The 121,896-nt window shown below is 38.1% G+C and overlaps 8 protein-coding genes across 9 annotated transcripts in view; 6 read left to right on the top strand and 2 right to left on the bottom strand.

Moving 5' to 3' along the window:
* Positions 1-2,958: 2,958 nt before the first annotated feature.
* Positions 2,959-13,504, bottom strand: tes (testis derived transcript (3 LIM domains)). The gene is made up of 7 exons (XM_057330242.1): positions 13,363-13,504; positions 11,655-11,740; positions 9,876-10,563; positions 8,938-9,360; positions 6,749-6,964; positions 5,317-5,475; positions 2,959-4,299 (listed from the first exon to the last, which is right to left on the bottom strand). Exons 1-7 carry the CDS (start codon positions 13,387-13,389, stop codon positions 4,105-4,107), a joined length of 1,794 nt encoding a protein of 597 aa, XP_057186225.1. The 5' UTR covers positions 13,390-13,504; the 3' UTR covers positions 2,959-4,104.
* Positions 13,505-15,408: 1,904 nt separating this feature from the next.
* Positions 15,409-19,349, top strand: LOC130552127 (carboxypeptidase A1-like). Its single transcript, XM_057330243.1, has 11 exons — positions 15,409-15,516; positions 16,006-16,087; positions 16,206-16,340; positions 16,424-16,516; positions 16,689-16,790; positions 17,191-17,289; positions 17,416-17,526; positions 17,658-17,748; positions 17,836-18,035; positions 18,111-18,195; positions 18,281-19,349. Exons 1-11 carry the CDS (start codon positions 15,452-15,454, stop codon positions 18,466-18,468), a joined length of 1,251 nt encoding a protein of 416 aa, XP_057186226.1. The 5' UTR covers positions 15,409-15,451; the 3' UTR covers positions 18,469-19,349.
* Positions 19,350-20,282: 933 nt separating this feature from the next.
* On the top strand, positions 20,283-22,980 carry LOC130551941 (carboxypeptidase A1-like). Its single transcript, XM_057329985.1, has 11 exons — positions 20,283-20,347; positions 20,709-20,790; positions 20,907-21,041; positions 21,240-21,332; positions 21,489-21,590; positions 21,702-21,800; positions 21,914-22,024; positions 22,136-22,226; positions 22,314-22,513; positions 22,607-22,691; positions 22,793-22,980. The coding sequence occupies exons 1-11, from the start codon at positions 20,283-20,285 to the stop codon at positions 22,978-22,980; spliced, it is 1,251 nt and encodes a 416-aa protein (XP_057185968.1).
* Positions 22,981-24,704: 1,724 nt separating this feature from the next.
* On the top strand, positions 24,705-28,283 carry LOC130551944 (carboxypeptidase A1-like). Its single transcript, XM_057329988.1, has 11 exons — positions 24,705-24,769; positions 24,867-24,948; positions 25,050-25,184; positions 25,459-25,557; positions 25,693-25,794; positions 25,967-26,065; positions 26,624-26,734; positions 26,860-26,950; positions 27,629-27,828; positions 27,918-28,002; positions 28,096-28,283. Exons 1-11 carry the CDS (start codon positions 24,705-24,707, stop codon positions 28,281-28,283), a joined length of 1,257 nt encoding a protein of 418 aa, XP_057185971.1.
* A 963-nt stretch (positions 28,284-29,246) lies between these two features.
* On the bottom strand, positions 29,247-35,356 carry cep41 (centrosomal protein 41). Its single transcript, XM_057330001.1, has 11 exons — positions 35,230-35,356; positions 34,719-34,782; positions 34,571-34,618; positions 33,769-33,830; positions 32,906-32,972; positions 32,654-32,801; positions 32,162-32,331; positions 32,007-32,074; positions 31,735-31,849; positions 31,423-31,638; positions 29,247-31,245 (listed from the first exon to the last, which is right to left on the bottom strand). The coding sequence occupies exons 1-11, from the start codon at positions 35,260-35,262 to the stop codon at positions 31,115-31,117; spliced, it is 1,122 nt and encodes a 373-aa protein (XP_057185984.1). The 5' UTR covers positions 35,263-35,356; the 3' UTR covers positions 29,247-31,114.
* A 132-nt stretch (positions 35,357-35,488) lies between these two features.
* Positions 35,489-65,953, top strand: poc1b (POC1 centriolar protein B). Its single transcript, XM_057330000.1, has 12 exons — positions 35,489-36,014; positions 36,506-36,590; positions 36,663-36,834; positions 36,913-37,092; positions 37,212-37,319; positions 37,859-37,974; positions 38,115-38,248; positions 38,398-38,466; positions 38,537-38,689; positions 38,804-38,881; positions 64,801-65,031; positions 65,332-65,953. Exons 1-12 carry the CDS (start codon positions 36,000-36,002, stop codon positions 65,473-65,475), a joined length of 1,485 nt encoding a protein of 494 aa, XP_057185983.1. The 5' UTR covers positions 35,489-35,999; the 3' UTR covers positions 65,476-65,953.
* Positions 65,954-82,037: 16,084 nt separating this feature from the next.
* Positions 82,038-85,852, top strand: dusp6 (dual specificity phosphatase 6). The gene is made up of 3 exons (XM_057330343.1): positions 82,038-82,931; positions 83,039-83,476; positions 84,233-85,852. Exons 1-3 carry the CDS (start codon positions 82,532-82,534, stop codon positions 84,544-84,546), a joined length of 1,152 nt encoding a protein of 383 aa, XP_057186326.1. The 5' UTR covers positions 82,038-82,531; the 3' UTR covers positions 84,547-85,852.
* A 31,050-nt stretch (positions 85,853-116,902) lies between these two features.
* si:dkey-106n21.1 (solute carrier family 23 member 2) overlaps positions 116,903-121,896 on the top strand; it is a 20,798-nt gene continuing 15,804 nt past the window's right edge. For both annotated transcript variants that reach the window (XR_008962658.1, XM_057329894.1), the window contains exons 1-2: positions 116,903-117,230; positions 121,743-121,896. The exon at positions 121,743-121,896 is cut by the window's right edge and continues 2 nt beyond it. Coding sequence is in view for 1 of the 2 variants with exons in the window: in XM_057329894.1 (XP_057185877.1) it covers positions 117,156-117,230; positions 121,743-121,896 (229 nt within the window). In the remaining variant the exon portion in view is untranslated. The remainder of the gene's footprint in view (positions 117,231-121,742) is intronic.

Raw genomic sequence — 121,896 nt, 5'->3', positions numbered from 1 at the left:
TTCTAGTGTAAGAATTAAACAATGGAGTATCTATTTGAATAGGCTCATTTAGACTTTTGTGGTACAGTATGGAGTTATATAAAGCAGTTCGGAGAGTTTACAAAAAGATTAACTTCTCATCATCAAATTACTGTGCATTTACAGGGTGTTTGCCTGCTTGTGCATTTTTCCAGGGTAAAGAATGGGAAATGGGACAGTGCACAAAGGCAGGAAGCTGAGGCAGTGGCTGGGCTATGCAAACTGTGTAGAGACCGAGGCAGGAGAGCCCACGGCTAATGACAGGACCTGTGAAATCTGTTAAACTATCTCTCCGTTGAACAAATATCAAGTTTAACAGTGTAACAATGCAAAGCATACTACAGTAAAGCTTTGTTCTTTATATTCTGTGCATTCTGGATGTGAACAGTATGAAGTAACATATACAGTATTTTTGGACTGTAATGGTCAAACAGGGATAAACATGTCAAAACATCAAACATGGAAAGTCAATTTGAAAACAACTTTGTATGGATGTATGACATCAGTTACAGAGAAGGATGCAGGTGCAGTTTATCACATAGACACACATGTTTGACAACCAGAAAGTATACAGAAAGTAGAGAAAAGGTATTTTTTCTTTTCGTTTAAAACACATTGTATATGGACCTGTTACTTGCTGTTTTGCAAGTTGGGTTAACCACAAAATCAACATTCTTACATGCATATTCCAACAACTGATGTTAAAAGTGGACCAAAATCCCAATGCATCTTCCAAATTCCAAAATATAACAAAGTAATCACATTTTTATCCATTGTGCTTAAAAAAACGTTGTTTTCTTACCCAAAATAAACACTCAACATGACCATAGAAAAATGCTTTTTGGCAACTTCAATGCAATAATGAATCGCATTCGAATGTCCGGCTCATCTTAATGGTCTTTGTGGAATCTGGATAACACATGCCTGCTGCTATCTTTCCACGGCTGGGTGGGGCTTCTCCACAGTGCTAGCCTAGACTGACAGAACAAAAAGATATACGCAAACATATAAAGGAATATAAAAGGTAAGGACTTCTAACAATGACCTAATAAACCATAAGTGGGTGTGGAGGGCTCAGTTTAATATCAGACTTGCCACACAAAGAAAAAGGCAGGATAGGAGGAATGGAGGAGATAGACAACAGCACAAAAGACTGCCAAAAGAATATGAAGCTGAACGGAGATATGATTTAAAGTGCATTGAGTTGTGCCAAGGATTTTCTTTATATGTCTGCCCAAGGTTGGTATGAGCATGCCCGAAAAAAATGGCCCTTCGTGGCATCTTTATGAGCTTGTGTCTCTGCTACTGTTACGTGTCAGACTCTCTCTCTTCTCTCATTTTACGAGGAATGTTGTTGAGGAACCTTATCAGTCAATGAGACACCTGACATTTATCTTGCATTTTGACAGCGCACCACCTCTCTGCCTCCCCACGTTTTCCTACAGTGCAAAAAGTCCATTTCAACTTGATCCCTGTGGTGTCAGGTTAATTCAAACTAAATAAATCTATTTTGGCAGAAAGAAAAACATATAAGAAAAACCATAAGATTATTTGAAAAAATACTTTTTAAAGAAATGAATGGCCTGTAGATATTCACATTTTTTACATATACCTGAAGCATCTAGGCAGATTCTGCACTGTTGTGTCATTCCTAATAAACACGATGAAAAAACTGATGAAATACATTTCAAGTCACATACCAATACACCAAATAACATAAAATATGCAAATAGGCCTATATGCTACCGTGTATACTATAGAGTATCTGCATATAGAGTGTGATCGAGCGCCCCCTGCAGGATCACACCAGTAAGTATCTGAAACTAATCGACACAGAGGAAGCAGGTGTTCACATTAACTGCAAACAGAACACACATTTCTATTTTAGTGTCCACAGCTCCATCAACAAAACACAGGCTGTGAATCACCTAGGTAAATATTCATGAAAATGTGAAAGTCACTTTAGGAAATATAGTCATAGGCAAAGCCTGAGCATGTGCTGTATGTTACTTCATCCAGTCGGGTTATAAAGTGCTTTTCAATTTGTACAATAGCATGTGTTATTGACAAACTGATTGGACATGTTTGGTTAGGAACACTATCTAGGAACATTTGCGCAGTAAACATGACCAGGATGAGGGGTCTCCACAGTTAAAAGAAACAGTACAGTTGACATCCATATTTCGAAATAACTGTTATTTCTCAAACCTCAGCAATAAATAAACTCAACAACTCTATGGGTCATTAATGTAATTCTAACATCGTGGCTGTCACATTTTGGGTGTAACCAGAACGATCATCCAGTGGTTTGGATCACCTCCCTGCCTGTTCTGACTCTTCTCGTGTGGGGTCTGCCATTCCTTAAGTAGCACAAACGTTTTACATCTGCGTTTCATCACCCCGGGGAGCAACTTATCAACAGATCATCTTCTGCACCATTAACGCTCGCGGGGAAGACAAGCGGTAGGCAGTCGGCATGTTTGTGCGCTCGCTCTGTTTGGAATAGAGAGGCCACAAAGCGCGTTCCTGCATGAGAGTGACATTGAAGGAAAGAATTCCCTCTTGGAAAACCCCACCCTCGCGTGGCATGAGGTGAATAGAGTAGAAGTTGCGGGACCTCCTCACGCTGCCGCGGAGTTACGGCGAGTGAGTGGAAATGACGCCACAGTCTTGAGTTTGCTAGCGTTGAGGACAATGGAGACTCAAAGAACCGGGTTTCCTTGAATTGTGCGGAGTTTCCACTGCTTGGTGAAAGACAACACGCTGAAGGCTCATTTTCCCCCAAAGTGCCGGACAGCATTGGAAATGTTAATGGTGTGAAACGGTCGAAATGTTAGCATTAGCGTAACACCTGTCCCTTGAGGCCCCCAACTTGAACGTCACAAGAATTATTTATATTTAGATACCAGATAGATAAAACGGGAAACACCACTTATATTACAAAGAATTTATTGAGTTAATTAGTGAAAGCTACGGGGAAAATAAAGTGCAATTTTATACGTTAAAACAGAACTGGGACGTTTTTTCAGTAACTTCAGCTTACTAAATGAATTACTAAATTCTTAAAGGCATAGTTAACCCAAATAAAATCCAATTCTGAAATCATTTATTCACCTTCATGTTATCCAGACCTTTCTGTGGATAACAAAACAAGAAATTATATGTTTAGGTGTCTCTCATCCTTACAATGGCAATGAATGGGGACTGGAACTTTTAAAGTCACCAGAGACGGAAGTTGCGATTGACTGGTTTTCCGTATCGTGACGTATATCCAAGTGAAACGGCTTCTGAAATTTGAAAAAAATACATGTAAGGGCGGGGCTTTATTTTGCCCTTCCCTTTGTGATTGGTTTGTTGTAAGTTGGGTCTGGAGGGGAGGGCTAAAAATGCCTGGCCATTGGACAGTCAATATAGTCCTACCCCTTTCTGTTGCTTACATCATGTGGTGAAGAGTTGTTGAGAAGAGGAGATTACTGTTTTTGATAAAAGATTACAAGTGCAAATTCATTTTGAAAAAATAATGCTGTGCACGGATAAATCATATATAATATTCACTGCAACTCTGTGTAAAACACTTAGAACTTTCCTGTTTGATTTCATGGGGACTTTAAGGTCTCTAAAAGGGTGTGAAGCATGAATAGTATTTCATATCTAGGTCATTTGATAGGTTTGGGCAACAAACTTATTAACTCAATAATCTGGTTCATATGCTGTCAGAAAAACAAAGCAAGATTCTTCTTTGCTTCTTTAGAGGAAGCTCCAGTCCCCATTCACTGTAATTGCACGGAAAGATCAACAAATAAAAAAAACATCTACATTCCAAATAACACAAGACAGACATATAAATGACATGAAGTTGAAAATGTCCATTTAGGTTGAACTGTTCCTTTAATGAAGACATTGGTATTTTATCTAAAAAAAGCTAATACTTGATTGGTTGGGTCATTGGTAGCTGCTCCACTGAATTATTGAAAGAACAGAAATGATGGTCATACAAATACATACATTTTTTTCAGTTATTGCATTATATACTGGTGTGTTACAGTAGCTTGTCTCATTTAGAGCTCTAGGCACTGTCGAGCTTTTTCATGAGGCCATGATCTTCTTCTTGCACTCCACGGAGCAAAGCAGCATGCCCTGCACAGCCATGAAGCGCTGGCCTATCAGGCACTTGGAACAACAGGAACATTGGAAGCACAGGGGCTCGGCGTGCCAGGTGTGCTCTCCGTACGACACGCGTTGAGCTTCAGGTTCAATCGGATTCTGACAGGCCGTACAACACTGTGAACGCAAAATAACAACGACGTTAATCTAGTTATCATGTACTAAATGTAATCCTTTGAAGTAACACTACCAATACCACAAATTGTATTTCTTTTTCAAAAGTGAATAAGAAACACGTCAGGAGAAGTGTTGACTTATGACAGTTTTTCTCTCATCAGTGTGTGTACAGCTGCCAACCAGTTGAATTGTGATTTAGCTTATGTCATGTCAGATTTCCTGACATATTATTGAAACATAAGCTTGTCCTGTTTTGGAGATTTCTTTGTTTTCTAATCCAAGCGGGAGTTAAAAACATTAACTAAACATTATTAAATTACAGTACTGTACATACAGCTTATCAGGTTAATACTCATTCAAACAGTTAGAAATATCACAAAAATAAGCCCATGTCAAACAGATGATTCATAAGAGCCATATCAGAGGACAGGCGGGCGCTGAGAGGGAAAGGGTGGAGTGATCGGTGGAGAAAGGTGGTGTCTGATATCATAGATCCATTAAGAGAGCATGCGGTCTCCCTTTCCTCTGATTATCATGTCACTGGCACTTCCTTAATACCCTTCACCTGCTGCTGAACCGACATGACTGCCAAACACATGCCGAGCCTGTTAGTTTTAATAGACGAGGCTTTGCAGGAATTTAACTTGTTTTAAGTGACGTAAATAGATAGTTATACAGTGTGAGAGTTTGTTAAACTAGCTGCTACATATTGTGATTGTTTGAAGTGGCTTTACAGCACTGGCGATGGTAAAACGGTAATTAATTGTATGCTCTTATTTGTACTCTGGTGCATAATAACTATAATGGTTTGGTTAGAATGATGGTTCCCAGATTGGGAAAAAACATAATTTTAGGTCACAACATTTACATCGGGACATATATATTGAATAATGTAACCCATCCCTAGTACTGACAGCATAATGCTAGCATGTATTAACGCCCACACGCATGTTCCTGACTTACTGACACGATCAGATGAGAGGGACAGAGAGACAGAGAGCACATTTTTCTCTTTACCACAGCATGATTCTTCATGTAGCAGGGTTTGCAGACAGGCTTCTCCTTCTCCATGACGTAGGTCTCTCCGGCCAACACACAGTCACAGTCAAAACAGCAGAAGTGCTTCAGGTGCCAGTTAAGACCCTCAGCCTGGGTGTATTCATTACTGAAGATGAGCTGCAAGACCACACATGCACCCAGACCAATTTAGATACAGTACGTGAATAGTTTGAATAAAGGCTATTTATGGATTATAATTCTTAAAGGGACAGTTCACCCAGAAATTAAAATTTTGTCACAATTTACTCCCCCTTTTGTCATTTAAAACCTTTATGACTTTCTTTCTTGTGCAGAACACAAAAGAAGATGTTTTGAAAAATGTTGGTACCCGAACAGCATCGGCACCCATTCACTTGCATTGCACCCATTCACTTCTATTGTATGGACACAAAACCAATGCAAGTTAATGGGTGCCGACGATGTTCGGTTACCAACATTCTTTAAATATCTTCTTTTGTGTTCTGCAGAAGAAAGAAAGTCATACAGGTTTGAAATGTCAAGACAGCGATTAAATGATGACAGAATTTTCATTTTTGCGTGAACTATCACTTTAACTGATGTATAAAAAATGATGTATAAAAATTATGCTTAATGATCCAAATAAATAAAAGCTAAAAAATGCCCCTGAAATGAAGAATTAAAAATGATTACAATATTGAGGAAGACAAACATTGTACAAGAATTATGAATGTTACCCGTAATATTGTAAATGATTAAACTACAAGATCCAAAACCTCTCACAGTTTACTATTAAACCATTACTGTTGATTGAAATCAAACAAAATATTGAGCTAAATATTATTTAAAAAACCGTACAATATTTTATTTACACTCTAAATTTATTTAACTATTTTATTTATTTTACACACATAAATGAAGAGATTGGTTCCAAAATTAGATAACTCTTGTTTTTTTTAAAAAGGTTTAAATTATGTTATCATGTTTTTATTGCGTTTTATTATGTTAGTTAGCTGTTTTTTTGTTATTATGGCTTAAATCAAAACAAACCAACTGCAGTTTGATTGATATTAATTGGAATGCACAATGAAAAAACCTGACTTTCAAATAAAACGACAACAAAACATATAACAAAATTGCAAACAAAATATAAAAAATAAAAATATAAAATAAAATCTAATTCAAAATATATAAAACTAACCCTCTCTCTCTCTTAAAAGGTATTGCACTGCCGTTGTGAAAACGTATCTAGGTATAAGCAATTATTGTATTATTGCCTCCTTATGACAAATCGCTTTACTGCATGCGGTCTCCCTTCCCGCTGATTATCATAAAACAAAATAACTTCAAAATATTAATAAAACTAAAAACAAAACTATAATTACTCTGGCTGACATAACACCTTTTCCTCTTAAGCCCCGCCCCATCTCACCTCATCACAACCTGCGCATCGTGGCTTCTCACTGTCTCCATAATGGCGGCCGCAGTACAGCTGGCCCTTCTTCCAAAAATAGATCATATCCACCAACAGCTCAGTGCAAGTACAGCAAACAAAGCACCCCGGGTGCCAGAGTTTATCGTAGCCCGCCCGCTCGGCGTACACAGCTGGCTCGCCCTTCTTCATGGGCTGCTGGCATCGGTGGCAAGACTGTGGGCAGAGATCCGGTGATGAGTTCAACTTGGCATGAACATCAATACAGATTGAAAGTGGAAAAACACTGCAGGGGCAGTTGGGTTTAAATGAGTGTTATGTACATGGGAGACTGTTTCGTTTAGCAATTCACTGCCCCAGGTGAGTACAACATCTTCATTCACCTAGAACTAAACATTTGACATTTACTCATCATAATGTCACGTGGGTTTAGAACGATACAAGGGTGTGCAAATAATGACATATTTGCCTTTATTTGGATTAACTAATTCTTTAAAACTAGGCAAAAACAACTGCTGGCTTTCATAGAAAAAATATTTCAGAGGTCAAACATAACCACGGGGGACTAAGAGTGCCAATTTATGAAGATCTCCTGTAGAAGAACATCATTTTCATTACATCTGCATGACTAAAAGCGGGCTTGGCAGAATCTGGCCTCCTCATGATAATAAAGTGAATGAGATAAGAAGTGGAGAAGGATACAGGACATCTCCCGCTGCGCACATGTGTTGGAAATGAATACTTCTGCACCACACATCAAAAATGAACTTTTTGTTAATGATGGAGACATTGAAACAGCTCTAAATGAGATTACTAGCAATTTGACATCTGTTAAATCCTATTGGTTGAACTGCCAACATGTGACCTGCTGCATGTTTTTTGCTGCTTTTACTGCTTTGAGAACATCTCTCATAGGGTTTAGCTTTTTTCTTCCTTAATTTTAATTTTGTTCATCGTTTTATTTTTCATTGACAGAACTATTTAACTTGTAATCATTTACATATAAAAAAACTAAAATGTTGTCAATTCTAAAAATACAATAATTATAATAATTGCATTAAGATGAAATAAAAACAATTTCAGTTTCATTTTTTAAATTTTGTTCACAATTGTGATGCTATTATATCAAGAACCCAGTGTCGACCTGAGTGTATCATTACACTCCCATTACACTTGTTTAGAGTTAAACAAAAAGTATAGAGTATAGATATATTTCTAGAGCATGTGCTGCTTTTAAACATTTTCCTGTGACATGTGGCGCGTTTTAATGTTTAGATGACAGCGAGGAGTGCGAGGTCCTCTTAAACAAAATTGCAGAACTTGTGTTCTAAAACATATTTAATGTATATAAAACATTTCTAGTGAGAACAATGATCAACGGTGCGCACTTTGATATTATTATGGACACTGCGCGATCCGGTGGTGGCGCGGTCCATTGGCCCTTATCTTCCACATGTCTCGTACCATCACGTGAATGGAAATATGCATACGTAAATTATATGCGATGACGATTACATAGTTAAACTAGGCGTTGTAAGCTCCATATGTGACCCTGGATCACAAAACCAGTCTTAAGTAGCACGGGAACATTTTTAGTAAAAGACAAAAATACATTGTGTGGGTCAAAATTATCGATTTTTCTTTTATGCCAAAAATCATTAGGATATTAAGTAAAGATCATGTTCCATGAAGATATTTTGTAAATTTCCTGCCTTAAATATATAAAAACTTTATTTTTGTGAGTGGATGGTCTGCCACAGTGCCCCTGATTAACAACTTCAAAGGCAATTTTCTCAATATTTTGATTCTTTTGCGCTCTCAGATTCCTGAGTTTTAAACGGTTGTATCTCAGCCAGATATTGCCCTATTCTAACAACTCATACATCAATAGAAATCTTATTTATTCAGCTTTCAGATTATGTAAAAATCTCAATTTCGAAAAAATGACCCATAAGACTGGTTTTGTTGTCCCATATCACATATATGGTTATATCGGGGAGGAGTTTGGGTGGAGATACACGTACGCAGTCTTCTCCTGACTGGGATTTATAAAGGGAATTATGCGCAGTTTCTGGCGCAAAATCTTCCTTTTTGTGCGTGCGCACAATTGAAGGGTGAAATCTACGCAAAGTTTTTTAAATGAGACCCCTGGTCTTTTTATGAATATTTCATTTGTGCCACACACTTACATAGTTACCAGAAGGTCCACTTGGTGAGGTCCCAGCAGCCCCTGGGGCGCCAACTCTTCCCATGGTAGCAATAGCATCACCTTTGTCTCCTGGTGCTAAATCAGCTCCTGGTCTTCCTGGTGTTCCAGCACCAGGCTTGGCTCCGACACCCAGACCTTGAGGTCCCTTATCACCATCCAGGCTTGCTTGTGTTCCTATCTCTTCTGGGAGGGTAATGTCGCCTATGCCAAGCGCTTCGTCCTTGTACTTGCGGACAAACTGCTGCATTTGCTTGACCTCGGCAGGCGAGAGTTCATGGCAGCGTTCGGGATCTTGGTCATGTTCTGGAAGCTGCTTGGCCATTTGCTTCTTACGGTAGTCTGCTCCTGCCGTACCAGCGATGGGCCGGCGTTCAGGAGGCAGAAGCTCCATGTAGCGGAGAGCCTGAGGAGAAAACAATATATATTTGTTTGAACTTTGAAGTCTTGTTTACATGCTAAAATCTCTTTAGGTGAATCTTGATAAGTGCAGTGGAGTGTTGCAGTTTGCTCAAATTTCTTTGAAACAGGCTTTCTTAAGAGTTTACCTAGTGTTATGTGGAACACTAAAGAAGATATTTTGAGAAATGTCTCAGTGGTTTTGTGTCCGTATTAAGAAAGTCAATGGGAGCCAATGTTTTATGATTACCAACATTCTTAAAAATATCTTCTTTGGTGTTCTGCAGAAGAAAGTAAGTCATTCAGCTTTTGAATAACCTATCCCTTTAAGTCATTGACTAACAGTTCAGTGAGAAGACTGCTTTCGGTTTTGGACACAGAAATAAAAAATCAAGTGGACAACACTGACCCCTAGTGGATGTGGATCCAAGTACAATAGCATAATTAATTCAAGAGTTTTGTTCATCATTTCAAATATTATGAATCATATATCCGCATCTTTTTTGAAACACGAAGACTCACCAAGCTTTGGTTGATTCCAGGTGGAGCCCATTCGTAGGTGATGGATTTGACCACATTAGTTTTGGCAGGCACTGGGGTGGGAGTTGCCACCCCAGCAGTGCCCGCACCAGGGAATTTAGAAGAAGAGACAACAGTATGACCTGTTCCAGGGGCTGAAGGGATGTGAGCTCCAGCCCCTGGGATAGCAGTAGGTCTTGCTCCTGGAGAAGCCGTATGCCCTGCTCCTGGGGCAGAAGGGAAGTGAGCTCCAGCACCCGGAGCAGTAGTATGTCCTGCTCCTGGGGCAGCCGTATGCCCTGCTTTTGGGGCAGAAGAAAAGTTGCCTCCAGCACCTGGAGCAGTAATATGCCCCGCTCCTGGACCAGAAGGAACGTGACCTCCAGCCCCTTGGGCCGCTGTGGCAGCAGCAGGTGGGGCATGTGCAGATTGACCGCTTGGGCCGTAGGTTTGGCTGGAGCCGGGGATAAACGTGCCCGCAGAGAAAGGTGTAGAGGAGCTGATGGTGGGCGACGGGATGCAGATGGTGACCTGGTTGCCCCTGTAGGACGGGATACCATCTCTCTTTAGCTTGGCTATGAGCCCTGTGTACTTTGTGTCCTCGAAAAGCTTCCCCACCTTCTTGTCTTCCTCACTCTCAAGCTGCACGTCGTGGTCCTCCAAGCCACACTTGCAGTTTCTGCAGATCTTTCTGTTAAGAGGTTCAAGTTCAAGAATTATGAGGAGGACCAAACAAATCAACAGACATCTGGGGAAAGGAAGGTTTGTAAACGTATTGCTAGTACATTAAAGGGCCAAGTGAGATTTACAGAGGAGCATATAATACCTCTGGGAAGAGCTGTCTGTATGAGTTATGACTGTTTTGTTTAGTTAGTAGTCTTATATCACTGGTTTGGACAGCTGTGAACACGTCAAGTTATGGCATGCACAGATATTCTGTTATTACACGGAACTGAGAAGCCTACGGTAGTTTGCAAAGGAACTGCGATTTCTAGAGTGACTGACTTGAAAGGTGTTCTTTTTATATTGCTTAAATTATTTATCTGGCTTGCTTATTCTTCCTCAACTCTTATTCAAAGGATATAGGGAGTTTGAAGACAATAGGAAATGCTAAGTAAAACTAAACCAACACTCCTTTCCTGTTAAAAAAAATGTTGTGCATTCCTCTAGAGACAGCGGTTTTGGATAAGAATAAAAGTTGTGGAGATAAAAAATGCCTTCTGCTAAATGTTACCATAAATCACAGCAGGCCTTAAATGTTTCAGCATGTCAGTTGCAAACAAAAAGGTCTGTGAATGGATTGATGCTGTGGCTTGAAATGCACAGAGCCATCTTTGTTGAAATTCACCATACCATTGAAAGGGTCTTTTTTTGAATGCCTTTTTCCTCACTTGTTACTTCCTGTCCATACTTCAAGACCATATCCATTAAAAACCAAACATATCTTCATACATACTGTATATTCAATAACCCAACACTTTAAATCAAAGAGAAAACATGAAACAATGAGAAACAGGAAGTGGGTGTGCCCGAGTCTGTCTGAGTCACTTCAGGCAAACACTGTTGGAAATAAAACAAAGATGAAGTCACTGGCTTTGCAAGCAATGACCCGAATCCATGTCTTTTCATACAGGAATTCCTGAAACCACATGAGGGCAGTTGGGGAAGATATGCAACACTACTCTAGCGATTGGGCCCTGGCACAAGCATCTTGGCACCTGTCTTGTTTGGTCAGGCCATATTTTTGGGTGATATTTTGTAAATAAGGAAGTCGAAACAAACCTCCAGAAGTGAAGATCAAAACCTTCACACTTGTCCTTGCATTTCAGACAGGGTGCACCCGCTCCAATCTCATGGCCCAGGGTTATCTGCCAACACGACACAAACAATTGAATAGTTTAGGCAGCATTTACATGATGTTATTTTATTAATGAGCCCTCTGACACAATGTGGACACACTTTAGATTGAGTTTCATCAGACGCACACGCCTGGTCTGGGTTAAAATATTAAAAAAATGTAATATGTAATTTATATTAATATTTGACTGTATATTACTTAAAATAAATCTTTGCGGAGGTCTCTCGGAAGTTACGTTTGGGCCACATAACGTTTGTTTATGACGGTGCCGCTGAAACCATCTATATTGAGTATATAATCAATTTAAAGGGAAGTCAAGAAGGTCTATTAAAACAATGATCTATTTGTGGTGTACCTGTAGTTCACCAGGGTTTGATTCCTAGACAACACACATACTTTTTAAATGTATACTTTCAATGCACTTCCAATAACAGTGTCTGCCAAATGCATAAAAATAAATCTATTTCAACACCCTGCCCTTTGCAGGAGATTCAATGTGCAATGTATATTTCAAGGCAGCCATTTCTAGCTAAATATTCTAATATTTACATTATAAACCTCACTGAAATCTCTGTTTCAGCAACTGTCGACAGTTAGCCCCCACAGCTGAAAGACAGCCTTATAAGGTCAAGTATTTATCAAGATGGAGAAAGCCTGGAGGATCTCTCCACATCATCTATTCATTTTTATGTCTGCACAAAAGCTAAATGTAAAGCGAATCGGTCGAGTTCTGGCAGACCACTGAACTTAAATGCGATAACAACCACTTTGGCCTTCTGGATTACAAACCTGGAGCTTATATTGATAACTACAATAACTGTTTCAGAGATTCTAAGGGTTTGGTTTATGCTCACGTAAACTGAGTGCGTGACTCAGTTCAAAACTTTTTAAAACATTCATAGGTAGAGATACATTTTGATGTCCTCACAGAGGTTTTAGTGTCATTTGACATAGGAAATTACTTTATTGATACTTTATTTTAACTGTGAAAATGTCATCATGACAGGCTTTTACGCACATTAACATTCATGAGAAAGAAGCTATTGTTTTAAATGTTGAGAAGTTAAAGGAAAAAACGCAGTAGGATTTTACAAGGAAGTTTATATCTATCTTGCAATTTGGTGAAAACCCACATCTCTCTTTGCTGCCCACGTATGTCACAGTATATTACAGCAATTTGCCACCAATAAACTTCACATTAACTGTGGTTGTGTTGCATTATGTGGACAAGATGCACTTGCTCTGCATTGAGGCGCATGGGTTTATAGCAATGACACGTGAATGGATCCTTAGAATATATCATAACAATAACATCCTGCTTGGTAGGTAAAAAATAAGTAACGTAAACATGCATATATCGAAAAAAGAAAAGCATTAAATCTTAAATTCTTCACTCAATTCGTTTTGTCTGCATTTCTCTCTCTTCCCTGTTTTACTTCCTTTAAATTACCCACTTCCCTTTTCTAAATAAATGCCACCAAGAATTTCAGTATTTTACACTGACAGTCGTAAAGCCGAATGTTTCGCCATGTAACTTATAACAATAGAAGTGGGTTTACCTTTAGGGCGTTGCCATTTTTTCTATAACTAACCTTTTGAACCGTGACCAGTCACCGGATATAACAAACGTACCTTTTTAATTTCTTTCTCGATCTCCATTATTCTTGAGCTTGTCGTGGATTTGCGTTGATCAAGAGTGATATTCCCACCGCCAACTTTCCCTGTCGGCTCACTTCTCTTGGACGGGACAGTTACCCACCCCTTTCCCTCTCGCTCAAATCTCACTCACGCCGCGTTACACTTCCGCTGTTTTTCAGATGCGTCGTTTCAACCAATGGGAGCAGAGTTCGATCTCTAGGTTACCAATCAGAGTAAAGAATGAGAACTTGTAAGTGTCCTAAAATGAACACTCACAACCCCAATGTGAAAACGTGTAAACTAATATAAAAAATCTAAAGATTGAAATTTGCATTTGTTGCAAAAAAGAAAAATATAGAATAGACAGAAATGTGAAAACTGGCATGGACAAAAGTGCATCAACAGATACAAATGTAAAGCACATATTTGAATTTTATTTTTTAATAATTTTATATACATATTATATAGCCTACATATACACATAGCCTATACTCTGGGGTTTGTTATGCAGTGCAGCTCTGTGGGGGGATGGGGGGTTGGGCATTTGAGGGGTGCATATGCAAAACTTATAAAATCTTATCAATTGACAAATTGTAAAATATAAGATATAAGTTCAGAGAGCAGTCTAGCCCATAGGGAAAAGCAACTTTTGTTAAAGATAATATTTGAAAGTTTTTAAATATGATTTTAACCATAGTTTAGGTCACAGTTTTGCACAGGATATCACTAAAGAAGACTTGAAGCTGCAGTGACAGATTTGATTGGTTGTAGATGCCCATATGCGGTTGCACTTCAAATCTAAATTTAGGACTAAGTGCAAATATGTGCTATTTGTTTGTATCTGTTGGTGTATTTTTGTGAATGCAACTTTAAATTCAGAACACAGATTTGAGATTATTGTCCACGAACGTTCAACTTCAGAAGTTTTCACACCTGGGCTGATGTACTGACATGTACTGCATGCACTAAAACAATGGCTACTTCTTATTATTACTAATCATTAGGGATAAATTATGTTTTTAATAAATTGACAGTTTATCAGGTTTTACCTGTTAGTCACAAATTACAGGAATGTTCATGACTTGATAACAGTGTGCTACCAAATTTCTTAGATTTAAACATAAAGCATAAATACTAATACATTCTGAAATTCAATTCTATTTTTCAAGAAATAAAAAATGCATTGAATAAACTATATTGAATTAATGAACTGAATTAATGTATTGGATTAAAACAATTAAGCCTAATTGTAATTGTTAAACATCTACAGTATATGAAAAATATAAAAATAAGAGGCCGTCCTGCATTTACAGGTCAGAAAACAACACAGCTCAAAGGCCTGTGTGCTATACTCATAAAGGAAGTTGTGGTTACTCAGTGATGGTTGTAAGTGTGGTAATGTGGAAGATTACTGACAGATGTTGCCCGGTTTCACAGACAAGGCTTAAACTAGTCACACTAAAATGAAAGTTTAAGCTGTCTTTACTGAAAATAACTTGCCCAAACATTTCTTAAAAAATATCATTGCCATTGTTTTGTCTCAAGATGCACACCAGTAATGTTTTTATCTAAGGCATTTCATTAAAAGCGACTTAAATATCCCAATTTAACTAAGGCATAGTCCTGGATTAAGCTAAATCTTGTCTTTGAAACCGGGAGTCCTGCTTCTCTCTAAATGTCTAAATAGTTTTTAATACTTTTTCTGATGTTGTGCAGAATTTCATGCTTCATTCATGTAGTTGATTCAATTTAAAAACGCGTGGAGCACACATTAGTGTAAGCACTTCCACTCAAATGCTACTAGAAAATGGAAATTAAAACTAAAAAATGGAAATTGATTTGCATCATCCATCTACCTGATTCTATCTGGTTCATTTTTAGATGCCAAGATGAATGTCACAAGTTCACTACACAGAATCATGACTTCAAATATAATTTCAGGAAGAATGTTCCTGTCAAGTGGCAACCTTGAATAAGGTTGTGGAATAAGATTGTCTTTGTCAGCATCACAACTACAAGGTCATAACCACCACGGCAGTATATAAGGGGTGGTTCACTGGAACATTGTACTCCACGCAGTAAGATGAAGAGACTGCTGATTCTAACTGCTCTTTTTGTAGCCGTCTTTGGCAAAGTGACTTTTGAGGGGTGAGTTGAAAAATCTTGTTTTGATAATTATAGTAACTAAAAGTTACTATAAATAAAAAAATATATAAAAACTGTCCGCAAAGGAATCCTTCACAAAATGGGAGAAAACCAACGTGACAATGATGCTATCTGCGGCTTATACATCCTCTCAAATTAAACTTAAAAATCATAATTATTTACTTACATTTTTGACATAAAAATAGTGAATTAGTGCAAATTCACATTTTTCATTATAGTATGGCATTTGGACTGTATGTGAAATACATAGTTTGTCTATGAATTTGCATTAATGGGTGACATGCTGTTTAAATGTGTCTTTATAAAAGAAGATAACTTGAAATTCAATCAATTTTGGGGGTGAAATATCTTCCCTTTATAAAAAAGTCAGTTGTTAAAACCGCAATGACGTCTAACATCATCACATTGAGTTGTGCTCATATAGCATTATTCAAGGCTGCATTATTAGAGATCATCTCGATGTCTTTGTAGACATCAGGTTCTTCGGATCACTGCAAAAGATGCAGCACACATCACTCTCCTGAAAGAGCTCTCTGCGCAGGAGGATCTTGGTGTAAGTCCAGAGATGATCGCTTCAGATCTGCTGAAATAAAGACAACATTACATAAAACTCCAAGTTCATTAGGTCAATAAACATATGCACTTCAGATGTTTTTGTTTCTTGAGTTTAGCTAGACTTTTGGATGGAGCCCGTTCGTGAGTCTCTTCCCGTTGATGTCCGTGTCCCATTCGACAGTCTCCAGGCTGTCAGGGCTTTCCTGGCATTCAATAACATCCAGTATCGTGTCATGATCGAGGATGTCCAGGTGGGACTAAAAAAGCTGAAAAGATAATCAGAATGTAACTTTAACGTTTTAACTTTTGTGACGTTTATGGTTTTCTTCTTAAGGATTTGCTGGATGAGGAGCGACATTCGATGTTAAAATATCGTGCTGTTAGTACTGATGACTTTATCTACAGCAACTACCATGACTTGAAATCTGTAAGTGGAGCATAACTTTAATTCAGATAATTGACTATTCAATATATGAATTACAATGATAGACACTGAAATTGGCTTGTCCATGAACTCGTATGTGTTTTTAATTCATTTCTGTGTTTCTTTCAAAAGAAAAGAACTTTGAATTATTTGTTTATCATTTCACTGGTTTCAGATTTACTCATTCATGGATATGCTAGTGGACGAAAACAAAGGTCTTGTTAGCAAAATTGTGATTGGTCGGAGCTATGAGGGCCGCCCTTTGAATGTCCTGAAGGTAGGTCACATTCCTTTTCCATTTCCATTTGGCCGATGCTTTTATCTGAAGTGATGAAGCTACACATTTTATCAGTGTGTGTGTAACCTTGTGGGCTATAACGCAATGCTCTAACCACTGAGCCACAGGAACACAATCCTATAGACCTATTACATTCACCGAATAAATGTTTGTTCACTTGCTTTGGTTTTTGCAATACTGACATAAATTAGTGACTCTTTGACATAACATTTATGTTGGGACAAAATGAATCACTTTTATTAAACAACTGAAAGTGATATAATTACTATTAATCCAAACCATCCCCATATTTATTTTAGGCATAATTCTAATTACATATTGTAAGATTATAGATTTAGGTGTATAATAAAATTATGAGTTGATGTTGTGTCTAACTCAGTTCAGCACTGGATCAGGTCGTCCTGGTATCTGGATCGACACTGGCATCCACGCCAGAGAGTGGGTCACACAGGCCAGTGGAATCTGGTTTGCCAAGAAGGTTAGTATATTTCATCTTCTGACATCAAATATAAATATTCAACATGATTTTTTGATGTAAATAAAATACATGGTTAGTATAATGGAATGTAAATATGTGAACACACATTTGCCTTTCATTGCATAGATAGTGAAGGATTACCGCAATGACCGCATCCTCAAAGCCATCCTTAAGAAGTATGACATCTTCTTGGAGATTGTCGTAAACCCTGATGGCTACCAGTTCACCCACACCACTGTGAGTTTTAGAATTAGAGCAGATACACATTAATTTCAATTAAACTATTTATTAAGAAAATGTGTCAGATTCATTCTCAAATTTCTGCTAGAAATCTTATATTGTGAAACACGCTTTTTTGTTTGGTTAAGAACCGCATGTGGCGTAAAACCAGAAAGCCAAACCCCGGCTCCAGCTGTGTTGGAGTTGACCCCAACAGGAACTGGGATGCTGGTTTTGGAGGTGAAGTGCTATAGATTCGCCGTGATGCTGTTGTTGTGATGTAAATGGTATGTAATACCTTCTTGTATTGCTCTGTTTCGTCTATAGGGCCTGGATCTAGTGACAATCCCTGTGAAGCGACCTACCGTGGACCCAGCCCTCATTCAGAGCCTGAGGTCAAAGCCATTGTGGACTTTGTCACAACTCATGGCAAAATCAAGGCTTTTGTGTCTATTCACAGCTTTTCCCAAATGCTTCTCTACCCATACGGATACACACATACTCCTGCCAAGGACCAGGCAGAACTGGTACGCATGAAAACACACTGTTCTAAATACACTGAATGAATTGGATTTGAAATAAAATCTGTATTGTCATTTCAGAATATGGTCGCCAGAAAGGCTACCACTAAACTCCAGTCTTTGTATAACACTCGCTACACTTACGGCAGCATCATTACCGTCATCTGTGAGTTTCATGGAATGGTCCTGTTTACAAACCTCTGGTCACTTTCATAATGTGGTCTGCATGGTAACAATCTCATTGCTTTTAGACCAAGCCAGTGGAGGTACTATTGATTGGACCTATAACCAGGGCATCAAGTACTCCTACACCTTTGAGCTGAGGGACACCGGTCGCTATGGTTTCATTCTGCCTGCCAATCAGATCATCCCCACTGCTCAGGAGACATGGCTCGCTCTAAAGGTTATTATGAAGCATACCAAGAATAATCCATATTAAATATACAACTATATGTTAATAGTGAATCAAAGTGGATAAATAAAAATGTACTTATCATATTTCCATGATTCCAGTCTTTGTTCCACATTTTAGTGTAGATTATTTTATGAATCCGTCAAAATGTAAGGCTGACCTTCAATAAGTTTTTGATGGATGTTAAAAGGGTGTTAAAATTATATCTGGCTGATCTGACCCGTGATGGACAGAATTTTTGTAAACTTGAGATGATCGTTTTTTTACTTTTATCTGTTTGTTTTCTTGTGCCGTTTTTTCTGCAAAGCTTGCTGTCCACACAAATATTCAAAACCGCAGCTTTTTCTATGTGGGAGTACCTGGTGTTGTGCCGAGAAATGCACCCCTGCCAGATTATTCTATTTCATTTTGATTTCAGTGGATCTTTTTAAAAGTGAAACAATCCCGGGTAGTGAATAAAAGAAAAAGCTCTAAAAAATATTTTGTAAAACAGTTTCGTATTTACAGTTAAATAGGATACAAGACGCTATTTTGTACATTTGATGTTGGGATAATTTTGATCAATTTTGCACATAAACTAATGAAGTCCATGGCAGCTCGGGTGTATGTTACCAAACAAGACATTTTATTTTTTTAGATTGTGAAATATCTGAATTTACATATTAGTTCAGAAGAGCAGGAAACAACTTCACTCAAAAACTCATAGACGTGTGTTGGACGTATAGAGGAAGCTGTGTTTACTCACTGTTGGTTGTAAAATGGGTGTGGTGATGTGGACCATTTCTAACAGACTTCATACGTTCCGCTTCTCTCCACTTTGCTGATGTGCCTTGCATTAAATGTGAAAGACAACATGTGAGCACTGTTATCTGCTTCCACTGAAGTACTGATGGTAATAAAAATAGAATTGCTATACAGTTTTGTCATGATGTGATATTTATCTGACCCTGTGTGTGTTTTATCACTTTATCTTTGGTAAGTTTTTGCTTGCGCAATCAATACGATGTAATTTCTTTTTTTGACTTTGCGCTGTTTTAGACAGTACACTACAAGGACACTACAAGAAAAGGTTCTTGAAAATGTCACTTTCATTGCTAAATTTAGTAACAGGGCAGACAAACAGCTGCATTATTCTCACCCATTACACTTACACTCAAGTTGCAATGTTATACAAATACAGCAGGCTTGTCTGTCCATATTTAGCCTCAACTAATAACTGCTCTTGATAGAATAAAGTACAATAGAGTATTTCCTCTCTGTTCCACAAAACTACACACACTAAACTGAAATGGTTTCAGAAATTGACAACCTGTTCACACTTGACCACACCTGTTGTACAATTATCTGTCTTCGTTTTTATAGGCTTGGATTAATGTTAATGGGAAATAATTTTCTACAGTTTTTTTTTTATTTTTCTTAGTCAACTTGTGTCATTGAGGACATTTTACAAAAATAATATGTTGGATTCCTAATTCATAATAACAATTTCCTCCCACCTATCCATCTCATCAAACACACATTTGAAATGATAAGGACTTATAAAACACAATAATTTCAATGGAATTATTAATTCACTCAACCAATAAAAAAGCAGTATATATTTAGCTCGGTTGCATAATCAGAAATTGACACTTATCAAAACAGAATTAAACGTTTTTGTGAATATTAAGCTGCAAAGCTGCACAAAATAGGCAAGCATGCTTTAACGTTAGTGTTGAATAAGATTGTGGGAAGCAAAGCAGCAGGTTTATATGTCTCTGTCAGCAACACAACTACAAGGTCGTAACCAGCATTGCTGTATATAAGGGTAGTTCATGTGAATGTTCTACTCTACGCGCAAGATGAAGGGGCTACTGGTTCTGACGGCTCTTTTTGTAGCTGTCTTTTGCAAAGAGACTTTTGAGGGGTGAGTTGAAAAATCTTGTTTTTAGAAATGTTGCAGTGCCAACTAAAACCAATGTTTCTTTGAATGAAAAATACTAATAATCAAATTAACAGGACACAATGGAGATTTATATTAGTCTCCATTGAGCCTGTTTGTTCATTGGCAAAAAAGTTTTATTATTTCTTTAAAATATGACTTTACATGAAAATAGTGAATTATGATCAAATATTTTTTATTAGTAGTATCAAGCATTTGGACTACATGTTAAGTATTCTTGTTTATGTAGCCTATTTGCTTAAATGGCTAACGTATGGTTTGAATAAAATAAAATCTATTAAATACTAAAGCCACATATGATGAGTTCATATCGATATCTTTGTAGACATCAGGTTCTTCGGATCACCGCACAAGATGCAGCACAGATCGCTCTCCTGAAAGAGCTCTCTGAACAACAACATCTTAGGGTACGTCATTGTAGAGATAAAAAAAAAAATCTGTTGGAACAAAAGCAACATTTCAACAAAACTATAGATGATCATGTTATAGGCCAATAGACAGATTTTTGATGTTTCCTCTTAAGATGGACTTTTGGATGGAGCCCATTCACGAGTCTCTTCCTGTTGATGTCCGTATCCCATTCGACAGTCTCCAGGCTGTCAGGGTTTTTCTGGCATTCAATAACATCCAGTATCGTGTCATGATCGAGGATGTCCAGGTGGGACTCTATTCTAAAATATTTGGAATATTACTGTAATGTTAACTCATGGAACTTTGGTTATTGTAGCTTTAATATAACCATTTTAGCAGATTGGTACAATAATCATGTCTATTTACGTTATATCACATTCGATACTTTTTAATGATCACTGCATGAATAATGATGAGTTTGATGATATTATTCGTGTTCCATAAGGATTTGCTGGAGGAGGAGCAACGTCAGATGTTAAAACATCGTGCTGTTAGCACTGATGACTTTATCTACAGTAACTACCATGACTTGAGCACTGTAAGTGGAGCACAAAACTCACTATTGAATTACATTGAAATGGCTTCTTCATGGCAATATTTGCCTGCCTATGAGGTGTTAATGTTTTAAGTTTGAATCATTTCTATGTGCATCTTTCATAAGAATGTGGCTTATTTATTGTTATGCTGGTTTCAGATTTACTTATTCATGAATATGCTCGTGGCAGAGAACAGCGGTCTGGTTAGACAAATTCAAATTGGTCAGAGCTACGAGGGTCGCCCTTTGAACGTCCTGAAGGTATTCAGTTAAGGCCTAATATTAACCATTACATCTGGCAAGATTTGGAGAATTGGAAGGTTGTATAAAATGATGCTGTCTGTATCTTAATCATTTATTTGTCTCACACAGTTCAGCACTGGAGCAAACCGTCCCGGCATCTGGATCGACACTGGCATCCACTCCAGAGAATGGGTCACACAGGCCAGTGGAATTTGGTTTGCCAAGAAGGTTAGTCTGTTTGTTCTTCTGACTGCAAATCCAACCTACATGACATGGTTTCAAAATACATTGTTAGTAAGGCATACTAATTTATACACACGTATTTCTGTTTTTTTGTGCAGATTGTGAATGACTACGGACGCGACTCCATCCTTACAGACATCCTTAACAAGTATGACATCTTCCTGGAGATTGTCACCAACCCTGATGGCTACCAGTTCACCCACAGCAGCGTGAGTGTTTAAAACAACAGCTTTTACTTGAATTATTGAAAATGTTGAAAATGATGTGTTAGAGACTGTGACTCCATTAAATTGTAAAACACACTTGTATCTTTGGTTAAGAACCGCATGTGGCGTAAAACCAGAAAGCCAAACCCCGGCTCCAGCTGTGTTGGAGTTGACCCCAACAGGAACTGGGATGCTGGTTTTGGAGGTGAAGTGCTATAGATTTGTTGTGATGCTGTTGTTATGATGTAAATGGTATGTAATACCTTCTTTTATTGCTCTGTTTCGTCTATAGGGGGTGGTTCTAGTAACAATCCCTGTACTGAGACCTACCGTGGACCCAGCCCTCATTCAGAGCCAGAGGTCAAAGCCATTGTGGACTTTGTGAAATCTCACGGCAACATCAAGGCTTTTGTGTCCATTCACAGCTATTCCCAAATGCTCCTATACCCATACGGATACAAGTCCACTCCTGCCAAAGACCAGGCAGAACTGGTGTGCATGTTAAAAACATACTGTTTTAAATACAGTACATGAAATGTATTGAATTTGATACGATTTAAAGTCAATTCTGTATTGTCACAACAGCATGAGCTAGCCAGAAAGGCCATCACTGAACTGCAGTCTTTGTATAACACTCGCTACACTTACGGCAGCATCATTACCACCATCTGTAAGTTCTCTTTTTACAAACCTCTGGATTATTAAATCTTTCCCAGCACTATGTTTAAGAACTTTGTCACGTTCATAATGCTAACAATCTGATTGCTTTAGACCAAGCCAGTGGAGGTACTATTGATTGGACCTACGACCAGGGCATCAAGTACTCCTACACCTTTGAGCTGAGAGACACCGGTCGCTATGGTTTCATTCTGCCTGCCAATCAGATCATCCCCACTGCTCAGGAGACATGGCTCGCTCTGATGGCCATTATGGAGCACACTAAGAATAATCCATATTAAACATACAGCAGAATTTCAGTTATGAGGCATGAAGGAGTGTGAATCGGAAACTGCAGAAATAACCCCAGACTGATAAACGTTGCATTAAAACAAATGAAACATTGTTTGTCACTCATTACAGGTTTGAAATATTTGCAGTAAACATGAATAATATTGCATTTACTGGATATATAACAAACTTGGTATTTTCATCATATACAATAAAGAAATATTATACCCAAAATTAAAATGTTGTCACTATTTACTTGTTTTTCTTTTGTGCAACGCAAAATAAATTTTGAAGCATGTATTGTCCAGAAACAATATCATAATTAAAAGACTTATACATATTACTTAAGAAACATTATGATAAATATTCCTTGAAGTAAACATCAGGTTCCAAAGCAATTGTACTGACAGGTACGCCCACCTTACTTGCGTATACATTTGGGCGGTCTTAGTCAAATCATACCATGAACTGACGTAGATTCGTGGGGGTGTGGTTACACGAGGCATTTCAGGCAGGTCTGGGTGAGCATTCGCTTTTAGATAGAATGCATCTTTTGTTCCGACACTTTAATTTTTGCAATTTTACGTGTCTAATACATGCATGGGCAACTTATAGCACACCAAAGACACAGAAAAACACGTGTTCGCGCAATATGACCCCTTTAATGTTCCACAGAAAAAGAGTCACACACAGGTGTTGAATGACACAAGGGAGAATTCTGTCATTGCTAAAAGTGATTGCTTGATGGATAAGGGAGTTAAAAATGAGCACAACAGCAAATTGACAGACGTGTGAGCATGAGCAGAGTCAAATGTGTAAAGTGAGCATGTGCTTAATGTGCAACAGATGGCTTACTGTTTGGCGTCAAATAGAAGGGTAAACAATAGTCACGAACAGTAAAATACAAGAAAGAAACATTTTCTAATATTATAAGTGGATATTGGGGGAAAATATACAACGTTTATGATACTGTCGCCTTGGAGTTAAAAGGTTCTATCTGCGTTCTGAGCAGTTTTGACATAAGCTTTATGTCAGCTATAAGTTTTAGCCTTCATTTTGACTTTGTAGATAAACCTTTTTGTTTTCAAGAAAACGTCGCAAACATAAAGAAAAACATTATAGCGGCAACAACATAAACAATTGTTAGTGGCCCAAACTTAACTTCCAGTAGACCTCCACAAAGAATCAATAGCTGTTGAGTAGTTTTAATTTAATTTAATACAATGAATATACAATAAAATATTTATATAACTGAAAATTAAAAAATAAATTGTTATATCATAACCAAACACAGACTGAAAGTTAACTTCAGGCCAGGCGCGTGCGTCCGATGAAACCGTCTATGTGAGACATTACTGAGACATAGCATCAAACGTCATATAACATTACAAACCTCAAAGCACTGTGAATATTGATAATGGGCTCAACTTTAGGCAAACTGTGAACAAGACAACTGATACAATTTCGTCATTTAATCATCAGGAAACCATGACGCAAAGAAATGAAATAAAGAATAAAACGAGTTTGCTTGTCAACATACTATGAGGTGCTATTTATATAACAGGCAAGAAAACAGATGCAGTGTTCTCATCAAACTCTACCTTTAGCATCGGCTGGTGTTGTATAAGGTTGTGAGAACCAAAGCAGCAGGTGTGTTTGCCCTTACTAGCTCGAGTCATAACCACAGTAGCAGTATATAAAGAGCTCTTACTCTATCTCCGGTCCACTTTTCAAGATGAAGGGGCTTTTGGTTCTTACTGCTCTTTTTGCGGCAGTGTTAGGCAAAACGACTTTCGAGGGGTAATGTTGTTGCAATGAATCAGACTACAATATCAGTAAAAAATATTTTATACAAAAAATAGGAAGAAATTTTTGATCAAAACTGATGTATTTGCAGAAATCAGGTTCTTCGGATCACCGCACAAGATGCAGCACAGATCACTCTCCTGAAAGAGCTCTCTGAACAGCAACATCTTGGGGTACGTCATTGTATCTCCATAAACCCTACTATTGCTATTTGTTAAAGTTATCCATCACGACAAACTTTTAAATAAAACTCTTACATTTTCATTTGGTCAAGCTGGACTTGTGGATGGAGCCCGTTCATGAGTCTCTGCCTGTGGATGTACGTGTTCCTTTCAACAGTCTCCAGGCTGTCAGAGCTTTCCTGGCATACAATCACATTCAGTATCGTGTCATGATTGAGGACGTCCAGGTAGAAATAACTAGACGTAAAAAATTACGAAATATGTGCACTACCAGTATTTTAGATGGAATCAAACTAACATATAAAATTCATTGAAACAATAGTATAAAATACATATACAGTTGTAGACAAAAGTGATGTCCGTGGGGGCATATTTGTACAATATTGGCTTTTAATTCCCCCTCATCTTAGATTTAACCAAAATATGATGTGCATTGTACAAAATGGTCAAAACACAATGACCAGTTGAACATTTTTAATGGGATTCATATTGTACCACCAGGATTTGCTGGATGAGGAACAACGTCATATGTTAAAATCTCATGTTGTTCTGAGAACTACAGATGACTTCGACTATGCGAACTACCATGAGCTGAGTACTGTAAGTGGAACACAGCTCATTGCTACAGCACTAGCATGTAGATTTATGAGTGTCTTACCTTGTCAGCGATACTTTTTTAAAATGAAGTAAATTGTAGTCACAATTAATATTTTGTCATGACCATTCTGATTTCAGATTAACTCATTCATGGATATGCTTGTGGCAGAAAACAACAATCTGGTTAGCAAAATCGTGATTGGTCAGAGCTATGAGGGCCGCCCCCTCAACATCCTGAAGGTAGGTAATGATCCTAAACAATACTTTGAAGATTTCTTAACATACTTTGACTTAGCAGGTATACTTGACAGATAAATGAAGAACTAAAAAATAGAGATGGATCTTTATGGAATCTCAATTTGCCGAAATAATTACATTTTTTATTCATAGCTCATATATTTCTCACATTTAGTTCAGCACTGGAGCAAACCATCCTGGTATCTGGATTGACACTGGCATCCACTCCAGAGAATGGATCACCCCCGCCAGTGGAATTTGGTTTGCCAAAAAAGTTAAATGAAATTCTTTTACATCAAATATTATTTACTTTGCATGCTTTAAAGGTGCTGTGTGTATAGTTTTTTGGAGGATCTATTGACTGAAATGCAATATAATACATAACTATGTCTTCAGAGGGATATAAAGACTTTACAAAATGAAGCAATTTTTATAACCTTAGAATGAACTATTTCTATTTACATACACCGCGGGTTCCCATACATGGAATTCACCATGTTGTTTCTAGCAGCAAAATACATTATCTACTTTGGCAAAGAAGCAAAAACGTGATGACATCTTATCTTAGTCCTCAGCCACCGTAGTGCTTCGAAAGGGAGGGGTGGAGTGAGCCATTGGTTGCAATTCATAACCTTACCACTAGATGCCGCTAAATTTCATACACTGGACTTTCAATGACTAAAACACATAGGCTATTTGTTGGTTAAAACAATTAGCAATTTATACTTCAAGACTTTATACCATAGTCCATTTGATGGTTCGTCTATTTGTTTTTCTGACAGCATAAACAACCTAGTACAACAGAATACACAGACCTATTTTTATTCCATAGATTGTGAACGACTACGGACGTGACTCCGTCCTTACAGACATCCTCAACAACTATGACATCTTCTTGGAAATCGTCACCAACCCCGATGGCTACCAGTACACCCACACCAGTGTGAGTTTAGTGAATGGCTGGAAAATTGCACATTCTAACCAATTTGACTACATGTAATGGCAATTCACCTCAACTGATCTCAGATTTGGTTTCAATTGTATAATTGGGTTGTTTGTTAGGTTAAGAACCGTATGTGGCGTAAAACTAGAAAGCCAAACCCTGGCTCCAGCTGTGTCGGAGTTGACCCCAACAGGAATTGGGACACTGGTTTTGGAGGTGAGGTGGTTAGCATAGTTTGGTTTGCTTTGTTATTGCACGTTAAAGATTGTAGTTTCACTTGGTTGATGGGTTTTTGAAATTGTACTAAAATGGTATATTTCACAGGCAAATCAAAATTTCCCTATGTTTTACTCACCCTCAAGGCATCCTGACTGAATATGACTTTCTTCTTGAAGAATAATTCAGTCGAAGTTATAATACCACGTATCATTTTACTTCCAAGCGGTAGAATGGGAGTGAATAGGCGTCGACTTTTTGAAGCTCCAAAAAGTGCATCCATCGATCAAAGAACTGCTCGACACGGATCTCAGGTCTTAACAAAGGTCTTCTGAAGCGAATCGATGCATTTAAGAGAAATATCCATATTGACAGAGCTATTAACATTGGTGTCTAGCTTCCGTTATCCCTCGGCTGCACGTGAACCTGAGGCTTGTTTTTCCGGCAAATGACGGTGACGAAAGCTCCCGCGTAGAGGAGGGAGCATCCTATTGGAACAAAACGATAAATGCCGCATTGGAAGTAAAATGATACGTGGTATTATAACTTTGACTGAATTATTCTTCAAGAAGAAAGTCATAATCAGTCAGGATGCCTTGAGGGTGAGTAAAACATAGGGAAATCTTGATTTGCCTTTGAAATATCCCTTTAAACCTTTGTTCTGTCATTCATCCTTAGGGCCGGGTGCAAGTGGCAATCCCTGTGATGAGACCTACCATGGACCCAGTCCTAACTCTGAACCTGAGGTCAAAGCCATTGTGGACTTTGTGAAATCTCACGGCAACCTGAAGACCTTTTTGTCCATTCACAGCTATTCCCAAATGCTCCTCTACCCATACGGATACAAGTCCACTCCTGCCAAAGACCAGGCAGAACTGGTATGCTTGCTAAAAACTAATTGTTTTAAATAAACTGAAAGTCTTGGATTTGATAACATTTTAAAGTCAATTCTGTATTGTCTCGACAGCATGAGCTTGCCAGAAAGGCTACCGCTGAACTGCAGTCTTTACATAACACTCGCTACACTTACGGCAGCATCATTACCACCATCTGTAAGTTCATCTTACATTGAACCTGCTTCCAAGCTTTAATGGAACTGATTTATTGTTGTTTTGGTGTCACTATTAAAATCTCTCTTTCATCAGATCAAGCTGATGGAGTCACCATTGACTGGACCTACGACCAGGGCATCAAGTACTCCTACACCTTTGAGCTGAGAGACACCGGTCGCTATGGTTTCATTCTGCCTGCAGATCAGATCATATCCACTGCTGAAGAGACCTGGCTTGCTCTGACGGTTATTATGGAGCACACCAAAAATAATCCATATTAAACATAAATTTCAGTGATGAATCAAAGCACATAAAAGAGTTAAAAATGAAATAACATAAAAAACAATGTGATCACTGATGTTTTACACTACACAATGTGTTTTGGGAAATAATCCTCATATCATATAAAAGTTTCAAACACAGTTAGAAATTATAAGGCTGACTTTACAAAAGGCCTTTAACATCCATCGTGAAAAATTAGGTAACCATTTTTTTTCTGGATTTACTATTTATAATTACATGTTTAAGTAAAATTATCTGTTTTATTCATTCTGTAAACTAGTGACAACATTTCTTCCAAATTCCAAATGAAATATAGTTTTTTATTTGCATTTATTCGCAGGAAATTGAAACGTACTCACTGGTCAAAATAACAAAAAAGATGTTTATATTCATGTTTGAACAACACGATACTATTGTTTTTACATGTATCAGTTAAAAAATGAATACAGTATATGATCAAATAAGCCTGATTTTTTTACACCTGTCACGTGTCTTTGCTGTCTTACACATTACTGTTGGGTGACTTTGTCATACCTGAGGTTGAAATTCAACTCACTTGACTAAAATTAACAGAATACATTCAGTAATCCGGAGTAAAGGCAAAACTACAGTGATCTCTTAATATTTTCCTCAGCTGTATAGACAGTTTCATCGGACGCACATGCCTGGCCCGAAGTTAACTTACTTTGGTTATATATAACAATTTATTTTATATTTAATTTGTATAAATAATAATTTATATTAATATTTTATTGTTTATTAATTGTATTAAATTAAATTAAAACTACTCATCAGTTATTGATTCCAATTGCTTAGGTCTACCAGAAGTTAAGTTTGTTTATGTGTTTGCTGCTAAAACGTTGATATTTGGTTAATGTCTGAGCATGAGCATGCTCATAATAACACAATGCAAAGGACAAGCTTAAGGTGCAACAGCAAACACAGATGGCTTAGTTGCAAAAATCTGATTTAATGAGGTCACAAGGTATTCAAAAAGCATTCTAAACATCATAGCACTGTAAACATGAATTGTGTGTTAAACTTTAGGCAAACTGTGGTAAAGACAATTGAATTTGCAATGTTATTTTATGTCCAGCAAACCACGATGCAAAGACCATAAATAATGAACAAATATGCTCCAATGTGCTATTTTTAGTAACAGGCATGGAAACATGCAAAGTTCTCATCCATTTAAGAAATATCTTGACGACACCATTTTGGATACCGGGTCCACAAAGTTTAAGAGGTTAAAAGGATATTTCACCCAAAATGAAAATTCTGTCATAATTTACTCACCTTCGAGTTGTTCCAAATCTGTTTAAATTTCTTTGTTCTGATGAACACAGAGAAAGATATTTGGATGAATGCTTATAACCAGACAGATTTAGCCCCCCATTGACTGCCATAGTAGGAAAAAATACTTAATCTTTTGGCAACTCGGCAAACACTGCTGGTCAGCGAGTTTTCTCAACTATTTAACGTTTATAACGTGCCAGTTTAAAATACAATTCAGGAAGTTATCAATTGGGTCTACAATATAAAATGAATCTTTATTCAGACGTATAATACAAAATAACCAGTAGGTAGTCATCATAGATTAAATTAAATTCTTCATTGGTCAATAAAACAAAGTCTGTAAAAGAACTAGGAAAACTGATTTCCGTCAGGAAATTTAGTCAGAACACATTCTGGCATCAGCTCCGGTAAAAACAAGTAGTTTCTTCTTTTAGCTTTTCAAAAGGCAAAGCAGAACATCATACACAGCAACATGTCTTAATCTCCACGAATACCAGCTATTACAAATATCACAGTTTAGTTGATTGTGAGCTGCACTTAGAGATACATCTCATTTAAAGGGAAAGTTCAACCAAAAATAAAAATTCTGTCATGAATTATTCCAAACCTGTATAATTTTTTTGTTCTATTGAACACAAAGAAAGATATTTAGAAGTTTGCAACGGAGATTTCTGGGACATCATTGAAATGGTTGTCAGAGGTGCCCCAGAACTGTTTGTTTTTTCCTAAATTCTTTAAAATATTTTCTTTTGTATTCAACAGAACAAAAAATTAATAAAACAATAAATCTTTCAACTGTGGTAGTCAATGGTGCCCCAGACATCTCAGTTGCTAACATTGTTCCAAATATCTTTCTTTGTGTTCATCAGAACAAAGACATTTATACAGGTTTGGAACAACTTGAGGGTAATTAATGACAGAATTTTTGGGTGAACCATCACTTTAATAAAAATGGGTTAAATCGTTCTCCAAAAATTCAAACTAAAAAGCACCAAACAAACAAAAGGGCTACTCTTTCCACCCGTGTTAAGGCATCAAAACATCACATCTAAAATCTAAAGCACTGCAGCATAGCGAAACCATCATGCTCAATGCAAACATACTAGCATAGCACATCATAAGCGAAGTAAGATGACCACCAATAAGAATAGTCCATCCACTAAAACATCATCCATGTATCATGACAGAAGAACACTATATATGCGTTAAAATAGTAAAGAGTCATAACCAAAACACCATTTACCATCATAATAGAAAAAAATATTCTTGATGGCACAAAACAGAAAAAACATTGACAGCAATAAATGACAAAAAGAAAAATAATCTGGATTCTGCAGTGCAAGGCTCAAGTGTGAAGAAAGCAAATAAAGAAAAAAGTGCCAGTGAGAATTCAATCATGTTGCATTAAATACCAGTAAAAACAAAGAGAGAGATTGTGGAGTGTTCATCACAATTGTGTACAAGAATTCTGTTAAAGTAAAACAAAGCTTTATTTGCATTAGACTCAAAATGATAGTTCCGAAGGTGACTTGGCTCATTTCCAAGGTCGACTACTCCGTGACCAAGCACTCTCTGACCCCGCTATGGACGAACCTTGTCGACTGCTCCGAACACTTGACGCTTTGGAGCGAGCGCTGTTAGTGGACATTCTGCTGCTGAGGCGACCTAAAATGAAACCACAAAATTTAAAGGGACAGTTCTCCCAAAATATTCCCGGTATGCCAGTTACATGGCTTACAAGTGCAGCTGTGTTTACAATTATACACTTGTCACCATCTACTGGTGAGTAGTGCATACTACATTGAATACAGACACTTTCAATCAATTTGAAACGTGACTCACTGCTTGGCCCACTAGGTATGAACACCTCTTCCAGGTGAAGCTCGATTCTGCTGAGGTCCTCGGAGGTGAACCGCCACTTTTTCTCTGCTGGTTGTGGCGTCTGCTGCGGCACCGATCGTTTGCGACCTCCAGGCCCGGACGGTGACAGCAGACAGGAGATAGGAATGGAGCCGGTTGTCATTCCTTCAGGGAACTTCTGAACAACCACCTTTAACCCTTGTTGAGAAGATGGAGAATCATTGGACATCAATCAATGTTTTTTCAACACACAACCATCCCAAATGCCCAGAAACAGCAGGAACAAAGCCTCACCCCCTGATAGCATGAAGAGGTTCTCGAAGCCTCTTTCGCACATGGTGGTGGCCGCTTGACTCGCTATTCTTTCATCCTCATCGTACACGATTATGATCTTTCCTGGCGAATTTTTCTACATGGTTAAGTGAAATATGAAATTTCTCCCAGCAAAATCGTTGAGCCAACGTTACAAAGTCTGTCACATTGACCTTTAGTGTATTATAAAACCAATAAATGATAAAAGATTGCAATTGAAAACATTACATCAGAGTTTGGCAACAAAAGGATACATATTCAAGTACTTCTTTTGTGTATGGGTTCATTGTCCTTGATAAAGTTGCAATGGGATAATTATATGCTGTGGGTAAAACAGACAAAATCACCTCGTACATATCTTGTATTCTTCAAACAAAACACTGTTTGTCCTTCCGTGTAAGCTTCCTACCACTGATAATATGGCACTGGTCATATTCGTCTCTGTCCCGCACATCCAGCAAAAGATACGGACAGTCGGGGTACGGGGACTCTGTGTTATTGGAAGTAGACACTGGAGATAATCGAGCGGTCTTCTGCACGATCTTGTCGAGATCCATTTCTCCCACGCCACTGATGACACTATAAATAAAGCCATAGATTTTGGGTTACACTGAACTAGGACAGTCAGGTGTGCTCACTGTTACAGGTGAGTGCAAGTTATATGTCATTGTTCTTCCCCCCACAAGGTCTCTGCGGACGGAGTCCGATTGCACCACTCTGCTCCCTACATTGAGCTATTCTCAATGGAGCTTGGGGCCATGAGAAAGCAGCCTGGCCAATGAGAGCTCTTGTGGATGTACAATAGAGGAAATGTTAGAAGAAGATGATCCGTTAGATGCATAGAATGATTTTCTGGTTTCGCTGGATGAATTAAAGAGATTTGACTCTTTAGTTGGACTACCTTTGAAGAGTAGATCTAGGAGAAAAACCAACATCGCCAGCTTCGTTGTTAGTAATCAGTGGGGGAAGAATCGTAGACTGGGGGGAGCCGTTTGTCTGCTCTGAGAGATGGTCGGATGCTGGTGACTCCGAAAAAATTGAAACATCATCTAAAAGACACATTAAAAAACAAAGATACCAGAATTGTTTCAACATGTACAATGTATGGGAAAGAGAAACAATAAAAGCAACATGAAGAGAAGTGTAGGTGTACCGTCTAATCTTGCTATTTCATCTTTTATGTTGTCATTTTGATCCGACACTGACGCAACTTGGATTACCTGAGGAGACAAAAAATGAAAATACAGTCAAAAGTTTTGGCACACATTGTAGATTATTAGTAGTCATAAATATGAAATAACATTTATTTTAACAAATATATATTTTATAATATGCACTTGTCAGCTGCTTTTTGTTCACAATCTGGTGCAACTCTAAAAATTTTGTTTGGTGAAGAAATGTGCATATACAGTATAGGCTCAATTGTTTGTTTGTCTACAAAACTTATTTTGCATTCAAGCATTTAAGCATGTACTTAAAGTGATAGTTCATCCAAAAATGAACATTCTGTCATCATTTGCTCACCATCATGTCATTTCATACCTGCATAAATTAATTTGTCCTGATGAACACAGGGAAAGATATTTGGAAGAATGTTAGCAATTTTCAATTCTGTGACATCATTGACTGCCATAGTAGTAAAAATTAAATGGTAGTCAAAGGTCCACCAGAACTGTTTGTGTTCCTAAATTCTTCAAAATATCTCACTTTGTGTTCAACAGAACAACAAAATATATTTTTTTTCCCTATATGGTAGTGGATGATGTCACAGAACTGAAAATTGCTAACATTCTTACAAATATCTTTCTTTGTGTTTAACAGAACAAAGAAATGTGTATAGGGTTGAAACAACCTGAGGGCGAGTAAATGATGACATCATTTTTGAGTGAACTATCCCTTTAAGGATAAAAGCGGTTTTTACTTGTAATTTATATTACAATACCATTTCCCAAGTCGAATAAAAATGTACAAATTGCAAAGTAAACACTCAATTCAATCACAATCATCTTCACTTACCAGCTGTGCAAAAGTAGGGACTTTCAACCTTTTAAAAAGCTCATCCTTCCTATATCTGTAGTCTGAAAAAATACATATCAATCAATTCAGATGAACTACACTTAAACTTCAAGAACGTTTAAAAAAAACATCAACTTTGGTGCATTTTAGAAGTCACTGTAAATCTCTCACCTGGATCCTGAACATCACCATTTCTCATTTCATCATCATTTAGACAGCCATCGCTAATACTCACTCCCAAAATATCAAACTCCATTCTGATTAAACCTATACTCACTTAAAACATGTGTTCAACAAGGCTATTTCTGTTACAGACTGAGGTAAACTCCCCTAACAACTATTTATATCATTGGCAAGAACTTCAAGTCCAGCCTCACTACTAAACCCAATGCAGGATGCCAAGTGACACGGCTAGAAGAGGTTAGGTATAACAGTACCACCACAGACGAGATTTACAGAGGAATTACTGTAATTACAGTACAATCACATCTTCTGCTCACGCACCCTAAAAAGAACAAGGAATTCTTATACCTGAGAAATCAGAAAGAACTTGTAACAAGACGACCAATGTGGACAAAGCCAACTTTCTCTCTTTATCAGAGGGAGTAAATATCAACAGGACAAGGAATCTTCTGTTCACAACAAATGTACTTAAAGACAAAACAGATCTTAGAGGTCTGAAAGTTTATATCCAAAAGCAACAGTGAAGTGAATAATTAAATGTGGTTTCACATTTGCACAGTGAATGTTTATGTATTAAATCTGTAAAGATGGATGTATTTTATTCTGCAGAAAGACTTACTTTTTCGTACCTCCTCCAGTCTCTCCATATATTTTGTCAGGCTGCAGCCTATGGCAAATAAACTGGGTTAATCTATACAAATTTTAACTAAATACAATGGCTTTATAAAATGCTAACTACAGTTTCTGATTTCACAAAACAGGGAAACCTGTATCAAGTCGTGTTTTCACATGTTGAAATTTTGGGTTTTGTGGAATCCTTTTCTTCAAGTACTGAAAAAACACGGACACAGAATGACGATTTGACAAGCAAAAGGTGGTGTAAATGAAAAGAAATGTTTAGTATTTTGTCAGTTTTTTTAACTGTTTTCGACTGCACCAAAAATGCATGATGTCTGTTAACGTCACTGCAAATACGAAACAGGCGATCATGTCCACCACTTTAATAAAACAAGCTATTATAACACCTATAGGTTGATATATACGATCTGTTAATAGATTATAGATGGTTGAAATGCATACAACATGACAGCATAATGATTAATCTTGTGTTGATGGTCAGACAGGTAACGTTAGGTGATGGCAACGGAGCAACGTCGCGGTGTCAGATTCCCTTTAAACCGCATCTCCCCGTTGACAAATATCCCTTGACCCACCTTATAATGTAAATGTAAACCACAACCTTAGACGTTACATGTTGCGAAAAATGAAAACACCAACCTCTGAATCGCCAATACCCCGCTTTAACGACATCTTTCAGCAGCACGGCGGCTAACGTTAGCTTCCAAAATCAAAACTCAAAGCGTCGCGTTCTTGAGTAACGCTTTCGCTGATTGGTCCGTTGATTTGTTTATCCAATCAACGACGCTGTTTTACCGACGTCAATGTTGCGTATTGGGATTTTACCGTTTGGGGTTGTTGCTAAGCAACGACTTCACGTCCAACGCTGGTTTAGCCCACCTGTTGCACCTTTGGAGTAAGAGAAGAAGCCGGTTAGGCCGCGTGTACTTGTTCGATGCTTCTGTAGCTCTAGTTTCTCATGTGGATCGTTTTCTTTTTAAACGAAACCTTTGCTTATAATATTTGACTAGGCTATAAACTATTCACTGTACAGACACTGTAATCTTTTCAAGACAAGGTTGCAATTTTAGATCTAATCCCAATCCGCCTTCCAATCAGGTTCCATTGAGTGAAATATCTTTTCATTTTAATTTGTGACTTGTTTATGTATCTAGATCAATTAACAGTCGTATTATTAATGCATTTGTTTATATATTTTGAATATACTGAATTTTTTAGTTTACTTTGTTTGCTCGATTGTAACGCTACTCTGTCTCGATGATTCCGGGTGTGATTGTTCAGGTCTAGATGAACCGCGGCTGGTTTGAGACATGGGAAGTGGCTCAACATGAAGGCGTTTCACTTGTTTACTTTTAACAGCGAGAACAAATAGTTTCAAATGCAAGATTTTTATGAGCTTTACCTAAATAATGGCTTCTGTAATGGTAAGTACACAGTGTAAAGATACTCAAGTGCACAAGTATTTTTTTTATGTTTTAGCTAGCTATGTTTCGTTAGATCTTTGTGATTGTGCTGTGAGAAAGTTGTGTCTTTAGATGTGTAACGTTAACGTTATGTAGGTTACACGTATTTATTAAGAAATAATAGAAACGTGTAAGTTACGTGTGATTTGCTTTCTAATTCGATTATGATGATGATGATTTAAATGTTTTCAATTAGCAATACGCTAACGTTACTTAAGCAAACGTTAATAAAAACGTTTTGTTTTTGGAGATGGTAACATAGTTATTAAATGTTAACTGTAAAGTACCTTATGTCCCATGTAAATATCACGGTAAGTGAATATGATTATTATCATTAACGTTACCGTTGTATCAGATAAAATTAATTGAAAATTTTCAAGTGTTAGTATTGATGCCCCAAAAAGAGTTTGTAAACTGGAACTTGTTATGCAATTTTCTGTCTTACCTTACAGGAGGATCCCACCCTTGAAAGAAATTTTAAAGGCCATAAAGATGTTGTGACCTGTGCTGACTTCAGTCCCAATAATAAACAGCTGGGTATGTCGCCTCTAATCCTCTCCTTTTCTTGGTCCAAGGACATCCCACCTTAACCACATATTTCTCTTGCAGCTACTGGGTCCTTTGACAAGAACGTAATGATCTGGAACCTCACACCTAAATCCAGAGCTTTCAGGTTTGTGGGGCACACAGACATTATTACAGGGGTTCATTTTTCTCCGGGAGGTTCTTTAGTGGCATCATCATCCAGAGATCAGACAGTTCGGCTGTGGACACCTGGCATGTGAGTAACAACCGATGTTTCTTTAGCTTCAAAGTCCAGTGTTTAAGGTATAATGTGTGTTATTTCTATGCTTTACAGAAAAGGAGAGTCAACTGTGTTGAAAGCTCACACGGCGAGCGTTCGAAGCGTTCATTTCTCCAACGATGGCCAAAGGCTGGTCACTGCCTCGGACGATAAGACTGTGAAAGTATGGGGTGTTGAAAGAAGGAAATTTCTCTATTCTCTCAACCGACACACAAACTGGGTGCGCTGTGCGAGGTAAAAGAATATGTGTATTATCTAGCTGCTCAAAGCAATTGTAAAAGCAGGGTGGTTTGCAAAATTTTGATATCAATAAGTGACATTTCTCTCACGGCCAATGTGTCCATCCCGGTCAGATTTTCACCAGATGGCCGTCTTATTGCATCCTGCGGTGATGACAGGACTGTTCGCCTTTGGGATACAGCTGCACGTCAATGTATCAACGTTTTCACAGATTATGGCGGGTGAGAATTAATGTAGCATCGTTGGTCCTTCTGCTTTAAACGGATAGTTCACCAGAAAATGAGAATTCTGTCATGAATTACTTAACCTCAAGTTGTTCCAAACCTGTAGAAATGTCTTTGTTCTGTTGAACCCAAAATAAGATATTTGGAAGAATGTTAGCAACTGAGATTTCTGGGGCACCATAGACTACCATTAAAATGATTGTCAAAAGTTTGTTTTCCTAAAATCTTCAAAATATTTCATTTTGTGTTCAGCAGAACAAAAAAATATACATTTTTTTCCCACTATGGTAGTCAATGGTGCCCCAGAAATCTTAGTTGCTTACATTCTTCCAAATATCTTAATTGTGTTCAACCAAACAAAGAACTTTATACAAGTTTGGAACAACTTGAAGGTGAGTAATTCATGACAGAATTTAAATTTTTGGGTGAACTATCCCTTTAAATGTTTACAAGTTTACTCCAAAATAAATTAAAACTTAGGGTCCTCTTCAAGTTTGCACTGTTGTCATTTATTTTTTGTAAAATCAAATTTTTAGGTCAGCAACTTTTGTGGATTTTAATGCCAGTGGCACCTGCATGGCATCATCAGACGCGGACAGCACATTAAAAATCTGGGATATCCGTACAAACAAGTTAATACAGCATTACAAAGGTAATGGAATCAAAACCAAGAGGGTTTTGTATCACAAACATTCATTTTTATTGAGTCACAATGACTTTTTAAGGGAAGTATTTCTGTTTTTTTATGTATAGTATAAACTCTTGCATTCACGTCTAACCTTTTTTTTGCAGTTCATAGTGCAGGCATCAACAATTTTTCCTTCCACCCATCGGGAAACTATCTGATCAGTGCTTCCAGTGACAGGACAGTAAAGATCTTGGACCTGTTGGAAGGAAGGCTCATCTATACTCTTCACGGCCACAAGGTGTCGCTTATGGAATTTATAACTTTTTTTGTAAAAAATCTGTACATAGCAGCTACATAAAAAAATAAGTATTCATGGGCTAAGCACATACACCTGTTGTTAATAGCCAGCCCTTAGTGTAAAAGCCTTACTTGCTTTTTTGCTTTCAGGGTCCAGTGTTGACTGTAGCATTTTCTCGAGAGGGAGATCACTTTGCTTCAGGAGGGGCTGACTCGCAGGTAATTGTGATGTTTTTCAATCTCATAACCATGAGGTTAACGTCACTCATGCACATTGTTTGGGTTTCAGGTCCTGATGTGGAAGACCAACTTTGATTCACTGAACTACAGAGATTTGTTAAGCAGGCACAGCAAACGGGTCACTCCAGATCCACCTCCACACCTGACGGACATCTTCCCTCGATCGTCACACCAACATCAGGCACAGAATGGCACAATAGAGGTCGGAGCAAGCAAATGCGTTGGCATTACAATGCCTCAAATTCTCATCAGAGATCAATACAGTATGATATAAATCCTCAAGATTGTGAGATGTAAACGCACTTTTTTTCCCCAGATTAATCCCATTGTTGCTGATACACAATCTGGTGACCCTCGGGTAGTTGAAGTGGGACGAGTTCTCTTCTCCACATTGGTAAGATATAATCTTTCAGTTTAAAATCTTTAAAGCCTAAAACTTCAGACTCCTTTTGTGAAGTGTTGTGGAAAACAAGCTAGGGAAGTGGCGTTCACATTTACAGTGATTATATTGCTTGAGGGCATCTGCTTTTTGTACTGTTGGTTGACTAGTAGTTGTTCACACATGGACATATAAATGTATTAAACAGATGATTTTGACTTGGCAGCAAGGATAATCAGTTGGTTCTTTGAAAGAACTAGTTTTCTGTTTGATGTCGCCTGAGGATTGAATCTTTCATCATAGTCAGGTTGGGCTTTGAGGGCGGGAAGTTTGTAGTGATAAAACAAAAGGTACAGTATGGAAAAAGTGTTTGCCTGCATTCAGGTGTTTCAGGTATTGGTTTGACTGCACCTAATGTGGGAGTTTTTAAAGTTACACCACAAGGGGGAAACACAGACCAGCTTATGTCCTTAGCAATTGTTCTCTGTCACACTTTGTTGCAGTATTTTCCTTAGATAGTCACAGCTTTATTTGATCACAAATTTTCTTTTAACAGAAATGGTTAAGGCTTGGTCTTTTCAACTTACTTCTATTCTTTTAAAAAATTGTTTGTTTTAATGTAGAGTGGGTTTTATTAAAATTTTGGGATGACATTAAATATCTGCAATATTTCTTCATTTAAACCTGAATGTAATCAACGTTTTAGGATTTCGAAAAAAATATTTTGAAAGACTTGCACTATTTATTATACATTTATAATGTAACTATTTATATATATTCATAAAGCACAATTTAGCAATTAACAAATTCTAAGAAAAAGATGGTTTTTTGCTTCTGTTGACGAATGATGCTCTTTAAAACATTCTCATTAAGTTATTAAGTTAATATTAAGCATATCATTATATCATCCTGATATCACCAATATCAGGTTTTCACAAAGGTGTGTCCCAGTTTGTATGCATGTTTTCATTACAGCAAAAGAGGAACACACCATATAATGAGAAATCATGAAATTTATGTAAAAGAAATTAAATTGGGCTTGCTAAATGAATATGCTTGTAACAGTTATTTTTATTATAAAAATGTAGAATCATATGGTCTAGGGCTGTGTATTGGCAAGTGCCTCCTGATACAATACATATCAGGATAGATTGGTCACGATACAATATATTGCCATGTATTTCGATACGATACACATTTGCGATATATTGCAATACTTTAAATAGAAAATGTAAAAAGTAGAGCTAGAAATACAACATGCTGTGCACCACCGGGGGTTTTCTGTAAGGATAAGTGTAAAAACATCCCTTACCTCTGCAGAGTGGCCATGATGTGCGATGCATGGACCTTTAGATCAGAGGTTTGGGTTCTCAAACTGTGGATTGCGCCCCTCAAGTGGGTAGCACAGGGGAATAAGGTGACTCACGCAAGTCACTTGGCTGTTGTGGTGCATTACAGTTAAAACACTGAACATGGGCAGTATAAAACCTCTGGTTCATCCGTGCTGTAAATGTGCTGGTGTCACATCCGTGAAAGCACAATAAATGTCATTGTTACTTTTCTTAATAAACTTTTTGTCTAATACACTGCAGTAGCCAAGTGACTTGTGTCATGACTTGCGAAGCCTACAAACAGCATTATTTTATATAACTCATGACTTATTTTGAAAACCAAAGCAACACACCCACACATCAGCTCTGAGAGCTCCAAGCGTTCTTATATTTTTCGCCATGCTCGCTTCCACTTCTTTTGGCCGTATGTATATGACATGATTTAAAAAAAAATTATCGATAGTAGAGGTATCACTATCGATACACTATCGGAAAAAAAATAATTGCGTGGTTACATGTATCGATATTTTTGCACAGCCCTAATATGGTCACAGATTTATGAATCCCACTGTTATAACAGTGAGGCAGACAATAAAAACAGCAGTTTTCTCTATCTACATGTTTTATAAATTCAGCATGACAGGATTGTCTGTGATAGCTTTGGCAGGCAACTCTCCAAGCTTTTCTTATTTACTGTGCCTCGCTGTGATCCGAATCACGGGAATGTCTTCTTGCTTCCGTGCAAACCGCTGCGCTTTCTCCTTCACAGGCAGGTTGAGGAAATGCTGCGAGACGGCACACAACAGACTGGGTGCCTCGCGTGTTTACAGGAAGTCTCTTTCTCTGGCTTCCTCTCTCTTTTCTCTTTGTACAACGGCTCGGGTTCTGGCTGTGTGGAACAGCCCGAGCGTGAATGCTAAAACACACCAGACACACGCACGTGCCTAAAACTGGGCTCAGATGTGACCTCACTTTACCACTGGAGCCATAGACTAATAATAGACTCTTCCACACTATGACTTTGCGTGAGATCTTTCTACTCGGCGTCCCTCTCTGTTAAATTTGTTCAGGTTGTTAGTGAAGCTAATTACCTTAGATACAGGAATAAAACATTTATATTTTTTCAAGGTTGGTTCAGTCAGATCTAGGATGCCCTCTTGGATTCGACCTGTCAGCGCACATTGACAGGGAAACCCTACGATATCAGTCTCTCAGGGCAGAATTTCCTCATTCTGCCTTGCGTGCGTGGGAGAGAGACAGGAGGAAGTAAAAGGCGGAGAGAAGTATGACCCGTGGCGCCTTTTTGTGTGATGCTTCCTGCCATCACGTCCTCCTGACTGACTCTCTTTGGATTCAGTTCAGCTCGTGTGTGCGTGTGTGTGTGCGTGTGTGCGTGTGTGTGTGTGTGTGTGCAGTGACAGTCTTCAATGGTTGGGACTCCTCAGCAGCTCTGTTGTTGTTGACTCTGGTGCATTAGATCTGAACGCTCCCATGCAATGGGGAACATGAGTAAAACTGGAGGCATCTGAATGTCATCAAAAGAACCACAGACCAGATAAACCAAAAGCACTCAACTCAGAAAACATTGCATCACTGAACTCAATTAAACATCAGTCTGTAACTTTTGCCTCTCTATCGCCATCTCTATAACGTAAAATTGTTGCTTCTTGGCATACTTCTTTGTAGAATGCTGTAACTATGTGTGTGTGCTTGTTTGAGGGTCTGTAAATGTATGCGCGATACCTGGTGTTATGTTGCTGAAGGTTGCTTGTAGTGGTGACAGACAGGAAGCAGCCAAAGAGCCTCTTCCTATGCGGTAAAGAGCAGGAGATTGGGTGGCCACGAGGTGTGGATACCAGCTTGAAGGCCTGCCAGCGGCTCCAGTGACAAGACTTGACATGACGGAAGTTAATCGCTAAAGATAGAATAGCCCAGAGGAAGGTTTGCTTTCCACTGGGAGAGCTTTGAGAAAGATAGCCTTACAGGGAGAGAGTGACTTGTCATGCTGAATGGATGAAAAGCAGATATCAACAGGAAGTAGATTCAGGCTGTGTTCTTTAAAGAACTTTAAAGGGATAGTTCACCTAGAAAAGATAATTCTTTCATCATTGACTCACTCTCATATCAGTCCAAACCTGTATGACTTTTTTTCCACCGAACACAAAAGTAGATATTTTGAAGAATGTTGGTAACCAAACAACATTGGACACCATTGAATTCCGTTGTGTGGACCCAAAATCACATTTCTCAAAATAGTTTTTGTGTTCCACCCAAGAAAGAGTCATGTACAGGTTTTGAGTGTCACGCGGTGGAATACATTGACAAAATTTTCATTTTGATGGTAAATTATCCCTTTAAGGGGTCTGCATTGTCTGCTGGCAACAACGGACTAGTGAAAGCCATACTAACAAAGGGATCGTTCACCCACAAATGAAAATTTTGTCTTCATTTACTCACCCTCAGATTGTTACAAACCTGTATAAATGTGTTTGTTCCGCTAAACACAAAAGCAGATATTTGGAAGAATGTCAGTTACCAAACAGATCTCGTCCCCCATTGACTCCAATAGAATTGATTTTCCCTACTATGGCAGTAAATGGGGGGTGAGATGAGTTTGGTTACTGACATTCTTCCAAATATCTTTCTCGGTCTTCATCAGAACAAAGAAATGTATACAGGTTTGTAAAAACCTGAGGGTGAATAAATGATGACAGAATTTTCATTTTTTGGTGAACTGTTCCTTTAAGGTTTATTTAGTATTGTTATAGTTTTTACTTTGTAAAATTTTGATGAAACCACCTACAATTATCATACGACAAGGTGCGAAGTGTTGAAAATATGTGTTATGGTTATGCAACCGTTATTCACAGCGATTGTGTTGTGTTATCGCGACCGTTCTTTTGTTATAACAGCGGGTGGAATCAGCATGATTCACACCATTTCTGCTATGTCCTAAAAGAACAAACTGAGACAGAAAGTGTAAAGTCTATGTGGCATCTTGTCCATCCCATAATCAGCTGGACCGTCCCATAGACCTCCGACAGGATCTGATGACGTCAGCACATCACCAAACTCCATGTCTCCACATCAGGTTACAATACGCCGGACAAACAGGCGCTTACAAATCAAACACGCAGGAACCAAGACGGGTTCATGACTTATTCAGAACAGGACACACCCAGAGCTCGGCACGCATGCCTTTATATTCAACCTCTAGATCAGAGCGTCTGAGTATATCTGCCATTGTGCGTCTTCCTTTCTCATTCCACCATTAAACACTCCGTTTTCTGACTGTCTCTCTTCGCCTTTTATCTCGCTTCCCGTTTGTCTGCATTTTATCTCCGTGGCTCCTCAGTCTTCCGACTTCCAGCGAAGGCTATTGACCCCTCTCCTAGAATAGAGCCGTTCCATCCGTTGAGTCACACTAGCACTTTAACTTAATGGCTGATCTCACTTCCTTCATTAAAGCAGATGGTTCCCAAACAGTCCAGACCTCATCTCAAGTACCTGTCAAAATAAAGCACCATCACGTTGAGGGTAGAGTTGAAAGAACCTTATCAGAATCTGGCTCAGGGTCTGTTTTTCTTTTCCAACCTGACATTTTCTCTTTATCTGTGAGTGTTCTCAAGGGTATACAATGGCTCGGAGTGGCATATCTTAAAATACGCTGACAGTTAGTTGACATTGATTCTAAAAATAGTGCGCCTGGAGTGTTTCAGGTAACAGGGACACCTCAAAGACAACCTTTTTCTCGTACTGTATTTACTGTGCTGTTTTTTAGTCAGCACTGTAGTTTTTGTTTTACATCGTATTGTTTTTCTGTGGCTTAATGGGTGGAGCAAAGTGCTGGCAACATTAGCATCATTGTTTTATTATCTGTGAATGAATGTTTACAGAAGGGATGCTTAAAAGAATAGTTCACCCAAAAACAAAAATTCTGTCACTGTTTTTTCACCCTCATGTCATTCAAAACTAATATATGACTTTTTCGTCTGTGGAGCACTTGAGAAGATATTTTAAGAAATGTGGCTTTGTGTCCGCACAATGGAAGTCAATGGAGCCGAAGTTGTTTGGTTACTAGCAAACAACTATCTTCTTTGTGTTCTACAGAAGAAAGTCTTTCAGACCATTTTTAGTGATGTTAAAAATATCCAGTTAATGGACGGCTATTATTCTATTCAACTTTGACATGCATCTCATCCTGTACCAGGTGTGCTACAGACATGAATAGAACATCAAATAATGTTTTGTTGAGAAGAGCCGTGTCACTAATTAAACACATTTTGTTTTTTTTACAATTCCGTTTAATGCCACTCAATACAAAAATGAAACGTTTGAGCTTTAAATGAGCTTTGCAGACGTGGAAAAGAATGCTATAACACATTTATTCTGTTGTTCGCCACAATTGACAAACCTATTTGATCCATTTGAATTCCTGTTGAGAGCAAAAGGGTTTGTTTGTTTGTGTGCATGTTTTTAACACCATAGTTATGACCTTTGCAGAATATCTGAAAAAACATGGCAATTAATAACACAGGGTCGGTTCTCCATGACCCGGCGCTTTCAAAGAGATGTGCCGCATGCATCGGTCGTGATTTATTTCTCTCGCTTTTGATGCTCCATTTTTCTGTCGCTTTCCTCTTCACCTGTGCGAGTTATTTTTATCGTAGTGCGAGCGGAGGGTGGAAGGGCCTCTGTGAACTGCGTAGGATGAGCTATCAAAACAGCTTTTTACTGACGGAAAAAACGAGCTCTTTTTAAAGCTCCAAAGCAACTTTGAACTAAACTAAATCAACCCACGCGTACTCTGAGAATTGGTTTTATCAACTATTTATTTTTGAAGAGGTACGTTTGAGTTGGGTTTTTTCGGAAAAATATAGTCTTAATAATGTAAACATGTTTATTGGCGCGAGAATTTAAAGAGAACAAAGTAATAAAACAAATGTACTTCCTCTGAAGCTAAAGCACATGAGGGTCATTGAGCTGAAATTCAATGCTGGTTAGGGTTAGAGGGTCAGTCGCATCCCCCCGGCCCACCTGTTAGGAAGTTATTCATTTCTGTTTCTACGCCAGCGCTCTCTATCTCCCATCTCACTCCAGTCTCCATGATAGTCACCACTTTTAAGATAATAATTTGCTCAAAAATCAGTTTTTCTCATCTTCTGGTGTTACAAAACCTGTATCACTTTCTTTTATGAAAATAAATGGTGACAGCTGTCAAGCAAGATGAGCTAATATTTCCCATTCGAGAGACTTGGACTGATTTTATGATGCTTTTTGTCTCTATCAAGCTTAGGAGCCTTTTTGGAGCTTTGGAGTTCACTTTCATTGTATGAAAGTAACCCGTGTAAACCACCAAACATCTCATTTTGTCTTCCACAAACAATAGTCATACTGGTAAAAAGCGACAGGAAGGTGTATAAAAATCCTTTTGGCTGTTAACTTCAAGATTAACCCATTCGTTTTTATTCCTTGCTCCTCAACCGTTTGTTTTTCCAAAGTCTCAAACTGTGGCCCTCCCACCATCACGCCACCACTTCGACCCCGTTTTCTTTTCTCTAACACAAACACCACAAGCACGCCGACAGCACCACTGTTGCCTGTTTGGCGTCAGCTGGCTTCAACAGCTCACAATGGAACGCACGGGGAATGTCCGTAACCCTTTGAACCTCCATTCCCCCACGTCCCACTCCGCACGTCCCCCTGACGTAGCCCCACCATCCACCTTCATCCGAGAGCCCGCGAGGGCTATCAGGCGCCTTTCTGCCGACCTGTCCGGGCTTTACGAGCTTAACCCTGCGCAAGTCGCCGCATTCTTCGTGGCCTGTGGGAAATGTTTTAGCATTACTCATCCTGTTCTCTCAAACCCACTCCCTTGAAGATGAAGGCAGGTCTTTGGGCTGAACTGAGAATGGGGGCTTTGACAGGAACTTTGAATGGAGGCAAGGCCCAGCTAAAGTGCACTTAACTGTAAAGCTCCACATTCCTCACAGGACCTCCTCGTGCGAACGAGAGCAGTCGACTGCGCCAACTGCGCCGTTCGCATCTATCTCCAACGCTCTGCAAATATGCAGTGTCAGGAGATTGAGGTCAACGCAGTTCTTATCTGAAAGTGCCTTAATGTCTGTGTACACATCACCTCTTAACCCCTTTAACGGCTTGAAATACATTATGCTGAAGTGTTTTTCCGTTTCCGTTTTAATGGAAGCAATAATTATTTAGAGACTTTATACAAAAGTGGCAGTTTTCATGTTGATTTAACTGTTTAACTGTTATGTCGTGGACCAGGATACACAAACTTTTAAAGATGACATTTTTGGGGGGGAAATTCGGGTCTTAAGTTGGGGTTAAATGGTAACATTCCTCTTGTCCGGCTAGGTCACAATTAGCGAAGAACTCATTGTCCTTTGCAGTTTCCCACAGCTACTTTGCAGTCGATTTGGTATTACCGAGTTCGAAAGCAGATTATGCGGCATTTGTGTAGCAATGGGGTTTAACTTCAATTAAATCCCACACAGTGATTCTCTTGTTGGGGGCCAATATTGTTTGGTTGTCAGTGTTCCTCAATATATCTTCTTTGAGAAAGTTACACTGCCCGTCCCACAAAAGTCACACACTTTTAGCTTTGATTACAGCACGCATTCGCAGTGGCATCGTTTCGATAAGCTTCTGCAATGTCACAACATATATTCTCGTCCAGAGTTGCATTCCTTTTTTGCTAAGATTTTTTGCTAAGAGTCGGACCGCTACGCAAAGTCTTCTCCAGCACATCTTAAAGATTCTCAACGGGGACTCTGTGGTGGCCAATCCATGTGTGAAAATCATGTCTCATGCTCCCACAACCACTCTTTCACAATTTGAGCCCGATGAATCTTGGCATTATCATCTTGGAATAGGCCCATGCCATTAGAAAAAATTAATTGATGGAATAACCTGGTTATTCGGTATATTCAGGTAGTCAGCTGACCTCATTCTTTGGGCACATGACGTTGCTTGAACCTAGATCTGACCAACTGCAGCAACCCCAGATCATAGCACATCCTAGGTGGTGACTTTTTTTTGGACGGGCAGTGTATATGGTCATTCCAAACTGACATAAAGATGAGTAAATGATGTAAGAATTTTCATTTTTAGGTGAACTGTAGGGCTGCAATGACGCGTCGACGTCGTCGATTACGTCGACTACTAAAATACGTCGTGATTACATTATGAGACTGAAAATAGAGTCGGATATTACTTGGAGGAAAAAAATACAGAGCATATATCAGGCTCTAGTATTTCATAAACACATTTTTAAATGTTTTTAAATTTACATTTACATTTAGTCATTTAGCAGACGCTTTTATCCAAAGCAACCTACAGACGAGGAAAACAATGGAAGCAATTGGAAGAACATAAGGACAACAAAAAGCTTAAGTGCAATAAAAGAAAACTGGTCTCATATAGCCTACCACAGTATACAGAGCTAAGTTTTTTTTTACCTTTAATACAGTACTTAAGTACTTAAAAAAATGTGTCTTTTTTACTTTTAAAATGAAAACTACTTAATTAAAAGACGATAGTGATTTTAATGTAAACACGGATTAAAATGTTAAAACAACAATATTTATTTATAAGATGTAGTGGAGTAAAAAAGTATGATATGCTTTATAATGTAAGAAAATACTAGAAATTATTGTTTATTTGCAAAGTTTGCCAAAGGATTAATAAAGTAATCCAAAAAATCTTTATTAGATTAATAAAAATAATAATCGTTAGATTAGTCGACTAATCGAAAAAATAATCGTTAGATTAGTTGACAATTAAAATAATCGTTAGTTGCAGCCCTAGTGAACTGTCCATTGAAGTGCAGTAAAATATACTACGTATACATTATTGTAAACACTTGTCTCTGGCATAATTAGAAAGACATTTCTCGAAAATACTTATAACATAACACTAATACTGTGTCGTACCAGCAGACCAAATGAAAATTATATATATTTTTTTATCTTTTATTGACATAATGATAGCTCTGTTATCACCAGGCAGGAGATTTATTGTCGGTGTTAGGCTTATTTCCATCAGGCCGGAAACTCGATCACTTAGCACAGAACTGAGAGAAACCTCCACAACCCGAGAAATGACCCTGAGTTTAGCAAACTCATGTCAACCTACACTGCACTGAGCTTTCCATATACATACTGATCACACTTTCATTTCCTCTATGTTTTTTTATGTAAGGAATAATTGACGACGGGCCGTTCAATTATCGAAAGTTAATGCACACCCCGAGGTGGTAATGCGGCCACGACGCAAAGTGGAGTGCATTAACTTTCGATAATTGAATGGACCGGAGTCAATTATTCCGCTTATACCACGGTCACAACACCACAAGACGTTGTTACGATGTTTTATCTCAAGACATTTGTATGGTATTTGTCCCGGAATGCACTTGCTGGTAGGACTAATTTCTTACGCATCTCATCTGAAGGCGTTGCTTGAGCTGCATATGCAGTTTTCCGAGAGCGAGAGGAAGACAGACAGTGCACGTGCACACGCGTTTGCTTCACTTGAGAATGAAAAGACAAGTATCTATATTTGATTTGTTTTCGTCGTATTTAACACCCCTGTCGTATAAGAAAAGTATTAAGAGAAAAAAGTGACACGGAGGTTTCTGCGCCAGCTGCGGTTCTCGCAGTGGCATAGAAAGCTTCCTGCTGTGTGTTTTAAGTCCCGTTTACCCATTCCACAGACGAATTTAACATGTTGTTTTTGTTAATTTTGTCCTTGTGTTTTAACTTTAACCCACTGATTGTGTCATGTAGTTTGCCGTTACCTTTGATATATGCTTTAGTTTTTAGTCGGAACAGTCCTGTACAGTGCTATCGCCATTGTTGTTCAAATGTTCATGCTGTCCATAAATATTAATAGTTATTTCTTCTCAGACAATGGAATTTGCCTGTCACTTTGTCTGTTGTTATATACGTATTCACTGGTGGACAGTAGGCTACATTTAAGTTAAACTTGGCGAAGTGATATGGAACTGTAATGCGGTCAGCAGACCTGGAACACCTTCATAGGTGTACATTTACCGAAAGTTAATGCATACCCATAGAACGTTTGTCAGCCAATCAGATTGAAGCATTCAACAGCCCCGTGGTATAATTCTTCTTAATGATTTGCTTGACTGTCGTTGTCTGTTCTTTGATTTGATTATTCATTTATTCAGGTAGCCTACAGCACAGAACAAACACACTGAACAGCTGCGGTGCAGCTGAGGAATACAGCCTGCCCTACATCAGAACAGAGAATTTTTCCAAAAGCTGAAAAATGCTGCCTTCATAGACAACATATGAATGTAGGAAGGAATCAAAGCATGTCCACATTCAGGTTAACCTCAGATGTGCATTCTTTTAAAGGCATGGATTTGTCCTTGGCAGCCTATAGTAGATATCCCACAATCCTGTGCATGTAGTTTGGCAATTGGTGGAAGGAATTGAAATGTAGTATATTTAACTATTACCTAAGAATGGATTTTTATCTACCCACTGGCTCATAACAAACTCTCTTGGGCAATGATATTCAGCAGATATTCAACTTCACGGCTCTCTGAAATCTCATTATGCTTTCTTCGTTGCCCATTGCTTGATCATATTTTTAGAAACCTACGCTGCTGCTGGGGGGGAAAATTGGTTACTTGCATCACCTCCGCTTCCCTCACATCCTCCATGAAGAATGCATTCATCTTGCACTCTCTGTCCTCTTTGCGCTTTTTACAGATTTCATGTGAGGGCAGTTAGTTAGGAAACACGGGTAACAAGCCAAGCGCTTCGCTGATGTTCTTGATTTTGCATGGATCAATCAGATTAGCCAGAATCAAATTACAGGATGCGCATCCCTGGAACTGACTGGGGCGGCAGGAATCATATGTTCTGTAATGTTCTCTGAGGATTTTGGAAAGCTGACACCACCCTTTTCAGATCTCAGTTTTAGGACCTGCCTATATTCCCTACAAACTGAATGACCACACTATGTTGCACCACCTTTTGGGGACAATGCAGGTGTTCGAGAGCATAGCCAAACCAATGCTAGGGTTAAGACAGGGTCATCACCCCAGGTTCTGACCCCAAGTAAGTGAAGTCGTTATGGAGGTTTGTCACTCGGTGGGGATCCTTGTTGAATCAGATACCACAGGAAGAACAGAATATCGCTTTGAATTTGAAATTGCTGTATTGTTGAGAGCACTTTGGGTCTGGTATTGTTCTTCTTTGTGCTCTGTATTGTGGGAGGTCATTGTCTTAAGTCCAAGATTAAAATAATAAAAGTTGTTTTATGCCCACTCTTTGTTGTATCCTGCCTCATTTTCTTGACTTAAATAGCCTTTGGTTTAGGTTGAACCACAGTAATAGGTCTCTCATTCTCTCATTTAGAAGATCATCTTGACATCAGCCCAACCCTCAAGAAAGTTAACGTCTCTTGATGTTTACTCACCAAAGTGCTTCTACATTTTTTCCAAAACATCTGCCTCTCCTACTGTATATAATCATTCCCATCCTTCCTCTTGACCCACATTGACTTGTCAATGGCAGGAATAGGTTCAGGTGTCGCATTCTGGACGTGCCTCACCGTTCTCGTCTGCCTAATGATGATGGCGGCCATGGGAAGCAGATCCCAATGTTAATTTGGCTCGTGATAAAATTGGCCACTAGTTTCACGCCTTTCAAGAAGCATGTGTGGATAAAACACAAGAGATGTCCAAAACTCTTTCGGTTTCACTGCTTCTGTATGTCTGGAGAAGAGTCCGCTGTCTATTTAGTCATGCTCAGGGAAAACCATACTGCAGTCTGAGCTAAAGTGTGATGTTTAACATTCTCAATGCTGATAGGATTTCATCCTGTTTTCAGACGGCACTGGTCATTTTTGGTATAAGTAATTAATTCTAAAAGAACTCAATATGTACAGGAAGTTACAAAATGGTTTCGATAGTTTTGTGTGTATATAAGAGTAGGGCTGTCAAACGATTAATTGCAACCAGAACAAAAGTTTGTGTTTACATAATATGTCTGTGTACTGTGCATATTAATTTTGTATTTACAAAAACATGCACAAACATGCATATATTTAAGAAAATATAAAAATTAATAAACATTTATATATAATTTAAATTACTGGAAATATGTATGTGTTTATTTATATTTACCAGTAATTTCAATTATATATAAATGTTTATTAATTTTTATATTTTCTTAAATATATGCATGTTTGTGCATGTTTTTGTAAATACAAAATTAATATGTTCTAGTTCTTTTGTAAATACAAAATTAATATGCATCTATATATATATATATATTTATTCTGGATGCAATTAATCACGATTAATCGTTTGACTGCCCTAGTAAGAAATTAAGTGATAGTTCACCCAAAAATAAAAATTCTGCCATCATTTACTCACCCTTTTGTCATTTCAAACCTGTATGACTTCCTTCCTTCCGCAGAACACAAAAGAAGATATTTTAAAAAATGTTGTCTGTACTCCATTCACTTACATTGGTTTTGTGTTAAAATCAATACAATAGAAGTGAATGGGGTCCAGTGCTGTTCGGTTACCAACTTTGTTCAAAATATCTTATTTTGTGTTCTGCGGAAGGAAGAAAGTCATAAAGGTTTGAAATGACAAGAGAGTGAGTAAATGATGACAGAATGTTCAATTTTGGGTGAACTATCACTTTAACAGGTTGATGTTTAAGGCTTCTGTAGTTCAATTGGTCGAACGCCTTACTAGAAGCGCAAAGGTTGTGGGTTCAATTCCCACGAAACGAACACTGATGAAAAATGTTACAGCCCAGACTCTTGTTTTTAATGTTCACATTGGCATTAGTCAACATAATCCGCTATGGTTCCTTTTAGTGTATTATGAATAAATTTCCTTGTTTATCTCGGCTTAATTTGAAACAGTAAACCATTTAACTACGAGATTAGCTTTTTATCTTTTAACATGACATTAACAGAGTGCACAGGCCTTTAGATTAAGCTTTATGTTTTCCTAGGAATCAAATCGTGGGAAATTACCAAGAAGGAGGCTAACACGGGCGTGATTTTCCTGTGTTGGCCTAATCGGCTTGCGCTGGAATGAAAAGGTTTTGCTGTCTGTTGATCTCGCCCATGCGGTGTGAGCAACACCTTGCATTAGCTTACAGTCAGACAGATAGGCTCTTTGTAAGCGGGAGCTTACTGTACAGCCAAGAGACACATGAGAGCTAGGGGCCGTCGCTTGATCCTCAAGTTGATTTAGTTCAAACTGAGAAGTGCAAGTCAGCCGGATGTCCATATTGAATATCCCAGATCGGAGGTCTCAATTCTCAATTTAGTAGATCGGAGGTCTCAAAACTCAATTTAGTAGTCGAAGTAATCGACGACGTCGACGCGTCATTGCAGCCCTACAGTTCACCTAAAAATGAAAATTCTTACATCATTCACTCATCTTTATGTCAGTTTGGAATGACCATATACACTGCCCGTCCAAAAAAAACTCGAATTACACTTACAAATTTCAGTTATATAAATGTATGTGTGTATATAACTTATTTATTTGTGTCTGAATGTGTGTACTGTATGTGTAATAAAATACATATATATATATATATACATACATACATTCAAGAACAAGTTAAAGGTCAAGCTAACACCAAAAGAGTGCTCATGTAGTCTTTCGTTTACCATCTGAATTGCAGATGTCATATCTATTTTGAGCAGCAGGAAGTTACTCGCACTAATCTGCTGCGTTTGGCATCAGATCCAATGAGAGGAAGCGCAGGGGAGCCTTGATATTCTGCTTTAAAGGCTTGACCTACGGATATGCCATGTTCAAGAGTCTGTGGCCTTTTCACACGCTGACACTATTCCGAGACTCCCCGCCGCTGATATCACATGCTCCTCAGTGCCATTTCTCAAGCACCGAAGCTCTGGAGAGATGCTGTGTGAAAAGAGAAGCTCTGTTCCAAAACCTGGCGTCATGTTTTGAACTTAGTATATGAAGTGACAGATTTGACAGATCGGATCGAGTTTGATAGCGGTAGTGCTAATGCAAGCTAATGGTGAATACTTTAAAGGGCTAGTTCTCCCAAAAATGAAATTTCTGTCATCGTTTGCTCACCCTCAAGTTGATTCAAAACTGTATAAATGTCTTTGTTGAACAGAAAATGGTGCATTTTAAAGAATGCGGGAAACTACACAGTTCTGGGGCACCATTGACAACCATAGTGGATTTTTTTTCCTAGTGCGGTAGTCATTTGTGCCCCAGACATTCTTCCAAATAGCTTTCTCTGTGTTTATCAGAACCAAGAAATGTATACAGGGTTGAAACAACTTGAGGATGAGTAAATGATGACAGAATTTTCATTTTTGGGTGAACTGTTCCTTTAATAACCTTAAAAATACATAGCACACACATATTGGGTAAAGTGATCTGGTTTTATGTATTCTAAGTTGTATTTATTAACAGTCACTATTGAAGAAAACAATGCATAATTTAATCTGCCAAGTCCATCAGTTTTGTTAAGGTAGGTGCAGTGCATTCTGGGTTTGGCATCCTGTAAGATATGTACAATGAAGTCTGCTATTTATTATCTAAAGAGACAGTAATTAAGATGCTCACTAGGTTTTGGAAAAGAACATCGTTCCTCGATGGCTGAAAAGAACAGGTTGAAACCGCACAGCGGTGTCACCGGCCCCTATAGCCTTTGGGTTGATTTGAAAGCATCGTGAAGGTTCTGTCTGTCTAGTTTAAGGAGTAATGGCAGAGTTGGGAGGCGGCATGCTGGGACTGAGACTCCCTGGCAGAGCTCAGTGAAGGGCAAAAGCTCAGCTGGACCCCACGCCTCCTGCTGCTGCGCCTGTCAGTCAAGCGGCTGAACTTTCGCTCTGCCTGTGCTTTTGGCTGTTGTGCTGCAGGTTTATATAGGGAATCGAGAGACAAACATACACAATTTTACAGTCAGAATGGATAATGACAGATACTCGTGTATGTGTACATCCGCATAAAGTCCAAAGATGTATTGAGCTAAATTGTGATGCACCTTTATTAACCACATGGTCCACATGATCGGTCACTACATAGTCGCCATTCCTGTGAAATCATGTAAAGCATATGCATGTATGTTTTCTCACAAAATAAAAACCCTTTTACACCTACGTTATTGCTGTCTGGTGCATTTTCAAGTTTTCAAATTCCAGCCAGTTCTACTCATTTGTTTTGTGTATTAAGCACTCTAATGCGGAAATGATTTACTTCCAAGCCAGCTGTGTGCGGAGAAGGGTAAAGATTGTAAAAATGTGCATAAATCCTTGAAAGCGGATTTAAAATAGGTTAATGATACGGAAAGACGCACAGCAGACTCTGGTGAGGCACACGGCCCGTCTGCCAGTATTAGACTCAGCGGGGAACAGAAAAACAAGCAGGTGAGAAAGGAATGGAAACGTTTAAAGTCCATCGCAATGAAGATCATGATAATGAACGGTTTGGTTCATATCTCAAGAGAATTTGCTCTGTGACTATTATTTAAAGTTGAAACATTTGTGGTGGATTTCAGATGAATGTTTTATTTGTGGCATGCTGTCAATTACTACAGGCAATAATTCACAAAGTTTACAACAAACTGTATAACTAATGGGCAGGGAAAGGATGACTCGGTTAGCCCAAAAATAAAACCTGTATATGACTCTTCCGTGAAACACAAAAGATATTTTGAGAACTTTCTCAGTGGTTTTATGTCCATACAAGGGAAGTCAATAGGGGCCAGTGTTGTTTGGTTTACAGCATTCATTACAAAATATCTTCTTTTAGTGTTCTGCATAAGAAACACATACAGGTTTGGAATGACATAAGGATTAGTAAATGATGAAAGAATTTTCATTTTTAGGTGAACTGTCCCTTTAAATTATGGTTTAAACATCCTTTAAGTCCATCCTTTAGAATCCTGTATCATATTCAGATCCACAATCAGATTTTCCTCAAAATCAGCCCAGAAAATGCTAAAAATACTACATTCATTTCCATTGTACAGTCTTCAGCAATTGCAGTCTGCTTCACAGAAAATCAGCTCTTGCGAAAAGAACATCTGACAGCAGCTTAGGTGTCATCGACTCCTCATTTCATCAGGCACTCGTGAACGTGAGTCGTGCCTCACTCATCTCAATGTTCTTGTGCAGTTAACATGTTTGGATCAATTCAGCGAAGTCCAGAGTCCGAGGGCTGTGGACCAGGTCATTTCAGACAATGTCCCACTCCTTCATTATGTTTCTTTGGCTCTATCTTAACCACAGCTGTGCACGGACGACGTTGAGCAAGAGAGTTGCAAATTAAAACCGAAGTGGTGAAAGAGAAAGAGGAAAAGAGAGAAGGAAGTGCTGATGGCCTTTTAGAATAAATGAAGGAGCATTGGTGATGGCTAGGGCTGAAATAGAGAGAATAAGGTGGATCCATTTTTTTGCAACTTCGAATGATGAGTGAATTAAAAATAACTACCAGTAATAAATATCACTTGATAACAATTATTTGAAACTGCATTTTGTACAATCCACAAGTTTTATAAAATTAAAATGAACTGACAATGAAATGAATTTTTTTAAATTAAATTAAATTAAAAAATAAAATTAACAAAAAACGTAATCAAATTCATTAAATTGCAAAAAAATCTCAAAAAATGTTTTGCTTTTATAACTTGTCCCTGCAACAATTTAATTTAACAATTTAAAGCAAATTTTGTCTGCTTTATTTGCATTTTAGTGATAAATAGGTCATTGCTGTTTAGTTGTCCCAGCTACATTTATTATAAATTTTATCCCACTTAGTTGAAAGGTGTAAAGTAATGTGCAAGACAATGGGCCCTATTTTCATGATCTAAGCGCATGGTTTAAAGCGCACGGCGCAGGTGCACTCAGGGCGTGTCCGAATCCACTTTTGCTAATTTAACGACGAGAAAACGGTCGGCGCGCATGGTCTAAACAGGTTTTTTAAACATAAAAAATATTGCGCCATTGACTTGAGACCAGGTTAGAGTCTATTTTCAGTTCCTCAAAATAGCAACGCGCCAACAATGCGCCTGAGCACGCCTATTTTTTAGACCAACACGCACAAATGAGCGCAAATGCATTTTGCTATTTAAACAACGCGGCACAGGATGGGAAAATGAGAACTGCATCGGGCGGAAACTAGCAAAAACACTGACGCGTTGTGCCAGGTGTACAATAGGACCCAATGACTTTTTAGTATACAATTGATGTCTTTGACCTAGGCTTGGACCAGGCTGTTATTCTTACATTTCATCATACAAATCATGTCGTCGTTCCTATAATGAAGTTACCAGCTGGTGATTTTATTTACTCGCCAAATTGAGTAAAACAATCATTTGGTTTATGGCAAATGTTAACTTTGAGGCCTCCTGGGAGTCTGCTGTTACAGCCAACTTAAATAAAACAATGTAATTACATGTACCAGTAGTCTGACAACAGCCATCGCATATCGTAGTTGTCCTTCCTAAACCTCGGATGTCCAAATTGGAAAACTCTGTACTTTTTAAATGATCAAACACTGTGTTGTCAATGTTAACGAGCACTTTTTAATACTTTGTATTGGTTAGATATGTGCAAAACCCAGCGACAAACATAAAGGGTTACTAATACTAATGATTTATGGCCAAAAATAAAAATCATAATGTGGAGATACGAGATTTCAGAAGGACAGCAGCGATATAGCCATGTAACTCTCTTTATTTCAACACGCTTTATTTACGTTTAACATTACTTTGCTACAACGGCATTGAATCACCCTCTGTTAGTACCACTTAAGATTTTGCAGCAGCATGCCACACGTGTACCATTTTCATGCACCGTTTTTCCACCACATGGTAGAACATAATGTTCCCGTTTAACCTTGTGCAGCGTTCTTTCTTCTCTCTCTATTTGTCCCACACATAAAAGAGTATTTGATTGTGAAGCAACAGAAAGGAGAGGATGTGGTCTCTCGCTCTCATGGTGTGAACAGTTTGTGGATGGGGGTTGGATTCAACACGTCTCAATGAGGTGTCAGCTGGCTGCGTGATATGCCTTACTGATAGCAAAGCTTTTACAGTCGGTGTGCTGTTGACCTTGGTGTTAATCATTGGCTGTGAGATCGGTAGGGTTGTGCATTAAAGCCAAGATAAGCATGATGCTTCAGCATGTGATGGACGGACAGTTTTTTTATTGCACTTCTGGATTTCCGGAGCTGTTGGACTTTGGTGCCTTTTTTCCTCACATTGCTTATGCAGCCAAGCGGATATGTGCTGTGGTTATCGGCATGTGTTTGCTTGTAACCTAGTTTTTTGTTAGTTTGGTTTGCAGTCTGGCTTCTGTTCTTTGGTACGTTGTGTGGAAGTGCTGGTGTGAAGTAGATCATATGAGGTCATTCACCTTTGCGAAGTTTAAACATTGCATAAAACATTTAGGTTTTTTGCAAGAATACACGTTAGGGCTTTTTATACCATTGATACATGAATTCATTTACACGAATTATTGACTTTATTGACCAACAAAAAAGCCTACATTTACTTGCATACATGTAAATTATTAATTAAGTGATTATGCATTCGCTTAATCGTGTAACCTTAATACATCTGTTTACCACTCAGCCACAGACAAAATGCTTTATACTGAATTGTAGAATCTCTCTAATCCCACTATAACTGTTTGTTTTCTCCATCCCTGCATGACCCCCACCCATGGCGCTCTTAGCCAACGGAAGGCAGTAATAATCAGTTACCCACGGGGAGGACTGTGACATTAGTTACTCAAAGACAGCCGAATTTAATTTCCTGCCCTCCATCCGCCACGTAATGCCATGTTAATGGTTTCCTGCTCTGAAACATTACGGCTGCCACGGCGAGCATCAATTTGTATCTGCTATGAGCAGTATAACCATGAGCCAACCTGAGCCAGCCAAGATTTTTCTGCCATGCATTATGAGTTTAGACTCTGGGCTAAAGCTACCTTTCCTCAATCTTCTCATTATAAATAATCTTCCCTTTTGTTTTATCTTTAAATGGAATAGTTGAAATAAATCCGATTTTAAAAGATTTTTGTGCATGTTGCCTATAGTTTACTTTTGTTTTGGCCAGAATTATTTTGGTAGTTTTATTGTTTCTCTAGAATATTTGTTTTTTTCTTGTGATAGATTGTTATGGCTGTCTCAGTCCGCTAATTCTAAAATCTGGATTCTATGCATACATTATGTACACTAGCATTCAAAGGTTTAGGGTCACTCATTCGTTGATATAGTCAATATAGTATACAGCTAAGATGTCGTCACGATTTCGCTACTTTGCCGAAGGAGATAAAGTATTTACGAAGCGCGGTCTGTAGAGCAGTTTGTCCGTTTAGGGCTACTGTAGAAACAACATGGTGAATTCCACGAGATGTAGATAGAAATAGCTCGTTCTAAGGTCATAAAAACATAACGCTTCATTATGTAAGGTCTTTATAAACCTCTGAAGACATAATTATGTACATTATATTGCATTTCTGTCAGTAGATCCTCCAAAAAATTACACACTGGACCTTTAAATACAATTTTAATTTTAGATTGAATCAATTTAGTATGTTAACACAATTTCAGTTTACCCTAAACTTTTTAATTGCAGTGTATGTACTGCATGTTTTGTGTATTTTAAAACTACAACAAATATGTGACCCTGTCTGTGAAATTCAAGCTACAGTCACATCTAAATTGTGTATTGCTGTAAATGATATTATAGAGAACTCAAATAATAATTTATAATATAATAAACACTGAAACATGATTTTATTGACATTACATTTTATTATTATTGTTAAATATGTGCAAAAAATACTGGATTCCTTAACATTGGTTAATATCAAGGTTTTATTTTTCACAGAACTTTCTTTACATTTGTAGAAAAGTTGTATGTAAAAACAGTAAATCACCAAAAAATGACTTGAAAATGGGGTTTTACAGGCAGGGTCACATATGAACAGTAAACAAAACAAATTACATAACACAAGGATATTGGTCATGGTGTGTCATACAGGGATGTTGTACAAATACAAGATGTGTTCTGACTTGTGACCTGCAATCATATCATTAGTATTTGAGTCATCAGTGTTCCCGAATTCATGTTCACGATATGCAAATTCGCAACAAAAGCATCAGATTTATTTCTGTAGCACGCTCCAGACCGGCCATGTGCCATGCTAACCTTGTTTTAGGGTCTATATTTTTGTCTCCTATATAAACAGTGGCATTTTACCTCAGGAGAGTGAACTGCTGATCCTGTTTTTATGTTCGAATTACAACAATAGCACATAATCGGCACCTTTAAGACTTAACCTTCAGTTTTCTCTCAGTGACTCATATTTGCCAGGTTTTAAAGGGCTAAATTTCCTCCTACACATCCTGAGATGTCACCACCACCACCACCACCTACAATCCAGCCTGTATGTTTAACCTTGCCGGCATTCCAGGCTACAGGGTGCAAACAATAACAAAAGACTCCACGTCCCAGACAAAATGTGCACGCGACGAACTTTGGTTGTTCTTGCACGGTTATTTAATGCTTTGTTTTTCCATCACGACTTTGCCGAGCATCGTGAGTCATAAGCTCTCGAATGAACGTGAATAGAGGAGTTTGTACGCACTAGAATGTGCTGGATGGGGAAATGATTGACATGATGGCTACAGTACCTTTTTCTTTTTCTCTTCTCTTAGAAACAAAACAACAAAATATATATGACCTTATGTTCCATTGTTTGTTAGTTTTTAAACCACTTTTGAGAATGTTGATAATGCCAGGCTTAGGTTAGTTGAAGTTCTTTGATGAACTGTCTAGGCTTGCTTTGGCTATAATGTTTTGGTTTTGGACTAGTATTGTTCCATTGTTTACACCCGGTTTAAAAATCTGTCTTGACAACAGAATTTTTGTCAAATTGTTATATCTTTTCAAAATAATGGACATAATAGTCTTTATACTAGAAATGAGTCAAGATAATGTGTAAAATGATCACGATTATTTTGCTCCAACTTTTAATCACGATTAATAATCACAATTATTCTATCGGTTAAACTTTTTCACTTTACAGCCAATTAATACGTTATAATCTGCCTCTGTTGAACTTTAGCGTAGCTGTACTTTATCTTTCATCTGTACATTTCACCTGTTATTAACACACAAAAAAGTAACGATTACGTTTAGTTAAAAATCTTAATCGCGATTAAAATGCGATTAATTGTGCAGCTCTAATGCTGTGTTCACACCACATTGCTCGCGTGAGTGAAGCGAAAAACATCATGCGTCCAGACCCGTCAAACAGTAGGTGTCAATGAGCTCTGTGAGCGAATTTCTCGCTCAAGTTGAATTTTTTCAACTTGCATGGAAGACGCGGTTGATGCGAGTTCATGGCAATCGCGCCGCCCGATTCGCGCCATTAGCATCGCCTGCTGTGACTTTGCATATATTCGCATATTTGGATTGACTTTACTCACGCAAATCACTTAATCCGCATTTGGTGTGAACCCAGCACAAGTCATACATATTTTGCCTTTGGGTGTGGTTTGAGTCAACTGTTTCAGATGCTTTGCATCATCCACCTGGGACAAATTTCAAGAAATGGTTGTTTGTACCACGATCTTTGCGATTTACAGGTTTAACCCAATTTTGGGCCATTACGAGCAACGTATGTGTACCCGCGTATGTGTGTTTGTGAACGCGCCTGATGACTCATCCAATATGTGGGATCTGAAATTGTGCCTCCGATAGGAATTGGGACAGAATGAAGCTTCACCAATATAAAGATCCCTTTTCTTCCTCACACAAGGGCATATGATCCCGTTCCAGCAGTTGAATTCTTTAAATGTAATAATATAAAGACTCCACTAATGATATTACTCTGGCCTGTTGTATTTTTAATCCATTCTCTTCATTCCAGATTGATGAAGTGTGGTTTGTCATTACAGACTGCTTTGCATAAGAGAGTTATATCATATCCTGTGGCCCTTGAATTTCAGTTTCAAGTCACCGGTTGCTATCAGACGTTCATCATGTTCTGCTTACAGCTCAGGGAGAGGATACCGACACTGGTCTGCGGGTTCATTGCTCTGTTTGGTTACGTGCTGTTCTTGATGAGGGCACGCACTTCAGCCTCAATTGAAATGTGACATAACTACTTAGTCACAGAGCTTGTTGCAAAAATGGTGCCGTTTCGCTGTGTCTCTGGAAACTGATATGTATCTAACCCGAAGCAAGCGTGTGGGCGAGCGTACCGCTACAGATGGGGTGGGAAAAAGGAAGCGTCTGCTTCCCCCGCCATAGCATGAGGGTGCCATCTCTGATATTCCAGCTTTGTGTTTATTTCTTTTCATCCTAAAAAAAGAACCAAGCGGCTGTGCTTTTGAAGACTAGGTTCAGGGTTTGTGCATACAAACATTCAGGGTTTGTACATTGTGTGTTACTCATTTAGGGACAAAGACCTGTTTTAAAGCCTGAGCACCAAAGGAGGAACCTCTTTGCACCTATCATCTTCTGTCTGAAGGTCATGGTGCCCCAGACAGCTGTGGGTCCTGGTCCCCTGACAGGATGTGGCCTACATTCAACGTGACAAGTGTTGGTTTCACTTTTCCACTGGGCCAGCCAGCAAGAGAGGGTCAACTACACCCGCGTCTTAAAAAAAGGGGCTCGCAAAAATAGCTGACATCGTAATGGCCGAAGTAGGACTTGGACCAATATAATCATGTTACATAGCAGTGTCATACCCAAACTGCGGTGGATTTGGTTTTTAGTTTTCCCCAAAATAAAAATTCTGTTGTCGTTTATTCACCCTTATGCCATTCAAAACTTGTATGTGAGTCTTGAAAGAAGATTTTTTTGAGAAATGTCCCAGTAGTTTTGTGTCCAATGGAAGTCGATGGGGTCCAATGTTGTTTGGTTATCAACATTCTTCAAAATATCTTCTTTTGTGTTCTGTAGAAGAAAGAAAGTCATGCAGATTTGGAATGACATGAGCATGAGTAAATGATGGATTTTATGATACATAAGTATATAAGTAAAAGTAAGTCAAATAGTAATCATGCTGTAAATAAACATTTTCTGGTCTCAAAAATAAGTCTCTATAGAGCTAATATGAATGAAAAGTAAGTGGGTTAAGCTGATCCTTCCTCCTAACGCAATATGATTCCCGTGAATAGTGCAGGATGTGTAGGACACGTGCATGCTAATATGAAACTTAATCCGTCCAGTGACCGAGGCCAGATACTTGCTTAAACCCCATTAGCCAGCCTTAAGTAGATACTTCACATACAGCCTCCGATCTTCAAAACACTTTTTAAGAAAAGCTAGATGGAGAAAGAGTCGAAAATTGACATAATTTAGCAAAGGATGAGGGTATGAGGAGGCTAGAAGGTCAAAAGAGTTAATGCCTTTGATTTCAATAAAGGCTTCCTTGTACTGGAAGGGCTCACTTTAATGGCATTACATGCAATCATGGTGTGGCACAGAAATATTTTCTTTCAACACGAGATTAGATCAGTCAGCGGTATGTTAGACGTGAGGGGGGTGTATATTTGGACTGCTGGGATGGATCATATGACTTTTTTTTAAATAAAAGCATAACCCTGCTGGGACTTTGTTTTCACCCCTGTACATGACTTTATTGGGACATTTCTTACAACCGCACTGGCATTGGTCTAATTTTAGCCTTCGTGAGGGTTAACAAGCAAATTAAAGGGTGTCTTCTCTTTCTCAATGAGTATGAGTGGACACGACTTGGGTCGCTCTGATCTTTTCAAGTATCCAATCATTATTCTCCATTCCCGGGTGTTCAATGAAGAACGGAGCGATATTTCAAAGGGTAGTAGGGCTTTTCTGTGTTGTCGAGGGAGCTCATAAATATTCCCAATGGCCCGGTGAAGTACCTGTTTAGCGGCCAGCCATCTTATTGACATAAATTATAGCCGAACAGCCACAAAGACCATCGGTTTGGCCTAGGAGCTGAATGAATACGTTCAAACTGTACTAATGGCCCACCTGTGCCCACTTCAGACTCGCTGAACTAAGTGCACACACTGTACACAACCATTGTTAATAAGGTGCAAAATGCTTTTTTCTCTCATTTGCCATTTGAAAACCAGCCAGGGAGAGACTTAAAACTTATTTTTCTTTTCACCTATTGTTTAGACTGTCTCTAAGGTAACGGAATGTGGTTGTAACTCTCTCAGACTTGGAAGCAACCCCGGTACCTTGTCGCCATGGAAACTGGTGAAGAGGTCAGTCATCCTTGGCTCGTGACACACAGAAACGGGCTTGTTTTTTGTCTTACCTAAGCTTGATGTCAATGAGTGAGATATACAGGGTCAAATTTGACCTTTCCCAAATTCTCCGGTTCTGTGTCACGGCCATTTCCCAACTTTTCAAATGTGGTCTGTCAAAAGCCCCCGTAGATGAACGTTTGATTGGCAGCCAAGCAAGCTCCCTAATCCTCAACTTTTCTGCCTGATTTCATATGGATTTCCTTCCTATGCTAAAGGAAGCATTAAAGAAAAAAGAGGGCAGAACAACATAAACGGAAGACGATACAAAGTTCAGAGCGTGCAGCATGAGCGAGTCTGAGCATGAAGCGTGTAAATGAGGCTAGCAGATGTTCCCCAGATGTTGTCAGTGGGTGCCGGAGGACCCCAGAATTGGCCCTTGCACACAGTGACAGCTTTGTTCACCTCCTCCCCTCATCTGCTCCCCTCCCTTCCTAGGCCACGATGCTGTCTCCCAGTCCTGAGCTTTGAAGTCTGGACACTGCACAGGAAGCGAGGGGCTGCAATCGATTTTCTTCCTGCATTAGGGCAGGAATGTATGACCCTTCCCTACTCTCTGTGTCTGTGGGTTGGAGCGGGTCAGGATTTTGGTTGTCTGTATGGTCGGGTCAGGGGCTCATAGATGGATTCTAGGCATCTATTGGTACAGATTTTGTTTTTAATAAACTTCAGGGTTTTATTAGAATCATTCTCATTAAGATATTGATAGGATGATTTTGCAAACAGTCAAAAAAATGTTTGGGTGCTTTATTGTACACTAAACTGAGTATAAATTTACAAAATGCTGCCATAATATTGAATTTATCTGTCCCGATATTTATTAAATTATTGATTGTCGGTTATCGGTTGTGTTCTGCAGAAAAGGTCACATTTTTATGTTTGCATGTACTGTCTCTAGAAAGAACACATAATCCATATCCACACTGCCATAATATTGAATTCACCTATCACGATATTTATTAAATAATTGATTATCGGTTGTGTTATCGCTTGTGTTCCGCCAAAAAAGGTCACATTTTTATGTTTGCATGTCCTGTCTCTACAAAGAACACAATCTATATCCAAACTAAACGGAGTATACATTTACCAAATGCTGCCATAATATTGAATTCACCTAGCCCGTTATTTATACAGTGATTGATTATCGTTGTGTTATCGATTATCGGTTGTGTTCCACAGAAATAAGTAAGTGTCTCTATAAAGAAACACATAATCCGTATGCATATTCTTTTGTACCCACTATCTTTTTCAATGTTTTTCTTATTTCTCAGGATGTCAGAGACCATGACACCGCGACAACCAGTTGCAGAGATCAACATAGCTCAGGTATCGGTTTGGGTCCAGCTCGGACTCATACGCAACACAGAGAGGAAGAGGACAGAGAAGATGAAGTAAGATTTGCACATGGCACGATGACCTCAATAGAGGAGCGCTCTGGCATCCCATCTAACATTACCAGCACTCTCGAGAACATTGTACAGCAGCTAGACATTTTGACCCAGGTGAGCTACTTGTAGGTCATTTAAGTCTGTTGAGTTCCTTCTTATTTTCTTTAAACCACAAAAGTTCCAAGCCTCTGATTTGATTGGCCGGTTGGCGGAATAGGATGTGTGTCTAGGAGTGGAGTTACAGAAGTGTTTGCATGCATAGCTTAATGTTTGGGTTTGTTGGAACCATTTTGGTTGGTATAAAAATTTCCATATTTTTATCTTTACATAACCTTTTAAAAACAAAAAGTATCACACAATTGTGGTGTTGTACCTCCACTAAATAAATCTAAATTGTTGTTTTTTGTCTCTTAGACTGTTGCCGTGCTTGAAGAGCGCCTGACGTTGACCGAAGACAAACTGAGGATGTGCCTGGACAACCAGGCCCTTCTTTTGCAGCAGAATCACCGAGTGGACCAATCCGATGAGGAAAGAGAAACCGAGGAACCATTTGTGTGAGATACCCCCACCCTTCCCCACCCCAGCCACGGTGGTCCTTACTTCAATGATGACTTCCTCTGGTCTGCAGAGGAGGGGGTGCACCAAAAACCTTTTCTTCTTATGCTCACTTGTTCCCTTCAGTTTAGCTTAAAGACATCCAGCTGTGTCCTTCCAAATAAGGACACTGGACTTTTAACAGTGCAAAAAAATAGGAAAGAGCAGGAGAGAGGGCAGGGCTAGAGGGGGATTTGAGGGACCCCCAAAAAATTCCCAGTGAGGACAGCTGCAGCTAACACAATATCCTGAATCTTGTTTAGACAGCAACATGGATGGCTATGCTGAAGACGTATCAGGAAAGAGACAGACTGTGTCTCCTTTTTTACACAAGCACATTTTTTACAATCTGTGCAAACTTGTTTGTTTGTGTCTGCAGCATCACATGCATTATGTTTATAAATAAAGTCCATTATGAACGCATTGCAATCTAACTTGTGCCTCTGGTGTGTTTGAGTCCCAGGCAGCATGAATGGTTTGTGTATGTGAGAGAGAGACTAAGTAAGCATCCTCAGAGACACTCGCAGCCTTGTTTACTGATACTCTCAATAAGCCGCAGCCTTGTGGCTTTCCTCTGGGTGGAGGTCAGACGGAAGCAGGGAGCCGATCGACAGGGCCCGGCGGTGCTTGTTTGCTTTGGGTACCGCATCCTCTTGCACTCTACCTTGCTCTTACCAACAGTCTGACATGAAAGCCTACACACGAACAGTCGAAACAAATCATTTAAACTTCTGTAATAAAACCTAACTAGCTGCCTAAACATACGCCTATCTTTTAAGACATTGACTTGACTGCCCCATAAGCAGAGGTGGACGAAGTACACAACTTCCTTACTTGAGTGAAAGTACAGATACTACTGGTCAAATATTACTCCACTACAAGTAAAAGTTGTGAAGACAGATTCTTACTTAAGTAAAAGTACAGAAGTACGTGCTTTTAAAAGTACTCAAGTATTAAAAGTAAATTTCCTTTATGTCAGTTGTGCATTGTTTTATTGTCGTATACCTTATGCCTCTGAAGCAACCTACTGAATACACTGAGTAGCTCACAGTATCAGTTGTATTAAAGGAGTAGTTCACTTCAAAATTTGCCCCCATTGACTTTCCATAGTAGTTTTTATTCCTACTATGGAAAGTCAATGGGGGCAAATTTTGCAGTGAGCAACTCCTTTAAGAGCTTTATATGTTTAGCACATATATGTTTAGTTTAGATATAATCCTGTATGATCATTTAGCCTAATTATCCTCATTAGCCCCCTAGGCCTATGTATTTATGAGCAGTGTTCTTTTATTTTGTATATTCCCTTAACCAGTTTTAGCAGCAATTTACCAGTAAGTAATAAGGTTCTTGTAAATAGTAAAGTGTAGAAGCCATGTGTTTGTTGGATTTATTACCATTTGTATTACCATAATTTAAATACAAACATAAACTATAGCTAGTATAATGAAAGTTGCTGTGGTTTTACTAAAGATTATTAATTGGAGTATGGTTCCTATTTATAGAAAATGGTAAATTTGTGGATACTGTGGTTTTACTGCAAATACCACCCCTGCTGAAAAAAACAACGAACTTTTGAATTAGAATGAGATTTTTTAAATTAAATTCCTCTTTGTAGTGTGTTTTGGGATTTATTCCAATAGGATTTACCATCCCACCAATAGAATCCATCACATACAAGTAGACAACAAGTATCCATAGTACAATTCCCATTATAATCATTAAATCCATTACATTTTATGTTGTATTTTGGGCAGGGTTCTATAGTTTTTATTTAAACAGGAATACTTCAACTATAGTTACTTCAGTAAAAACATCCTTCATTTTCCAAATCGCTTTAAATGATATAGCAGCAGATCAGAAGTTAACACACACGCGTAGCTCAAGGTGTATGTGATGCTTATTTACCGTTTAGCCGTTATGCCGATCATTTTCATGACAATGTTTCTATGTTCTTTGCCTGATCGTAACCCACAGATGATTACACCACATTTTAACATGTGCCTTTTTCGTCTTTTATTGTTCTATTTGCATTTTTAGAGCGCTATCAATGGTGTAGCAGCGCCAACGTTTACATTAGTTTAGCGGGGAAGATCCCAGAGTTGCCAGATTTGCGTTAAAAAATCTGCCAAATGCCATTCAAAGCTTGCCGGAAAACCGCGAGTTTAGAAAAGCTGAAATACTTGGCAACAGTAAAAGGTCCTGGAAGATCGCAAGCCAGATAAATTGCGCACACAGGAAACCCCGCTGCATAGAAACCATTTTCTACTTTTGGACCTTTTTATAAATGTAGTGGAGTAAAAAGTATGATATTTGTCTTTCAAATGTAGTGAAGTTAAAGTACAAGTACTCAGAAAAAATAATACTCAAGTAAAGTACAGATACTCAAAAAGTGTACTTAAGTACAGTACTCACGTAAATTTACTTCGTTACTGTCCACCTCTGCCCATAAGTGATCGATTTTAAAAGGCTCTACATTTGATCCACACACCGAAAAAAAATAGCAGCTATTCTACGACTGTCCTGTTATTGTCGCTTTTTGAATGAATAAATACATTTAAATTTAGTCTAAGAAGCCAACAAATAAGCATAGTCTGTTTTTAAATGTTTGTTATGTATTATATCATAATAAAGTCATACTAATAGTTTGTTTATATAATGAATAAAAATGAATCAATTCAAATAAATACAAATGTGCTTTAAACTAAAACAAATAAAATCCTTCCTTTATATACTGTATTCTTAAAAGCATCATATAATTAGATAAGTGACTATTGTATTTATTGATTTTATTGTAAACAGAGTTTGTGATTTCTCTCTGCGGGTTTTCATAAACGCAAACATTCAGCATGCGACTGTTGTTGTTGCAAATTACAGCCAAACATGTCTTACCACTTCCTCTGGCATGCACTCACACAGACGGCATGTGTGTTTTTGACCTCTCTCTGAAAGGTCTTTCTAGAGCAACAAATGTCCTCAAGACACTGGGTGTGCTGCTCAGAAATCGAAGTAATGGAAACGTATGCACGTGCGCCCAGTAAAAATGATTGTGTGTGGCTGCATGCTCGAAAAATGTGCCCGTGCGTGTACAGTTTCTTGTGAGGCCCGCATATGGTAAAGCGTTTGCTTGCTTGCAAGGCGAAGGCAAGGTAAACATTATCTTTATCCCCCCACAGACATCAGAGGATCGCACTTCCTACCATTAGCCAGGTCTGGTTGGCACTGAATCAGAGAATTGGGAGGAAATTCCCTTTGACCTTCTGCTGTAAGGAAGAACAGATAAAGGATGTGGAGAGGCATAAAAGCCGTTCGTGTTCTGCACTGACACCTGCATGCAGTAGACCACGTTTGTTCATAGGGTTTCTCATTTAACAAAAGTAGGTGGGTTGAGAAGGAAAGTTTAAATATGGAGGAGCACCTGTTGTAGGTTGGTTTCTACGTACTGGAATCTGATTTTGTGTTTAAAAACTGTTGTCAGAAGATCCGTGTGTATGATCTCAGCGAGCACAAAGACCTTTAAAACCTATTTTCATCTGCATTTGGAGGTGTTCTTGCACCTGATTTATTGTGAGGGGTGTTTCCCCAACCCAGATGTCTTAAAGTTATTTATGGCTGATGCATAAATTCCAACATAAATTCCAACCACATGAAGTAGAGCATGTCACATTTCTTGCATTTACATTTGTATTAAAGGTGTGATGAACTGGGCTTGTTTATTGTTTTATACTGTAGTATGAGGTCTACTTATGACGTACGCGTGGTTTATTTGCAGAGAAAATTAGTTTAAAAAATGATGAATGAAACCTAACTACAGTAGTTACACTATCGCTCTGGTTAACATGAACTATGTCAAAGTGTGAAAATGACCCTTAAGAGAGGTATTTTAAAAGGTGTGACAAGCTAATGCCCTCTACCATCCCCCGCCCATGAATTTCCCCCCTTTGCTTTTCCCCTAACACCATCTCTGCATGTACTTGAAACAAGTCTTTCCTGTCTGCTGCCCCCCCATGCTGTTATCTCAAGCTGTGTTTTTTTAAGCCCGGCACCTTTTGAAGTCAAACGCTTGCACGGCCCGTAGCACATCCTTTGACCGGGAGTATGTTGTAATTTTCTTTGATTGAATAACACAGGGAACCTGAAGTGTGTGCTGAACGGCGATGCCAAGTTCAAAGGGTAGGAGGTGTGTTGATTACAACAGCTGCACGTGAAATAAAAAATCTTATAAAAAGAAAATGTTTTGGCTTTCTTTGATAGACCAACATGGCTTTTCTTCTTGTTGTTGTTGATTGTTTGTGTTTTAGATTAAAGTATAGTGGTGATGTTTTACTGACTGTCTTTGTTGTTTTGAACTGATTTGCTTTTTATTCACCTGGGAATTACATTTACATTTAATGGTTTAGCAAACGCTTTTATCCAAAGCGATTTACAAATGAGGTAAAGGTGGAATGACATGCAGGTGGGAAGAACACTAGCAACACAAAAGGCCATGGGATCGGTTCCCAGGTAATGCACATATTCATAAAAAGGTATAGATGGAATGATTTGTGGGTCACTTTTATTTCCAAAATCTGTTTCAAATCTGTACCCATAGTTTGGAAAATTAGCATTAACCTTAAATGTAACATTCTGTTTCTGCTATACTTTTTCTTTGTTATGGTTACATTTCACAACGTCTATAAAAAAAGGACTCTTTCCCGTAAAGCCATGTGAACTTCCGGTTTTCGTAGATGTCTGTTTTTTCTTTCTCTTGTCCATTCAGCCGGAGGAGGAAATGTGGGAACAGACTGTCCCTGCTGCTGATAAGACCGCACCGAACATCCCACCTTTCACACGCGGGATCTGTCCTTTCCACGGAACGTGCTGCCAGGGGTCATTGCAAAAGCAAGAACATCCGTCCTATCTGCCCACAACCTGTTTGAGAAATCTGACCTTGTCAGATGTTATTTACTTTGTACTGTAGAAAAGAGGAACAAAGCACCCTGTGGGGAAAAGCGTTTTATTGTGAATTACAACCAGAACAGTTGAAGAACGGCTTAATCTGAATTCAGCAGTTGAGGAATATTAAAGTTCACCCAAAAAATGAAAATCCTCACCCTCATGTCATTTCAAACTTGTATGACTTTCTTTCTTCCGCAAAAGAAGATATTTTGAAGAATGTTGGCAACCGAACAACGGCAGTTTAACTTTGCCTTTAAGATTTTGGCAGATTCATGTTAACAGATCCATGCCCATCATGTTAAAGTTTTCAAAAATACATCTAACTTTATTAGGCATATTCGTTTTCAGTCTCAGATATTTCAATATTCTAAGCTGAGACCCACAAACAAAATAGAACAGTTAATGCAAAAAGGGATGGTTCACCCAAATCACTTAATGATGTCACTTCTAGCATCCACGTGCCACTTCAGTCATGTGCCACTTAGGAATCCAGGCTGATCTTTACATCTCGATCCCGATGGCTTTTCTCTAAACAAGACTTTCAGCCTATTCCCATGATGCTCTCCTCGCTGAGAATTGGCAGGTGGCGATATCTGTGTAATCTTCTTGCTTACACTGTTTTTGTGTGTGTAAGGTTGGGTGGATTGGGCCTGAATGAGGCAGTGTTGTTTGTCAATTGATCTATAAGGAGTATATGTGACAGTGAGTCTTCTCTGGCTCAGCCTTCCATCTGGCTTAATTGGATTGGCTGTTCGACAGAATCTTTAACTTGAGCTTGTTGAGAAAGTTCACTCTTTCTAGGTCCTTGTTTTGATCTTGTTCTGGTGAGTATTTCATGTTCTGATTCACCGCAGCTAACATGAATTCACATGTTTGTTTGTTTTGTAGTTTAGTTTTATTAATTTGATCATTTCTAAACTTCACAAAGAAATATTTTACCCCAAACTAAAATAGATTCTATCAGTATAAAAAGAAAGCGTATACAAATGTATTATTTTTTCACATTTTCATAATTCTTTTCTTAAAATTGGGGAAAAAACATAAAATTCTCATTACTGTAGTACAGTAATAAAAAGCATTTTGTGTGTTTTTTATTCAGATAATCATAACGAACAAATGTAAGTAGTGTTATAAACTAAATAGTATGCATAATGCATAACTACAAGACAAAGAACAAAAATGGGTGGGTTAAATGTCATAAAATGCCAAAAAAAAATTGTGAACTTATTATATTATTACTTCTTAATTATTAATTATTTAGTTTTTTTAAAGTGAAAACACAGTTTTTCAAAAGTTATATATTTTATATATATAAAAAAAAATCTTAGATATACCCCAGTAGATATTCAATTTGTTTATTGAACATTCTAAATATTATTGATCACACTGCTTATATTTTCTTTGCCATGCTCCTCCTCATGCGAGCTTCATAAATATATATTTTTGTTTTATAGCACTGCAGTTCTCTTCCCACAAAGTATTATCAGACAGTCCACTCTGCATTATGCAATGCCCATGTTTCGGGCTTTTAGGTTACCTCATTTTTCATGACACATAGAAAGGATAATACATGCTTAGTCCACTTATGTCATGTCTTCCTGTCTGTAAGCCTTTATGTTAGCGAATGGTCATCAGTCCCACACTGATGTGCAGGTGTGTTATGGGAAGGCGCCGCTAATCCCAAAAAGTGCCAACAAAGCAGTGGCCTAGAGTGCTGTGTGTGTGTGTGTGCGTGTGTGTATGTGTGTGTGTGTGTTCTTGTCTATAATCCTTTCCAGGTGCTCTTGGCCATTCTGGACTCCTCTAATCACTCAGCCTCTCTTTGGGTGGGGTGGTGAGGGGGGTATACCTGCCAACTGCTGTTTTGGTTTCAGATTAGCTGCTTCCTTAAATCCAGACTCTCGGCCGGATGTCCCAAACCCATCTGTAACCTAGAACGGAGGGAGAGATGATGAGTGGATAGACAAGAAAAAGACAAAAGATTAGTGATGAAAGCTGAGTGTTTGTATGTGGTGACATCATTTTGTGGTGTTGTATATGGACAGGGCTGGGAAGGTACTGTTAAAATGTATTTCACTACAGATTACAAAATACATGCTTTAAAAAGTAATTTGTAACGTATTTTGTTAGATTACACAAATTCTGTAACTTAATCTAAATACTTTTGAATACTTTTGAATACTGATAAGGTACGTAACACAAAGGGATCACCAAACAGAGGACTTGGTTTTCCTCTGTATTTTATTTTAAACAACATTAGTTTTCCACAATATATCTTAAAGCAAAAAAGCACACAATCTTAGAAAAAAGAAAATGAAGAATGCTGATGCTCAAAAAGGCAGCACAATACATTAAGAGCTGGGGTGTGCAAACTTTTTTGAATTGGAGGCAAAATGTACTTATTTTGTCTTCTGGGAAACATGTGGTTATACATGTGAAGGGCAGAACTACATGAAAAAATATCTATAAACAAATTTAAAAATCTTTACACATCATCCTGTTTAAACATTTCCACCCCCTTCTCTGAATGCACTGTGTTTCATGGAAACTAGTTTCCATCATTAAAAAAAATGTTTTTTCAAAATTGCAAGATTTAAATTCGCAGTTGCAAGTTATGAAATCAGAATCGCATGAAAAACTCACAATTGCGAGATCTCGCAATTTTGACATTTGTATAGTAAGTTTATTTCATGCAATTCTGACTTTATAACTTTATAACAATTCAGAGTTTTTTTCTCAAGCTTGCAATTCTGAGAAAAAAGTCAGTGTTGTTTCTCTCATTGGACTGAAAGATGCAATTGTAAGTGTACATCGCTCACAATTCTAAGAAAATAAATCAGATTTGTGAGTTATAAACTCGCAATTGTGAGAAAAAGTCAGAACTGTGAGATAAAAGAACTCTGAGATAAAAAGTCGTAATTACTTAAGCAAATTACTTAAACAGGAGACTCGCAAAACATGAAAACAGTTGTTGGTCATTCAGGTAACCACAGACATTAAAGATTCAAGGGTCAGAGAATCACCGATTGCTGTTCACATTAATTGCCCGTTACAGTTAATATAAAGTTTAAATGAAATAAATGCCATTGAAATTCCAAGTAGCCACTTTGGTCATCTAAAATACTTTTCGGATGTAACTGTAATTTGATTACCACCATTTAAAAAGTAACTGTAATGAAATACAGTTACTTAAATTTTGTATTTTAAATACGTAACTAAGTTACATGTATTTCGTTACCCCCCAGCCCTGACTATGGAGTGGTATTTAGTTGGGACTGAGTGGTAGTGTCCTCTCTTTTAAGAACTGTTTTTGGATACAGTGAAACCAAATGGTTGTGTTTACATGGATGTAATGAATTGTGGGAATGTTTGAACCTTTTTACTTTTTTCAGGCCATCAATATGCTAATATTCTAAAGTTTCACTTTTGGCATATATTTTTTTCGAATTTACATCACAATATGGAAAAGACAATCGTACCTATCTCATGCCTTTGCAACAAATAAGTTTGAAAGGAATTTAAGTTGAGGCACTACAATGATTAAAAATACTCAGAACTGAACTCAAATAAATTCAACTTGTATAGCAAAATAAACAATAAATAAATAAAATGACAAAAAAACAACAAAATTGCTAAAAATTAAACATAACATGAAAACTAAAAATATGAATATAGTACATATATTGATGTAATTTAATTAAAAATACTAATACAAATAGTTCTATTTTTTCCAAAACACAAAAATCTCCATTTGAGATATTACCGAGATCTCAATTGTGATTTTTCTTTTGAATGGCATGGCATTTCTCACCTCACGTTGTTGGAAATTAACTTCCTCGCATGACCTCTCGTGTTCTGCTTTTTTATTCACACAAACAAAACAGCTTATCTCTCACAAATCCACATCCTGTTTTGAGCTTTAGATGACAAATCAGTCTGCAGTACTGTGTCACTGCTTTTATGATAAAACCAGTCAAGGCACATTGATTTTAGTGTATTACATGCTTGTTTGTTAGTTTAAGCTTGTATGCTTGACAAATAAACCCAGGCCTTTTCTTCAACGTTTTTGTTTTCTCTACACCATAATGGTTTCACTATAATGTCGTCAGACCCATTATTTGTTGTGGAAGTAGCTGTCACATGTGGTCAGCTGGTGTTTGCTCTAAGGTCGTTTTGCGTTGAGCAGGTTAAGAAGCATTTCCTAATCTCTTTAAGTGCTGTTGAAACGAGACTGCGTTGGCAGCCCGTCTGGATGATGGGATGACCGAGTTTCGTATTCAAACCATCCTCCAGCAAGCTGGCAAGAGTACGTCACAGTGATTTAAGCAGCATGATATCTGTCTTTCGAGCGTTTGCAACCATTATTTTGTGGTGGGATTACCTGGAAGCATGTTTATATTGTTGAGCGCATGTAGGGGCATCTTTGTGGTTGGTTATTACGTGAAATATATGATGTGAGACTCATTTTCATTACAGATTCAACATGAACCTTAAATTACCATTTGAAGGTGTCTGCTTGCTCAATTTATGGGATAAAAATTAGCTTATGCAACCATTCCTGCACATTTTGTCAATTTAAAGTAAGGACAAGAGTTAAATTAGTGGTAGTTTTTATATTAATAGCTATACCTGTATATATAATGTTAATTTTAAGTGTATATGAGCAAAGGAAGCAGTGTTGGGTGTAACTAGTTACTAAGTAATTAGTTACTGTAAATTAATTACTTACCCCTTGAAAAAGTAAGTAAGGGATTAATCTTATTTTTTCTGTAATTTAATTACAGTTACTTCTGATGTAATTAAACTAAATACTTTGTGTAATATGTGTGTGTGCAGAAGAGGAATAAATCAAAATTCAAACGTCTAACTTTAAATTCCCTGCTTTAATGTATAATTCTCACATTTGTAATTAATAATAATACTTTACGTAGTTTTATATAATTTATTTGAATGAATTAAAAGAGCCATTTCATGTCTATCCTTGAATCAATTAACTCATCAAGGTTGATGTAGGATATAGAAAGTAATTAGTAATAAGTAATTAAATACTTTTTGAAGAGAGTAAACTTGCACAGTAATCTAATTACATTATCGAATGTGTAATTAGTAACTAGTAATTAATTACTTTTTTAGAGTAACTTACCCAACACTGAAAGGAAGTGACATTAAGAAAAAAATTGGTTATGTTTGAGTTTTGGGCGTTAACATTGTGGTGAAGAGCTTATTTTTAAGATGTGTACACAAAGATTGTGTCGCAAGTTATTTTGTTTTGCTACACTGTAAAAAAAGTGTTTTTACAGAACTTTTACAGACTTTTAATGACATTTAATAAATGTTTACAGTTTTTTATGGTAAAAAATTTCAAAAGTAAAACATGTAATTTTTACATAAAAAAACTTTTTAACTGTATTTTTTAAATGTAAATTTTTGACGGGATTCTTTTTACAGTGTAGTGCTCTGAAACGTTGTTTAATTATATATTTTTATTTGCAAAGTAAAATAGTGTGGTGGATTTTTTTGCCGTTATCCTACGCACTTAATTTGATATTTCTTGTTTTATTTGAGTAAACTCAGGTTGAAAAACATTTTCCAGTGTTTGGAATTCAGCGAGAGAATAATTATTTTTAGTGCGTATCACAAAACAAAAGTTTGTTCCCTGTCAGAATTGCTGAAGTGACAGCCTGAAGACAACCTGCAATATCACACTCTTTTTTATGTTGAGTGCATCTGCTCTTTTCCTCTTGTTAAACTGACATCCGCCTGACCACGACAGCTTGAACATGCTTGCATGCTGACAGTGATTTCGACAAGCGACACAGGCATCCGCAGGTGGTGGGGGCTGACCCGACTTAGTCTCTTTAATTATTACAGCTTCTGTTTTCCATCAAGTGTTCTGACTGTCTAACATCCAGAAGCTCTTCAGCAACTACTGTACAGCTAGACTTAAACAAATCTAAGCTCATCCAATGATAAACTGTTCTCGGGGGCCCCTTGTCGCAATTGTTCGACAAAACGTCCAAATAATCAGTATTTACACCCCAAATATAACAAAGTCACAACTGCGACCACTACAAGCCTCTTAGAAACCCTGGGGCCCAGTTCAGGTTGAGACATCCAAGTGTAAACTCAACGGAGAGATCTAACACTCTTGTATTTAAGTAGTGGACTTGTTTAGTCTAGGTATTAAATATAAACTGAACACTACGTCAGTCCGAGAATGCACAGGGTCCCATCCTCATCTTTTCCATTAGCTCACTTTGGAGACCCTTGAGGGAACTAAAAGTGTGCATGTGACCTGGAGATCACAAAATGAAAAGGCCACCTGACCAATTATTTCAACAGATCTAAAGCTGGCCAAACAAAACAAAAACTATTGAAGCATTTGGATCCATAACCGTGTGGGTGGTCCCGAAATGAAGCACCTCAGATATTATGCAACAGCACTGCTTTTTGCTTCCTTACACCTCAGTGTAGCGTGACCTTTGTTAGAGACTCCCCTCGAAGTGGTATAAAAGAGACATGTTGAATATGCTAGTGGGGTGGCTAGGACACAGGTGTACCATTTGAGTTTCTCAGCCTATCGACCATCTCCAGCAGTGATCTCCACCAGTGTCTTGCTTGGCAAGCTGTTGAAACTCTTTGGGGGTTAACGGCACAATGCGCTGGGTCTTACCTACCTGGCTAAAAATTGGCATGTGTTGGACGGACTCAGCCTTAGTGGGTGGTCCGGCCTTGCGAGCAGCTTTTATGTCTTTGTGAAGCGAGGCGGAATATGAACCTTGCCACTTTTGTATAATTGTCATTACAGATGTGGGAACGGGAACAAACGCTGGCAGGGAGCCGAAATGTTAATGTTTCAGCACACTGTACACTGTGTCCAATTTTTTAAATCACTTGTTGTGATAAATGTTGTAGCATCAAAGGCATAAGTTGCGTTCCAATTGTTGAACTATGCACTTAGCCATGTGTGTATGAACTTAAGTAGTGTAGTGTTTCTAAAAAAAGAATAATTTTTGAGTGTTTATACAGTATAAGTATTTCATGTTTTTTGGGGATGACGATTCAAATGCAGAGGATGTTACAGCTATAGATTTAATCTTTAGCCCCGCCCCTTTCTCAACATACGGAAAGCTACTACCATTGACTGCAAATGTAAATTGTGACATACTTTTTTACTGCAGTGGTTCTCAAACTTTTTCATTGTAAGCCCCCCTTTGTGTACGGTATATCGCTTTGTGACCCCCCAAATAAATACTTGTAATCTTAAACTTAGAATTTTAATTAGACCAACGATGTTGTATTATACAACATCAATTCTTTTGTTTGGTGGTCTTATATGTTTGATTGTGTAAAAACTATGATACATTTCTATATTTCATAAAATGCCACAAAAACTGGGGCCCCCTAGACCCATCTTGGGGCCCCCCCGGGGACCACAGCCACCAGTTTGAGATCCACTGTTTTACTGAAAGTAAAATGGCATACGAATATCACATAAATATGAGCACTGAGACGCACCTATTGTGTCACATTCAGGTTTATAATACAAAGCATTTAGGTGCTGATATAAACTAGTTAAAAGACTGAACAGACATGCTCCACAATTTGCTTTATGTCTGAGCACAAACCAACAGGTTGCTGCTAGGACTTGCAAGAGGATATAAAGTGTTTCCCTCTCCGCCACACTGTAATTACACACCATCAGCTCTTCAGTCACCATACAAACACATAATAACCTTCATCCTGTTCTCCTTCAATTACCCACCCCTCTCTCCGCTATTACCCATGATACCCCGGGGCCCCCTGTCTGCCTCTGTTTACAAATTCTTGTCATATTTCTGGATGTGCAAGACCTCTGTTAAAGGGGTTGAAGAAAACAGCTGGCTTTGGAATGATGCCTTGCAGAAGGGTCTTTTTCAACGGCTCTCGGCTTCATTCATCAGGAATGTGTTGAAATAAGAACATTCTCTCTCGGTGGATGAAAGGGCGTGTGTTGGAAAAGCTCATATTCTAAATATGTTTGTATTGCAATTTAAAATGGACTTTTTTGTAAAATAATATGGATAAGATTATTCGGATCATCAGCTTGTTAGCAGAACCCCATGAAAAAAACTGGACACGTTAGATAAAAATAAGCTTCGCTGTGAGTCCCCAAGACCAAAATTAAGCATTTCTTCAGACACCTAAAGGGTGTTAATGAGAAATGAAGTGAAAATTATCCTCACTATAACTTCACATTAGGCTTTTGAAAATGAAGGTGATAATGGTTTTATAGTTGTGTGCATTTTCATCGATAATCCATCCTGGACATCTTTACAGTCACATGAATGCCCGTACGTATGTACGCTCTACTCGTTTATCCCATGAATTATTTACTGAAAAACAAATCGATCGCATTAAAAATGCTGTGACTTAATGGTTTTTTGATGACTGGACACAGCGGGGTCTCTGTAGCATTTGAACATTTTCTTACAGTACTTCCTGTTTGTAAGGCTGCTGTTCAAGGGCCCGCCCGGGCTGTTTGTTTGTTGACTGCAGTTTTCTGGCGAAACTCTCGATACTTCCTGTTTTGATCCACTAAAACCAGCCCAGCCTTGAAACCCTATTAGATTCCCAGGAGTGTCCTGTAATTTGTCCCTCCTCTTAGCTTGAGGCAAAACCCATTTATTGTTCTGCCAAGAGTGCAAACAAGTGTTTTATAATGAATATACTGATGTGATATTATTACGCAATGCTGTAAAATGTCAATATAATAATGTCAAAATGTCAATGCTGTAAATGTTATTATTTTAATGGGTTTTAATTATTTTGTCTTGGCTGGAATTGTTTTTAACAGGAAACTACGTCACAGCTAATACATAAATAATGATATTTTATTGCTGTTTTACTTAAAAGGATAGTTCTCCCAAAAACAAACATTTTATGATTTATTCACCCTCTTGACTTTTTTCTGTGGAATACAAAAAAAGATAATTTAAGAAATGTCTCAGTGGTTTTGTGTCTATATAATGGAAGTCAATGGCAGCCAAGTTGTTTGTTTATGATCGTTCTACAAAATATCTTCTTTTATGTTTCTTTTTTCGGATTTCTATACTCTTTTTTTATGTCTGTACTAATATGTGTTTACTGTAAAGCTGATTTTCAACAACACACAATTTTGTGAAACACTCTATAGAAATAAATTGAATGATCACTTTGAATAACCGTCACCTGCTTCTTTAACATACTTTTTTACATACAGTATTTCTTGTCTTTGTTTACACCCACTATTTAAACTTCTGCTCATCGCAACTTTGCACACACAAGCCTCCATATAAACTAGCACACAAAGGGGTACAATAATAAGTAAAAGGAAGTAAACATCAGTGAGCAGGAAGCTCCGGTATCATGGGAATAGAGGTGGGGGCAGCGGTTTCTTTAGGAAAAGAGACACCCTGGTGATACGCAGCACAACCAGATTGACCTTTCATCCTATGAGCACTGCAGGCCGCCCATCCCCAGAGCCAAGTAGTGCATAGACTGGTGGTGGGGGGGTCAACAAAGACCCTGATGCAAGACAGAGACTCGCACGATGGATCCGACAGATAAAAGAGGAGCCGGCATTGTCTAAACCTTACTGACTTAAGGGCCTGGTGAGCAGCCAAACTTACAAAACAACCAGTCCCACCCAGGAACTGGGAGGGGGGGTTGTCACACAACCAAAGAATTGTGTCACTTTTTTTCTGAAGTCTATGTAGGCATTTGAATGTATTTGGATAGAAGCACCTGAAAATAAACACACAACTCCAAATGAACTGTTTGAACGTGGATCTGTTTAAATGAAAATATCTACAAGGCATTTGTATCTTCTTACTGCAGGGCTGTTTTGTTCTGTGTTTGCTTTTGACAAGATCTCATCTGTACTGTGGTATCACTGGCTGTTATCAGTTCGCAGGAGCCGGATGACCGGCTGTATGTCTATTTGAAGGATGGTCAAACTTTAACTGTATTGCCAGTGCTTATCACCTGTTGGATCTTGCGTGAGTAACGAAACCACAGAGCCGATGGCGATGAGATACATATTTTGACAGCATGATTTGATTTTAGCAGATCTCAGTGAAAACGAAATCCAGCTGAAGTGAGATGAAGATCTGGTAGCCAAGATATCACAATCTAAAAACCAAAGTGTTATATATTTGATCCCTGTAAGATTATGAAACTTCTAAAGCCAGATTGTCATTAACTCCTGTCAGAAACAGACACTGTCATTCTGATAAATGGGGACAGCATTTCTTTCATAGACAAAAGCACATCCAGATGAATTCTCTATAGGCTGTAAAGCAGTTGCCAAAGTGGATTACAATGAGAATACAACTTGGACTCCTAGGAGGATCTTCACATGCTACAGGATAATGGCCATTATCTAGGTGCTATGTTGGGTTTCATATGTTAAGCGGGGTGAAACTGAACACACCTTCGGCCAAATGACACAGGAGACGGGATGTCTGACAAATCGGGTTGACCTAATCTGGATTGCTACATTCATTTTGACTATTAAGTGAAAACAGTTTATTATTATTACTGTTATATATTTATGTATGCATGTATACTATATATGTATGTACATGTATATGTATATTTGTTACTGAATTGTATTGCAATGATTAAATTGTAAAATATGTAATATATTTTCACAGACATCTGGATAAATGTGGGCGAATATGAGGAACTAAGTGCAGCTGTTTATGGATTTGTGAGATATTTTATGTATGCACATGGTGTTGATAGACAATATGACATGAAGTACAGTAGGATATTGTAGGAGGTAAGCATGAACTTTCGAGGCCACATGGGGGACTGCAATTCGCATGTGGTGTTAAACTATTTTGATGGGTCAGTTTATGTTTATTGGGGGCGATAGTTTAATGAGCGCCACACCTCTCACTGAATTCAAGAGAAATCGTTTAGCAGAATAGAACAATGAGAGAATAAGTATAACAAGAGAGGAAATTAATCGAAACATGTGCATCGTCAATGCATTATTTTGTGCATTACATATAATCATATATTCAGACCTAATAATTGCTTTCAAGAACACGAGAGGAACTTGTTATGGTTCAAATATGCCTTGTTATTTATTTATTATTGCGAGTGCCCAATCTACTCACACTTTCAATTTGTAGCAATGAAACAATGCTTAAAATAATGAATGAATAAATGGAAAAGATAGCAAACATGCAACGTGTTCATTTTATGGACAATCGGCAAAAACAAAATGGTGACTGTGGCGCATTAGGTTCCTACAAGTAGTAGCTTGGCGAATCTGCGGCTAAATGGAGTTCAAGTGTGTAACCTGAGTATAAGGTACATAGAGCCTTCACCAAACACACTCTCACACACTCCTCCTTCCTTCCCATGAAGCGCCTCTCTACTGTTTGTTTGCACTCCGCTGATCCGGAGCGGAAATTCCTTTCCGTCCGTTTTTGTGAATGACAAACTTATTAACAATTCATCAACACAGTCTGTTCCATCCGGCCCCGTTTCCACGGCGACCATCGCTCGGCGCCCTCTGATTGGCTGGCCGACATAATGTATCCATTGAAACGCCTCGCGCTTGTAGCCATTCACTAGCTCGCTGAGGCAGAGACCACATCTAACGGCGAGAGAGGAGAACACAGTGTTTCCGTCTACGAGCACAAACACAACCGAGGAAATAAAACAGCAAGCCGACTACGCTTCTCATCTGTAATTCACATTCGACTGGATATTTAAATCGATTTTGTGAGAAGCAGAGAGCGAGACGAGAGGTTATATAACCGGACGAGAGCGTCAGCGACTGTAGCTCACTCACTGGCTAGTGTCATTGATAAATGCACAGACATCCTGAGCGCAGCTGCATGAATGGTGTGGAAGTAGAGCGAGTCTGCGCTTGACCATCGCGAGGATTTTCATAGTTTTTAATCGATCCCAAATACGTCTTTCAAACGTTTCGACACATTTGAAGAGACTCGTACTGTTCATCTTTGGTGCTCCGGGCCTGAGACGTGCACACGGCCTCTCTTTCTCCGCATTTTCGGTCTTACGGTACGGTACCGCCGTTTTACTAATGCTCGATAAGTTCAAACCCGTGCAGTTTGATTCGGTCATGGCTATAAGCAAGACGGTAGAGTGGCTGAAGGAGCAGCTGGAGACGCGCAAGGACTGTTTGGTGGTTATGGACTGTCGAGCGCAAGGGCTGTATGAATCATCGCACGTTGAAACGGCCATTAACGTGGCCATCCCGAGCCTCATGCTCCGGCGACTGAAGAAGGGCAACCTGCCCGTCAAGTCTTTGCTCGCTAACGGGGAAGACAGAGAGATGTTCGTGCGGAGGTGCAAGACGGATACGATCGTGTTGTATGACGAGTACAGCCGAGGGTGGAATGAAAACATCGACGGCGGGTCCGTGTTGGGTTTACTGCTGAGGAGGATGAAGGACGAGGGCTACAAGGCTTTCTACCTTGAAGGTATGTTGTTTTGGGAATCATTTGAGGGTGTTTTCAGGTATTTGCGACGTATTTTAATGTGTTTAGGGGTTGAAGTGGGGTGTGACAAATTGCCTTCAACCTCACAGGTGGTTTCAGCAAATTCCAGGCCGAGTATCCCATACTTTGCGAGACGAACCTCGACGGCTCCTCCAGCAGCAGCTCCTCACCGACCTCCCAGGTCCTCGGGCTCGGAGGGCTGCGGATCAGCTCCGACTCTTCCGACATCGAGTCGGACATCGACCGAGATCCGAGCAGCGCGACGGATTCGGACGGGAGCCCTCTGTCCAACCCGCAGCCCTCCTTTCCCGTGGAGATCCTGCCGCATTTGTATCTGGGTTGCGCGAAGGACTCCACGAACCTGGATATTCTGGAGGAGTTTGGCATCAAGTACATCTTGAACGTGACTCCCAATCTTCCCAACATGTTCGAGAACGCCGGGGAGTTTAAGTACAAACAGATTCCCATCTCGGATCACTGGAGCCAGAATCTCTCTCAGTTTTTTCCAGAAGCCATCAGCTTTATTGGTAAGACTATAATACAATTTCTTTGCACTTATTTTTTTGCCTTGTTTTGATAAAACATTTGACTAAATGTTGAATTCCTAAGAAATGCATTTTAGACTTGACTTTATTTATTTTTTACTCAATTCCAAGTTAGTGTTTTGGCACCAGTGCATGACACCCACCAAACAAATCATTAAACCTCAAGCAACAATAGCCAGCCTCTATTTTTTATTTGCATAGTAACATATCCTCGGGTTGTGCAGTTGTGATACAAAGGCTTATGATGAAACGTGAGATGAAGGGGGAGGCGGTCATTTGAGCCGGACAGGAAGGAAGCGGCATTGAAAGTAATCTAGGACAGAGCAATGTTTCGCCACACAATGAGCACCATTTAGTGGGTTGTGTTGACATCCTGTTAGCCTTGACAGGGTGCTGCCTTGACTTCTACATTTACACGCCCAAATGGTACCATTGTCAAGTAACCTGGCGAGCGGAAGGATCATTTGATTAACCATAATGGCCCATTTCCATGTCGCATTCCCCGAGAAAATGGGCGAGCTGTTTTCTCTCCATTCACAGTCATGCACTAGAAAGCCTGTTAAATGAGACTCTCTCTTTTTGTCAATGCTGGGATTGTAATGAATTCTGACATACTGCCCCTGCCAACATAATCACACCCTAGTCAGGATAAAACACTGACCTGTGAATTGAGTAACACAACAAAGTTGTATTCTAAAGAATCAGAAAAGTAATGTCATGTCTCCTTGTGTGTTTCAGACGAAGCCCGCGGACAAAAGTGCGGCGTCCTCGTTCACTGCCTCGCAGGTATCAGCCGTTCCGTAACCGTGACGGTTGCCTACCTCATGCAGAAGCTCAACCTGTCCATGAACGACGCGTACGACATCGTCAAGATGAAGAAGTCCAACATCTCCCCCAATTTCAACTTCATGGGCCAGCTCCTGGACTTCGAACGTACGCTGGGCCTCAAAAGCCCGTGCGACAATCGCGTGCCGGCTCCGTCCCAGCCCTTGTACTTCACCACGCCGACCAACCACAACGTCTTTCAGTTGGACCCGCTCGAGTCCACGTGAGGTCCGGCCGCGACAGCCCCCTTTTGAATCTTGAAACCTGCGTTTCGATTTTTTCAACGCCTGTCAAGATGTTATTGATAGAGTTGGCTTGAGACGACAGCCGACCAGAGAAGCCACTGATGGGGCTTGTGGTGTGCCCAGAGTTTATTGCGCTGCTGTTGGAGACAGAACAGACTTGAGACTGTACATCTCCAAGACTATAAAGTAGTTTTTGTTTTATATATATATATATATATATATATATATCTCTCGATATATACACGTTCAAGCATGGGAAAGACTATTGACTTTGGAAAGATTTGGGTCATCCAATATGTTATGACTGGGGCTGGCGTGCCAAAGAGACTGGAACTGAACAACAACAAATACTTTGTTTTTGTTTAGCACTTGCAGCTTCAATCTGTACGGGTGTGATATTCTTGTCTTCAATGAAGACTTGCCTGTTTTGGGACGAGACTCCCTCGGTAATGATGGCAGTGTGTACTGTACTCCAACTTATTTGCGTGGAGAAATTTTTGACATGTATACATGTGTATATTCAAGATGTTGGTAAGCCTTGCCATTAGAATACACCTGTTTCAAAGGAACGGCTGTAGATTTTCTTCTTTTTTTTGTCGTCCTTATGTAAACAATGTATGGATATCGATCAATATTACGTTGAGTTAAAATGCCAAAAATTTAACAGGTTTTGCTAGATTAATGTGTAAATGTATAATATATTTCCTATTGTTTCGCTTTACGGATAAATGTAGCTTTTCTCAGCCTTTTAACCACCAACACAAATCAAAGTCATCATTTTATCTTGCCTTAGTTCTGTACATATGAGTGTTTTGTGCAGTAACCTGACCAATCCCCCAAGTTTCTCACCAGCTGTCAGTACTATATGAACGTTCAGCGGGGTTTTCCAAATTCATATTTCTATGTGTACAGGCATTTCTCAAATGCTACCTGGTGGGGTTTCTGACGCATGCTCACATAGGGCCCATTCGCCTTTATACTACTTGTAATTTTTTTTTCGGGACGTCGAATGGTCAAGGCAAGTAATGCTGATTTTTTTTGTGTGAGGATTTGGGGTCTCTGTTGACAAAGCTAGGAGGCATTTTTTGCCTCTCCTCTTCAGGGAAGTTCAGTGACATGCAATTTTTTCTGAGAGAAGCGACTGAAATGGTTTTAAAGGGGTTTTGATGTCCCTCAAAGCGAAGGCCTGTTTGGGGGGAGGAGCTGTTTTACATAACCCCTCCCCCTAATATTACGAATGTAAAGAGATAAGTTATTAATAAATTGCTATTTTGTCTATTCAAATCTACTTGTGACTTGTTTCTGTTTCTTTTTTAACTCTCAATACAAACAAATACAAGTTAATAATAAAATAATAATTGAGTTCCCTCAAAAATGAAAATTCTTTCATCCATCACGGTTATGACTTCTGTAGAACACAAAAGATAATTTGATGAACGTTGATAACCAAACAACATTAGCCCCCATTGACTTCCATTCTATGGACTCAAAACCACATTTCTCAAAATATCTTCTTTTGTGTTCTACAGAAGAAAGAGTCAAATACAGGTTTTGGATGACATGAGGATGAATAAACAATGACAGAATGTTTGTTTTTGAGTGAACTATACCTTTAACATAAGAAAAATAACACATTTACCAACACAAGGTTTATTCATCACTAACAACATTAATTTCAGTATTACATTGAGTCTGTGAATGTGGTTACCTGTAACTTTGTCAAAGGCAAAATTAACCTTTGACAAATGTAAAACCAGAATAACAACAATGACAAAATAGGTGATTCGTCTCCAAAGATAAAGTGTAAAGTGAGCAAAAACAACTTTCTATGCAGACAGGCTGGTATTTCCAGGTACTGGTTAGTTAATATCCACCCCAGGCAATTCCTTACAGGAGATCAGTAACTCTGCAGGCTTCTAGACTAAAAGCAAGCAGTAACTTGACACGTTTTTGCATATATCAGATACAGGGAAAACCCCTGTGTGGGAGTAAATAACATGATAATAGAAATGATTATTTAAGTGTAGATTTAATAATCATAAAGATATTTTCTACAAATGTGTCAGCGTGAACATTGAGTAGGCATTTAAAGAATTTGTGCATTTTTCAAAACCACTAATGAAAAAAAAAAGATTATATGAATCATTCAAAATGAATTATAAATTACACTTTTATATTATCATTTCATTGAATATCAAAGAAAACTCTTCATATTGTCCTCATCTTACTAAGCAGTGGAAATCAACCCAACAGACTGGGACTATACTTGGCCAGTTAATCCTGTGTGAGGGTTTCAGTCTCTGACGTTCTCTTGTAACAGACCGCGCTGTGAAGGATTTGCCAACATGCCCAGCAATATCCGGTGCTCAAGTTCCAGTGACCCCTACACCCCCAAACCCCACCCTCCTGCACCAGGCTTCTTCCACCCACCGCCTGCTCCATGCTCACCAGCTGTACTCTTCCATTTGTGTTATTATGTGAGTTGCTGTATAGTGAAGGCCACCTCTGGCTAGATGACCTCCTGCTGTCAATCACTTTTAATAGGTAACTGCATAGCCGGCCAATCATTTTGGCCAGAAAAAAAATGGCTTGGTACTTCCTCCACCAGATGTTTGATTCTTTACACTTGTGCATTTGATTTATTTGCACTTATAGTAAGTAGAAATGTTTCGAATCTTTAATTAAAGCAAAAAGGTTGTGATTTAGAAGAACGTTGGTAACCAAACAACACTGACCCTCATTGGCTTCCATTGTATGAACACAAAACCTCAGAGACATTTCTCAAAATATCTTCTTTTGTGTTCCACTGAAGAAAGAGTCATTTCAGGTTTGAACGGCATAAGGATGAATAAATGATGACAGAATTGTTATTTTTGGGTAAACAGTTTTTAAAGAACCAAGAAACCAAAGCACTAATATGAAGAAATTACATCTCTAAAGAAGTGAAATAGTCAACTTAAGTGAAATATTGTTAATAAAAGAGTTCTCTGCCTGAAAATGAAGTGCTGCGACAAACTTTTATGTTTAAGAGTGTAAACAAAACCACAACCCTCATGCAGATTAAAAGCTGACACATCATGCTTTTATTGTCAACATGGTGGCTTCAAAGAGCTATGACAGTAAATCTATTGTTTCATTTTCTGTTCTTCCATAACAAACTGACCATCAAGACTAAACATCCTGGAGGTTATGCGCAGGGCAGAGCGGTGTGAGCAAACACCGCAGCGGGCACAGTGAATGTGCTGTTATCACACTTAACTGCTTCGGGCTCCACTCCAAACCACCCACATGGAGAATAAGAACGTCCGCCAACGTGAGGATAAAGCTCACCCCTGGCAGAGTGATCTCTTTACCTTCTGCTCTCTGCCTTTCTCGGCATATCTCACTACTTTTAATGAGAAGAGACTTCCGTGCGAGATCTGAATCATCGCAGTAATGTTAATAGCGCTTGGCAGAAACCGATAAAGATGTGTGCCTGTATGAATGCGTGTGAATGAAAGATGGTACTGTAGGTGGAGATTAAGAACTGGTTTGGAAGTGTCTGTTTTTAAAGATTTTTGAAATTCGGCTCTAGCCTTTGGAACACTTCTGTTCTTCCAGAAAGTAGATTTATATGTGGTACTTTGAAAAGATTGGGATCACTTACTCATTCTAATATTTATGTATTTTTAACATTTTAGAATAATAGTTAACCCACCAAAACCATGGAATAACACAATTGTAACTGTGGAAATTATGAGGTGACTTAAAGCTTCCAAAATAAATGAACTTTTTATATTTTAGCATCTTCAAAGTAGTCACCCTTTGACAAAAATAAGCAAAATCGTACACGGGGCATTTTATTATCCATCTTTTTGAGGTCTCAAACTGGGATCTTATTGAAGGAACACTATTGAAGGAATTTCCATCTAAGCTGGACTCTTATTGGCTGTTTTTTGTACATTATTTGGTCCAAGTAATCCATTTAAAAAATATATTTTTAATAAAAATGTAGTTTTAGTATTGAAATAAATTAATATCTTGGCACAATTATATTTTTGTTTACAAAAGTATTTTAAAAGATTGAAACATATGATTAAACGATTTTAAGACAACATCCACAACCATCGCCACCCTCCCATTTTGTTATTTCTCCCGTAAAGCTCCTGTTTTCCAGTTATATCTCTCAGTTATATTAGGTTTATTGTTCAAAGTGGTATTTTGTGGTCCTTCTATTGCCCTCTCTGTCATGTTCACTGTTCTAATAAATTAAGCTATAATGGCCAAAAAATTTACGAATATAATATTTTTGTTTAGACTAACAATTGTGGAAGGAGCTTCTTCAATAAAAAATAAATAATAAAATAAAATAATGAGGCAAGTCAAGTCTAAAATAAAATAAAATAAACAAACAAAAAAAAAATATGCAGTATAATTCATGGAATTATACTATATTTAATTTTTTTCATTTAGCATGTTCTTTTATCCCTACAAATGAATCAGAATCTAAACCAGAATTGTTAAATTCCCAACATTTCCTATGCCTAACTGTAGTGTCTAGTGTAATATGTGTAATATGTATAATTGTATATGTGTGTGGAGAGAATGTAAGAAGAGACAAAGAGATTTGTAGTAAACTTTCCGTGTGGGTAGGGGGGACATTACATTAAAAATTACAAACCTAATTATCCTCAGACCGAATGGTCAAGACCTCCACCTACATATGCACTGTGGAATGCTGCGGAGGAATGTCTTCCAAGAAGGAGGCCACATAGAAGTGCTTTGTTTGGGAACCGAGCCTTTGTTTTTGTGTGTTTCCACTCGGTTCTGGACTTCAGCAAAACAAGAGCTCTGTCGCTCAGCGTTGCATCCCATCCCACGCCTCTCTCTTCATGACAAAAACACCATTAGATTCCTTCCGTTCCTCCTCACGAAGATGAGATGTGCAGTTGATTCAGAGCGTGTCGGACTGCACCATTAAAATTGTTGCTGTATTCTCATCCTCCAGAACTTCAAGTGTGTGTGTTTGTGCGTGTCTGCTATTAATTCAGGTGTGCGCCTTATTCTCACCGGAATTCACAACAGTGAAGCTCTAGTTGTTCTCGCACCTGATGAGACAGCTCTGTAAAAATAGAGCTTTATATAAATCCAATCTGTAGTCACTCATCATCTGTAGTGGGAAGAGAAGCAAAAGTTCTCATTTTGACAGGTGAAGCTGCCTCTCGAATGCTTTTGTATTCAAGAGACATAAGACGTAAAAAACGACTTTTTGTTCGACGTGCTATAAAAGTACACTTTACTGAAAATGTAAAACTACATTTTTTCACTCTCTGCTGATTGTGAGTTCCCTGTGTAAAAAACCCAGCATATGCTGGGTTAGGTATGTTTTGATGCTGGTTTGATCTTAAACCAGCTATGGACCAGCACATGACCAGCTTAAACCAGCACAAACCAGCAAACCAGCATCAAAACATACCAAACCAGCACATGCTGTTTTTTTCAACAGGGTTGCCTCAAAAAAACCCTCAATGATGCTGAAGCATGCGGTTTCTAGGGTGCTATGTGGTTGCTAAGGTGTTTTATATATTTTATATGTGGTTGCTCACTGTTGCAAGTTAAAAAAGTTTAGGATCTTTGTCTTCTAATCCACAATTCTATGAGCGAATCGTTCTTTAGCAAGCACCACCTAAACGCTAAAGCAACATCAGGCCGATAGATGCAAGGAAGACATTTAAACCTTGAATCTCTACATCGTGAATGTCAGCCCCTGCGCTCGTGGTTCCCGATCGGTGCCGCTTCCATCCATTTCAAGGCCCTCTGTGGCTGGGTTTCTATGAAGGTCATGTTACAGCAGAGATGCGGCGGCAGCGGTTCACAAAAGGAGCACTTCAGCCGATATGAATCATCCGCCACTGTCTCTGTGTCAGCCCACGCGGCTTGATGGAAAAGAAGTAAAAATAGTCATTATCATTTAAAAGCGCTTGCAAAAATAACATGGATGTGGGGGAGAGAGACAGAAAGAAGCGAAAATACAGCAGCTCAACCCACACAGCCTTCAGCAGACCCGGTATTAGACCCAAATATTAGTCATCGATATAACACTGGCGATTCTGTGTTGGTTTATGTCTAGGTTTATATAAGGCATAGTCAGAAATAAAGCAGTCTTTTAGGCAAAAATGGGCCATTTTCAATGTGGGTGCAGAAAAATGCAGCTTGGTGTTATTTAAATGTTATCTAACATTTACGATAATATTTTGCACAGCATCATATTCTAGGCCTGACTATCCCTTACAAAATAGACGTTTTTTTAAGTGTGCTATTAGTATACATATTTTATCGTAAAAATAAGAATTCAGTATGTACTTCTCAGAAAAAACAGATGTACACTAGTTTTGTACTTAAAGTTTACTACTTAAAAAGTACACTTTTATAAACTCAAAAGTGAGTCAGTTTAGATCCACAAAGTATTAAAATAGTACACTTACAAGCATACTAGTGCTGGTACTGTAAGAAATAAGTAGGGTCAAATATACTGTATTAATATTTATGAAAGTATTTTCTGTATTTCTGTAAGTTTTAGTTGTTTTACCTGTATTTTAAATTTTGCATCGCATTGCTTTGCAGTTTATTGCATTATTATTTTTACAGTGTATACATACAGTATGCTTAAACTTTGGTTAAGTATAGTTAATAAAATAAAGTGTGTATGAAGTATACTACAGTTTACTAGTAGTAACAAGAGTAACAGTTGTTGAATGTGTTGATGTTACGTTTTTTTATAATATTATGAAGATCTTCTCTGACTGTATGGTAAGAGCTGTGTGTCGAAAGAAGGAACTATTTATTTAAAAGAAATATACTTTAGCAATTGCTTTTATTGTGTTATGGTCTTTTGTGCATTTGGTAAAATATTTAAAATTATATTTTAATGTTTAGAAAAATATTTAAAATAAAAACGAATGACACATTTTGTGCATAGTGTTTTATTGTTGTTAGAAAACAAATATTCCCCAATAAAGACTTAAAAAGCACATTACAATCAATTTCTATTGTACCTTCACATAAAGGTTAATTTCAGACACTGATTCACACCTACAGATTGTCATGCAGATCAACATTTTCTTTTTCTGTGCTGAGAACTATAGTCATCTCACTCACCCACTCACTGCTCATACAGAAACAGGAAGTGAGTGAAGACTTGTTCAGACCTGGCCTGTTATTGGCTGCTCTCCAGGAAATGATTCATCTCATGTTGAGTATGGTTAAAAAATTACATTGATAACTGCAGTATGCTACAGGCAAATAGATACAACCGAACCTAGCGAGCTGTTGCACCCTACTTTACCCATGCAAAATAAACAGATTATTAGTTTTAATACTCTTCCAAATATTTCAGTAGGCCTAACCAATCATTATAATACATCTGCATTAAATAAAATTGTGCTGCAGTCATATCGCTTCAGGCCGAATCCACATAGCTGCTGTGTAACACCATCTCCAGCTTATATCATCTTCCCTCCCGTCTCTCGTCAGTACGACAGCAGGTTGACTCACCGCTGCAGTCCTTCACTTTGCAGCGCGGTTGCTAAGCAAACTTGGGAGATAAATAAATAAAGAAACATCACACTGGAGTGAAACAGACGGAGCGGGTGAGAGAGAGAGAGAGAGAGAGAGAGAGAGAGTAAGAGGATGGTACAGGCAGAGAGTGAAGGCAGGGCTTGTGTTGAGCATGAATGAGCGTGCACTGTACGCTTCTGAATGGACCGGCCTCTATTTGAATGAATACTGTCAGATAGGCAAAGCAGATCATGTCATTTCCAGAACCGACTGCATTTAGTGTAGAGGCAGGACTAAATGTCTTTGCGAGCATGATATTACTGCGACAAAGGTGTAATCCAGATGTTCATGATTACATAGAGCCCGAGTATGTGCGTACGAAAAAAGAAATTATATTATGCTGAAAGAGAATGGAGCCTATTTTTATGATTTTAATGTTTTTTTTGGTTGTGACTTTATGATAACTATGCAACTTTACACACAATTCTCATTGTTATTGTATAACTTTGAATAGAATTCTATAGAATGGAATAGAATAGCCTACCTTTATTGTCATTGCACAGATCTACAACAAAATTTGATTTTCAAAATTCACACATGCATTAAAAACATCTAAAGACACAAGAAAACACAAACAGATGGATGAGGCAATATACATTTCAACAAACGTTGCTTGTTTTGTTTGCACCACCAAACAATTTTGACCATATATTTATATTTTAACATCCGATTCCAAAAGATATCACAGTATTTTCCCTCATACTCATAATAAGAATTTGATGGGAATCTTTACAAAAAAACCATATTAAACAGCAAAAATGTCCTGAGAAAATGTGGATGTAGACATGCTTTATTTACTTGACATGAAAATGTAAAAAAAATAACAATGGTAAAATAGTTTTAATATTCTTTATGTACAGTATAATTTCTTGTTTTCTTTCATTTAATTTTTGGTTAAAATGTCTGGTTTCCAACAGAACTGGAAAAAACTTGCCAATTGTGTCTGTACTGGCGGACTGTAGAATATATACACGCATAGAATATAGGCGGTCAGAACATTGTGTTCTCTCTGAGGATTGACACCGCAGTAAAAGCAACAAACAGGAAACACATTACAATCAATATCTTCCTTTTAGCTCACTCCTTGCTACCTTTAATGGAAACTAATGAAGAACTACACTTCTGTATAATTTAAGGCACTTTAACAATGGCTCAATGGCATCCTTTTAGTTTTTGCATAAAAAGCACACCTAACAATTTGGGGTCGAGTTTTGACAGACATAAATTTTAGCATGACAAATTGTTCAATGGCGCCAAACAAGCTGCGAGAAGTTTTGCAACCCACAGAAGAGAACAAACTAACAACGAAACTTCACACTGGCCCTAAATGACTCACCACATCCTACTGTCATAGAAACTTCCTCATAAACAAAGTCAAACAAACACACACAGACAGCAGGAGCCGCAACAGGAAGCTAGCGAGCTCTGAGAACAACCACCATGTTTTTTCTCTCCTTTCAAGACGCCAGCCATTGTGAAACCCAACACAACACAACCTCCTCTCCACATGCCGCATGACTGAGGCTCGCAATCTAATTTTTGCACCGACGATCACATTTCCCCATAAACCAATCTTAAACTTTCCAGTCATGTCAAATTTACATTTACACATTTTTACATTATATAAGTTTATATCAGTATTGTTATTGGCCTCATGGCAGCATTATCACCAGGCTCTATTGAGTTACAGGAAAGTATGTCAACATGTGCTGGTATTTACTAGTTTACAGTTCTCCCCGTCTCAAAGAAAATGCAGACAGCCCTATGCTAAAGTGACCACCACCTGCCCAAGCGTGACCTTCCCCTATGAGTGAAGTGGTTTTAAATTGCTCTGACCTCTCATTCAACCCGTCTGTAATTCACTTAGGGGCGAAGGGGAGCTTAACATCCCATCCCAATGATCATTAATTGCCATTGTTTTTCTCACAGGTTTTTTGTTGGTCTTAGCAAAGTCCTGCACTTGGTAGTTTTTTACATTTAGAAGAAACTACAACACACCCTTAATTATAAATAAGTTGAAAACGCAATAGTCTGCATATGAGTATCATTCAGAATGTTTGATACTCTGTTTATTTGGCTTGACAACATTAGCAACATGTTTTGTCTTGTTTGTTTTGAAAGCAACCCGCTTCACTAACTAAGGTTTTCTCGTGAGAGGCATGGCCAGGCTTGTACGGCAGCTAGATACGCACCAAACAACATAACTCACTGAAATTGATGCCGGTCTATAATCTTTTGACCTCATCCAAAATGTTTTAGGGCTTGCCAGAACACCACATTTTGTGAATGCAGTGCCAGCTGCATGCTGCAATTAGCAAGCCATTGTTATGATGGCCATCAATGACCCGGTGCAAGTGTCACCAATTCACCACATCTCTTCACAGAGAGAGAACAACCGCTCTTGCGCTTGATCCAAACCTCTAATCCCTTCAGCGGGGCTCTAACTTCCTCTCCTCGGGGTCACAGGAAGAGATGGACTCTAGAGGGAGAGCGAGAGAAAGTGTGCGGGGTTGGCAGCAGCAGCACCTGTTCCACTGACAATTCCCCCCACACCCGTTCTCCTTTCCCCCCTTTTTTTTTGATACAACTCTTGGTCACCCCCGGCCCAAGAAAGCCCTCAGAGCTCTTACAGGGGGCGGAAAAGGGTGACAAGAATGACAGCTGCACTTTTACTCAGGAGGAGGGGATAGAGAGGAAGGAAGGGGGAAAGGGATTGATCGTAGTACCACAGCTCCTCTTGGCTACCCACGTAGTAGCTGCCTCCCTGGGCTTCTTTTGGTTGCTATTGTTCTGTGGGCATCTTTTCTGTCACCGGGGTTAATATAGATTTAATTTTTATTTCATTTATTGAGTGTTCCCTCTAGTTTTTATTTAGGTATTTGAGGGCTACCAGTGTTATGCATTAACTGCCTCATAAATATATATATATATATATATATATTCTTAATTATAGACCAAAATATAGGGTTGTGAATTTTTGGGACAGCGGGTCTATATGATACAAAACAATTTTTGCAAAATCTGAATGATTTAATTTAATTTGATTCACAATTAAAATCACATATCCTGCACAAGGAAATGCAAATATAAACTAAGCTGCGTTACCTCGGATTTGGCAAGTAACATCTAGATTTAATGACATTAAAACTATTTAGTGTTCGTTACAACATTAACATTAAAACATAAAACGTTTTTATTAACATTAAAACAGCACCGTTCCAGAAACTATTTCCAGGTTGAGATGAGAAAATATCCTAAATCAGAGGTGTCTGGATCAGAGCATAATGCTGACATCACGTGCTCTCGGAAATTCCATTATTTATGGAATTATTTAATTTATGGAACAGTGCTCTTTAAAGTTAACAGATACTTGTAATGTTTTAATACTACGAAATACTTTTAAAGTTAGTAAATCCAGAAGATACTTCCGCATTTGTGGTGGGAAAAATCCCACTTCCGAGCTGTCTTAAACGCATCATAATTCCAGACGTTATTTCCGGGTTAAAGGTGGGAAATATAAATCCAAGAACGCAACAAATGGGTAATCGCGTTTGTATTTTTCACCATGTGCTTTCTCACAGAAAACGTGACGCAAAATTTCATCGTCAACTGCAGCGTTTTTGATAAAATCATTCAAAGTCAATCATTTTCGCGTGAATATGTAAACAAGGCGAGAGCAAACTGAACCAAACAAGAGCGAGTCGGAGAGTAATGACGCCATCAACAACGCCAGCGTCATAAGGTAATTTAATGTTTACATACATTTACGCATTTAGCAGACGCGTAAAGATACAGTGAGATGTATTATGCGACAAATAAACAGTAAGTTATTTGCGATTTCTGGTGAAAGTTGGACTTTCTGTGAGGTACAGCCTTTATCACTGGGCCTATGAGTAACTGACACAAAACCATTCATTTGTTTCTCTTAACTTGTGTTGTACCTCATGTCATGCATTATTATTGTTTATTTTATTACAGTGGCCATTATTAGAATAATTCAGTATAAATAAACAATGTATAGGCCATGCCTCAAATGTATGTGTTAGTTTTGCTCTATAACTTTGGGCATGGTGAAATTTTACCAGTGTTTTTCTAAATTATAGCCAGTTAAGTCCTAACTTACTGTATGTTTTTGTAGGTTAAACCAAGCAAATCCCCTTGAAACCTGCTTAAGTGCACGTACCCCTGGAATCGGCCTCTAAAGCATGATGTATGCTAACGTTTGGCAAGTTTCTTCTGAAAAAGGATTTGCTCTCAGGAAAGACTGCTATTTGGGCCGCGTCCATGAATGCCGTCACAGGTTAGTTTTGCTACCAGCGGTGTCCGTGTATGCTTGTTTCTCTTACAACACCAAGCCATTACTCTAAACAAAGGGGGTTATGGGGCCCCTGAGTCGAGCCAGGGAGAATAGATGAAGTCGGGGTCAGAAACAGCCGGACGCTTGCTCCCCCCCAAAAAAACTCCTCACCCCACTCAACACCACCTCCTCCCACACTCATCTCAGGCTGAATACAGATTTCACGCCGTCTGCGGAGGGAGGCAGAGAGCAGATTGTGTGTGTAGAGGAGGATGGGAAGTGTGGGGCACCATTGAAAGGTGTTAAATGATAGTCAAATGAAAGGATTAAACCAGAACAATGCAGGGCAGTAACCTCCTTTCCACAATACTTTCCCTCCCGTCGGTCCCTCTGTTCCAGACTTCTGCTTTCTTTCTTTTGCTCCTCTTAGGGGTCTCTTATGATGTTAATACTTTCGAAAGTGATGAAAAAAGGGATGGAGCCGGTCAAAAGAAAGGCCAAAGGAGACGCATGCAGGAGGATATAGGCACCAGCACGGTTGACTCGGGAGAGTTTTCGCTTGATGTATGTGTGACTGCAAACCGTCAAACCATTTAGAAATTGATGGTAGTAGTCTTTTTGGATGACGTGGACAGCTCTAAATGCAGTTTTATGAACCCTTTAACCACATTAGGAGGTAGTGAGAAGTGTTTGTAATGTAAATCATTTGTCTAAGTAGAATCAATGGATTGTGTGCTCATCTGTCAATCATCCACGACGACTAAAACAAAAGTTTTTTAGTAAATACACTGATAAAATAATTGGTCATTAGTTTTTGAGCATCACTTTTGTGCTTAGATTTCATGTATTTTTAATACCAGGTGTTGTAATCAATGTTTAAACATGGAAGTGCATATTTTGAATGCCACAGTGACTTGAAAGTGTGACACTTGACACTCGCCTCGGACTATTGTGATGAATGCAGGAAGGTCAAGGGTCGGAAATTCCTAAGTGATGAGCACAGTTGTTTTTCTTGTCAAGCCCCTTTCAAAGATGCGGTAGAAGGGTTGGGAGGGCAGCGAGGTTGACAGCTAGGTCAAAAGGTCACCTTTGAGTTCCAACTTTGAAAAATTTCAGGAAGATAAGCGTGAATTTATCAGAAAATCCGGCATTACTAATGAAATACCTTAGATGAAACATTGTATGACTTGCGGAAAAAAATCTATACTTGAACTTTGGTTTGTGTATCTTTGACAGACATTTTAGGGCTGCTTCAAACTTTTTTTCCACCAAGTAATCAACCTGGGTCTGTCTGGTCCATCTTTTTGTAAAGCGAATGCTTATGAATATGCAAGTGTGTGCTGCAATGTAAAAGATTAAGTTAGGGAAAGCGCAGTGGGGGCATTAAACGCAATGCTGAAAGGTATGCCAGCTGCTCGGCTGGGCACGCCATATCATGCCCCTATTGGGGGTTCATGCAGGGGGCATGAGGGAGAAAATGTTACGGAGAGCACACGCTCGCTCATCCTTTGAGCTGTGCTGACAACTTTGGTGTCACCTGGCCCGTTTGACTGGAACATTCTGTAAAGCTTTTCTGTAAAGGCATATGATTCTCGGTAATGTCAGGCGTCTGTCAGTGCTGATCAACACAAACTTCCTGTTTGACCAGACAGTGGCCGTAAAAAGTGTTGGAACAGTTAAGCCGTACTTTAAAATGTATGACTGTCATTGGATCGCATTACAGAATTTCAAAGTAGCAGATGTTATATACAGTATGTAGAGCATTGTGGTAATATTGCAAAAGTTATACATGCTAATATAATGTGCATTTTATAAAACACAGTAAGGCATTTTAGAGAAAATCCTCTGCAAAATGCATAAAATGTGAATGTTTATGAGCACAAACACATTTTACAAGCAAAACGTTTAACAAAAGTGAATGTTTTTTATACATTTTTGTCTGATATTTTCTATGTATTGCATATTTATATTATGTATTATTTTATATTTTAAAAAGTATTCTGGATTCTCTGTGAGGACACCTAAATGAAGTTGAAAGGAACAGACTTGATCATCTACTAAAAACCGTGGGACCACACTCTTAAAAATAAAGGTGCTTAAAAGGTTCTTCACAGCGATGCCATAGAAGAACTAGTTTTGGCTCCTCCTTTTGTGAAACAGAAAGGTTCTTCGGATGTTATAGGTTATATATGGAACCATTTGGAAAAAAAAGGTTCTTCTATGGCATCGTGAAGCACCTTTATTTTTGTGCATTTGGGTACAAGTATCATTTGTGTTCAGATACCATTTGATTTTAAATCACTCAATTTAAATCAGTCCAAAAAATCTATAGACCTCTTCGAAAGACGTAAACAACGCTGGTTCAGAAGAACTTTCTGTTTCAGTTATACATGTCTTTAACATATATCTTTAAGATGTAGGATTTTTTTTAATTAAATAAATAAAAAATGAAACTGGAAGTGCTCCCCGACCAGTGTTTACATTTTGCAAAGTGGTCTATATATCAATATATCTTAAATAAATCTGCATTGTAAAAAAATGTAATTTTAAAGTTTTACTGTTTCACAGATTTGTATGTATTTTTGAAATATGGTAAAACCTAACAAGAATAGACTGCAAATTTGAAAAACATGTAAATTATCATACATAAATGTTATTTTACATTTTCTTCTGGCACCCCAGCTGCTGTAATATTACAGTCTTCCTTTTTACAGTGTATCAATCAGTATTTTTTATTTTGAAGAGCTATAGTCAAAGAATCAAATGTTGCACTTTGTTTTGCTCACAAGCTTCACAGCAGAAATCGTTTCACAGTTTTGCAATGTTATGTGACACATGCTCACTTCAGAGACAGGAAGTGGAAACTCTGTGGGTTGGGGGTGAAGTGTGTTGAAGGTAGCAGAAACATCGTAGCTGTCACCGCGGCATCTGTGTGCCAGTTTAATGTTGTTTGCAGTCACGAGCTCAGCATTAAGAGGAAATCCAGCTATCTCACAGGTCGAGCACATTAGGTTTAAAAACACTACAAGCTTAATGGAAATATGCCCAAAAAAACATATTGTTATTATTTGCCAGCAGCATAAACATGATACATGAACATGACTGTTGCTTAAATAGCTGGCATAGATGGATTCTGTGAATATTGTATGTTCTGATTCTGGTGGAAAAAGAGATTATATTAAAATTGTTCATAAAAAAGCTGTGAGAATTCTAGTAGCTACTGACGCCTCATATAATAACATTAACATATTAGGAGACCTTCACGTATGTCCACAGGGGCCATTTTGAACCCTCACAACCTTGTGTCCGGAGACACAAAATGGGTCTTTTTACGACACTCCAGAGAGGAAATGGCTATGCCTCCTCCACCGGTTATCATAAAAGTAAGAACAGCCAACAAAAAGTTGATTGGTGTGTATGTTTGCATGTGTTGTGTGGCTTATTGGGCCCGGAGGAAAATGTTTATATCATGTGGACGCTAATGAGCGGGAGAAGTGCCGTCGTCGGGCTCTAGCTGTGAGGTCAATAAAAAAAAACTAGTGTCCAGCGCTAATCAGCTAAGGCAGGAAGAAAGGACAGAGCGGAAAGCAGTTGAGTCGTTTAATGAAGTAGAGGTGGCTTGAGAAAAAGCTGTTAAGAGGCAGAACCACAGGAGCCTTTACAAAGACCTCATCATAAATGCTGGAGCTATAGAGCGTAGACCATCTCTGTGCTGGTTAATGGACACGCAGGAATGTTTTGGCCGGAAATGAGGGGAGCGGGTCTGGTTTACTCCGTAATAAACAACCAATAATTTCCAATGTGGTAGCAATAACAGACACACTAAACAGGGACAATGACACTATAACAATGACAATGACACTATAACTTTCTATCTATTAATAGATAGAAAGAGTGTATAGCGTTGTCTTGGCTTTTGTGTCTCCAGTTTTAACTTTGATCAGGTGTGTAGATGATGTTGTGAACTGGTGGGTTTGGGAATTGAGAACTGGTTCTTTCTGTTTTTAGTTTTCCAAGTACGAGAACATTCTGTTCAGTTATCAGTTCTTGAAGGTCTGCATTCTTTGAGCGATGTGGACAGAACATTTTACCTTTAAATCTACCGAAAGTGTTTCCTGTAAACGTACAACCTAAGAAATGTTTTGTTGATAGCTTGCAGTTTGAATTTAATGTGAAATTAGATCACGTGAGATCATACGGCCATTGTGGTAAACAAATAGAAATGAATGATACTTTTTAAAGAATTGGTCGCAAGACAATATCTGATCTATCAGATTTAAACTGGTTGTTCGTATGACAAAGTAAAAATATACTGTTTTTAGTATAAAGAGGTAGTTTGTTTAGATAGGAATTAGTGGGGGAGAGGGATGTTTCTTTGTGTAATCTTTAAAGAACCAGAATCAATTTCTTTAATTTTCATTCCTTACATGTATTTTTTTTGTGTTCTTTATAGTTGTACATTTATACTTTAGTTTCAAAATATATTTGTTTTATATTTTAGTCTATTTCAAGTCTCACGTAAAGGCTATTGTTAGTGTGGTGGAGGTCATAGACAGTCCAGCCAGCTTTCTGAGAGTGATTGATGATAGAAAACCAGTCATCGGTTGCACAACCTTGACACGCAACTCTTACTCCATTAGCAAAGAAAACAGGGATCCAATTTCCGCATTAAAACCAAAGTGTGGTTGCGCGTTGCTTTTAATTAACAAAGTTAATACAAGCCAGATCTGCCTATATTAATTTAAAACAATTATTAATACTTGAGCTCATTTTTAGGGATTGTTTAACTTTGTCTACTAAATAAACTGTTATGAAGCGCGAGTCAGACAAAATTAAACAAAATTTGAAATTGTCACTAATGTTTGAATAAGGTATTTGCTCAGCGGGGAGTGGTGACATGTTTGGTCTTGTGGGTGTTGCTTCTAGGCCCACAATCACGATAATGTGTTTACAGAGAGGTGCTGACACACCTTCACAAACAGGTGTTGTCACGTCGTGCCCGGTGGCTCATTTCATGCTCTGCCGGACGTGACCCTGGCGACCTGGCTTTCATTGAACCCTCAGCAGACCCTACACCTGGTGCGGAACAAAGACTACTTTGGACACTTGAGAAAGGTCTTTTCAGGTTTCCTTCATTGTAAAGAAAACTCACATACCTTAATGACAGAAAGGACCCTGCAGTGCATTATGGGAAAAGACTTTAGGTTACAAAGTGTGGTAAAGTTTGTTATGATATAATGAAAGATAAATATGAAAATATTTTAATTTACTATATCGTGTCCCCAGGTTTGTGTGTGTGAAAAAGCTGTTTTCAAAAAAAAAACATCTGGGTGGCCCATTGCAATATACTGCATATAAAAAGGTGGGAGCGGTTCTGCATTTTCAAGCTCTCCCTTATTCATCCCTGTGAGACTGATTGTTTCAGGCTACAAACCGAGAGAATAAACAGTCTGACATGAACTAAAAATAAAACCGTTTAACCACAAAGTGTTTCTCTCACCCTCTCTACACTTCCTCATGGTATCATGAGGTATGAAGAAGAGGCCAGATATAACTGCTACTGTTTTGTGTCGAGGTCCACATGACCACCCGATAAATGTGGCCATTCATTAGCTTTCACAATGAAGGAAAAGCGCTTGCTTTACTGCACACTGGGTTTTAATGCCTCATAGGGTTTGGTCTGGCGTGACCTCTCTTCTGGTTTCATTGTGTTGCATAAATGCTTAACAGTTAAGAGATCATCTTTTGTGAAGAGGTGAGTAATCAGTTTAGAAGGCATTAATGAATTATTACCATGAGCAGATTATACATCAAGTCATTTGTCAACATGTTACAGAAGTTAAAACAGAGGTTGAATACATTAGCGCTTGAAGAGATAGTTCACCCAAAAATGAAAATTCTGTCATAATTTACTTGCACAAAAAATATATATTTGAAGAAAGGCGTTACCCACATGCTTACCCACATTCAGTACCCACCCATGGGTACTGCTGTTGTTTGGTTAACAACATTCTTCAAAGTATCTTCTTTTGTGTTCTGCGGAAATTACCTGAAGGTGAATAAATGATGACAGTGTTTTCAAATAAGCAAAAAAAGTTACAAACTCTGTTCACACGCATAACTAATATATATTTGGACAGTGTAATCAAAGTCATGGATAAATTACTCTTATAAATTCTTTGTGACAAAAAGAGTCTAAAATGGGCATACATTTTCATAAATGTGTCTCTAATATCATACTGAAGACTTGAATCGCAGGTAAACAACAAACATAGACTGCAGTCTGGTTCTACAAATGACTCTTATGAACTGATTCTTTTAAATTAACTAGTCAAAAAGACTCACAGTCCTTTGTAAGACTGATTAGACTCAAGTTAGTTCTGTAAAACAATCTTGGTTGCCTTAAATTTTTACGTTTCATCAAATTATTTAAAATTTTGGCTAGTTGCTGTTACTTATAGAAACAAGTTGAGATTTATTAACTTAACTGCGTTTGTGTATGTGACCATGACTTACTGATCATTTTTACAGTACTGATTGGTTGCTTGTACAACATATGTTACAGCCACACTCTCATTTTTACGGTAGGATAAATGACACTTTTAAACTTTTAAATGTTACCTTACCAAAAAGTGTAGGCCTACGGTTTTCATTTAATAGTATTTGTGTTTCGCTATAACTAATTATGTGCTTCTTTGAAAGTAAAAATAGAATCATAAAGGAAATAGAATCATTAATTTGAATTGGAACCATATTGTTAAATTCCCCACAATTCCTCGCGCCCTAATCTTCCTGTCAGAGTGTCATTTGACCCATCAATTAGGGGTCAAACCTTTGACTAAAAGCTCCCGGTCCACCCATAATCACACACAGTAATTCTCTCCTCTTTATCCCTCACCGTAATTATATCCTGTTAAAAAAATTCCACAGTGTTCTGCTTGAGCCTGAGAGATCAACACAGACGGTTTGAAGAGGCGGTTAAAAAGGTTACTCCCGAGGAGGGGGAAGCCTCACACCTGATAAGGAAGAGATGCTGGGGGCGCGGGGTGCTTTGAACCTTTTGATCTGTGTAGGAGGTAAATGGGTTTGCACTTGATGACTGCAACACTTGAAACAGGAAGTGACAGTTGGGTCTTCTATTTTGTGCCAGTCAAACTGGTGACAACACAAACTCTTTTAAAGTATGTGTTTGTTTGTTGCGTGGAAGTTTGATACACGTTCCATTAACTTTTTTCGCTTTTGCTGTCTTTGTGTAGCAGAGCTATGAATGGATTCAAAGCAAATTATGCAAGAATTACCTTCTCTCAAAGTGTAAAACAATGAGAACTTGAGGAAGAAAGAAAGAGAGAGAGAGAGAGAGAGCAGTAGAAAGCAAGTGTGTTTAAATATTGATGAGTTTAAAACAGCCACTCTATTCTTGTTAAACTGTTCAGATCTTTTTCTTTCAGTGTTTCACAAAGGCAGTCAAATCTTCTGTTCCAAGCACAGGGATAAAACATTCGTCTGTCCTGTAAAGCACACTGAAAGCAACTGTAATTTTACTGTTTTATTTGAAAAAATTTCTGTATTTTGGGCTGCAAATGTACGTTGCCTGCAAAATAACATGTCATTTTACTTTACAAAAAAAATCATTTTTACATTTTTATTCTGACGCCTCAGCTGCCGGAAAATGTAAGTTTTTTACAGATATCTTAAGTGGGTTTTTTTCAGATGTGCTCTTTCATAGTTTAAGAGATTTGATGATGGACTCTGTTGTGTAAACTTAGTCTCAGATGTTTCTACTAAAATTGCTTAGGAGCGATAAAAAAAATATGAGACAATTGTTAAATACATTAAAAGTATGAAACTGTGAATTTAATAGTATTGATGAAGATGTTTGATTGAAGACTTCAAATCCAAGGTCAGTTTGTGACATTGTCATTGAAACTAATGAAGACATTTGTGAGATTTCTGGATATTTTTTAGCAAAAGTTTCCATTCGCTCTCCTTTTAATCTCATTGATGTGCCTGAAAAACAATTGAGATATTAGATCTCACAATGAAAAGGTTTATATTTGCACAATTATATTTTTGTCTTTAGGACCTTCAAATGAAAACCTTTTTAAGACAATAAGAAACATTTCAATCAAGTGTTCAAACACTTTTGACCAGTAGCGTATTATTTTATTAATTTCCTAAAATGATCATAAAACATTGATCATTATTTTTCATGCAAAGCATTAATTCTCAATTTTTGTTTCATATCTGTAGGAAGGTCTCTAAACCAGAGTTCAGGATGTGGTCTGTGAGCTGTGGTTGACAGAAGGGTTGAAACTCAGATGACACCACAGCAAAACTCATGACACCATGTGGCTGCTGCCAATCACTGCTCCGGCGGGAGCCATTTACTTCCTTTCATGCTAAATTGCCCTCGGCCGAAATGGTCTCTCATTACCGCCCATGTTACGTGCGGCTCCTATTTCTGAAAATGGAAGTTTACTCCTAAAAGGTTGACTAGAATAACAGTTTGGTGAGGAAATGTGTGCAGAAATACAACGTTTGTCACCACCAAACTGAACATTGTGCTCTAACACAACAACGCTGGATTAGCGAGTCCCTTTTAACCGCAATTTTCATCTGTTTAGTTGTAGCATATGATAGGTAAAGAAAAACAAACCACAATTTTTCCATTATGCCTTCAGCAGACACTTTTAAACAAAGTTACAGATTCAAAAGAATCAATATTAGCATTCTTGCTAACTCTTTACACGGTGGCTAACTTGCTAAACGGGGGTGTGACTCTAAACACATGTCAAAAGGTTCTCTAGGGGCCCCTGCACTGAATGACACATAAGGGCCCATGTTTCATTTATCTCATCCGAACCGCCGCACGGTAAAAACATGTTTGAATTTTTATCGCGATATAGTAACGCGGTTGGGGAGCCTGACGTGTTTTGTGTCTTTTCTGACTCAGGAACGCAGTGTGGCGTGAAGCAGTGTTGGGTGCACCTGAGCTGGCAGGAGGTGATTTGCAGTGTTGGGTAAGTTACTCTGAAAAAGTAATTAATTACTAGTTACTAATTACATATTCGATAATGTAATTAGATTACTGTACAAGTTACTCTCTTCAAAAAGTATTAAATTACTTATTACTAATTACTTTCTATATCATACATCAACCTTGATGAGTTAATTGATTCAAGGATAGACATGAAACGGCTCTTTTAATTCATTCAAATAAATAATATAAAACTACATAAAGTATTATTATTAATTACAAATCTGAGAATTATACATTAAAGCACGGATTTTAAAGTTAGACTTTGAATTTTGATGTCAATTCCTCTTCTGCACACACACATATTACACAAAGTATTTAGTTTAATTACATCAGAAGTAACTGTAATTAAATTACAAAAAAAATAAGAATAATCCCTTACTTACTTTTTCAAGGGAAAAGTAATTAAATTACACTAACTAATTACTTAGTAACTAGTTACACCCAACACAGGTGATTTGCTAGTCTCACGTCACATCCTGAGATGAGATACCACGTTAAGATTCACGGATGAGTTCAGTGGCGGACGATGACGTCTTCCTGACGTTGTCTTCCTGACAGCAGGCATGTTGACGAGCATTGAATCACTCTGTAAAGTACTAGACAACCATTTGTTTTGTACAATGTATGACCCTGCCTGTGAAAACCCATCTAAAGACTAAAAATGCAATTATGAGATATCTGTTTTATAACTAAAATGTCACTTGCTCATCAGTTACTAGACGGATCTTTTTATATAGCTTCTGTCCAGTTATACACAATTCGATTGTAAGATGTGGTGTCATATGTGTGATGAGTCAGGTAAAAACATCTTCCTATGCTGGAAAATTGTGTGGACCTGGACAAAATGCCATTGATTTTGACTTGCACTTTATCATGTGTTTACAGAATAATGCATCTCCGAGCCGAAAGGAAGCTGAAAAACTGAATACCAAACACTCAGTCGTACAGCCAGAACCTGAACATAATTGCCCAAAATAGCTCATTTAAGTTTACATCAGCATGATGAATGAGTAAACTTATGAAAGTAAAGAATGAAAAAATATAGTTGGAGTCACATTGCACATTAATATTGTAACATTTTAATGAATATTGAAGGTATGACCTCTTTCTCTCTGACATCATAGGCAATGGAGCTGAACCAGTTCACCTAATTTTCCTCTCATCCACTCCATTTTAGATTAAATGATCTCATACTGTAAGATTTTATGAGTCCCTTCATGACTTCTTCATTCCACTTGTTATGATGTCATACTACATAATAAACACTGAGCTCCCACCACTTATAAAGCACATTAATAATTTAGTTCTATATTAAAAATGTATCAATGCAAGATTTCCTTACATCTTACTAATAGTTTGAAGCACATAACAAATTTCACCAGAAAGACAAAGAAAACTTTTGATTGATATTTATCTATTAGACATGATGACTTTTATGCACTTGTGTGTTTTGGTGCCAGGGTGTTGTTTTGCGCTTGCCAAGATGTTCAGAGTAATTTTTCGCCAGCTTTTTTGGTCTCAAGCTTTGTGTTACTGTGTGTTCCTGAAAGTTGCGGGTGACACACATTCCCACACTCTAAAACATGTGAGATTAGGACGAGGGTGTGAGGTTTTATTCTTGGTCTGAGTGAGTGTTCCTGTCAGCGGACGGCCTGGAGGTTTTTTTAAAGCATCAGCCACCTCATGCCTGCCCACAACTTCACTTTCACGTGTGAATTCTGCTAGAGAGGCAGAAACCATGCAAGCCAACCCAGAATGTGTAATGATGAATGTTGGGCTTTGTCACAAAGTTTAGCAAACATCCATTGGTGCACTTTTATATTAGAATCATTGTTGTCATCCTCTTCTTGCACTGTCAATTCAAAATTGAACTGAGGCAGATAGAAAGTTAGAAATTTGAATATAAAGATCCAGTGTATGAAATTTAGCGGCACCTAGCGGTAAGGTTGCAAATTACAACCAATGGCTCACTCCACCCCTCCCTTTTGAAGCACTACAGCGTCTGACACAGGACACAGATGTCGCCACATTTGTACTTTTTTATGGAGGAAATAACATATTTGTATTTACAAAACGCGTTCTGTAGAGCAGTTTGTCCGTTCAGGGCTACTGTAGAAACAACATGGAGAATTCCATGTAAGGGGCCCTGCGGTGTATGTAGATAGAAACATCTCATTCTAAGGTTATAAAAACATAACGCTTCATTATGTAAGGTCTTTATACACCTCTGAAGACAGTTATGTCATGTAATTTAAATGTGATGTAGTTCATGTTCATGCTGTTAGTGTAGTTTTTATAATATATTTGTTTTCAGTATAATATTAGCATTACATACTGTACATTACATTAGTAGCCAGTGCCACATATAGAACGTTTTTTGTCTGCAGTTTATTGCCCGCCCTTCATTTATGAAATGTTCAATGATAATGCTTAAAATGTACAGTATGTGCAACTGCGTAAGACTTGTCACGACATCCAGCAAAAATCCACCAAGACGATCCCAGATGATTCAACTCTCCTGCCGTCAGCACATCATCTTCAAACTCCACGACTCATGATTCAAAATAAAGACAACCGGAAAGCAGCGAGATGCTAAAAAGAGCAAACAGAGTGGGCGATGGAAGAAATGCCCCACTTGGAGAGAAATCTGAGATGCGCACAGAGACTTCCTTCAGATACGTAAAACAGTGGAAAAAAGTGAAGCGATGGAATGGGAAGGGAAGGGGGGATGACTGATTCATCTGGGTTCATAGGCAATTTATTTTGGTTCGTTGGAGTAACACACTCTCGTGGGGGAAGATGAGGAGAGAGAGAATATAATACAGGCCAGATATGGCTGATGACGTCAAAGCAAAAGCTAACCGGATTCTCCATTTTGAAACAAAGTGGGACAAAATAAAGTGAGGCGGATATAGATTTTGACAGGTATTAGAGCCCTTAGGAAACTCCCTACCACATCTGGGTGTTATATTCTTATTTTCAATTTAAAAAAAGAAAGTCACCAATGAGGTTCAGATAGCAAGTATGCGGCATTTTAATATGAACTTTTTTCAAAATTATGATTTTTTTCTCTGCCAAGATATGAATCTTTTTTAGGTAGTAAAATGGTAGGACTTTATGTGCATGCTTTTAAGACACTAAATAAAATGTGCGATATATTGACCAGAGGTCAAAGTTCAAATCACCTGGGATTCCTGTGCACTAAACTCGAGTATACAGCCGTTCTGCTTTTCTCATTTATAAACATGATCTCGCTGTTTACTTATAACAGCTTGAAGAGATTGGCGGCTGTGAATTTTCACAAGTTTTGATCTTTTTGGAGAGACTTTGGGAGGGTTATGAAATCCAGCCAGCCCACCGCCCATTGATAAACACTAGGAGGGATTCTCGGCAGTTATGCAAGATATTAGTCATCCTGGCATGATTCATTTTCACTTGTTCTCTTTTTCTCTCTTCACACTCCTCTGTTCGAAATCTTTTTGCATTTTTTGTATGAGACGGAGGGGGGTGTTGACCTCTTTTTCAAAGGCATATGTATGCCAATCCCGGTTATTGAAGTATGGACCGGTCAGTGCCTGCTTAGCAAGAGTGAATAGGGGCCTGCTCATGTGGCATGGTTTATGGTCTTCCCATGAACCTTTCTGATATACATGACAGTTGTTCTCAAGTAAGGAGTGGCCGCAACAGGTTTAAGGTCATTTTTGGCGGGCACAGTGAATGTGTTTATGACTTTAATAATAATAATGATAATATTAACAATATAAAAATAAAATATATATAAATATTTATTAATCAATAATTTTATTTTGAATACATGCATGAATTTATAATACTAATAAAATATATAGTAAAATAATAATAATTATTACTACTACTACTACTGTTATGTAATGTATTGTATAGTAATAATATATAAAAATATCTATTATTATATTTTTATTACATTTATTAATTTATTTGAGTAAAAAAACAATACTAATACTTATTATTATGTAATGTTATTGTATAATAATAATATATAAATAATATATATATATACTTATCTATTATTATATATTTTATCATTTTATTTTGATTAAATATATTAATTTATTATAAAAATGTTATTATTATTATTATACAATAATATTACATATTTGACATTATTTTTTAGGTTTACGATACATGTATGATAAAAAAATTGCTACTGCGCTGTGTTACCAATTGATACCCAATGCAGCATCTGAATCCTAAAGCAGTTGGGATCCATTGCTGTATGACATCATCATATTTGTTTCATTAATTCATAACTCATCCTAATCGATTCTTTTTCTGCTCAGTGACTGTACATGTTGCTCATCTGTCAGTCATTGCTAGGGTTCATTTACCAATAGTAAGACCTACTTCCATATTTCTTGTTGGAATTCAATCTTTGTCTGTACCTGATTGGCACTCGACATATAACATTACATCCTCATCCACCACACAGCAGTTATTCTGTATCATATTGGTGCAGATGTTTTGACAAAGCATGGCACATTATCCGCCGTTTCTGTGATGCAGAATTTTCTTTGTTATCAGCTTCGGTTCTGATGACTAGAGCTTAAGAAATCAGACAGCACCCTTTACTCTGTGCCCTGAATCGATTACATCATCATACTTACGTCAAACCGAGCCGCTGCACGGGAATGCGCTACACTCCTATTTCAAAGCAATGATGGTTTTATCCACTTTTCACCCAAATTAAACTCACACTCTGAATTGTGCTTTTAAACATCATCCGTGCAAAGCACTTTAACCACTTTGTGACTTTTGTGGGGTCTCCGCAGGTTCCATGTGCTATGTCATAGCCAACAGAATTTATGTACCGCGGTGTCATTGCAATGACGTCACAAGCGCACTCCTCTTCCTCATCGCAGATGAAGATTGGGGGTGTGGACGGACGGAGCGCTGCTTGTCCTCTACTGCCCTCCTGCATCTCACTGGTGCTCGGTTTTCGATGCCCTCCAATTCATGATGGGAATAGAATAGAGAGGAAATTATGAATGAATTGGCAGCCATTCTTAATCTCACCTCGCTCTAGCAACCTCCCCCCACCCCAACATTTGTCAGAAAGAACGCTGTGCGGGCTGTTGCCGTGCAGATTATGGGCTGTAATCCTCAAGCAGGGTGAATATGAATGACAGTACACAGTTTCTGTATACCCCCCCCCACACACACACATAAAAAAGGAGGATGATTCAAGGGTCAGCATATGGTGACAAAATGCACTAATACCCCCAGCATTGTTTTCTCTCCCCATTTTTAGTGTTTCATTAGAGAGGAGTGCACAGCCGCAGTGGAGGCTGACTGATGCTGTGTTTCTGCATCCATTCAGGAAATAGCCAGTCAGGAGCGGCGTGGGGGGGGGTTTGGTTCATACCGCAGTGTTAGTATAAGAGAGAAGGTTGCTTCGTGAATGGAAAGATGTATGGGAGTATATGCATAAGAGACTCCAGGGTTGCATTGAGTGCATTAAAAATGGCTTTTAAACTCCTGACTTTGTATAGTATTTGAAATTTGAATTGTACTGTAAGAGAAATGCACGTTTTAATGTTGTATTTCATATACATTTGCTAAAAACAATGCATATAATATGATGCAACCATTTCAGGTCAATAGGAAAAATAATAGCCGCTTTGACACAAATGGATGTTTAATAGAAATTTTCATGTGGGAAAAGCACCTGTTATCGAAATACATTATCGAAGCGTTGCACTAATGAAATTCCATTGTTCTGTCTCTTTCTTTGTTTCCAATTTGGAATTCCAACCTAATTCCAACTCATGAATTTAAAGTGATAGTTCACCCAAACATTTTAATTCTGTCATCGTTTACTCACCCTCTTGTCATTTCAAACCTTTATGACTTTCTTTATTCCGCAGAACACAAAAGAAGATATTTTGAAGAAAGTTGGTAACCGAACAGCACTGGCCCCCATTCACTTCTATTGTATGGACACAAAACAAATGCAAGCGAATGGGGGCCAGTTAACAACATTGTTCAAAATATCTTCTTTTGTGTTCTGCGGAAGAAAGAAATATTCCCAAAGTTTGAAAAGATATTAGCATTGAGTGCGGCACTATCAAAAGAACAAGGAAGGAAGGAATATTTAGGGGTTCAGATACTGCCATAAAGAAAGCGAGGACACAAAAAGAAAAGACAACAAAGAGATGAAATGAAGAATGAAAGCGAAGACAATTTTGAGTTTAGAGCGCCAGTCCCGACAGGATCACACGAACGTCAACGGAACAATTCATTCCTCCTCCAGAATTACATCAGTATTTTTTCGTACAATTAAAAAAAATAATTCACTTGAAAATCACTTTCATAAAAAGTATAATAAAATTAATAAAAATGACCTTACTTCGTGGAGCCCCCTAGTGGATTGGACCTGTATGTGCCAGTTTACATCCACCTAGTTAGAGAAGCCAACCTGGGTAGTGTTATCATTACCCATTTAACACAGAGATTAAGAAAGATATAAAAGAAACATAAAACTAATTTTATCATTTAAATTTTGTGAGATCTGGAGCAACATCTAAGACTGTTGGCTCATGCATGCTTATTTGTACAGATGATGGACACCGTTTCAGATCAGGACCCATTATGCTTTATACATTCATGCTGAGATGACAAAGTGTATTTTGCTCTGCGCTCTGCAGGGCGATGTGACATATTCCCCCATCACTGAGCACACTGCTACACATTTCCAAAAAAGGCAAACCGTTGTGTTATCTAACCCAGATGTAATCTAACACAGATGTATTGGAATCTGTTGCATTTTTGAGAAATCGTAGAGAGAGTCAAATTGTGCATTCAAGCAATATAAATGCATCTGTGTACTGATTCACGATGTACAGTGTTTTTCTTTTGTCATGTTGAACAAATGCATTGATATTTTCATAAGGCAACACAGAGCAATATAGAAATCTGTGCAGTTTTTCTGGTGGCAGGAATGACATCATCCCTCACTTATCCACTCAGCATGTCATTACGAGCCGGTGGGCAGGATGGTATCAATTGATCGGCCACTGCGACCACTCCATGTCATTATCGACTGTCCATTCTGTGTCCACAGGAAGCTAATTGGCCTGGTTCGGTTCATCATTATCCTGTCCGACAGATAACTGTATGTAAGAGATTGAGACCCGTTGTTTTGTATTAGAGGTCTTGGCTGGGTCTTATAACTGGTGGAGCAGGGTGCTAACAACGTCAAGGTTGTGGGTTCATTTTAAAAAGATGCATTTTAAATGCACTGTTAAGTTGCTCTGGATATTTAAGTGTCTGCTTAATGCATTTATGTATTTACAAATAATAATAAAAATAATAGTTCAAATGTTAAGAGCTGCATTTTATGTCAAAAATTAACATTGTTAAATGGTGCAATTTGTGGAAACAAGTCGCAAGAATGTAAAGGAGTGTTAGTTAATAAATCTATAGATAACAGGTATGAACAAGCGTGTTGAACACATTGCATGTTCAGTATGTTATGTGTCACCAGCTCTTACAGTCAGGAGCAATATTTTTCTTTGGCTTTTCTCCTTTTGGATCATTTCATTCATTACTATCTGCAGTGTGAATTCATTCATGTGTTACCATGGAAATGCCCGATGATGTCAGGAGTTTAGGGGCTCTAAGATGACGCATGGCGCCACCTGCTGGACAGAGTGCCGTAAATATGATTGGAAAGATCGCATGAACGAACGTTTGAAGTTTGTTACAAAAAACAGCAAAGGAAAACAGATACAAAAGAATAGAATACAAAAGAAAGGAATATAAATTTTTGTCCAAATTTAGCTTCAGTAAGTTCTAGGATTTCAGATATTAATGTCTGTTTCTAAACACCATAGTTTCAAAACTCCAGTGGACAGGATGAGTTGGAGGTTTAGCTAAGAATTAAAATGATTATAAAGTATTATCAGACAGATATTTTAATAACAATTGCTTGGTTGTTTTTTAACAGGACATTGTCATTTTTGGGTCGTTTATGCATCAATCCGGGGCTTTGAAAACACAGCCCTCAAACTCTCGCAGTTGTTTCTTAAAGGAACAGTTCACCCAAAAATGAAAATTCTGTCTTCATTTACTCACCTTCAAGTTGCTCAAAATCTGTATAAATTTCTTTGTTCGACTCAGAACAGAGAAGGATATGTAGAAGAATGCTTGTACCCAAACAGTTCTTGGACACCATTGACTACCATAGTAGAAAAAATAGCTTTATATATTATTTTTGCTCTGTTGAACACAAAAGCAGATATTTTGAAGAATGTCGTAAAGTAAACACTTCTGGGGCACTTTTGACTACCATTGTAATTTATCCTACTATGGTAGCCAATTGGTTTCAAGCATTCTTCCAAATATCTTTCTCTGTGTTCATCAGATTAAATGTATACAGATTTGGAACAACTCACAAGTGAGTAAATGATGACATCATTTTTAATTTTGCGTGAACTGTCCCTTTAAATGTAGTAATAAAAGTCTGCAAAAACTGTGGCATTCCAAAGTAATGGGTCAAGCCAATTACTCAACACCCACTTCAAAAGTGGGAGCGCTTTTTATTATACTTCTTCCAAAACAAGACGGGGAAACAATGCTGACAAATAATTGGTCCAAATTTAACCCACAGAAACCTCACAGTGCTTTATTACACGCAGGCTGATATAATTTGGTTATATAATTTGGTTATATTCAGTTGTATTTCATAACAAATGTTTAATGCAAATAGCTTAACAAACTGTATAAATGTCACCGTTACAGTGGATTTTTACTGATGTAAATGGCAGAATATATTGTAAAAGACATCTTAATGTCAGTCAAGTCATGTGAAGTTCATGTGATTCAGCATACATCTAATTCACATTTTCTGAACAGAAGCGTCAATGGCGAATGACTACAAGTCTGTCACTCATTCAGGGATTTGAGATGAATGAGATGATCATGATTTTAAGCCACACTTTATTTAGATAATTTGACCAAACAGTTCTGGGGTACCATTGATTTACACAGTAAACTAAACTACTATGGTAGTCAATGGTGCCCCAGAACTGTTTGGTTTCCTACATTATTCTAATTATGTTCTTTTGTGTTTAACAGATCCAAAAAATGTATACAGACTTGAAACAACATGAGGGTGACAGAATTTTCATTTTTGGGTGAACTATCCCTTTAATGTTTGTGGATATAGAAGATGGGCCACTTATGGACTGCCTTAGCTTTTTTGTTTATACAGTGTATTTGTTTCATCAGGTTTTGACATTGTTTACAAATTTTGTCATTGATTGTAAAATTTGCTTTTTTTAATAAGTTGATTGATAATGCGTTTTTAATTATTAAAATTTTATCTAACTAAAAACTTTTGGAATTTGTCAAAAACTATAAATAAATAGCCTGCTAGGTAGCACTTTATTTTGCCAACTATGTGTTTAATTATTTTCTGTCATTTATATTCTGTTAAGTAGCACTTTGTGTTGGCACTTATATCTGTAATTATATTAAAACATTTTTTTCTCTGAATCTGGATTTCACGCACTTTATAATCTCCATCCATTATTTATTATTTTAGCCTTCTGAATGCCCTTTCTCATGGACAATTCACCTTCTTGACTACAATAACTAATAAACATCGTTCAAAGGCAGGCATTTATGGTGAGAGTGACACTAAATGTAGAAAAAATATAATTATTATATATCATAGATTATATATAAACAAAACATATTTAGCACAACTAAATAAACAGTTTGCTCAAATTGAGCTGTTATCATTTTTATATGTATATAGAAGTTTAAAACTTAACAGGTTAAAGCAAACCTTCCTGCCAGCAGATCGCAGCTGCACGACCAAGTTAACAGTTACAGGATATTACATTTTCATTCATTTGCTTTTATCCAAATCACATTTAACATTTTGTCAACACGTTACAGGACTGATAGCCTAGTTTACTAGGCCATGTTACTATGAGTTCCACTTTGACTGGGATTCACATCTGCTTTTAAAAACACAAATTCGTGGTCTATGTCATGTACAAATTTCGACCGACTTTCCCACTGTGCATGTAAATTACAGGTAACTTAACGTTACGTCTCTGTGCTTTTATAGTTGCTCATGGAAGACCCGTCAACTCCGAGAGAAAATACGAAATAGTGAAATATATCCTCATATGATATATCAGGCCACTTCATCCTCCCACAGTGTAATACATATTAAAATATTAACCAGAGCCGGCCAGCTAATGAAATGGAAGTCTCAATACAAAAAGGAAGTATGTCACATCATTTACTTCTGCGTTCAAAAATAAGGTGGATAGGTACTGTATATATATATAAAATGAAATGATCATTCAAATGGTAATTAGATTTTTTTATGTTAGTGGACTTTGACACCTTCCAAAAATAACAATTTGATGTGCATGCTTTGTTTTTCGCCCTTTGCCCTTAATTTTGCAATAATTAACAGTTTTAAGACTCACAACATCATGGAACTTTGGAATATGGAAAAAACGTTCAGTATTTGGACATCAGTCCAGCTGGTCAGCGTAGGGGGTTTGTAACCACAGGTGACAAAATGCATGAAATGCAGAAAACACAAACAGTAAAATTCCAGGCTAGAAGTCACACAAATCAAATCTCAGCATCTATCTGACCCTGTATGTCAATATAAGACCCTATAGTGCATATGCAATAGCCAATAATTGACCACAAATATTCCTAATTTTGCAGACAACCAGTTCTGTCCATTGTTAATGGTCTATAGAGCAGATAATGTTATTGATAACTGACAAAGTTATCAATAACATTAGACTGCGTTCACCTATATTGACATTGCGATGCTCTAAAAGATTGTAATTTGTTCTGTTTTATGAGCTCTTAAATGTAATGATTAGTTGTATTTCATTGGGATGGGACAGTTGATGGGGTTGATTTAGGGGATCACAGGGAGATCAATTGAACCTTTCACATATATCAACAGAAAAACACAAAGCCAAAATGTCAAGACTCTTTAGAGGAAGCAGCCCCGAGGGATCTTGCAACGAAATCAATTACAACGGTTACAGACATGACAGGGAATCACCATTTGAAGCATATAATCGCACTAACATTATTGAAAACTACACTTCATGTAATGATGATTTAGCAGAATAACAGTTTTGAAATAGACTGTAATGAATTAATATACTGTACATAATAAAGCTAAAATACACATTTAGTTATGATTCGAATTACAGTAATAAAAGAGTGAAAAAGTATTGTTTTACGTGATCTGCTTTCTCTATAGTTCCCATGACTTTTGGAGATCTTTTGTACTGATGTACTGTTCTGCTTGACACAGCACACCCCCTTGTCCACCGTGTCAGGCTTGGTTTAACATGCTTGTAATCAACACAAAAGCCCTCATGCGGTCCTCTGGCCCTGTCGTAAGTCCACAGGCAGGCACATGACTGCAAAACCCTGCACCGAATCTCAGTCAAACTGCGATTACACAAATGCTACGTTCTGGGCGGATGTAACATACGGCTCTGGTTTCCTTGACGACCAGCCTGACCAACCTGCTGCAAAGGCCAGTCGCTCTCAGTCGTAAACTTCTCAGAAGTGTGGAGTTGTGTGGCCGTCTGCCTCACCTCTCTGATCCACAGGGCAGCAATGCATGTCGTTCAGCAGGACGAAAAGATCGATATCGTGTTGAGAAATCAAGGAGCAACAGACTCGACGTTCGAAGTAAGTGCCAAATAATCTTCTAAATAAACCGAGCTAAATCCTGTAAGGGGAAAAACTGTATTTTATCAATTGCCGGTTGTTTCTTTTAATCACATGCTTGTATGAAAAGTTCTTTATAGAGTTTGTTTTATTAGTTGGGTTGTTGAGACTTTTGGAATTATCCAAAACCTTATTCAACTTGGTTACCTATAGTGGCCAATAAGAAGTCAAGCTGGAATTCTGGTGGTATGTGAATGAATGCAACTATTGTTGTGACAGTTACAAAAAATGAATTGCAAACTTTTGTGGGTTATTTTCAAGTCATCATAACCATTATGAAATTATGCAGCATGAGAAAGCTGAGAAGCAACAGTATCATGACATCTTGTGTTCAGAGGCCCTGTATGTTTGATTGTTACAGTCATATTTCGTGTTTTTGTTTCGATTTTTTCATGTTACCACATTATGCATTATTGAAATACAAAAGAAAACAAACCAAATCTGTTCATTCAAATGCACAAGTGTGCTGAATTTCAAGAGGTCTTCCTCAACGCAGAACATTTGTAAGTATATGAAAACTGTCAACACATGTAACAACCCAACATATATAACATAAGCAGATCCATCCACAAAATATAGCAATACATATAAAATAAAAAGATTTGTTTGGTTTGGTAAAACTTCAATCCTATGGGGGAAACTGACTTAAAAAGACCAGGCTAATTTCATTACGGATTTATAAAGGTCATATGGCCTCTGGGCGAACAGTTGGGCACTATGTACTTGTTGTTTCATATAAACAGACCGCTTTCTCGCTTTCTCTTTCTCTCTATTTGTCTCTTTAACCACCATATAGTCCACGTTATGAGAGAAGTGTATGACCTTATTGTGAAAGCTCATTTTGGATCATTTCTGTAACTTGCATGTACTGTTAGACAACAATATTAAGTAATAATGAGAGACAGCATTGTATAAACCTAAATTTCAGGACTACACTGTATTCTTTTGCATTGTGATTTAGCACATACTATATGAACGCATGCGTAAAGTATTAGCATTAATTCATGTTAATAATGAATAAATTAGCATTGGATGCAGTCCTAGTCTAGGCTCTAGTCCTGTCCAGACTGGACTATTGCAATGATGCTCCAGAATGCAGCGGCAAGAGTGGTCTTCAATGAGTCAAAGAGAGCACACGTCACTCCTCTCTTCATCAGGTTACATTGGCTGCCTTTAGTCGCTCGCATCAAATTCAAAGCTCTGCTCTTGGCCTACAGAACTACGACTGGTTCGGCACCCCATACCTTCACTGGCTAACACAGACTTATGTGGCCTCTAGATCCCTGCGCTCTGCAAACGGACGACGTCTTGTGGTGCCATCCCAAAAATCACACTCACGTCTGGATCTGTTCTACGATTGTGGAATGATCAACATCAGCAGATTCTAGCCATCTTTGAGAATCAGCTATAAACACATCTTTTCCGTCAACACCTGACCCATTAATGCAGACTTCTATTTCTTTTCCACTTCTTTTAACTTCTAATTTAGCTTCGTATACTGTGGTAGGCTAACTGAGACCAGTTTTATTGCACTTATGCTATGTTGTCCTTGTGTTGTACTAATTGCCTCTCATTTGTAAGTCGCTTTGGATAAAAGCGTCTGCTAAATGACGAAATGTAAATATTTGTGAATAAACACCGTTGCTCATGGTAACGCTGTATAATCCAGGCAATTAATCTCCTTCATAACAGAGCTACTTCCACGTCTCTTCCCTGCTGAAAAAAACAACAGAACCCTGCCCAAAACACAATAGAAAATGCATCGGATTAAATGGTTATTATGGGAATTGTATCCCATCTGTTTATTACAAACGCCACACTGCAAAAACTGATGTGTTAAAAAACAACACACATCACCGTGTTAATAGTATAATGACACATGTTGTGTAGATTTCTACACACATAGTGTGCATTTTATTAAAAAAAATACCCCTGGAAAGATTAACACAGTAAATGTGTTATCTCCTGAAGGGAGGGCGTAATTTTAAAACTAAAAATACCTTACATGGTAACACATTAATTGCTTAAAAACACACATTTGTGTGTTAAATTATATGACACAATTTGTGTGTTAAAATGGCTTGCACACATATTGTGTTAAATTTGACACAACATGTGTTGTCCCTGAACACACTCCCTACAAGTGTTAAAATTTGACACAACACGTATCATTTTTAACACATCACTTTTTGCAGTGCAGAATACATAAATGGCGCTCAAATGGTTTTCAGTTTAAAGTAAAAATGACTTTGTAGCAGTTTAATTTTATGCTTTATAGATGGTTCTTTCTGAGAGGACCCAAGGTGGGGAGTCTGGGGACATGTTTTATATTTTTAAATCACAGATGCAGAAAATCTAACTACACTTATAATATTTGGATGTGGATAAAAGATGGAATGTTTAAACCCACGTTCATGAACACATTGAAACTGACTCCCTGGACTCCCCTGAGCTCAAAAATTAATGTGTTTTTGCAGTCATGGTATTGATTGTAGGATCATGGTATTCCTCTGGGAGGCAGTAGCGCAGCGCTATTTACCATTTACACACGTAGCGGCCATGAAAGTACCGCGACTTCGATACTCTCGCGGTACTTTGATGTCCTACGCTGGTCGGTCCGCGACTCTGCGCGTGAGGTGAAACGCTTGGTTTTATGCTGAAGTTTGATGTTGTTTTAGCCAAGTGTCACATCTTCAAAAAAATCCTGCAACAACACAATTACTTGTCGCCAGACCGTTAAATCGGTTTACTGTGTACAGACGCTTTAACAATAACATCAACAAACCGTCATTTTATAGGCTACTCTCGGCTGGCGTGACGTTTTACAAGGTGACCACTGGGCAGCTAGCAAAAAAAACTAGCTATGCCAGAAACAGAAGCCGTGTTTTATTTTAGTCTGCCCTCTGCTCTTTCTGTGGATAGTAAGGAAGAAAAAATGATTGGATTAAAAGACCACACACACACACAAGATGATAATCTTATTAGGAAAACAGACTGCACAACATCAACGCTGCCTTGTGAGAGGCCCACAGTGCCGATATGAGCCGCTAGTTGGCAGTATATGCATCACATTGTGCAGGGAAACATGTATTTCTTAACATGTGTAGAATATGTTGTCTGAAAAGGGAGAGGATTGAATATTAAGGGCTAAAATGTGTGGATTTACCTTCACACTCAAATAAAATTTTATTCAACATGCAGCAACATATTACCAAAAATCTGATCATTTGCCTCCCAAAAACTGTTATCATAGGTACACAGGTGATATGTTTGACATGATAAAGCATGTTTGTACAATCATAAACATGGACATGACATAATCTGGGTGCTTAAGAGTGCAAGTCTCTTCTGGTTCTGATATTTTTCTGTCTGTCTGTCTGTTTTTGTGTCTTAAAGGGTTAGTTCACCCAAAAATGAAAATTCTGTTATCATTTACTCACCCTTTTGTCATTTCAAACCTGCATGGCTTACTTTTTCACATCCAGAACACGAAAGAAGACATTTTGAAGAATGTTGGTAACCGAACAAAGGCGGTACCCATTGACTTGCATTGGTTTTGTTTCCACACGATAGAAGTGAATGGGTACCGTTGTTGTTCGGTTACCAACATTCATTACAATATATTTTGTGTTCTGCAGAAAAAAGAAAGTCATAAAGATTTGAAATGACAAGAGAGTGAGTGAGTAAATGATGACAAGAGTTTTCATTTTTGAGAGAAACTATCCCTTCAATACACCATCATTGTCATATGCCCTTACAGACTTCTTCCCTCCACGCACGGATGAATCTTTATCCCCTCGTGTCTACGAGGCATATAGCTTCTGAAGAGGCGCAGTCTCTTTATAGTCATTCATACTTATGTATATGCTTGACAGTGACACATTAAAACAAGTCACCTGTTTGGCGTATCATACACCCCCCATGAGACACCCTGCCCTGGTTTTTCTTAATAGAAGATCACCCACACAGCTAACACTGTTTAAAAGCTCTATTATGGGCTGATTCATGCATTACTCAATGTGCGTGATAAGAAGAAAATAAAGGTTTCAAAGGGGAATCATGTTGATCCTGGAATAGGTTTGGTGGGTTTTCTATTCAGCCTGTATTATGTTCCTAATTTTGGTTTATGGAAATATTAAAGGAACAGTCCACCTAAAAATGAAAATTCTGTCTTCATTTACTCACCCTCAAGTTGTTCCAAATCTGTATAAATTTCTTTGTTATGATAAACACTGAGAAAGATATTTGGAAGAATGCTCGTAACCAAACAGTTCTTGACTATCATGGTAGGAAAAATAGCTTTATAAATTTCTTTGTTCTGTTGAACACAAAAGAAGATATTTTGAAAAATGTAGCAAAGCAAACAGTTCTGGGGCACTTTTGACAACCATTGTCATTTTGGTGGCCAAGAACTGTTTTGGTTGCAAGCATTCTTCCAAATATCTGTGCTTGAATAATCTCTACTTCCTGCAGATTTCAGAAAGCAGCCACAGCCCTGTAAAGACAGTCAAGGCCCAACCCTGCAAGCACGGTTTGGAAGCGTGTCTGGACCAAAAGCTGGAAAACAATCTTATCTACTCCATCAGCGATCGCCCACCCTGGTACCTGTGCATTCTTCTGGGTTTCC

The sequence above is a fragment of the Triplophysa rosa genome, linkage group LG3 (genome assembly GCF_024868665.1).
Source record: "Triplophysa rosa linkage group LG3, Trosa_1v2, whole genome shotgun sequence".
Taxonomy (NCBI): Eukaryota; Metazoa; Chordata; class Actinopteri; order Cypriniformes; family Nemacheilidae; genus Triplophysa; species Triplophysa rosa.
Note: the sequence above shows the minus strand (reverse complement) of the source record. Positions and strands in the feature narration are given on the sequence as shown.

Excerpts from the sequence above, each read along its gene's own strand:
- dusp6 (XM_057330343.1), top strand. The coding sequence starts at position 82,532 with ATGCTCGATAAGTTCAAACCCGTGCAGTTTGATTCGGTCATGGCTATA. Across the intron at positions 82,932-83,038 it reads CAAGGCTTTCTACCTTGAAG|GTGGTTTCAGCAAATTCCAG; the intron begins GTATGTTGTTTT and ends TCAACCTCACAG. Across the intron at positions 83,477-84,232 it reads AGAAGCCATCAGCTTTATTG|ACGAAGCCCGCGGACAAAAG; the intron begins GTAAGACTATAA and ends TGTGTGTTTCAG.
- poc1b (XM_057330000.1), top strand. Across the intron at positions 37,320-37,858 it reads GTTTTCACAGATTATGGCGG|GTCAGCAACTTTTGTGGATT; the intron begins GTGAGAATTAAT and ends TCAAATTTTTAG. Across the intron at positions 37,975-38,114 it reads GTTAATACAGCATTACAAAG|TTCATAGTGCAGGCATCAAC; the intron begins GTAATGGAATCA and ends TTTTTTTTGCAG.
- LOC130551944 (XM_057329988.1), top strand. The coding sequence starts at position 24,705 with ATGAAGGGGCTTTTGGTTCTTACTGCTCTTTTTGCGGCAGTGTTAGGC. Across the intron at positions 25,795-25,966 it reads GCCCCCTCAACATCCTGAAG|TTCAGCACTGGAGCAAACCA; the intron begins GTAGGTAATGAT and ends TCTCACATTTAG. Across the intron at positions 26,951-27,628 it reads TTGGGACACTGGTTTTGGAG|GGCCGGGTGCAAGTGGCAAT; the intron begins GTGAGGTGGTTA and ends ATTCATCCTTAG.
- LOC130551941 (XM_057329985.1), top strand. The coding sequence starts at position 20,283 with ATGAAGGGGCTACTGGTTCTGACGGCTCTTTTTGTAGCTGTCTTTTGC. Across the intron at positions 20,791-20,906 it reads CTGAACAACAACATCTTAGG|ATGGACTTTTGGATGGAGCC; the intron begins GTACGTCATTGT and ends TTTCCTCTTAAG. Across the intron at positions 21,042-21,239 it reads TCATGATCGAGGATGTCCAG|GATTTGCTGGAGGAGGAGCA; the intron begins GTGGGACTCTAT and ends GTGTTCCATAAG.
- tes (XM_057330242.1), bottom strand. The coding sequence starts at position 13,389 with ATGGAGATCGAGAAAGAAATTAAAAAG. Across the intron at positions 9,361-9,875 it reads CTGGAATCAACCAAAGCTTG|GCTCTCCGCTACATGGAGCT; the intron begins GTGAGTCTTCGT and ends TTTTCTCCTCAG. Across the intron at positions 6,965-8,937 it reads GTGGACCTTCTGGTAACTAT|TCTTGCCACCGATGCCAGCA; the intron begins GTAAGTGTGTGG and ends CTCTGCCCACAG.
- LOC130552127 (XM_057330243.1), top strand. The coding sequence starts at position 15,452 with ATGAAGAGACTGCTGATTCTAACTGCTCTTTTTGTAGCCGTCTTTGGC. Across the intron at positions 16,341-16,423 it reads TCATGATCGAGGATGTCCAG|GATTTGCTGGATGAGGAGCG; the intron begins GTGGGACTAAAA and ends TTTCTTCTTAAG. Across the intron at positions 17,749-17,835 it reads CTGGGATGCTGGTTTTGGAG|GGCCTGGATCTAGTGACAAT; the intron begins GTGAAGTGCTAT and ends TTTCGTCTATAG.
- cep41 (XM_057330001.1), bottom strand. The coding sequence starts at position 35,262 with ATGTCGTTAAAGCGGGGTATTGGCGATTCAGAG. Across the intron at positions 32,332-32,653 it reads CCTAGATCTACTCTTCAAAG|TGTCATCAGTGGCGTGGGAG; the intron begins GTAGTCCAACTA and ends CTTTATTTATAG. Across the intron at positions 31,246-31,422 it reads CATACCTAGTGGGCCAAGCA|GTCGCCTCAGCAGCAGAATG; the intron begins GTGAGTCACGTT and ends GTTTCATTTTAG.